Source organism: Eschrichtius robustus, chromosome 20 (genome assembly GCF_028021215.1).
Source record: "Eschrichtius robustus isolate mEscRob2 chromosome 20, mEscRob2.pri, whole genome shotgun sequence".
Taxonomy (NCBI): Eukaryota; Metazoa; Chordata; class Mammalia; order Artiodactyla; family Eschrichtiidae; genus Eschrichtius; species Eschrichtius robustus.
Window position 1 is genome coordinate 63,949,177 of NC_090843.1, and position 144,179 is coordinate 64,093,355.

Sequence of the window (144,179 nt, forward strand, 5' to 3'; positions counted from 1 at the left end):
GCACACGCTCGATGCCTGCGCTGGGAGTGCTCTAGGCCCAGAGACATTTGGAGAACGTTGAGAAGAAACGTCCGTCATTTACACTGTTTCCTTCGAACAGATTATTTGGGTGTTGGAGTCTTCTGAAACCGAGAATTTCCTTTACAGAAACCAGGGTGGAGGCCGGGAACTGGGAAGAGGAGCTGGTGACGAGAAGAGTCCGAGGAAGGTGTGGGTTCTGCTCAACAGAAGAACACGAGCAGTTTCACCCTGTACCTTCCAAACAGCCGCCAACCCCCCAAGAGCACAGGGTCACCTGTCTAGTGGTAGCCACGGCCAAAGCCAGTCCTTCCCTCTCGGCCAGTGGGAGGGGGCAAAAGTGTACGATAACAATCACTTCCAAAGCCATCCTTCGAAGCTCGCTCCAAAATCAAGCACACGCCCACAGAAAACAGACCACAAAGCTCATCAAATGTTAGAGCTGAGAAGTGCTTCCAAAATTATCCAGTCTGGCGACCTCATTCTGCAGATGGGGACGGACTCAGAGACAATGTGCCCTTATCTTGTCACCAAGTTCGGGACCGGGAATAAAGCTGGGGGTAAAACTGGTTCTCCGGTTTCCAGAGCAGGCTGCTTTTATCCACGGCTAACACTTTTTGAAAACAAACAAAACAAATGTTGGGTTTTTTTATATATGTTTTTCAGTACTGACCTCCTCCAGGATGACAGCAGGACACAGCAAGGAAGTAAAACATGACAGTGTGTCCCGGAAGCTTTGCTCCCCGAGCCCGTTCCAGCTCCCCCTCCAAAGCGATCAGGGTCCGGTTGTGGCTCTGCCAGGGGGCGCGTCTGAGTGTCGCTTCGGCCACGACTGTCGGACATCAGGCAGACCTCTTCTCGGCTCTGTGCCTCAGTTTCCCTACAGTAAAACTAGCTTAGAAACATGATGACTCGAAGCCCCAAGGAAATTCCTGAGCAGCTCTGTGTCTCTGCGCCTCCAAACCCGTGAGCCCTCTTCCAGAGAGGACGGATGGACCTTCCTCTGGGGACGTGTCGGGTGGTAATTAGCACAGAGAGACTCAGGCCTCCCCAGGGTCACAGAGCTTCCCTGCTGCAGTGGCCCTAACTCTCCCCCGGAAGCCTCTGCCGGTCAGAGCCCCCGTCTTGTTCCGGGACTATGGCCCCGGCTGCAGGAAAGGAGATTTATGTGGTTTCTCTGCCTCTGTTTTGATTTTTTTTTAATTGTCCTGCATATCAACCCAGCAGGCTACAATTTGTTTTATCTAATTTGGATTGGATGGAATCCAATGGGAGACCTGACCATACAGGCCATACAACGTATGACAATTATTATGCTGGATTCTTGATTACTTGACCTCTTTGAACTTGCAAAATTGTTTTTCATTCTATGATTTATTCAATCATTCAATAAGAATTTGTTGAAAATTCATCGTGTGTGAAAATACCTTGTAAACTCTTAAGGATATATGCAATTATTAAATTTTAAGACTTGTGGGAGATACGACAGATGTAGAAGACACAATTTCTGCCCTTAAGGAGCTTATAACTTGTTTAGCCTATAATGTGTATTTCCCCTAAACTTCTTAGACCAAGACTTCAGTGTCTCCTAATAACAGAGAGAAGGTGCCAGATGCAGCTGGAGCCTTTCCATCGGGGTTTTCCCAGTGTCCCTCCCTAGTCATCACTGTCCCATCCCAATGACTCACGTCAACTTGGGATTCACTATGATCACTAGATCCTTTTCTTTTGTCCTCTATTCCACTTGGAGTTCATTCTGACCACTTAGAGATTATTTAATTCCATAGACACAAAGCCTACCTCCCCAATCTCAAGCTGACTTTGGCGACCTATTAACAATAGTTTCTATTTCATTCAATGTGCCATTGGGGAAAGAGGGGGACATCACATTTGTGGGACCGGCTGCAGTAGGCCTCCAATCCGAAGCCTCGTGACCTGCTACTAATGACATTTCCTCGGGGAGCCCCTGGGGAAGGGGGCCAGAGAAGAGCCTCACAAAAAGCCAGCCTGGCCTGACCTGGAGCTCTGCTCACAGCTCTGAACACTCTTCCACACGCTTCCGCCAAAACACAGCCTTCAGGAGCAGGGAGAGAACGATCAGTTTGTCCCCAGCGAGGCGGCCAGCTGCAGCGGTTGAAAACAACGTGGTTTAGGTGGGAAGGGTGAAACAACCAGATTCAGGGGGGTGCCACCTGCCTGAGAGCAGGTGTAACCAACCCCTCAGCGGGCAGGGCTACAGGCAGAGCTCCCGCCCACCTTAGCCACAAAGGCATTTCGGGCCGCAAGAAGGGGAGGGAGAACTGGACCTCACTCCCTACCTGGAGAGGGAGCCTGGCTGGCCCTCTGCCACCATGTCCGTCCCCCTCTGACCCCTGTCCCCACCCAGAAAGGTGCCTGGAACTCACTGGCCAATGGATCACACAGCCTGTTAGGCACTAACCACTTCTCACCATCAAGGCCCAGAAAAAAAATAAAAGGGGAAATCCAATGGGGGGAGGGGTGACTGAGTGACATAGAAAGTTTCTGGAATTGGACCCCTTCAGCCGTACCCATCAGTCACCCTCAGAAGGAAGGGTACACTGGCCAGAGGAGGAAGGTGGACGGCCTCCGCCCTTCCCTCTTGGTCCCCGCCTAGGAGGGACCGCCATGCCAGTATGAGGGGGGCCGGCAGGCCCTGCGCTCTGCGGACCCTGTCATGTCACCCTTTGTTTGGAACCCTCTGGCTCACGGCTTCCTTCCTCCAGGCCGTGCGCCCCGTCCACCCGGAGCGGACGTGCCAGGGGTGGGGCTGGCGGCCGAGCGAGGGGCGGAGGCGCACCCTGCCCTCCACGAAGCCGGGCTGCTCTGCATCTGCTCGGCCCTCTTCCCCTCCCCGGTGTTTCAGGCTGTTTCTCTCTCTCCCCACATCTCTCCCAAGGAGGCGAGAGTCAGATCTGAGGGCGTCGCTAATGCGTTCCAGGCGCCTGAAGGAAGCCTGGCGCGGCCTGCCCCGCACCCCACCCCTGGCCCAAGCAGGCAGGTGGCGCCACCCGATGGCCGCGGCCCGAAGCTCAGCGGGAAGGAGGAGGCTTTAGGGTGGGGCTGGAGGTTTCCGGTGACCAGCTCAATTCAGAAGTTCTGGGTGGAAGAATTCCACTTATCCCATCAAAGGCCTTTGAGGCAAAAGTTCCGTAAATGAGAACGCTTCAGTCCTTAGAAATGAACGGTGAAGGGCACTGAAGATTTATGGGGCGTTCGGACAGCCCTCTTTGTCTCACTTTGCTACCTCCTTACTTCTATCAACCTTTTTTTTTTTTTTTGTAATTCCAGTCTGGAGCCCAGCTGGGTTGTTTCTAATGTCCAGTCCTTTGAAGAGTGGAGATTTGTGCTTCCAACCTCATGTTAAACAAAACAAACCAAGAGAAGACGCTGTGCAAATTAAATTACCTAGTCAGTGTGTGGCCTGGTGAAATCTAGAGGAGGAGGGGAATTTGCAGTAAACGAAGCAAGTGGAAATAAATGATGTCCTGTCTTGTTAAAAAGCCTCTGGAAGGAATGGAGAGACACCACAGGCCACTGATGTCCCCTCGGACCCCAGACACGTGGGCCAGGGGGGCTGTGTCCTGCTCAGGCGCTGCAGTTGTCCACGTGTCCCGCTCCAACCTGGCCAGTCTCCAGCGTCCAGACTTCCAGCTGCTCTTTATGTTACCGAGTCCAAGCTTGCTCTGCTCGCTGCACGACAGGCCAATGAGTGGGAGACGAGGTGTTGAGGCAAGGAAGACGACTTGATTCGGAAAGCCGGCAGACCGAGAAGACGGCAGACTAGTGTCTCCGATAAACCATCTTATCGGGGTCTGGATGCCAGTTTCTTTTATAGAATCAGAGAGGGCAGTGAGGAAGTAAAGTAAAAGGGCCATCAGTCTTGCAAAACATCGCCTGGAATGACCGGCCTCGGTGAGGGGGTGTGTTAGTTTCTTTTCTCTTGCAGCCATTCACAGGTGGGCAGGGTTCCCCGAGGCAGGCCATTATGTATGATTATAGTAACAAAATCAACGAAAAGCAAGGGTTAAAGTCAAAGAAGCAGATCCAACGTGGAGTCCAATTTAGCTCTTCCCTGTTACATTTCCACGGGGCTCACAAGCCCCCAGACCCCGCTGTCGCCAGTCCCCATGTCCTACCAACCTCCCAGAATCCTTCTCGCTGGAATCCATCTTGGCTGAGTGATGCGTGCGCCACCAGGAAGGACCCTGAGTCAGAATGATTGGCCAGAGACAACCCAGAAACTAACCCCATCACCATAAAACCCGAGACTGTGAGCCACGTGGCAGAGCAGTTCTCCTGGGTTCCCTTACCCTGCTGCTCTCCGCCTGGGCGCCCCTTCCCCATAAAGTCTCTTGCTTCATCAGCAGGTGTGTCTCCTCGGATAATCCATTTCCGAGTGTTAGACAAGAGCCCACTCTCGGGCCCTGGAAGAGGTCCCCCTTCCTGCAGCACCTCCCCGTGCCCCTCCCCATGGCTTCCCTATTGTTTCTCTCTGTGCACCCAAAGCTATAGGTTATAAGACACACCGCGCTTTCAGAGTTGTTGGAATGTGTTTTAAGTGCTACTTAGAATTAATGGAACACAGGGCCTGGTTTATAGCTGCCCTACCCCGTGTCTAGGACAGTGTTTTGCATGCAGTACATGTTCAGTAAATATTTCTGTGCTTTGTCGGAGGTTCTGGCATCAAATCCCAGGGGAGGGAGTGGTGGAGCAGTGCACGGGCTGGAGGAAGGTAAAGGCAGAAACGGACGAAGCAAGACAAGATGAAATCCGGGGAGCCCTCCTCATGGGTCGGATATGTCCGCTCCCCGTGGTTCAGGGAAAGAGTTCGGGGCTGAGGGCCCAATCACCCCACAGTTCCAGCTCTCTGATGGCCTGCCTGGCTGTCACCAGAAAGCCACTTCATCCCTCTGTCATGCCCCACATTGAACAATGACAAGTTAGTAACAGCTAACCTTTACCAAGTCCTAACCACACACCTGAGATTTTACACGTACTAACGTATTTTCCTTAGAAATGGAGAACCAGAGTCACTGGCCCTTTTCATTTTAAGAAGGATGATGGGAGGGGCAGCCACCCACAGGTCATGTGACCTTGGACAAGCCACCACCCACGCTCCACAGCTAAGGAGACGGGATCACAAGAGTTAATTCCAGGTACCCTTGTCTCTACTATAAAGACAAAATACAAGACTGAACATCAAAGAGCTTTGAGAACCGCAGAGCCAGACAACCGTGAGAGGTTACTATGGGCAAACAATGACATTACAGATTGGGAAGTGCTCATGGCCATCAAGGACAAGGGTCCTATTTCGCTCCAATGCATCACCATAAGAGAGACAGTCCCCGATCTCAAGGCATAAATCTGCCCCAACGAAGCCTTCAGAGACTGTCCAATCGTTAAGTCATGACTAGTATCAGAAAACAGAATATAGGGCAAAAAAAGCATCAAGAGGATCTTATTGCAATTTCTAAAGACGTTATAATAGATGTGGACATTTATGTATTAAATAAAAGTGTGTTGTGTGTATACTTTTTCAAAGGTGAATTAATGGACACTTCTGGGATTTTGTAACCAACTCAATTTATTAATATTAAATTTTATACTTATATTTTATATGTTTTTCCTTTCCATCTTTCCAAGATTGAATCTTCTAATAAATAGATCAATAATAAATCATAGCAGAAAAAAAAAAAAAGCATTCTAGATGTTTCTACAGATGCCAGGAACCCAAAGGAATTGATTTTAGGTCCTGAAGAATTAGAACCATTAAGAAATATAAAGTACCAATAGAGATAATGGTAGTCCTACAAAGACGGAGGATAGAGGGGTTTTTAATTAGTCCCATTTTCCTTTTTCTCTTTGTTCTAATCAGAAAATCATTTCAGTCTCTATCTTCCTCCAGATCAGTATGGCCTTGAGTTTACAGGATGGGCTTCCCTTGCCTCCACCTGACGGCTCAGGAGCCACCGTAACACTGCTCATTTCCCCTCTTCAGTAGTATTTGTGACTCTGAAAATAACTTACAACAGCTAACATGTAAAAGTTCGGCAATCTGATACCTTTAAATAAGCTCAACATCAGACTTAATTTATAGAAGGGCAAGGAAGACTCAAGGAGCTGGAAAGTCCGGCTTCATTAGCAGTCGTGTAGAGGAGTGATTCTCAGGGAGCATCAGGACCCCTGGACCACTTGTTAAACACAGATCCCTGGCCCCATCCTCAGAGGCCTGGGGTGGGATTCCAGAGCCTGCATGTCTCATGACCTCCCAGGTTACGGTGGTGCTGCTGGTCTTGGGATCCCACTTTGAGAGCTACTGATACAAACAATGGTTACTGGAAGAGCCAGCAAAGACAAACCATGGAAGCCTTCTCTTCCGTTTTCCTTGGGATGTGGGGTTGCTACGGGCAAAGGGGCTGGGATTAGGAAAAGACCAGGGAAGACATATTGGGCAGGGGGACGGGTCTCGTGTATAAAACCTTTGCCACAGTGTCTCTGAGTTGGGCTGTATATGCGCCCTGGCATTCTCCATCGGTGGGCTAGACATCATGAGATCTAAGGTTTTTCTTTTGGGACCAGATCCTGTCTGCCTCCCTGGGATTCCAAAGGGGCTTTCCCTGAGGTGACTCAAAGAGGCCAAGGCTCCAGGGGGAATTCTCCAGCACCAGTAACCATGACAGAACCCACACAACCCCTGCAATGCTCAGGGGCTCATAAAGAAGGGGATTACATTGTCCCATCTGGTGGTACCCAGCCCCTGAGTGGGAAGTGATCTGTGTTGCTACAATCTGAAACTACTGGGAGCATTCTCTCTCTGCTGTGCATATTGATTATTAGATAAACATTACAGATAGGAAGATAGATAGGTAGATAGATAGAAGAGAGAAGGGGGGAGAAAGAGAGATAGAGAAATTTTAAATAGCCCATAGATCATTGAGATATTTTTATTAATGCAACATAGTTCAGATTTGGAAATACTGGGTCACACTCCCTGTTTACCACCTCCTAAAGCATCCATGTGCGTCAAGCAAACCAATGCTACCACCATGACCAGACCTAACTGCACCAAAGGAAGGTGCCCGGATTAGGAGCTCCACTGAATCGAGAGGGAGCCGGCCCCCCACTCCCCCGCTCGGGTAGCTGAAGGACGGGAAGCAAACGGGCACCATGAGGCCTCCGCAAGTGCCTGGCCCTCCCTGGGCTCTCATTTCTTCCTCAGCAACGTGAGGATGCTGACTTCCACCAGCTCAGGGGCCCTTGCGGCTCTGACCGACATGAACACAGTAACCTTCTGTTCTTTCACACGCCACCACAGGTCCCCTCTTCTCTGTGCTATGCCCGGAACTTGCTCTATCATCAGATTTGAGTTGGGGGGTGTTGGATGCTCAGAAAGGCTGAGAACAGCCCATAGGAAACCAGGGCCGACTTCAGACTGCACGGTCAGACTCAAATGGCAAGGACCTTAGACAATGTTACATTGTGGGGTTTAAAAACACTCATTTTTAAGAGCCTGGGCTTACTGAGTCAGCGATCTGGAACATTCTCAAGACACTAAAAATATCCTGAGAGTGGACTGAATTTTAAACTGTGCTTTAAGAAACTTGCTGTGTGAAAACAATTGGGCATTTCTTCTTTAAAACAGTTATGCATTTTCTTTATTTAGATTTTTCACTACTGGAAATAAAAAGAAATATAGAGGGTGTTCGAGCCTCAGAGGGGAACTGAACGTCAGGGCCCAAAAGGCCATCCAGTCCTAAGATTCTATCCAAACAGCCAAGATTCTACCCAGAGGACCAAGATTTATAACCTTAAATCTCTCAATTTACATTTTCAAAGCAAAAAAGGTAAAATGCTTTACTTTCCCTTCTGACTGATAGTTTGAGGATTCCCGTTCCCAGCATCAACCTGCAGGACAAAGGGTTCTTTTCAGCCAGGAGTTGGCATCTGCCGAATGCTTCGTTCTTGGAACTGCCTGCCTGCTCCTAGCAAGACGTGAGCAAGATATCCGTAAACGGTCCGAAACAGCTAAAATGGACACCTGGGTCTCACCGCCCGCCAGGCAACCTTTTCCTAATTCACACTAAAATACATCTGGGGACACAGGGAAGGCAAAGGTTCATGATACTGAAAACTGAACCTGGTAAACCACTGTCTGGATCCCAGCACAAAACAGAAGGAGCTGAAAGGAGAAAGTGCCTTCTGTGATGTTCTCGGATGGGCTCTGAATCCAGGGGCCGACAGTGAGGGAGGCACAGAGACCCAGCGGCCGTCACTCGACAGAAACCGCAGCATCAAGAAGCTGCCAAGAAGACGTTCCTTCCCATTCGGAGGGCTCGCCCAGGGCCTTCCCTTGGGCCTGTGGATTCAGGCTCCAAAGATGAACGTGGACCATCGATCTGGCAGCAAACACACCCTTTAAAACGAAAAGAATCTCCTCTCAGGTTGGAGCGGGCTCTCCATCCATCTGGTCTCAGCTCGGGCTGCCAGAACAAAACACCACAGACTAGGGGGCTCAATCAACAGAAACGTATTTTCTCACAGTGCTTAGAGCCTGCAAGTCCAAGGTGATGGCGCCGGTATGGTCAGTTTCCAGTGAGGGCCCTCTTCCTGGCTTGCAGGTGGTCACCTACTTGCTGTGTCCTCACAGAGAGCGAGCGAGCGAACTCTGGTGCCTCTTCTTTATAAGGGCACAAATCCCATCATGGGGCCCCTACCCTCATAACGTCACGTAAAACCTAATCATCTCCCCAAAGCCCCGTCTCCAAATACTTTCCCACTGGGGGTTAGGGCTTTCACACATGAATCTCAGGAGAGACACAGTTCAGTCCACAGCATGTCCACTTACTGACCACCTGTTATGTGTCAGACGTGCTGGTTGCAAGGGATGCAGACGTCAAAACACAGACCCTGGCCTTAGGGAGCTCCCAGTTGGGAGCTTTGCCCACAGCCCCAGGGACCCCTTCACTGTGGGGGGGCATCCTCTCCCTGGCTTCGGGGGGCTTTTTCCTTCCAACAGCCCACAGATGCAAGTCTTTTTTGGACAGCTGCCCTTGGGCTACTGGAGCGGCTCTTCCACAACCAGCCAGAAATGGCGGGGAGCCTCCAACCCCCGCTGGGTGTGGCCCACGGCCAGTGATTGATGGGTAGGAGCCAAGAGAGCCCGGCTCCCTTGCTCTTTGCTGCCAGAGACGCACTCAAAACTTACAAGGGCCTAGCTTACACTCCGGGGTTCCCCTTCGGAAACAGGCTGAAGTTACCTCTCCGGGACTTAGCCTAAAACCACACTCTCTCCACCCTGCCCTCCCACTCCTGTGCGGGAACCAGGAACACAAGGCTTGCAGGAGAATCGTTGTCTCAGCGTCCCTCCTGGTGGGGGGCGGGAGGGCGCCTGACCCAGGACCAGCACCTGGGTGAACGGGGCACAGCGCCCGGCTCCGTGGAGGACTTGCCACCCAGAGGAGCAGCATTTCTCCACTCGGGAGGCCTCCCTGGGGGCCTGGGCCTGAGCAGCGAGACACCGGCTACTACACTGGATGTGACTTTTCTGACGAAATGTTACCAGAGTCACTTGGGTTCAGAGGAGAGAAAGCATGGAATATTTTTTCTAATCATTTTTGCTTGTGGAGAACCAGAATCCAGAAAGGCCAGGTAATAGAAGACAAGGCTCTGAACGGCACACCAAGGGGTTGAGACTGTAATTATCCTAAATCCCATCTTTCATCAGTATCTCCCCTGCTCTGGGGTCTCTCGTCTCCAGGGCAGACTGCAGGTTCCAGACACAGTGAGGCTGGGGGCCGCCACAGCAGGGCGCCAGGGCGGAGGCAACAGCAGGAACAGAGAAGAAAGCCTGGGGTGCTTGTGGAGGGACCCCCAGGGGTCTGGAAGCTGGTGTGAGAGGTGAGATGGAAAACAGTTAAGTGTCCGAGTTGGCTCAGGCCGCCGTAACAAAGCACCACAGACCGGGCAGCTCAGACAAGACACTGGCTTCCTCACAGTCTGGAGGACTCCGAGATCAAGGTGCCGGCAGGGCTGGTTTCTCCCGAGGCCTCGCTCCTGGGCGCTTCGATGCCGCCTCCTGCCTGTGTCCTCACCTGGTCGTCCCTCTGCGTGTGTCTGCGTCCTAATCTCCTCTTCTTGTAAGGACACCAGTCTGGGCATAAAGCTTGGACTAGACGAGGCTGCGTGCCTGCGCACCTCGGGCCGCCTGGCGAGGTGGGCGCGCCGCATCTCACCCGAGGGGTGCAGGTTCAGAAGCGCAGCAGGGTCCGACCACCAAGTGCTGACCAAGCCCCGGTGAGCCGGTTCACACCCAGAAAACTCAGAACAGGCCGCTCCGTAAACTAGACTGCCTATCTAATCATCCACCTGCAGAGATTTCTGGAAGGTTACTGAGTGCCAGTCATTTCCGTGGGACCCTCCTTTCCTGCCCCATCCCATCACCCCACACTGATTACAAGCTTTCCGTGGCCCCCAAACTGTGTCCTACTCGATTTCACGTCCCCGTTCACTCATTCCCAAATGTATCTTATTAACATTTGTCCGCCCAGCACCTAACACAGCATCTCGCACAGAGCTGGTGGCCAACAGATACGTGTTGGTGGCCACGCTGGAGACACGGGGAGTGGCAGCTAAGGGCACAGGCTCCGGGTCAGAACCCTGTTTCTACCAAGTACCAGCTGTGTGACCCTGGGTAGAACCAACTGCTCTGAGCCTCAGTTTCCTCATCTTATCAAGTTAGGGTGATACTTACAGAACCTCACAGCGTTATTATGAGCATTGACTGAATTAATCTATGCGTTCATTATATCTCATAGAGCAGCGAACGGCACACAGTGAACAGTATGTTCATGCTGGTCATTTTTTTTTTTTTAACATCCACTGTGTGCTTGACACATTACCTAGTTTTTCTCATTAAATCTCCAAACAACTATCAGGTGATGCTGTCGCCCCCTCCTTGAAGAGGTGGAAGCCAGGCTGCTCATCTGGTAAGTAGCAGAGGGAGAGAACATGAGCGCAGAGCTGAGTCTCACACCTGTCCTCTTTCTACTGCAGCGCAAATTAGGCTGAAATGATCCGCAGCCAAGAGGAACATCTGCAGGTGCTCACAGTCAGAAGCGGGGGGCCAATATCGCATCAGGCTCCACCCCAAAAATAAGGGGTTCAGAGATGTGATCAAGTCCCAACTCCTACCCTACGTGGTTGCAACCCTGGACGCTATATCAATATCCCATCCAAGTTCCAAAGCCTTTTCATTCCATCAGCCCCAAGGCATTCCTAGCATTCAGTGTCCCCAAAATGTCCCCCTGGCTCTCAGCCAGACCACCAGCATGCCGGCTGTGCCCACGTACTGGAAAGCAGATGACAGCTGGTGAAAAACATAGACTGTGACCAGGACAGGATACTACTGTGCTTTTTGAATCCTAAGCTTTCCTTCAGCCCCAGGATGGCAGATAGTTAAACACTGTCAGCACTAATTCTAATTAATTAGAAGTAACAGTCTAGAACCATGGCTGAGGCTGAGCTCAGTGGAAAAGAACTCCATGCTTGACTAGTGATGTCTGCCGGGGGCACAGCAGGAAGGGCAGCACACAAGATGCACGTTTGCCAGCCCCTCCTCAGGCCAAGCCCCTATGCTCAGGTATTGAGAAAGCACCTGGTAACCATGGGGTTTATTCCTGGGAGGGGAGGGGAGGGGGACATGAAAACATATATGTGACATGGTCCCTGCCTTCAAGAAGAAACACACGGAGGTGAGAAATCAAATAAAAATATAAATACAAATGATGCGTAGGGAAAACTGCTCTGTTTTTTTATGGGGTGGGGTTTTCAGGGACTTTCAGTTTTCTCAACAGGCTTTAAAAACAGTCAGTTGTCACCTGCCTCTTACAGAAGCCAGGCTATCAAAACCAAACTATGGGGCTTCCCTGGTGGCGCAGTGGTTGAGAATCTGCCTGCTAATGCAGGGGACGCGGGTTCGAGCCCTGGTCTGGGAAGATCCCACATGCCGCGGAGCGACTAGGCCCGTGAGCCACAACTACTGAGCCTGCGCGTCTGGAGCCTGTGCTCCGCAACAAGAGAGGCCGCGATAGTGAGAGGCGCACGCACCGCGATGAAGAGTGGCCCCCGCTTGCCACAACTAGAGAGGGCCCTCGCACAGAAACGAAGACCCAACACAGCCAAAAATAAATTTTAAAAAAACCCAAACTATAATCAACCTCGAGCCTGGGCCCTGCACAGCATGTAGCCCAGCCCCTGCCCCCTGCAAAACGACCTTCCTTCGGCAACAACCTGGCACGCTGCCCAGTCCCTTCATCAGCCCAGCCGGGCAAGGCAGCCGCTCCAACCCAATCAACCACGAGTACTAGAAAGTGTTTCCTTGGGCTTGGCCCAAACCTCTTTTCCTAATTTCCATCCAACCGTCCTGATTCTGTCTTCCAGGGCCATACACAGCATGAAGAACACCACTCATCTGAGGTCAGCGTCTCTCCTGCTCCCAGTTAAGCAGTCCCAGGACTTGCCCTGTTTTCCAGGTGACCTGGTTTTCTCAGATCACCTAACTTACCCTGGGCTGGCTTCTTTGGATCTTCTTTGATCTCACAACTCAAGCCGGCTGCCTGCCTCTCTCTGGGCTCCTCCTCCCTGATCCTGGTGTCAAATTGCCTCCAGGCAGAAAGCCCAGGTGATTACAAGGCTCACTTCATTGTTATCCCTTTTCTCAGGCACCACAATTGTGCACCGCCTGTTGTCCGATGCCTGGGAGAAAAAAGTTATTTTATGTATCTTGTTCAGCTTTCCAATTGTTTACAATGGGAGGTTAAGTCCAGTCCTTGTTATCACATCACGGAAGTCCCCACAACATATATTTGTAATTTTGAGAGTTATTTCTGAGCGTTTTTAGAGATCCATCCAATTGAGAGTCCCATCAGAAGGTCCGGTCCGGGAGCTCTCCAAAGGGTCTTTTATGTCTGAATCTATACTATGTATTACCAGGTGCTGGCATATATGTTATCACTGAATTCTCACAATTCTGTGAGGTGGGTATTATTACCCCCATTTTTCAGATGAGGAAACCAGGCTTGAAGGGATTAGCAAGGTTAAACGTGATGGAGCTCCACACCCACAAGGAAAGAACCTGGACACTGACGGGGGTGGGACCAAGTTAGATACAGCCAGAGCTCCTCCCTCTAAGCCCCAGCCTCCCAAACACATACCTAAAATTAAAGTGTAAATGGGAAAATGTGTGCTTTCTGGTGCCCGCGACTCTACCTGACCAAGAGATCTTTCTAAAACTCTGGCCTGATCATGTTTCACTCCCATGTTTCAAAACTGGGCAAAAGGGACAACTCTCTTAAAAATATCTAAAGAACGGACAGACTCAAGAAAAGCAGCCTGAACAGACTAATGACAATAAAAGTAATCAAATTAGGAATTTAACACACACACACACACACACACATATACTATCACCCTACCTAGAGTCTGAGAGGCAGTTTCTATTAAACATTCGAGGAACGGATAATTCACATTTTGCACAAACTGTTCCAGAGGAAAGAAATACTCCCAAGCTGATTTTATGAGGGTAATGTGACCTTGATGCCTTCCCACAAAGAAAACACAAGGCTCAGGCTGTTCTTCCAATGTACCACCAACTATTAAGGAAACAATAATTCCAGTGTTAAAGAAGTGGATGATATAGGGACAAGGGAATGCCTGCCAGCTCAGTTTACAAGGCAATCATACCCTTGATATCAAAACTCAACAGGACAATTTGAAAAAGAAAAATTTCAGATCAGTCTCACTCATGAACATGGAAGAAAAATATTCTTTTAAAATATAAAATCAACAACAACATGGTTGGACTTGGAGGATATCATGCTAAGTGAAATAAGTCAGAGTTAGGCAAATACTGTATGATATCACTTACATGTGGAATCTAAAAAATAAAACAAACTAGTGAACATAACAAAAAAGACACAGACTCACAGATATGGAAGACAAACTAGTGGTTACCTGTGGGGAGATGGAAGTGGGGAGGGCCAAGATAGGGGTAGGCGATTAAGAGGTACAAACTACTATGTATAAAATAAATAATCTACAAGGATATACTGCACAGCACAGGGAATCTAGCCAACATTTTGTAAAAACTATAAATGGAGTGTAACCTTTTTTATTGAAGTATAGTTGATGTACAATATTATATAAGTTACATGTGTACAATATAGTGATTCACAACTTTTCAAGGTTAAACTCCATTTATATAAACCTATACAATATTGTACATCAACTATACCTCAGTAAAATATTAAATTAAAAATAAAATAAGGACTTCCTTGGTGGCACAGTGGTTAAGAATCCTCCTGCCAATGCAGGGGACACAGGTTTGAGCCTTGGTCCAGGAAGATCCCACATGCTGCAGAGCCACTAAGCCCATGCACCACAACGACTGAGCCTGCACTCTAGAGCCCACAAGCCACAACTGCTGAGCCTGTGTTCCACAACTACTGAAGCTCACGTGCCTAGAGCCCGTGCTCCGCAACAAGAGAAGCCACCGCCAACGAGAAGCCCGCGCACCACAACGAAGAGTAGTCCCCACTCACCGCAACTAGAGAAAGCCCACGTGCAGCAATTAAGACCCAGTGCAGCCAAAAATAATTAAATAAATTCATTTTAAAAATAAATTTTAAAAATAAATAAAATAAGTAAAATATAAAATCAAACCCAATTAAATATATTTAAAAATGGTAAAGTAAGTACGCAAATAGAGAACTGGAACTGAAAAGAAATTCCAGAAGCAGACCCACATGCATGCAGAAATTTAATTTATGGCAGAGTTGGTACTGGAGATCAATGTGGTAAGGGTGGATATTTCAATAATTGGTTATCCATACTGAAAATAAAAATAAATTAAATCTAGTGTTAGTCAGCCATGTTGCTGCAATGATGCTGTATAACAAACATGCCCCAAGATCTCAGTGGCTTACAACAAACAACATTTCTTTCTCATGCACATACAGGTCTGTATGCCAGCTGTGACATCTAACAGTTCAGAGTCAGGTCTGCTCCAGCTGTCTCTCATTCTCTGAGCCAGGCTGGAGGAGAAGAGGGGACCGGGGACACGCACTTCTCATGTTGCAGGTAAGGAACCCAAGAGGGTAAGCCAAACCACATAGCACACTTAAAGTCTCTTGTTGGCTGGGGCACATATTATATCTGCTCACATTCCATTCACCAAAGCGAGTCACATGGTTAAGTTCAAAGACAGTCAGAAAGTGGAGTATATTCTGCCCACAGTGAGCCATGGCAAGGGCATAGAGGAAAGGAAGAATTGTTTAAAAATAATACAGTTTACTACGGATCTCTATCTCATACCATACAAAAAAAAGTTCACCTTAGAGGCTTAAACACATAAAGGTAAAAGACAAAGTTATGAAACTTTTAGGAGAATATCTTTATATCCTTAGGGTAAGAAAAAGATTCCCAAATATAATGCATAAAAAAGAAACCATTAAAAATTGATAATTTCAACATTAAAAGTAAAAACTTCTGTTGATCAGAATTTCAAAATGAGATGAAACATTTGCAACATATATCAATGGTAAAGGATTAGTATCCAGAATATATAAAGCACCCTTCCAAATAAATAAGAAAAATAGACCTGTGCATATGGCAAACTTGATATTTGACATAAGCAGCATTACAATCAGAGAGAAAAATCTGAACTGTTTTGTACAAGGTGCTGAGACAACTGACTGTCCATCTGGGGAAAGATAAAAAGAGATCCCTGCCTCACACTGTATACCAAAATACATTCTGGATTATTTAAAAAGCTAAATATGAAAAGCTACACTGTCATTTTAAAAGAAAATATAGAGTACCACTAAGCACTGCTTAAGGAACAAGTGTTTTAAATGAATACTGAAAAACCAAGTCATAAAAGGAAAGGTTGACAAATTGACTACATATTTTTTTAAAGCTGTTACGCCAAGAAACATCCTAAACCAAGTTAAAATTGAAGTTACAGAACACATGTCATGGACAAGGGATAAATAGCCAGAATATTTAAAAGATGTCTTGCTAAACAAAGCCTTGCACATCTGGAGAACAATGAGGTATCTCCCGTGGCTGTAGCACAGAGTGGTGTGTGCGCGCGCGCGCATGCCCACGCATCTGCATGCTACGCTCCACGCTCCTGCACAAGGAATTCTTTTGACTTAGAATGCCCTTTCCCTGTTGTCTTCTAGGAGTTGATAAAGACTTCAGGGAAATTAGTATTTCCTTCCTTGATGCTTCTCTGGCTCGTTTCACATCCTCTATGAGACAAGCTTTAAAATATTACAATTCATTATGATTAGTATTGTAGTGGCAGCTTGGGCTATCATAAAAAAATACCATAGATGAGGTGGCTTAAACAACAGAAATTCATTTCTCACAGCTCTGGAGGCTGGAAGTCCAAGATCAAAGTGCCAGCGTATTCAGCTTCTGATGACAGCTCTCTTCTGGGCTTGCAGACGGCCACTTTCTCTGTGTCCTCACATGGCCTTTCCTTGCCATGTGCACATGGAGAGATCTCTCTCTTCCTGTTCTTATAAGGCCACCAATCTTATTAGATTAGGACCCACCCTTCTGACCTCATTTTACCTTAATTACCTCCAAAAAGCTCTACCTCCCAATAGTCACAGTGGTTAGGGCTTCGACATAGAACTGGGGTAGCCGGGGAGGGGACACAACTCAGTCCTGGCGGGTATTCTGCCTCCACCACCCCTGTTTTTTAAAAAGGTTTCTGAAATCTGTACAAGTCGTGAGCAGCATCTGCCACAGCCCACCTCTGTCCTAGGGCTTAGGGTATCAAGATGAGTTTGGTTGTCGTCAGGTTACTTCTGTAGATACAGCTAAGGAAGGGATGCGTCCATGCTTCTAGGAGGGCAGCATGACGAGATCCCAGAGAAGAGAGAGGAGAAGGTGAGCAAGTGTTCCAAGATGTGTTTAAATGCTCTTCAAGTAAGAGGTGATGCCATTCTCTCTGAAGTGGTGGGAGGTATGAAACCAGATGCCCAAGAAGGCTCCCCGAAGGACTGCAGTTTTAGCCTAATTTTTGGAGGATGCTTCCACCATCTGGGTGGCATCCACTATCCTGTCTCCATATTTTATAAGAGGCTGCCAGGCCTCAGAAGGATGCATGCAGGGCTGGTCCTTCAGTGACCATAGGCACTCACAGATCCACAGTTATCCACTCTTACCTAACCCCACAGGTTGTGCTGCTTAAAAAACTTTGTGCCTTCATCCCAACAGACAAAGACAAATAGCATCAGGGGCTGGAAACAGGTGCTAGCAGAAACCTAAAAACAGAGAGAGCATACAGCCAGCATTCTACAAGGACCCCCACCCAGCTCTCAGTGGTGGCAGCAGCCCTGCTCACGGCCCCAGCTGGCAATGACCATTAGTTACTTAATCTTCATTTCTTGCTGCTCAATCCAGGGGGCCCTAAAGGAAGTACCATGTGACTCAAGACACTGAAAATCTGTACCTCTCCAGGTCTACAGTTGAAAGTTCACTTCCGCCCAGGCTGTTGGAGCGTCGGTACACACTCAAATAAGGCTTGTTGGGTGCCACTGGGTGCCTGGCATTGGTCGACGAGAAAGAGAGCCTCGTGCTGTCGCAGTATTTGCAGACCACTTGGAGAAGAGTGATGGTTAGTTTTAGGTGTCAAGTTGGCCAGGCTACAGCACCCAGGTCTTTAATCAGACGCTAATCCAGGTGTTGCTGTGACAGTATTTTGTAGATGTGGTCAACATCCACAATCTGCTGACTTTAAGTAAAAGAGATTACCCTTGATAATGTGGATCGGCCTCATCCAATTAGTTAAAAGGCCTTAAGAGCAAAACTGAGAGTTTCCAGAGGAAGAAGAAAGTTGGCTCAAGACCAAAACATCAGCTCCTAATCGAGAGTCCCAGCCTGCTGTTCTACCATACCGACCAGGACGGGCCAGCTCCCACAGTTGCATAAGCCAGTTCCTTGAAATAAATGTGTGTGTGTGTGTGTGTGTGTGTGTGTGTGTGTGTGTGTGTGTGTGTGTGTGTGTGTGTGTGTGTGTGTGTGTGTCAGTGTACATGCACTAGGTAGGTAGATATAGATATGGAGAGAGAATTTATTTCAAGGAATAAATCCGTAAGATGTAAATACAGATATAGATCTATAGATATAATTCACATTTATATCTCCTACTAGTCTGTTCCTCTGACTGGTGCAAGGAGACTCACACATACACAAGGCATTACTAGCCAGCGTCCTACGCGCTATGATTGGGGGAGCATCACATGCGGTACGTAACAGTGTAAGCCTACGTCGGACTCTCCAGATCTGAATCTTAGAGCCGTCATGCGCTAGATGCACCATGACCTTGGGGCAATTCTTAGGTTCTGCAAGCCTCAGTTCCCTCACCTGTAAAATGGAGATAGCATCTTCCTCCTGAGGTTACTGCAAGGGGTCAAAGAGGTCACCTGTCGCACCTGAGAACACGCCGCTAGGAAGCGTGAAGCCAGGACTTCAACTCGGGACTGTCTGCCTCCAGTGCTCGTCCCCCTAACCCTCTGCCGTCACCTTCTCCTTGGGGATGACACTTCAGCTGTTTTTTCTTTAACAGACACTCTGCCCAAGACAGCCCGCATATGTTGTTACAGCTTCAACTCTGCTCTGCAGAGATGCCTCTTAAATTCATAGCTTCTGCCCAATCCTAAGGTAGAATTCCATGCTTCTATTGCATTCTGGTACTTGGATGTGAACACTGGCTTCAAACCCAGCATATCTTAAATTCAAACTCATCATCTTCCCCTGCCACTGACCAGTCCTGGCTTCATCTCTCTCTAGTTGTATGACCCTGGGAAAGCTACTGACCCTCCAAGCCTCAGAGTCCCCATCTGTTCAGTGGGGGGCGGGGGGTGGTGATATGAGGAAAGCAGACACATATCCTGTATGCAGTACCTATCTCGGGGTCTGGTACATTGTAAGCACTAAATATATGATTGTAATTAGTCATTCAGCATCTATTCATTCATCAGCACTGGTTTTAATTTATTCTACAATAGGAAGCATGGATTTAGTCCTAACCCACAATTTGCAAACTAATTTTCCAGGAAAACTATCATTTCCCACTAAATCGAGTAAATAAGATGCTACAGTATGGCTGTTTCCTTTTCATTTTATGTTGGTGTATTGCCATCTAGTGGACAATGCACAAGTTACAAGCAAAAGAGGAAAAGGGCGCGCAGAGAAAGGCGATAATCCTAAAATAAATGTTTACCGTGAAGACTGGTCCATAGCATTGTTGGATTTCAACAACTATCTGAAAAACATAAATAACAAGATGTGTTCTGAATAGAAAATAAATTGTAAATGAACACTACAGTAAGTTACCAGCTTATAATCTTACAATCTCTAACTTGCTCTAAGCAAAATAAAAAATAAAAGAATAAGCATTCTTTCCTGCAACTGACCGCTTTTCTCGATTTGAATTCTCCATGTCACATACTGGATGGGAATCTAAATCATAAGGAAGCCACTCAACCAGGGATTAGACCTCCTGACTGCTCTACCTTTAACTAGCTAAGCAACTCTGTTTTCCTTTCTGAGTATGTTACCATTACGGAGTGCTTACCATATGCTTGGGACTATGCTGAATATTTTATATGGATTATCTCACTTAATCATTAAATTATTAATAGTGAACCACTAGTTATAATGATTATTTTTTTCTCTCTTCAATCCTCTGACCTTTTGCTTCATGCATTTTGGACCTCTGTTGTCAAGTGCATATATGTTTATAATTGTTATGTCTTCCTGATGGATTGACCCTTTTATCAGTATGTAATGTCCTTGTCGCTTGTAACAATTCTGTCTTAAAGTCTATTTTGAATGTGTCATCTGACCTCATGGTTTCTGATGAGAAGCAAGCTTTTAATCTTATTGAGCATCCTTTATACGTGATGGATTGTTTTCTCTTGCTGCTTTCAATACTCTTGTCACCGGCTTTTGACAATTCAACTATGACGTGTTTAGATGTGGATCTCTTTTGAATTTATCCTTAGAATTTGCTGCACTTCTTGGAAGTGCAGATTAATGCAGGTTTTTTTTTTTTTTCCAAGTCTTTCATGAAATTTGAGAAGTCTCCAGCCATTAATTCTTCAAATATTCTTTCTGCCTTTCTCTTGTCTCCTGGGACTCCCGTAACACATATGTTGATGTTTGATGGTCCCACAGGTCCCTTAGGCTATGTTCACTCTTCATTCTCCTTTCTTTCTCCTCCTCAAACTGCATTATTTCAATTGGCCTATTTTCAATTGTTCTCTTTCATCTGACTGTTGAACTTCTCTAGTGAATTTTTCATGTCAGTTACCATACTTTTCAGTTCCAAAGGTTTCTATTTGCTTCCTTTCTATAAATTTTTAATCTCTTTACTGATATTTGCATTTTGTTCATAGCTCATTTTCTTACTTTCTTTTAGTTCTTTGCCCAAAGTCTCTCTTAGCTCTTTGAACATATATGACAGCTGATTTAAAGTCTGGGCTTCCTCAGGGAAGGTTTCTGTTGAATTTTTTTTCCTGTGTACGAGCCACTGTCTTGTTTCTTTGCATGTCTTATTTTTTGTTGTTGTTGAAAACTGGACGATTTCAGTAATATAAGGTGGCGACTCTGGAAACCAGATTTGTGGCCCCTTCCCTTTAATGCTTATTGTGGTGGTGGCTGCAGGTTTTTTAGTGACTTTCCAGAACTAATTCTGTAAATCCGTACTCTGTGTCACATGTAGCCACTGAAATCTCTACTCAGTTAGCTTTGTCTTCAGCTAATAATCAGGCAGATATTTCCTTAAGCACCTGAAATAAGTCTTCTGCCTTTTGCTGAGGGGCTCATGCGTATTGGGGCACACCTTCAACACTACAGAAGTTTACAACTCTACCTAAGCCTTTATTTCCTGTCTGTGCAGAGCCTCAAGACCATCTAGAGACGAGAGATTAGGGCCTTTTCGGGTCTGTCCTGGGCATGCAAATCCTGTAAATGCATGTGACACATAGTCCGGGTGCTTGCAAATATCCATATAATGCCCGTATATGTGGCCACTACAAAGCAGACTAATGCAGCTGCAGTGGTTTTAACTTGCAATTCAAATGCCATGAGCAACATTGACATGAAAACTGGTGAGACACTCTTGGTAAGGTACTGAAAGAGTACAACCTTCCTTCACTTGATAGTTGCGTTTTTGGGTAAGTCAAGTGCTGCAAATCTGCAACAAAAAAGGACTTACAGTCTAAGCTCAGATAATTATTAATCAGTGTCAATGCTCACCAGCTAGAGACCACGCAGAAAAGAACTGTGGTTGAACCAAAGTGGGTTTATTAGCACTTTTTGCACAAGGAAGACCACACACCATGGGGTGTCTCAGTACAAGGGCGCTAGGACGGGCTTATCAGAGAATTTGGGCCTGTGTTAGGGGATTTCAAGCAGGGTTCCATGAACCATAGTTTTACTCCAGATTGGGTGCTTTCAGAAAGCAAAGCAATTCTGAGTAGGTATCTTAATAATCTTCATCTAGGTGGTAGGAAGAACAGAGTGGTCTGAGACCATACTCAGCACAGCAGCAGCAGTCTCCGCATAAGCCAGGAGAGGGGGTGTTTGCTCATGTTTTGTGGTTTGCACGATATTCTTGTTTCTATGCTCCAACATGATTACAAAGCGTCCTCATTTTTGTCTTGCTGCCTCATGGTCACGGAGCAGCCTTGCCAGATGTTGGTGTCGTAGAGAATTACTCACGTTCAAAGAGAACACCAGAGCCTAGCTGTAAGGGCCAGGTCAGCCTCCAGCTGACAGCTGTCAGGGGTTGCTTGTCCTTTCTCTTTATAGCAAGACTGTCGTGTACATGATTTTCATGGGACACATGGAAGCTATAGAGATGTAGGACAATTTGGGGTTGTGCAGGACTGTCCTATGCGCTACAAGCTCCAGGCATCCCTGGCCTCCGCCCACTAAAATAACCAATCAGCGTGCTAACCAATGATTAACACATTTACAAAAACACCCTCCCCTGGGGGTGGCACCACCCCAAGAGAACTCTTGAGGGTGTAGGCTCTAAATATCCTAAATCCAACCCCCAAATCACATTAAAGTAAGAATATATAACGTAAGAGTACAGCAGCCTACGCCCTCACAGAACTATTTCACCAAATAGTGCTTTAATGGCTTTGCATAGAAAGTTGGCTTTAAAAAGGCCGTCCAGATCCAAGGCTATTTATTTACTGTAGAAACGGCGCCAACAGCATCAGCCATAGCAGCAGCTGGTGCCCTCTACATAAAGCCCCCGTGAGAAGTATGCGGCGGGCGCTGCCAGTTTCCTACCCAACGTCCCTTTCTCCTTTCTCCCCTAACAAAACCTCATTTTTACTCAAGGCAGCCACGTGCCCCCTTCATACCTGCTTTTCCAGACTTCCGTACACCTGGGTGACACCACTTTGGCCAGTGAGATGTAAGTAAGCAGAAGCAAAAGTCTACAGTGGTTTCTGAGAAAGCTCTTGCTTTTCTGCTAAAAGAAAACAGATAGGACGGGGACCTCCGCTCTCCTTCCTTGCTTATAAACAGATGAGTCATCTTCAGCTGTGACAGTCATCTTGTGACCCTGAGGCCATGAGCATGGGGACAAAAACCAGCTTTCTGAGGAACCGTTTAGTAACTGCATCAACACCAGCAAGTGCCCACTTTCAGACCTCCTCTGTAGAAAAACACACAAACCCTTTTTTTGTTTAAGCCACTATTATTTGTGGAATTTCCTGTTACTTGCAGTTGAACAAATTACTAATAGAGAAAACAGTTAAACATCAGGTAACTTAAGGAATAAGAAATGGAGGTTTATGTTAAGCCTTGACTGTTACAACCAAGTGGGGGAAAAAAAAAAGTGCTCAAACTATATGAGGGGCAGGGGTTTGAGTTAAATCTTCAGTTTTCTTAGCAGGAAGCCAACAGCTATTATAGAAAGTTGAAAGTCAAGAAACACTGTACGAACAATAAGCATTTTATTTAGTATGGAAGTAAATACCCCAAAATACAAAACCTGCAGCAGTTGAAGATGTTTGCTTCTGGGGAGCAGAACTGAGAGTCGGATAAGACTTGCATTTCTTTGTAGCCCTTCGGTTTTCTGACCATGACTGCTTTAATTATTATTTTTTAATTAATCGTAGTGGGGAAAAGTTATATATAAGACTGCATTTTTTCTTGGCACTAAATTTAACTTCTTCAGGAAGTGATAGGATTGCTCTTTTCCTTGTAGAATAACAATATTAAGGTTTTAAGGAATGCTTCCTGCTTCTCACAAGAATTTGATATTATTTTGACTTTATTTTTAATTGAAAAATGTATGTGACATATGATTTGAGAACGTGTTCCTTAAGACCAGGCAGACTTTGGTTTCACCTTCCCAGCAGTGGTTTGCAGCAAACAGTGGCTCGGGGGCTCCTTGGAAAATGGTAGTTAGGGGCTGAGCGGGTGATTCCAGAACCTCCAAACCTGTTTCCTATAGAGCAGCTCTGCTTTGCTCATTACAGATATTCATTCAGCTTTGACACAAGACTTAGAAGAAAGAGCTCTACTAGTTTGAACATCACTGCACTGCCACAAAAGTTAGCACAGCTGAACCTGACCTGCAAACATACTTAGTTTGACTTCACATATGTTTTCTTTTTTTCCTTTTAAAGTTTAATTTACAAACATTAAACGATCAGATTTCATATAAACATCCAGATTTTCCATTCCTCTTAAAAAACTGAAAACCCTAGCAACACAGGAACCACACTCCTGAGTGGCAACAAGTGGCTGGAAATGAGAAGCTCCTGTCCCTTTAGATGGAGGTGGACGCTCCTAGTTGAATTTTCACCCGGTCAACTTCACCTGTCTGTTCTGATTAGAATTGGTGACGCTGCACTAAGGGACCAGATTCCAATTTCTTTCCTTGCAAAAGGAAATAGCATGGAACAGTGGAGAAATTACTGACTTAGGACTTAAAAGTTTTCTGAGTATTACTTGTCAGTTGTGCACCTATATTCGTCAGAAGAGGCTATTACGTTGTTATGTTATGGAAACAAATTAACCAGGAAATCAAGTGACTTCACACACCAAAAGTTTATTGCTCACTTACGCCATTCGTCCAACAGGAGCAGGTGGGGGATTCTGCTCTACAAGCCACCCAGGGACCCAGCTGGCCGAGGCACCATCTCGAGCACCACTGGCTGCCACAGAAGGGAAGAAAGATTAGAGACTCTCACATCGGTTGCACCTTCCTCACCCAAAAGCGATGCAGGTCACCTTCACTCACATCACACGGGCCATAACTGATCTCATAGCTTCAGTTCATCAGGGAGCTGGTGGGAAGTACCGGAGAACAAAGGGAATACTGGGGAGCACCACTGTCTCTACTACACGCAATCGTCAGTAAATTATTTTACTTTTCTCCGTCTTAGCTGTTCATCTGTAACATGAGGTTATTCGTGATCTCCCTCTAGAGGTTACGGGGGAAATCAAATGAGGTAATAGACATAAAAGGACTCTGAATGAGCTCTAAAGAGTTTTACAAATTTAAAGGGCCACAGTACTGACACCATGGTGGACTTACTGTGCCATCACCTCCACACAACCACACACACCCCTGCCTATGTTTCAGAGCTGTGGGCCAAACAACAGGCACACTGGGGGCTACAGAATGCAATGTTACTTTCATTTTAATTGCACCATTCAGTCAGTTCACCTGTGCTCAAGGCTGACCAGGGAAGATAAAAAAGAAAGCAACACCTGCTACCCTCGGTCTCTTCAAGTAGTTTTCCAGTCTTGAAACGTTTAAAGTATGTGTGGCAGATTTTACTTTCCAAAGATGGCTGCTATGTCCCCTCCCCGTGAACTCAGGGGGAGCTTAGTGGCTGCTTCAACCAGAGTATGGCAGAAGTGACACTATGTGAACCCCGAGCCTAGTCATAAAAACGTCACACACTTCTCTGGCTCCCTGGGGAAGCCTGTCTTAGACCCCAGCTGCCAGGCTGTGAAGAAGCCCAGATAAGCCTCCACAGAGAGACGACCCAGAGGCCACAACCGTAGGTGTTCCAACCAGCAACCTGGCTGAGGTTCAGCTGACAGCCACCATCTACCTCCAGACCCGTGAAGATGCCCCCAGACGTTTCCTGCCTCCTGGCCAATGTGCAAAACCCAGCCTTCAAATCTCTCAGCCGAGCCCCAGACTGTGCAGCAGAGGAAAGCTGTCCCCACTGAGCTCCACCCAAATTCCTGACCCACAGCTGGTGTAAGCGTAATAAAATGACTGTTTTACGCTGCTAAGTTTTGGGGTGAATTTTTACACAGCAACAGCATCTGGAACAGCTGGACTCGTTAGCATCTATAATATTAGCTTAATTACCTCACAGAGAAAAGAGCAAATATGTATTTGCTGAACTATTACATCTCAAATACTGTACTAATGGAAACAATTACGGGGGTTGCTGAAAATATACTGCATTGATAAGAATTCACTTAGGCTGTAGCAACAGAAAAACCAAAGCAATAACACTTAAACACGACAGAAGTTTGTTTCTCGCTTAAAAATTCAGACAGGCAGTTCAGGGCTGCTGGCCCCATCAGAGGGAACTCAATCTCTACCTTATTTCTCTGCTGTTCTCAAAATGAGGCTTCCACCTCATCGTCCATGACAGCTGTTCAAGCGCCATCTATTCTGTCTACATTTCAGCTAAGAGGGGTGAAAAGGGGAGGGGACGCGCATGCCGGCCTTCTAAGAATACTTCCTGGAAGCGTAGCCAAGGTGCAGCAAGAAAATCTGGGAAAACCTGTCTTTGTTGCCATGTCCTGGCTAATAAGTGGGAAATGAATAGAAGGGAAAAATGAATATTGGGGGATAAACAGTAGGTCCTGCCACGTGCATATTCCAAAATTCAATTCATATTTGGTTTAGGATTGCAGCCTCAAATAACAACAGTTACCTCAAGAGCAACCCCCCCATTAGACTCTCAGCTCTACAGACTGACACCAGATCTTTCAGGTTAAATAAAAACATTTACGCAGCATCCACTTTCCTCACCAGACAAGTATAAATAAAATGGGAAACAAGCACTTACCAAATTAATGACTTAGTAAATTAATGATTCGTACGAAAGGAAAGGACATTTAGAGACAAATATTTCCTCTAAAATCAGTAATATGTCCTGATGGGTCTTCCTGTAATCAGTGTCTCCTTGGGCAAGTCAGTCAATAACCTGAAGTCCTGTTTCGTCACCTATAAACCGGCATCACACATAACAGGCTTGTCGTGAGGATCAAATGAGATTACGAGTGTCAAAGTGCTTTGTAAGCAGTAGAGTTTTATACAAATATAAAGTTATGCACCTTCAAAGCTATCACGCCAATAAGATACATTCAATTAAACAAAACATCTTCAAAAAATTTTTAACAATGTATAAATACAATCACAAAATAATCTATCTGCCCATTAAAACAAAATTTACAGTACCTACAACAGAATTTACAGATGCCTATAATAGTTTGCGGATCGTTACATATATTGTTTTAAGAAATACCATTAATACATGATTTACAATATCCCCATTATAGCAAGAAAAAAAATAGATTCGTAAAATAAAACGTCTTCTAGGCATTTACAATGCCAAGTATCGAAATGATTATTCTCACTATGACATAAGAATAATACTCTTTTAGTGGTAAAAGATAGATTTCATTAGGCCAAGGACCACTGAAGAGCTTCTGGAAGGTTCCAAAGTAAAATCTGGCTATCTTTCCCCAAAAATAAATAGAACAGCAGCAATGCCTACGTATCCCATGAACATAAACTACGAAAATTCCTTTTATGTTAACTGGGCCTTAAGTACGTGACTCATTACAAATAAAAATAAACAAAATTTTAGAAACCAGTTAACACCAATAGCCCAAATTTGGTTTTTACCTGCCTGTAAACGCCTAGGATAAGAAGTTTCATCATGAAGTATGTATTAAGTGTAAAATTAACAAATATTTCTAACTCTATATATAAGCCAAAGTGCTCACTCTTACCATGGAAGCAAAACCTAAAATAATCTACAGAAATAGTATGTAAACACAGAGAGTTCTGAGATAGACTAGGAACGTCCTTCTTGTTCTGTGGGTCAAAATGCAAAGGTCTCCATTCCATATGGGCATGAACACAAACACTTCCGTTAATTTAAGACCCATGGATCTTACACAACTATGTGCATACACATATGTACACCATGAACCAAATGTTAACCATGTTTCTAGCTACACCACACCTTCAAGCCCCATATGCTAGAAAGTAAAAACTTAATATGAAAACTACTTTTCCTTTTTTTTTAAAGTAAACTTTAAAATGGAAAAACAAACCCAACACTCCTCTTTGCAATAGGTACTGAGTTCTAAAGGTTCAGAGTCAAGACCCCCTTCAGTTGTTCCCAATGGAAAGAACACGCAGGCTCCCTCACTCTCTTCAGGAGGTCTGATCGTCTCCAGTGGTCTGCAAAAGAGAAACAACTCTTTAACACTAAAAGCTATTTTACTTGCAAAAGAGAAACAACTCCTTAACACTAAAAGCTATTTTACTTAACATACCAGATTTAAAGCACTAGGAAAACATTTCGTAATTGCCAGCACAGCCAGCTACTACATTACCTGGCATCCCATGGCCCAACTATGTTAAAAATTACTGTCATGCTAGAGAAGTAAAGCAATGGGTCCACCCAGATGTCCAGCAAGTCACTCTCATTTGAGCAGAGCATCACCAAGTGCTGTGTAAGTCTACTGACCCTGTCCATGTATGTCAAGCTCAAGGTTCAATTTCACCTGAATGCTGGTAATCGTAAGGGGAAAAAAAACCTATTAAGCACACACTTGACAATTACCATGAGGTGGACTTTACCCAGCAAGGTATACTGGGACTCTGCAAAACCCCTCAGGAGGAGAGTCATGTCCCTACAAGAATCCTCATTTTCCCTACTTCTTAACTTTTATATAAGAGAAACTGTACAGGAAACGGCACTGGATTTCAAGAGAGCTGGGTTAAGCCCTAGCTTTGCACCACTTTGTTTCTGTATGTTCCTGAGAAGTCACTTAGCCTCTCAGGGCTTTAGTCACAAATGTAATCCTTGAACCAGCAACATCAGTACCACCTGGGAACCTGCAAACACGCGACCTATGAGACCCGGCCCCAGGGCAACTAAATAAGAAACTTTGGGGGTAGGACCCCACAATCTGTGCTCTAGCCCTCCAGGAGATTCTGATGCATGTCCCAGGTTGAGAACCCGTAACCGTCCTGTATAACGTTACCTGCCCAACCTACTGCATGAACACAAACACGAGACATCACTCATACAAAGACCTAATCAATTTCCCAAAGGTTTTACCAATTACTATTTACCTATGAAAACCACTTACCCCATGGGAAACTCCGATTTAAATCTTCATATCGGGGAACTATAGTAAAACCTATACATCCTTCAAAAACAAACCGAGTACTTTAAAACAATCTTTAAAACTATATGGGCTTATTATGTTTCTAACTTGTTCTTACTATAAACCCTAAAACCATACAATATATTGATACATTCTTCAAAATTGTTCATTTAGAGCCACCGGAAGTAATGGAAAGCAACTGAACTTCAGCTAATTAAAAAAAAAAAGTTACCAATGAACATTTATCCCTCTGGTTTTAAAATAATTTCAGGATATCGACAATACATTTCTGGAATGCCCTAAAAGCCTCCAAAGCGAAATTAAAATAACTTTATCATCATCATGTCATACTTAAATAAATATGTCCCTTTAAAAAACTTTTTTTTAAGTACTTCATAGAAATTAAACACTACAAGAGTTAGAAATCATCATTGCATTAGTCACTGACCGCATCCAAATTGCCCTGACATCCAGAGAACACTTACTTGTCTTAAAAACTGCTTTCCAAGGTACGATGTAGCCATGCTGGTTAAATTCTTCCTGCTGCCCACTTTGCACCTGATGTAGCCATACAGGTTGGCCCCTTGCAGCACCACACCCATGATAACCACCGCCTGGGAGAGGGGAATAACCAACAGTTACGGGCCTGACACTGACTGACCGTCTCTCTGCCATAAACAAAACGCGGAGACTGTCTCGGGAAAGAGCAGGAAGAGGAAGCTCTGTGAAGGGGGGTTGTGGCCGTGAGACTCCCGTGCGCCCTCCCTCCCAGAGCAGACCCGTCCAGTACGCGCTCTGCACCACCCAACAAGCACCCATCAACACACATGCTCTGTGCCAGCCCCGGGGGTGCAGTGGGGGGACCATTCTCTAGTATTTTCCATGGTTCTGTGAGTAAAGATATAAAAAAAGTAAATGAGACTCAGAAGGGGCTCAAATGTTAACTATTTCCTTAAGAATTCCAAAAGAATGGTCAAGAGATAGATCAAGTTCAACACACTGAAAGCACACAGAGCTGAGTCTCTGCTCTATGCTAATGTGTGGGCAACAAGTGGCTTCTAAGAAAGCAAACCGGTGCCTCAAGGTAGCAACCAACAGGGGTTTGCCTTCTGTGACAAGGAGGTGGGGGGAGTGGGCAGAGGGGGACACAGCGCTAGGAAGAAATGCACTTCAGCAGAGTTGTTTCTTCCTTGCGGCCACAATCCTATAGGTGACCCACTAAGACCGCTAAGGATTGAGAATAAGAAACGCAAGCCTACTATTTAAATATCATTGAAGAAAAGTTAATTAGAACAACATGAGGGGATCCCACGGTTAAATATTCTACAAAGCTTTTCCGTAAAGGGCCAGATGATAAATATTTTAGGCTCTGCAGGCCATATGGTCTCTGTTGCAAATACTCAACTCTGCCATTCTAGCCCCAGAGCAGCCACAGGCAATATGTAAACAGGCAAGGCTGTGTTCCAACACAAATTTACAAAAACAGGCTAAGGCCAGATTTGGCCTGCAGGCCACAGTTTGCCAAGCCCTGTTCTAGAATAAGCAAATGGTCTGAGAGGCAGGAGGGCCAACGGTCATCAAGCCCATCACCGCAGAGAACAGTGGGTGCGGAAGCTTGAGGGACGGGATGCCCCCTTCCTGCCCTGTGGTCTTAAAACAGGAGCCCAAACCGCCTTTCACCCCCCTCTCCCGGCTCTGCTTTAGGGAAGGGGAAACACTGCCACAGAAAGACTGGGCTGCCTCCCCAGAGAGAGGTGAAGGCTCCAGGGGCTCACAAACGATCTGAAGCAGAAGGGCAGAGCCACGACAGAGCAACAAGAACTCCACTGCGTAAGGGAAGGAACCCGAGCAAGCCAGCCGAGGCAGCCGGCGGCAGGGCTGCGGTCCCCTCCTCACACCTGCGCCTTCAGGCGACCAAACCGCAGCTCACAGCAGAGCCCAGATGTCTCAGGCAACAAGGAAGGCAGGCAAGGAGAACTCACCCACACGAAACCAGCATAAAGAGAAGGTCTGGACAGAGCTGCCACTGTGAACAGGAGCAAAATGGGGAGGGGAACAGGGAAAGGCAGCTACGCAGAACCACAGCAGAAAACCAAAAGAAGAAAGGAACACAGTATGCAAAAGGCAGGCGAAGAATTGATTCTAAAAAGAAATAGAGTCCACCAAAATAAAAGCATTCCTGAAGCATACGTCACCCTACAGAAGAACCTAAAGATAAGAATTCAAAGAGAATGAAGGTAAGACAAGACACCAGAAGGAGTTGAAAACGGAGCCGGCAGAGCTCAGGAAACGCTGAGAAGCCCTTGCTAAAGCAGCCCACTCCGGTCTCCCTGGCACTCTCCACTCTGTTACCTTGTATCACCTTTCTAACAACCCTTATTTGCTGTCTGTCTACACTCTGCTCCACTAGAACCTGGTGCTATCGGAGCAGTTATCTTGTTTATCAGGCCCTTAATCATATCCCCAGCGCCCAGGACAGCTCTGGCATATGGCAGACTCTTTTAAAAAGATGTGCTGAGTGAATAACCAGAAAGGAAAAAGATGAGAGATGAAAGCATTTAAGATGGTAGATGAGAACAGATAAAAATGATCCAACACAGAGGTAACTGGTACCTCAGAATTAGAGACACCAAAAAAACAGAACATAAATAAATGTAAAGACAAAAGAAGATAATTTTCCTGATTCAAAGCAAAACCTGTGCCTGCATATTAGAGGGGCACACAGTTTCCAGAAAAAGCAATACAGAAAGATAAACACAAAGACAATCTGGTTATGTATGCTATTTTAAAACTTCAAGAATGATTAACAAAAATTATTTGTCCAGGGAGAAAAACAATTCACTCCCTTACATAGAGGTTAAGTAAGCCAGGCCTCAGATTTCTCTACAATATTCAATATTAGAAAATGAGAAAGTAATGTCTTCTAAATGGTGAGAGAAAAAAGTTGTGACCCAAGAATATTAACTTAGCCAATTCTTTATTCAAGAATAAAGAAACTTTTTTCAAGAATGAAGAAATAAAGAATTTATTCAAGCATAAAGAGTTTATTCATAAAGAAAAGAAAAAACAAAAGTTTATTCAAGAATAAAGTCAACAGGCTCATATTCTTAAACATGACAGAGCCAAAGGAAAACAACACCCACAAGTTTTTTGAAAAAAATCACCCAACAATGAAATTCAGCCAACCAAGAGGTAAGGAGAAGCTGCAATAAAAGGACTGAATCAATTTATTTAAAAGTAGATCAAAGACTGAACAACCAGTAACAAATACCGTTTCAAAAGGTAATTGTTATAAACCTTGACAACAAAAATAATACTGGAACAAACAAAGCTCAGGCATAGAAAGGGAAGAAACAAAGGAGGGAACGTAAGAGTGTTTATTTCATTCCCTTTCTAAACAGTCTCTAAGTCAAAAAACAGGAGTAAGTATATTACTTAAAATAACTAAAGTAAGACTACAACCAACAAAAATCCAGAAGTGGAAGCAGGGAGGAAAGGTGGGAGAAGGCATGAATGTTAACTTTACATCTTTCACAGCAGGAAATCAATACATTAAATACATTTCTTAATTCATGAAAGAGGGTTATGTGGTACAGATAACTACTAGAAAAACTAAAAACAGAAAATAAACCTTCCAAATCTCAAAAGGGAAAGTATTTATGTACGTGTATGCACAAAGGAAAAGAGAACCTATACAGCGAACTAGACAAGGAAATATTAAAAACGGGGAAAAAACACAATTAAGGCCAAAATACATCTGATACCAATAAGTATTAAGTGAGATAAAATCAATTATTAAAAGAATAAGACACAGTTTGGGCTAAGTGACAGATTATATTTTCCAAAGATGGTAGCAACTGTATCTCCACGTGCTCTTCTAGAACCTTCTTACTCCATCAAGCTGTAGAGCTTAATTTCCATTCTCCTGAATGTGGACGGGTGCCAAAAGTGATACTGTGACTTCTGAGGCTAGGTGGTTGTCAGGGGCTGAACTTTGTTCCCCCAAAATGTATATGTTTATATATATATATAATCCCAGGACCCCAGAATGTGACTGTATTTGGAAACAGGGTCTTTAAAGAATTAAGGAAAAATAAGGTCACTAGGGTGGGCCCTAATCCAATATGATAGGTGCCCTTATAAGTAGAGGAGATTAGGACACAGACATGTACAGAGGGAAGACCACGTGAAGACACCGGGAGAAGACAGTCAACAAGCCAAAGAGACAGACCTCCAGAATTGGGAGAAAATAAATTTCTGTTGTTTAAGCCACCCAGTCTGTGATACTTTGTTACGGCAGCCCTAGCAAACTAATACAGTTGTACAAGGTAATACAGCTTGTGAGCTAAAACACTCTCAACTGGAGCTGTGACCCTCCGAGTAAGCAGTCTAACGGCCATGAGGCCACCCGCCTGTAATGAAGCCCCAACCAGCAATGTGGAAAGACCGCGTGAGAGGCCATGGGACCCCACAGAGAGGAGAAGCCTCACCAGCCCCCAGCCACTGTCTGACCACAAGTACAAAAGATCCCAAGCCAGAACTTTCCAGACAAGCCCTTTCCAAACTTCTGAACCAGTGAAACTGCGAGAGATCATAAAATGACTGTTGCAATAGATAACCAGAACAGGTTACCAACCAGTATTTTCAGAAAAGACCACTCTGTTAGTTCCAAACCAAGCCAAGCATGTTTGGAGTTTACTGACCATCCCCGACCGACAAGATTATGTGATAAATGTGGTAATCACTGAACAAGATGGGCAAAATCAAATTCTGCTAAGCACTTGGAGGACTGGTGAGATGGAGTCTTTCACAGGACTCTGCTCTCTGCACTTAGAGAAAAGCAGAGGTGAGAAACCAAACCTGGGAAATACATGATGAAGCTGCCTATTCAGGACGGGCCCCTAATGTTAACACAGGTGGTCCACCAGCCACCTTAGTGGGTCACTGACAGCTCCACACTGATACTCACCAACCACTTCACTCTGAAGGAGAAGAGGGCACTAAAGGCAAATATTACCCACAGCACCGGACAGGCAATGAGTCCTAACCAGAAGATTCTTGACTCAGCCTCTGAAACAGTTTTACTGTCTTGAGAAGAGGCCTACAAAAGAACATGAATTTAATAACCAATGTTCTGTGATACTTATCAGCAAAAAGTTTAACATTTTTAATGAAAAACCCCTTACCCTCAAATTCAAATAAATTAATACAGACAACCCAAGTCCCAGGTTAGAACTCCTACCCCCCGCCCCACAATCCCCCTCAAACAAAACAGTAGATCTACCACTACTGCAATTTTTGGAACTGGTCTTAACGTACTTTGTTTTAAATCGAGAATGTTTCATTTTCAGGGCAGGGTGGACAGTTTGTCATCACCCAAGACAGTAAGGGTGGCCTCTGACAGGTTTCTAGTCAATCCTTCTTGCACTTTCACTGATTATTCATAAGCAAGCTTTGAAAGATGCCTTCTTAGGTGAGGATTCAGGAAATCAAGGCTATGGTCATCCTGGAGACTAAAAGGTCAAGTCAGGGTCCACAGGAAGAAATGGAGTCAAGGGACTCCGGACAATGACCAGAATGTCTCAGCAACACCCAGGAATTTAAAAGGGCGCTGAGTGGTTTCCAAGGTAGATTTTATAAGATAAAGGACTCTGGGCTCACTGGGCACAAAGCTGCTTTCTGAGGAGTCCCAGTCAGGGCCCTTGCAAGCAGAAGGCAAGCAATTTAACTGGCGCTGTCTCCAGGAACTTTGTCCTCTGGCTCCCAAACTGATTTCCACTGCAGATAAGCAGGCTAACCCGAAACACAGCAAGGTCCCCTAGGGCTTCTGAGGACGCACCCTGAAGAACAGACTGCTCCCTGCTTGACTCAGGTTTTCTATCCAGCTGCAACCCTCCTCTTCCCTTCTCCTGCGCACGAACGGAGGAGGACCCCGGGGGCAAGGACAGACGGAACCGGTGGAGGGAGCTACACTAGGCAAGGCACACCGGGCGGAGGGTCCCAAACAGACCCTTCAGCAGCAGCCCCTGGGAGGCAGCTAAGCACGCGACATAAACCCTGAGCCCAAGCCCTCTCAGGGTTCTTTCCTGGACACGCCCCGTTTCTAGTCGGAACTAAAGAGAAACACACGGCAAGTTTTAAGGCCATCTGGTTCTGTGCTGCTATACCATGCCAAGCGATCTGGGGCGGTCCCTTATGTGTACATGCAGCTGAAGTGTTTAGGTAATTGACCCTTAAATACTCAAATGTATCTACACATAATTTTTTGAATGACGCTCAAAAAAAAAAAAACAAAACAAAACAAAAGCAGTTTACCTTCCTGGACTCAAACACCCAATGGCTTTTTCCATCTTCATCAATATGATTCCACCAGCGCAGGCCAACCATTAGTCTACCTGTGACATTCTGGTAAAGATTAATATATGCACACACATTTTAAAAACATTATTTACAGGTCTACCATAACATCGTATCTTAGTGTAACAGTTCACAAACAAGAAATCATCAGCTTTCCCGCCATAATATCCAGTTAAAGACCACTACATACCAGGCCTGGACAAAAGAGTAAATAAAATGGCAATGGCAGGCCCCACAGGGGCAGAGGTGACAGGGTCAGCACATCCATAAACATTACCCTTCTTTTCCCTCGCGAACTCTTGTCCTTTCTCCAGTTCCCTAATGTGTTTCTAAACCCCTTGCTCTTTAGCTACTGGGACCTACTTTTTCCTATATATCCTGACCACAGCTACATATACTTTATAACTATGTATCTCTAAAAAAGGTTATGGACTGAATACTGTGTCCCCCCAGATTCATGGGTTGAAACTCTGCCCCCACCCCATCACCAAGTGACGGTATCAAGAGGGGGCCTCTGGGAGGTGATTAGGATTAGATGAGGCCATGGGGGCGGAGCCTTTGTGAATGGGATTAGTGTCCTCATAAGAGTCAAGAGACAGCTTTCACCCTCTCTCTGCTCTCAGTCATGTGAGGATACAACGAGACATTAGCAGTCTGGAACCGGAGGAGGGCCCTCACCAGAGGCTGACCATGCTGGCACCCTGATCTTGGATTTCCAGCCTCCAGGACTCGGAAAAATAAATTCCTATTGTTTGTAAGCCACCCAGTCTCTGGTATTCTGTACAGCAGCCCAAACGAAGACTATGGTTATAGGCACTGACCTTCATTCAGTACTTGAAATGCACCAAGCTCTTTCCCTCTTAGCTAATGTAACAAATTGCTGTGATAGCTTCCCTAACATAATGAAAGGAATACAGAAGGAGAAGAAGAGGAGGAGCCTTAGAGACCAAACTTCGTTTTGTAGAAATGCTACCAATCAAAGGTTAAGTAAAAGAGAAGAGCTGGCAAAGAAGACCGAGAACAGCCAGAGGTCTATTTTAGTGGCACTTTCAAATAACAGCTCTTAGAATAGTCTCAAATTCCTCCATTTTCCCATTTTCCAATTTTCCAATTCTTTACTTGTTGTTTTTGTCATTATTAGTTTATTGTCCGAATTTCTCTCAAGCTTATTATTTTTGTTTTTGAAACTTCTAGACCTCTAATAAAAGCCTTTTGTCTATTGTTTTTCCTCTGAATTCAGCTTTAGACACATTTCAAAAGTTTAAATGTAGATGATCATTATCATTAAGGTGTAAGTAATCTATATTTACAGTTTTTATTTCCTTTTTAAGCCAAGATATTTAGCAGAATGGCTCTTTTTAAAAATCCCAATTTTGACAACCTTTTTTTTTTAATTAGTCTCCAGTTCTGTTGTACTGGACTAGAAAATGTAGCTGCTTTGGGCAATTTCTTTGGATTTTCTTCATAGTGATATTTAGTCAACTTCTGTAAATGTTCCACAGGAACTGAACAAGAAGGTATTATGCCCCTACATACAGAGTTCCAAATACTGCTATGAAAGCAACCTTGTTATTTCATTCAGATCCTTCAAACCTTATGTATTTTTTGTCGCTTTGATCTGTAAAGGCAGTGGTTTGTTAAGACTTCTGTCACGACAGTGTTCCTCCATCTTCTCTAGTGTTTCTAGTAGTTTTTCACTATCGTTTGATGTGATGTCATCCTGTGAATGATCCTCACTGTGACTCATCAACTGACCTTTCTTGTTCCACTGAATGCTGTCTTACTCTCATTTCTGTTTTATCTGATAATAATACAATGTCAAGTTTCTTTTTGTTTGAATTGGTCTTATGTTATCTTTGCCTTCTTTTGCTTTTTCTAATGTTACAATTATAGTTAGATCTTTTGGGTTGGACTTTGATTTTTGACCAAATCTAAGAATTTTTATCTTTAAAAAGAGGGTTTAATCAAATTAAATCTAGAGCTGCAACTAATTTGCTACTGCTCCCATCCCCTTGCACTCTGCCCTGTGATATTTCAGGTGCCTGGACGCTTGCTTTGTTCTTCTCTTGATGTATGTTTTAGTTGCTCCTGTCTTCTCCAATGTTGTGGAAGACACACAATGTTTTAAATTTTACTAACAGTTACCATAAAGATTTGAAAACAACTATTTATTCTTTTTTTACTATATTTCTCAAAATAAAGAATAAGACAAAAGCCCCATATGGGTTATAACATTTAAGTTCTTTTCAATTTTTAAATAACTTTATCTTATTTATCTCTTATTTTTTTTAATAATTATTTCCTTTTGACAACTGCCTTGAGATTTACAACTACGACACACTGCTGTTCTAACTACATTCAGAACCCTGCACACCCCCTTCCCCAAGTCCATTTAATAATTTCCCCATTCTTGACTTCTTAATTTCATATCTCAATTGTCTGCATATCTGTAAGTAATTCTGCCACAGATGAAAGGGTATTTTTTAAGCCCCTGTTTTAAAAAAAAAATGTTATCAGAAAATATACTTTCTGGCCACATTGTTTTTTTTTTTTAATTTGGTCGTGCTGCGGCTTGCATCCCGGGATCTCAGTTCCCTGACCAGGGACTGAACCCAGGCTACGGAGTGAAAGCCCGGAATCCTAACCACCAGGCCACCAGGGAACTCCCTCTGGCCATACTTTTTAAAACTCTAAACCCACAAGGATCTAATTATATAATTTTTGGAAATTACCAGGAAGAACTGACTGAAGGTGGTGTTCTATTTGACTAAGCAGAAATTACATGAACAACAAAAAGAAACGTTCCTCAAAATAAAACTGTGACCTGGATACAGTAAACACTTTAGAGCATAAAGCAACAGAAGAAATTCAAAGAAATACAAGGCAAAGAAGACTGTACAAAAGAAAAGCCTACAGGAAACAGACCTTTGTAATCTTTATTCTCAGCATTTTGTGGCCTACGGAAACTGGCCACCACCAAGCCAACCACTTCTGATATCTGTAACAATCAAAAGATCTAAAAATGGCTGGGTTGGTGGGCATGAGCAGACCTGTAATATCTTACTGGTTTTTGAATCAATATACATATCTCAAATTCCAAAAGTAGCTTTTGCCTTTTTTTTTTTTTTGCCTTCAATTTTTCCCACCATTTTATTATGAAAATTTCCAAATACACAGAAAAGTCAAGTTTTACAGTGAATACCCATATACCTATCACCTAGTGTCTACATTTAATATTTTATCATAGTTACTTTACCACATGCCCCTCTATCTATATACCTATCTCTCCATCCATCCATCCCTCTACCTACCACTGCCTCTGAGTTTGAACCATTTCTTACACTCTTTTCTATCCCCTACAACAGGATCCCTCAGCCTCAGCACTACCCACATTTTGGGCCGGATGAGTCCTTGACGTGGGGGGCTGCCCTGTGTGTGCACCTTAAGATATTTAGCAGCAACCCTGTCCTCTACCCGTGTGACACCAATAGCACACTTCCCCCACCCCCAGTTGTGACAACCAAAGATATCTTCAGATACTGACAAACGAACGTCCCCCTGGGGGGCAAAACTGGCCCTGGCTGAGAGACATTGCCCTCAAGCTCACATAGGAGCCTTTGCAATGGTCGGTACTTGAGTATTTGCGGACAAACTACCCTGGGGTCTTATCTAGAAATCATACACGGCAGAGCCGGAGGTGACCCTGAAGCGAAACCAGTGGTGAGCATTACAAGTAACATGTGTAGTCGGTAGCTGCTGGTCACATTTTTATTTGTTTGTTTAACTTTAAAGCTGATGTAGGTTAACATAAAGCACAGACAAGTCAGTAAACCTACACGTGATCTGCCACAACTGGCACTTTGACACAGGTGAGCCCTAAGGTAACAAAAAGATAAATTAACACCAATCGGAAATGCTAAGTGTCATTTTTTTTTTTTTTTTTTTTTTTTTTTACTGTTTACACGTCATTCAATCTCATCATATAAATACGATTTTAAAATAAAAACAATCAAACCTACCTTGACTGCCCAAAAGTCACATGACAACAACAAGATAATTGTCACCATACAGGCAATAAAGCTGCTGCTGAACAATTCACAGAGAAGATAGACTATAATTGCACTGACTCGAAAGAATAAATGGAAAAATGATGCCACTGGGTGTCTGAAAACCAAAACATAATAAAAGAAATGCAATTACATTTACAACAGGTACTGCAGATGTAGATGAAAATGTTTCAGCCATAGCAGAACCATGCAGAGTCTTGTCAAAATAAAAGATGACTTGAGGAAGAAGCAAACCGCCTACCTCTCTTTTTTCATAAGCCCCATTATTTGACTAGGCCCTGCTGTCACAGAAAATACACTATGTAAACGTGACTTTAACACCTCATTGATTATAAACTTTCACAAAATACATAACAAGAAATTTTACCAAGCTTAGAGGAATTAGGAAACTACAGTCTTAGGACTGACTGCTATTTTCACATGTCTCAAAATCATGCCCTAAGAATTTCTAGGCCCTCAGAAATCACTTCAGGCATTAAGACAAAGTAACCATCAGGCATAGTTGCTGTTTTATCAACAGCTTCGTTGTGATATAATCCACACGCCACACAATTCCCCTATTTAAAGGGTATAATTCAGTGATTTTTGGTATACTCACAGAATTGTGCAATTATCACACAATCAATTTTAGAACCTCTTCATGACCCCAAACATAAAGCCTAAACCCATGGGCAGTCACCCCCCATTTACCCCAATCCCACCCTTCTCCAGTCCTAGGCAACCACTAATGTACTTCTTGTCCCTATAGATTTGCCTATTCTGGACATTTCACATAAACAAAATCATATAATAAGTGGTCTTTTGTGACGAGCATCTCTCACTTAGAGATGCTTTCAAGGTTCAGGTAGAATTTGATTTCATCAAGTGAATTTCTTTAGCGATAACTAAGTTTGGAATAGAAATATATTTGGCTTGATATTCTCACACTAGCTGATACAAAAGATACAATCCTGAAATTTGCATAATCAAAATGTAATATATCTACAGAAACTATCTAAAGAAATGGTGCATTCTTGGTACAAAAGTCAGAATTAAAAACACCAGTGTTCAAAAAATTGGATTTGCAGATTTGAAAACTCAGTATTGAGTAAAATGCCATATGTCAATTATTTCCAGGGAAAACGTGAGATGTCACCTCACCTCAGGCTAAAGAGCAAAGCAGCAATTCACAATATTCACCAGCACATCACAACCACTCTGCCCCGAACCCCGTCGCTGGCACCAGGCGATGGACAGAACAGCACCAGACACTAACCCGAGTCTTGTAACTTATCGTCGTACCTGATTTTGGATTTTTTTGGCCTACTAGTTGTCTCCTCTTCTGCATCAAACAGTGAAACATCTTCAATGTCATCATTACTGTCCTGATAGGAAAAGCAAACATCCATGAAGCAGAATGAAACTCCGTATTGCATGCCTACTACATGCAAGGCAGCACGCTAGTCAATACGGAAGACGACGGTAGGACGCGGTCACGGCCACCTGGAACTCACAGCCTAGGGAAGGGGGGGGGGAATTCCCTCCCCCGACCCTGATCACCTGGCCAAACCCCACGTTGCAACCCAAGCACCTGCCGTCTCCATCCCACCCAAGAAGCTGCCAAGCGCAAACTCAAGGCAGCCACCGTCAGGCTGCTCTCCCAGGTCAGAGAAGGCGGAGGCTGCCGAGATAAACTGTCTCTGGCTCCTCCACAAAATCATCTGACTGCAGCCCTGTTTTCCCGACCCCTTCTCACAACTCTGTCCCTTTTCCTCCAAGGTTAAACCAGCTACTTGTAGGCAGAATCCCTTCTCTTCCTGCCTCCTTGGGGGCATGTTCCATCACTCTTCCCTTTACAGTCTCCTGTATCTGCAGGTCCTCCTGGTGGATGTTTCCCATCAGCATGCAAGCTCCTTCAGGTGCCCTTTACAGCGTGAAGAGATGTTTTAAAGTCCTGATGCTGAACCTCCCTCTGTCCTCTACTTCCCTTCCCTCCTCAACCTCAGGTCTCTACGTGGTTCGCACCTCAGCTCACTGCCACTCACCTGCAGCCTCAGCCAGGCTTCACACCTTCACCCCTTCACAGTGCCAGCCCCTCCACACTCACCTGCCATCTCTGGTCTCACCCCCGCTCTACTCCAGCCCCTCATTACCCAGAGTATCTCCCTAAGTGGAGAGCATTCCATGTCACCCCCCTGCCCAAACTGTCCAGCGGCACCCCTCCCTGTACAGGATAAGACTTCAATCCCTGAGGCACAGCAAACCAGAGCTCATGGCAGCTCATGACCTGACCCCGTGCTCACCTCCTGACAACGCTCCCTCCCACTGAGCACTACAGCACCGCTGTTATGACCTGCTCTCGGGAAAACACTTCGGGCCCTCCCACCTTTCTGCCCTTCATGCTCTCTCTACCCAGAAGCTCTTCCCTTCCCCACCCCCTACGAAGCGGACCAGCAGGCAAACACCAAATCACCTTTCAACTTTCAGCTCAAACACTGCAACAGCTGAGAAACTTGCCCTGAAATCCCCAGGCACCCCACTTCCCACGTTCCCACAGCACTTGGGCAAATCTCCACTTGAACAATTATCTCGGGATATTCGTACTGCACGTCTACTCCTCCTACCTCCTCCTAGACTCCAAGCTACTGGAGGGCAAGTTCCGTCCCTGCACTGTAATAAATCCTAGTGTCTAGCACAGCACCAGGCCAGGCGCTACAGTATCTGTTGAAGGCATGAGTGAATAAACAAAGGAGCAACCACCTACGACACGTGGCAGACTGTCATCACTGCCAGAAGTAACGTGAGTGCAAACAGGAGCAGAGGGAAGGACCAGGCCGTGGGGAGGCTTCCAGAAGGAGAGCTTACCCGCTGGGCCTCCAGCTCCCTCTGGCCCCTTGACTAGGTATCTGTTCACAGGCACAGAAGTGGGAACACACAGAGTACGTATGGGGAAAGCCCTCGTATTAAATGAAGGTGGAAGAGTGGAGTGACAGCTGAAGCTAGAAAATGTTAAATGGATTCACATCTATGAGACCAGTGGTCTCCACCTTGGCGACAGGCTAGAATTCTCTGGGGGTACTTTAGGCAAGAGGGGATGGAAACCAGTGCACAAGTAAAGGGCTCGACTTAAGAGTGCAGCACCGGGATTTCCCTGGTGGTCCAGTGGTTACGACTTCGCCTTCCAGGGCAGGGGGTGTGGGTTCGATCCCTGGTCAGGGAGCTAAGATCCCACATGCCTCGTGGCCAAAAAACCAAAACATTAAAAAAAAAAAAAAAAAAAAGTAAGCAATACTGTTTTTGCACAAATTCAATAAAGGCTTTAAAAATGGTCCACATCAAAAAAAAAAAAAAAAATGCAGCACAGACAGTGCAGTTACATAAAACAAAGGCAGAGTAAACAGGAGATTACGAGGAAGCTGGAGATGGCAGGCGGTGTGGACACCGATGGCTTCCATCTTCTCAGTGAAACGAGCAGCAAGGCTAGGGGCTGAGAGCAGATCAGGAAGAAACGCTGCAGGTCTGAGGGAGAAGCCCTGGAGAGCAGCCTAGGTGGGAGGGAGAGGGGGCTACGGAGGGGGCAGGGTGACGACTGCCCGGCGGCCCTAAGGGCTGGCTTGAGGTGCCTGGCCACAAGCTTAAGTGGGAACAGTCAGCGACGTAGTGTGTTTTTCTCCAGCCTCCTTCAGCCGGGGCGCAGGTGTAGACCGTTTTTCTCCAGCCTCCTTCAGCCTGGGCGCAGGTGCAGACCATTTTTCTCCAGCCTCCTTCAGCCGGGGCGCAGGTGCAGACCATCACCCGATTTTCCCCACTCAGGTCTCCTCCCCGGAGCGGTGCTTTCCGACCCTAAATCCCGAGGCTGTCCTATTCGCAGACACCTGCTATCACATCACCCCGGCTCTGTGATCGCCGTGTGAAAACTACCTTCAGTCTTCTAACTTATCTTGCCTCCACACCCCCGGCACCCTCCAATTCACCCTCCGATTCAGGGCAGGAAATCGTCTGTGCGGTTCGCAGCCCTTCCCCGGGGCCTAGGACAGTGCCTGGGCCACAGGAACCCCTCAAGACGAAAAAACGCCTACAAAATCTAACTAAAAGTTTAGCTTTTTTAAAAATAGGAAGAAACTAAGAAATGATTCTTACTAACCTCTGGTCCTACACGTGAGGGCTGTAATTAGCTCGGAGGGGCAGAGATGCGGACACGGGAGTGGACCAGCCACCTCCAACGCTGCTGTGACAGCACAAACTTGAACGCGAGGCCGGGGGGGAGGGTCCCCTAATCCCACGTTCGGGCGGCGGCCCCCCTCCCCTCGCCCGGCCACACACGACGTCTCCGCGGCCGCCCGCCCGGGCGCGACCCCGCGCCTCTCACACCCGCGCCGGCCCTCAGCGCAGCCCGGACCCCAGCCCCGCCCCCGGCCGCCCCGCCCGCCGCCCACCCGCTCCTCCTCGGGCTCGGGCAGCGGCCCCGGACGCTCAACACGCGCCCCTCAGACCCTGCAGGCCCGGCCCAGCTGCCGCGGCCCTCTTCTCCGCGCCCACAGCCCCTTACCTGCTGCAACATGGCGGTCCCACGCCAGCCCCACTTCCAGGAGCCACGTCAGCGCCGCAGCCGCGGGCCGGGGACCGGAACAGACGAGGCGGGGTCACTACGGGCCTGGAGGAGCCGGAGTAACAGCGGCAGCCCGACCCAACTTCCGCTTCCGGGCCCTCAGGGGAGGAGCAAGTGGGGGCGGGGCGAGCGTAGGGGCGGGGCGATTCGGAGTGGGCGGATCGGGGCGGGGCTAGAGAGTGGGCGGGGCGAGAAGCCAGGACTCGGGCTGGGGCACGGGCCGGTCAAAGCAGGAGAGGAAAATAAACGATGCTACTTTAGGGACTTCATGGTTTGTCGCCTGGAGATGTTGCTGCTACCTACAGAGTGTCATTCCGCTAGTGTGGATGTCCTGAGGGCAGGGGTGGGGGTCAGGGGCATGATTATTCCGTAGTTTTCATTTCGTTTGAGTGTTTTACGATGACGTATAATTCCGTACAGGATTACTTTTGTACCTTAGATAGTGGAGGCAGTTGAAGAAATAAATGTCCTCCTGCGAAGGGGTAAATGTTGTTAAGAAGAACGAGGCAGGAGGACACTAAACATGGCGGGTCTTATTAAGGGAGGAAGATAGACCTGGGAAACAGTAAGGAGAGAGGCTGAGAGCGTGGGCCCCGGAGTCTGAGCCCCCTGGGTTTGAGCCCGTCTACTCCACTTAACCAACTATCTAGCTAACCTCTATGTGTCCTTCCCTTCCTCGGTAAGGTGATGATAATGGTATCTCTACAGGGTCCACACCTACTCAATAGATGTTTTCTTATCACGGTTTTAAGTTTAGCCGTGAATATTGTGATCTTGCCCCTTGAAGGAGCTGAAATTCAGGGACTTTATGTCATCTTTGAAACTGTGATTATAACAATATCCTATCTGCCCAGCCTGCTGTCAAACTGCTGTTGGAAGGCTCATGGAATAATGTGTAGAAGCATGTTTCCTTAATTGAAGGGATTCTTTCCATTCAAATCACAATTTTTACATGGCTATTTGCCAGTGCTACTTTAAACCTGATTTCCTAATAATGGAGAAAAAACTCTCCAGGGAGAGAAAGCTTGAAAAATGATGGTATTCCTGCACCTGGAGGTGAAAGCGGAGGCTGGGAACAGGTGGCCTGTGCATCTAGCCTACCCATGCCAGGGTTTTGGTGGCCCACTCAGTGTGTGGGTTGTGGAGTTTTGTGGGGTTGCTGTTTTGTTGTTTTGTTCTGCATTCTGCTTGAATGGTTTCCATCCTACACCATGCTGAGCTACTGAGTAGGAGCTACCCCCTTCATATGGGGCTTGAGCTCTTTGATGGGCCACAGCCCCTATGCTGGGCTGCCCACATCTAAATCACCTGCCTGGCCCCTGACACCAACCTCAGCAGGCTTAAGTAGCAACCTCGACACACATGATATTAATGTAGAAAGGATGAATGTGCCTAATTCTCTTCCATAGGAGTTAGCCCTGAGAAGGAAAAATGCAATTTGAGGGCTTCTCCTTTTAGATTCTTAATTGAACTCATTGAGCTTCATCAGGCTTCCATACGAAAATACCAGGGAACTCCAGTGCATTATTCTGATATAATCCCATCAGTTCATTTGCTAGAAGAAACGATAGCCCTAAATTGGTAGCCATGAGTGGTATTAAACTTCCAACATCTCCCATCAATGAAACAGGGCTTCCGTGCCTCTCACTGAATGGTTTTCAGTGGGACTACAGATGCCAATCACCCCCAGCCTCTCTCTGTTTTCTTACTTTGATAAGTATCAGTTCTTTGGCTTATAGGAAAATAATTAAAGAGTCCCCATGTTAATCCGTGCCTCTCACTGAATGGTTTTCAGTGGGACTACAGATGCCAATCACCCCCAGCCTCTCTCTGTTTTCTTACTTTGATAAGTATCAGTTCTTTGGCTTATAGGAAAATAATTAAAGAGTCCCCATGTTAATTGCCAGGGAACAGATGAAAACAAACAAAAAGAGGCCAAACACCAACATCCACTTGGTTTTTTGTTTATTTAAGACACTGTAATTGCCCAAGGATGGTTCAGATAAATACGTTTTGTCCAAGTTCAGGGGCTGCTGTTTTTCCTTGCTTCGTGAAATTATCTATGGGCAGGCCTCTGATCTTCCTGATCCATGCAGCTCTGCTGGCTTTTTCTGGATCAACCACTCCAGCCGGCTTTATGGCCTGAAACTCCTTCCTCTTGGCCTCCTCGTACTCTTTCTCCTCCTTCACAGTCAGCAGCATGAACTCCGTGTTCACTCTGAAGGGGTCGAGGGCCGTGTAGAAGCGGGGCCGATCTTTCTTGGCAGCCTGGGCCGTCGTGCCCATCGGCGGAGCCAGCATGTGGTTTGGTTTGATGACCTGTGTGCTGGTTAAGGGGCTGAAGCTGCACACTGCCCCATCAGCTGAACTGGTTGCCAGGTCTTCACCCTTTAAGCTGCCAGAGAACCTGGGGCAGATGAGCACCGGCTGGGGGATGGTAGACTGGACTCTGGGGCTGTGCACGGAGTTCTTCAGGTTAGGCTGAAGCTTCTGGATTTCAAGGGGAATACTGGTTTGTTTCACGTCTATGGGAGGGTTGCTCAATCTCAACCGATCTACTGCATGTTGGACCGATTGTCCCTTCAAACTCAGGACCTTCCTTGGGTATGAAATGGAAGGTCCCCAGGCATCGATGACCTGGGTTTGGGGCCTCCAGGGATAGGCAAACTCCCCAGAATTATGGGCTTTCTGCAGGGCATTCACAGTCAGGAGGAGCTGGTCAGGTGACATAGGGATGCACCAGGACTTCTTCTTTGAGCAACTGATCAAGTCTCCCAAAGTTCCCAGTTGTCCTTGTTTTGGTATTTCCTCCACATCATCTGCTTTTTAAAAAAAAGAAAAGAAAAACAAACCAGTGTTCCATGAAAACCATTAAGTACTTATGCATGAAAGTTAAATCCATTCCAACTCCTATTCAGACTAAGGTCTTTGTTACCCAATGGACATGCTGCCATCATGTGAGCAAAAATCCTCTATGAGACGAGAAATTACAACATATTTAACACAAGTTTTTAACAAATATGCTAGTACTTGTGTACAAGTGTGTATTAACCTCTAGATATGCATATTTTGGCAGGAACATATGTAATGCCTATGCTCCACACATTCGTGAAACTTCCCTGTGGGAATGACCTTCACACCCCATTTATAGGCCTTACAAATTTTCAGTAACATACCTATACTTCTAAATAAAACCTGCATTGCAAAGCTTGATCTCCACTTTATTAATCAAATTTGACTCCAAATGATCTTTGGATGTTTCTCAAAATCAAAACTGCCTTCAAAAAACATGTCACCCCTGCAAAATTGAAACTATCAAATGGCCAAAAGGCAGTTCCTGAACAGGAGTTCCCAAAATGTTTTGAACATTTTCTAGGTCCAAAAGCCACTGACAAGGACAAGAGATTCATTCTGGCATGCTACTTTAGGGTCAAGGCCTCCAAGATGCCTAAGACCCTTGAGTTAGCAACGATGTCTTCATAGGTGAGCAAATTTACTATGTCTCTCATTTGGGCTTTTGAATCCCTGCAATACCTCACAGACACACTGAAAACATTATCCTCCTTTTACAAAAGGAACAACTGAACCATGAAAAGGAGAAGGCATTTGTCTAGTCTGACCTAGCAAGTAAAATCTGCACCTCAAACTACACCAATAAAACTAGCAAAGAAAATGCAACAGGGTATTGATTTTACAATTTTATAACAGTGTATAATTTTCCTTGACCAAATAGGTCTTATCTAAATGAAATTAAGATGTCAAAGTCTTCCCCGCACTTCGTCCAATTCCAGAATACACCACTCTGTGTGTGTGTGTGTGTGTGTGTGTGTGTGTGTGTGTCTGTGGGTGTGTGTCTGTGTGTGTGTGTGAGACAGACAAAACACAGTTTTTCTCCTTCTATTAAAAGGAATTGTGATGGGCTCATTGTTCATTAACTTGTCTTTTTTTCATATAATAATATATTATGGATCTCTTTCCAAGTCAAAAATGGGGCTCCTCATCCATTTTTAGCTGTTGTATAATATGCCTTTGTCATAGTATGGCTTTGTCATCACCTACTTAGTTACTGCCCACTGAGGGACATTTAGTTTGTGAGTGATCAACCTTAAAGAAATGCAAATATCATCTTTACTTATCATATGAGCAAAATGATGGTGAACGCCCAGTGTTGGCTTGGGAGCAGTGAGGGCTCTCATGCATTGCTGGTGGGAGTGAAAATTGACACAGCAGTTTTTAAAGACAACTATGGCAATCTCCTTCTAGCTTTTAAAATGCAATCATCCTTGTGGCTCAGCGATGCCACGCCTAGGACTTTACCCCGCAGGTATACCTATACAGGTACACAGACACAGGTACATGCAAGGATGCCCATTGTTATTACAGACCTCACAAAACTCAATTGTTTTACCCCCACCTTGAAGCTAGTCTCTGCAGGGAGTTTGATTCAAAGAAACACTATTATATTAGCCAAAAATATTTGAAAGGAATTTAAATCTTTACCAGAGTCTCTCAAAAACAACAAAGGGACACCCAATTCATGGTAACTCTTCTCCAAAGCCCCTCCCCGCCTATCTCCCTGACCCCCTTATCTCACATGTAGAGCACCCCCCAATCCAGCTCCTCCCCCGTGAAACCCCCTAAAATGCCTCTGCAATCAGCCCCACTGCCTCTTCTCCCTTCCGCTGTGTCCATTACTCAGATTGATGACACAACAGTCCAAGAAGTGACGAGGCTGACTGTGATCCCAAAACCAGAAGCTCAGCTCTGAGAAAGGCGCTCGCTCTGCGTGGCCTCAAGCCAGTAAGGGGATGATTAGGGAAAACCCACCACTCTTAGGAGAAGCTGGGCATTTTATCCATCCAGAATCCAAGCAAACTGATTGATCAACCTGCTGAAAAATTAGACTGAACAAAGAGAGAGAGAGAGGGCTTCCCTGGTGGCGCAGTGGTTGAGAATCTGCCTGCCAATGCAGGGGACACAGGTTCGAGCCCTGGTCTGGGAGGATCCCACATGCCGCGGAGCAACTAGGCCCGTGAGCCACAACTGCTGAGCCTGCGCGTCTGGAGCCTATGCTCTGCAGCAAGAGAGGCCGCGATAGTGTGAGGCCCGCGCACCGCGATGAAGAGTGGCCCCCGCTCGCCGCAACTGGAGAAAGCCCTCGCACAGAAACGAAGACCCGACACAGCCAAAAATAAATAAATTAATTAATTAATTAAAAAAAAAAAAAAAAAGAGAGAGGGAGAGAGATTGAATCTTGCCACATGAATTCAGAATAAAGGATCACCGTTCTTATCTCCGGCGAGGGGTTTTGCTTCCAAATTCTCTTGCTCGGTGCCCGTGCCATTTGCTTCCCTAGAACTCGGTCTCTTCCTGCCATCTCTTCGGGTTGACTTTGGCTTTCCTTGACTTAGAGGTGCCTCCGTTAACACTCCTAAATTAAGATTGAGGAGGAAACTGTAGTAATTATATGATTCAATTAGGTATGAATACTGGGGGCACAGCTGATAATTCAACTGATTTTCACCCAAATTATCACTTTACTGTTTGTTGCTTCCTGTTGTCCCACGAAACTAGGCAATCACCTGGAGCCGAAGGTCCATCTAGATCACCTCCTGACGCCCCCCCTCCTACCCCCGTTTCCTACTGATTATCAAGCTTTAAGCATTATCTGAAATTCTCGGTCCTCTTTCCTAACTGACCGTTTGTGGTGTCAGCTGACCGCTTGGAGGTGATCTATTGATCTAGTATTTTCCAGGTACACATGTTATCAGTCAGAGGTCTACAGAGAATACGCTCCGCAGAGGACATTTTTCTGCAGTACAATATATCTTGTCTGTGTCCTAAGGAAATAATCATGTACTATATGCTTGGATCAGGGGCAAGGGGGAGGATGTTGGTTGTCTGTTTTTTGTTTTAATGGCAAGTATGAAGGGCTAGTGTCATCTACTGCAGAAAGATTCTAATAAGTTTGAAAACTTAGGCCTTGAAAATCAGGAGATTCCCTTGAGCTGGCTAACAAATTGTCACATCAAAGAGAATGCCATAAAGGTTGGGATTTATATCATCAAGAAACCATTGACCAAAATATTCCACAGAGAAACTGGTCCTGGAAGCCCCTCACCTGCTCCACGGGGTACCACTGGGGCTGCCTGGGATTCAGTTCTTACCTGTAGGTAACCTGGATGCCCTTAGGAGAACTTGGGACCTGTGAGATTTGCTGAACAGGGACTCCTGGGCTGTCTGTTTGCTAGATGTGGATTCCTGAGGGCTGTAAATCTGAGTGCTCGACTTGGAGAGAACTTCTGCGAGGCCGTTTTCTTCGCTGTCCTCCTCTTTGTCCTTCTTCTTTTGCTTGGCCCGTTCCAGGGAGTACTGCCACTTGATATTCTCAAACTGGAACATAAGGACGTTACTCTCCGTGTTGATCACCATCCTGGAACCAAAGCAACAGGGTTGCCCACAAGAGGAGCGCGGAGGCCGCCACTGCCCGCTTCCAAATATGCATTTGGACTACTGTCCCATCCGATCCTGAGGCCAAGGGATCAGTGCCCGGGAAACGACCGCACAGACAGGGTGGTGTAGGTTGTTGCAGGGTCTACGGCGGAGAGAGGTGGCAGGCCGTGCAGCAGGGGTCGTTAGCTCTGTAGCCGTTTTCTTTAGAAATTAGATGTGAGCAAGGCACACGTGTCCTGATTACTTCGCTTCTCGGATTACAATATTTTTAAATGAATTTCTGTTCCTGGAGTGAGTGCCAAGAACCTGGGGTGCCCGAGTCAGAAGGCTTAGCTACTCTGCACACAGATGTCTTCAAGTTCACTCCTTTTTTCTTAAGCACAGCATCCAAATGCCATGGCTCTACTGCCGTGATGGGATGAGGAAAACTCTAATGGGGGAGGCCTTCAAGCCCTCGCTGACCCTTCAGCCCCACCCCCTTCACGCCATCGCTCCGGGTGTCTGTGCACGCTCTACCTTCAGACAGAACATTTGTACTTTGTAAAGCAGGAGGATTTCTGTCTTCCCTAATCCCCACTCTCATGCCACTAGAGAAAAAAAGAGTTCTAAACCCGGGGTCCCCAACATCGCCTCCTACCCACTCACTGTTCCTGGGGTTCGCAGCGTTTCCAGGGCATTGCTTTCCCTCCCCCACCTCTGCTCCTAGGTCTCCCGTAACCATAAACAAGAAATGGAAATGCTATGTGTGGGCTCCTTTCTGCGCCAAAAGGCTGCAATTTTAAGACTGTCACTGTCAGCGTAAACTCTCCATAAAAGTGACTTGTTACGGTTGGAAGCACTGGAATGGAACTTGGGGAATCATTCCAATTAGAAATCTCTTTCAGACATATTTTTGCTCAAGCTGACATCTCTCTTCGGATGTCATGATTAAGAAAAGGTCAAAGGTGACCTTTTTTTATAGCCTTCTGACTTCGTAACTGAAAACCATTAATTTATTGAGCCTTAGTATACTAGCACCCCCCTACTTTAAGCAAGGAGGACTAATCATTAGGAGGAAGGCAATGCGGTTCGAAGCGATTAAGTGATGTCTTGAGTGAGGCTGTGGTAGAATTTAAAAGTTACATCTAGGTGGGTATTTTCACATGATATCACCCTGAACCCAGCGTCTAACAACACAGTATTATATACAATTAGTGTCATCACAGTTCTGCTTTCTGTAAACTCATCTGCTCAGTTCTGCCCCACTGGACACTGGGCCGCCTGCCAATGCCACTCCCACCCTCCTGCAAGTCTCTCTGCATCAGAAGCAAGACACAGAGAGCTGGGGAGCTCTCACGCTGGACGTGGGATCAGGGGCTGCAGGCTGACAGAACCTCGGTCCCCACGGCAGAGCTGTATCGAGCCCATTGCGTGATTGGATCAGACGCCCAGAACGAATGAAGAGTAATGTGGTCCCTGATTGCTAAGTTCTGTGTGAAGTACCGTGAGTCCCCCATGAGCCTATTACTGCAGCCAAGACTGGAGGGGAGCACGGCCCACTCTCTGCTGCTGCCGGCAAATCCAGGGCCGGTGTCCCAGAGGAGGAAAAAACATCATCCAAACAGAAATGCTCAGGGCTCTGACCTCCACACCTACCACCCACCTGTTGCCCTGAATAAAGAAGGACAGCACAGGATAACCTCTGCCATTGGCTTTCATCACCTTCAGACAGTTCCCATTTAGGAAATTGTAAATGCGGATCTTGCCATCTGCACAGGCACTGATGACCCGGAGGAAGAGAAGGGCCACGTGGAGAACCTCCCTGGAAGGGAACAGAGCAATGGGCAGTACCCACCTTCTGGCAAACTGTGTGGGTGTGTCTGGAGTCGGGGCATTTCGGGTACTGTTGGGAAGCAGGGGTCGTGACTGTCCTTGAAATGATGTTTGCCATCATTTTATGATTCTGGATATAAACCATTAACCCTCAAGACACAGATGGAATCTCTCCCCCTATTCTTTGTTATTTTTCCTGCAATTTGGTCACAGTGCCACAAGGTGGCAAAACAAAAAAGCTTAAATCACAGATTCTTTTTTTTTTTTTGGTCTGATACATAGATGACCATGCTTCTCTCTTACAATTTGATTCCTAGCTAATACTTCTCATGCTGAGAAGTATTTAACGTTTTCAATCTTTCTAAAAGTAGCATTGTTATATAAAGAAAGAAAAAAAAAGCAAGGGAAAATGATCATCTTTATAAGAAGCAAAAACCTGGTATTTGAGCAGTTTCTTTTGGTTCTTAAATTAGTGGCTTTAATTCTTTCGGTGAAACATCCTTAAGGAAAACTGTGCCCAGGGGTGAGATTTTTGAGCTCCCTTTTGTGACAACCAGCAGGAAAAGAGAGGGGATCAGGAGAAGACTTAGGTAGATGCCTCCAACAGAATTCTCCCTACAACAACTGGCTCCAACTTGGGCTCCAGGTAAGTTGGAGTATTCAATTCTGAGAAGTGTAATTACCCCATTGCTGTTAATGCTACTGAAAAATGGACCTTGATGCCACCAATTTGTTAGATCTTATATGTAAAGCAGGTCCATCGATCCCTGCCGTCTCTATCCATCCAAGTCCATCCATGGCCTCGCTCATGTGCTACCTTCTCCATAAAACCATCCCTTACCTTCATTCTCCTCTCATTCCACTCACATACACAAACTTCGGGTATATTGTCAGAACCTCTTGGGCACAGTCCACATCTTATCCAGCTTTGCACACCCAGCACAGTGCCTAACCCCGTAGCAGGCCCTCAATAAATATTTGTTAGAAAAGTGAATGTTGACTCACGTTTCAGTGTATGATTGTTGCTACAGTACGTTAAAAGAATGACATCCACCCCACATCATTTGGCCTTGGTCAGATCCCAGAGCCATATTAAGACTTTTCAAGGCCCCAACAACTAGCGAAACAGAAATAGCAAAGACCTTGAAAGACAGGAGATATTCAAAAAACAGCAAAGATGCCAATGTGGTTTGAATCCCACCTCACATGATGAATGGATGGATAGATAGATAGATAGACAGATAGATAGATAGATCAATCTAAGGTATAAAATAAGTATAAGAAAGTCCAACAAAGTCCCAGTTTTTTCTTAAGATGGAAATACAATAACTATATTGGTGCACCTCGGTCCACCTGTGGGGGAATCCAGCACTAGGAGAGATGCCTCGTGAGAGAAGGGTTGCCTCTTTGTGTATCTCTTTGGATCTTGCTGAGCTAAGTCTACACTTCTCATGGGTTCCTGTGACATTTGGTGGTTCAACCTATACCATTATAGCCTGGTGATTAAGAGCACAGGCTTTGGGATCAGAAAACCTGGGATCAAAACCTGATCCTACCTCTTACTGACTGTATAACCTTGAGAAAATAACTTAACCTCTCAGTTTTCAGGTTTCTATTCCATGAAAAGGGGGAACTGCCTCAGAGGATTGCTGTCAGGATTAAATCAATCAAGGTATTTAAAAAACTTAGCCCATACCTGACACCGTAGCGGTTTTCATGGTCCTGGCATAACCCAGTCTCCTTTCAGGTTTATCTCTGTTCTAGAAATAAGTCATTTGTCTCCTTCTTTGTTCCTCTTTTATCAAAAGAGACTGAAGAGGGTGATGTCAGTGAAAATGGTGGAGGAAGGAACTCCAAAATTCCGTCCTTCCATAAAAGCAACGAAGAAACTGGCAAAAACTGTCAGAATCAACTATTTGGAACTCTGGAAAATAACCAGAGGCTTGCAGCAACCCAGGGAGCACTTAGACAAGAAAATGATCTTAGTCTTAGTAGGAACAGTGGACTTTGTGGCATGTTAACTTACCCTAGTCCAATCCCAACTCCCCAGCCCAGTGGCAGCCATGAAAATATCAATAACAGCCCACATTCCTGGTACTGGTGGAAACGGAACAGACCTCATTCACAATGAATTATCTGACCTGTCTGGTGGCTTCCTGGGAGACTGACTCAAAAAACTTGTCATTATTTCATCTTACCAGGAACTAACCCAGTGCTAAAACTACTACCTGGGGAGGGCGGGGGTGGGGGGAATGTTTTGTTAAAAACATAGGCAAATATTTTAGTCATAGTTGCCTAAGGCAATAGATATCTGTTGGGGCAAACAATACACTAACCAAGAAGCTTTGGAGGAAAAACTGGGGAATGAAATGTCTGTAAGGGCTGTGAAAAGCTCAGATGCATTTCTGGGACTCTGTCTGGCCACATACACGCCCAGGGCTGTGCACATGCTTGGGGGAGACTTGAAAAAACCCTAAGCTCTCACTCTTGAATGACCTTGATGGTCTGCACAAGCAGGAAATGAGGGCTAAGGCAGAGTTGTAAACTATCTGGCTGAGTGTTGAAGGCTTCCCTCAACAGGCACACAGAGCCCCTTGGCAAAGAATGGGAGGTATTTTGTTTCCAGGTGTTCCAATAAATCTCTTTCCAGTCATGAGCACACCACCAAGGTAATAAAACAGAGACTTCAGTGGCCAAACAAGACAAAGAATACAGACTCACTAAACAAACAAACAATAAAAACTACAACAAACAACTAGAAGGAAAAAAAGAAAGAAAGAAACCCTGGGCATGGGGGAGAATTTGATTTCCCGAGTTGTCATATTAAAATATTCAGAATGTACAGCTTTCAGCAAAAAAAATGTAAAGTGTAAAAAGACATTAGAGGGTATGGCCCATAAACAGGGAAAAAAGTAATCAATAAAAACTGTGCACAGGAAGCCCAATGGTTGCACTTTCTAGACAAAGACTTTAAATCATCTATTTTAAATGTGTTCAAAGAGCTAAGGAAAACCATGCCCACAAAACTAAAGGAAAGTATAAGAATGGTGTCTCACCAAATAAAGAATATCAATAAAGAATTAGAAATTATAAAAGAATCCAAACAGAAATTCTGGAGTTGAAAAACTATAATAACTGAAATGAAAATTCACTAGAGGGGCTCAACAGCAGATTCAAGCAGGCAGAAGAAGGAAAGCATTTGAAAAGAGGTCAGTTGAGACTATATAGTCTAAAGAACAGAAAGAAAGGTTAGAAAAATGAACAGAACCTCCGAAGTCTGTGTGACATCATCAAACATCAACATATGCATAACAGGATTCCCAGAAAAAGAGGAGAGAAAGGAGCAGAAAGAATATTTGAATAATGGCCAAAAACTTTCCAAACATGATGAAAAACATTAATCTACACATTCCAGAACCTCAACTCTAACTAGGATAGACTCAAAAAGATCCACACCTAGATATATTATAATCAAACTATAAGCAGAAAGAGAAGGGCAGCTCATAACATAAAAAGGATCCTCAATAAGATTAATAACTGACTTCTCATCAGAAACCATAGAAGCTAGAAGGCAATAGAATGACCTACTCAAAGTGCTGAAAGGGTAAAAAAATAACTGTAAACGCAGTATTCTATATCCATCAAAACCATTCTCAAAAGTGGAGAAATTAAGAAATTCCGAAATAAACAAAAACTGAAAGTTCATCACTAGCAGACCTACCTAACAAGAAATGGTACATGGAGTCCTTCAGGTTGAACTGAAAGGACACTAGACAGTAATTCAAATCCACATGAAGAAATAAAGAGCATCAGGAAAGGTAACTATCAATACAACTATCTAAGAAAATACAAAACAGAGCATAAATGTATTTTTTAATTTATAACTCTTTTTTTTCCATCTCATTTAAAAGACAACTGCATAAAACAATAATTATAAGTCTATGATAATGGACACACAGGATATAAAGATTTGTTACAAAAAGAGTATAAAAGAGGGGGGAGAAGGAGTTGTATAGGAGCAGTTTTTGTATACTATTGAAATTAAATTGATATTAATGTGAACTAGATAAATGAAGACATTAATTGTAATCCCCTGGGCAACCACTAAGAAAATAACTCAAAAATATAGAGGAAAAAAAAAATGACAAGGGAATTAAAATGGCACACTAGAAAATATCCAAATATCCATTTAATATCCAAAAAGACCATAACAGAAGACTTGAGAAACAAAAAAATACAAAAAGACTATATAGAAAACAAATAGTAAAATGGTAGAGTTAAGTCCATTCTACACTTAATGTAAATGGATTAACTCTTCAATCAAAAGGCAGACATTGGAAAAAGGATTAAAAACGTGATCCAACTATACGCTGTCTACAAGAGACTCAATTGTAGATTTACAGACACAAATAAAGGTGAAAGAATGGAAAAAGATACTCCATACCAAAGAAGCTCCAGAGTAGCTACACTAATATCACACAAAATAGACTTTTAGACAAAATTGTTAATGGAGACCAAAAAAGAACATTATATAATGATAAAAGGGTGAATTTACCAAGCAGATATAACAATTATAAATGCATATTCACCTAAGAGCCCCAAAATATGCTATGCAAAACTCACAGAATTAAAGGGAGAAATACAAAACTCAATAATCATAGATGGAGACTTCAATGCAACACTTTAAAAAATGGATAGAACAGAAAATCAGCAAGAAAACACAAGCCATAAACAACATTATAAACTATATGTAGACCTAACACACATATACTGAGCATTCCACCAACAACAGCATACACATTCATCCCAGTGCACATGAAGAATTCTCCAGGGCAGACCATACATTAGGCCATAAAATGTGTCAGTAAATTTTGAAAGATGGAAATTATATAAAGGATGTTCTCCAACTGCAATGAAATTAAATTAGAAATGAACAACAGAAGGAAATTTGGGGAATTCATAAATATGTATGGAAATTAAACAACATGCTCTTAAATAACCACTGGGGGAAAGAAGAGTTTAGAAAGGAAATTAGAAAATACTTTGAGATAAATTAAAATAAAAACACGACATATCAAAACTTATGGGATGCAGCCTATAGCAGTGTTCAGAGGGAAATTTATAGCAGTAAATACTCACATTTCTCCAATCAATAACCTAAACTTTCACCTTAAGAAACTAAAAAAAAGGGTCAAACTAAACCCAAAGCAAGCAGAAGGAAGGAAAAAATATAGAGCAGAAATCAATGAAAAGAGAATTGAAAAATAGAGAAAATTAATAAAACCAAAAGTTTGTTCTTTGAAAAGATCAACAAACCTTTAGCTAGCAATTGTCAAATCTTTGCTTAGACTGGCCAAGAAAATAAGAAATAAAACTAAAATGACTAAAATCAGAAATGAAACAGAGGACATTACTACTGACTGATGGAAATATTCTGTAATTAGATAGTGGTAATGGTTGCACAACATTATGGATATACTAAAAACCACTGAATTGTATGCTACAAAATGGTAAGTTTTATATAATGTGAATTATATCTTAATTTTTAAATTGCAAAAAAATATATATTAGTACAATACTAGCTATGGAAAAGACATTAAAGAATAAAGGTTTTTTTAAAAAAAGACACTACAGGGTACAGAAGCTTTTCTAAGGATGGTCATTTTTGTCAGCCCTACTTTGCATCCTCTAATTTCATTCCTCATATCCATTCTCTCCTACACTGTGTGCAGAATCTTAATTTTGGATAAAGAAAATGTTGGACCAAGAGAACAGAAAGGAGCCCTCTTTCTCTGGTCCTTCTTCCATGAAGGACAGACAGCAAATACATGTTTTTTCATCCATGTCATATTCTAAAGATGAGTATCAGTGTAATCATTAGAACCCTCCAGGAAGGCAATCTGTCAAATTAGTCTTCATTATCAATCAGTTGGAAATATTTATTAAGCACTTACATATACACAGCACTACTACAGATGAGTGGGAGAAAGGGCCCTAAAAATGAGAACATTGACAATGTCCTCCAGGTGTGCTGTAACTGTCTATGGATTTGCTGTAACTGTGCAAGGCATCAAGAGCCAATGTGAATGGTATGTTGGGCTGTCATTCGATGGAAGTGGGAATGGTCTAAGAAGGTCTCCTAGCTGAGGAAGAGTGGGAGGCTCATAGATTGATGAAATGTTGAACATACTGCTGAGTCTGCTGGGAACAATTATTTTCCAATAACTAAACTAAATCTTACTGAATCATGCTTGGAAGGTTTTAAAAACGCATAGTTACAATTTTCAGGCGACATCACAAAGTTTGAGTCCCTCCTTGAGGTCAAGTTTTGACAATCCAGATGATATGCTGAGAAGCTTACTGATAAATCACCCAAGGGTTGGATAAGTCACTGAACACTGGCCTTTCCTGACACCCACCTGTCAACAATGCAGTCATACACCCCAGAGAGAGAACATACACATAAACGCCCATATCCCCCTCCACCGCCCACAAAGCCAGTCTGCCTGTTCAAGAGGTTCCTGTGAGGGTACAAGGAAATATAGGGCCATATTTCACTAAATAACTATCCCGTGATAGATCCTCCTGGAAGGCCCACTTACTCTTTCAATCGACTGGGACAGCACTTAGTTTCCTGGCATTTCTTAAAATGCACTCAGGGGAAGAAGCATTATTCATGCAGTACAGGAGTGGCATACAGCAGCCTGTGAAACCCATGACTGTGGCAGAACCATTAACTGACCATAATACCCTTTCAAATAAGCTTAGATGTGGCCTCAGAGTACTTCTTAATTGGCTCCAAGCAGCCACCACCACTAAACTGGGATTGGAAGTGTACCATGAAATCCATTTGCTGTCCTGGAATAGAATCGAGCCCGCAGGCTTTAAGGGAGCTCCTTCTTTAAGCCCTTGGTTATTTTTAAACCTTTGGCACTTGGATAATATTAAGCTTTTGTAAACACGCAATTCCAAGATTTTAAGCTTACTGGAGCTGGCATTATTTGGGGGACAGTTCTGCCAATGTTCCTAAGTTTGGTAGGTAACAGATACAAGTTTATCCCATGTGCCCTAAGTGTAAAGTTTCAATAACCTCTCAAAATCCACACTTAGTATTATTTCTTAAGAGAAATAGGGAGGACAGGAGAGGGGGTAGTCGTAGTGGGCGACAGGCAGAAGAAGAGGCAGTGGAGACGGGCGAGGAGCAGAGGCGACAGAAGGTCAGCAGAGGGGACCGATCTGCCGAAGAGCGAAGTCTGGGCTCTGGCAGGAAACGGAGGGGGGTTAGGACCTGGGTCGCGGCTTCCTTGGCACCTACTTTGGATGCTTGAAGGCCATGAGGCACCGCTCGTACTTTCCCACCATGCTCCAGGCCATCACCAGGCCGTCAGCGCTTCCCGACAGGAGATGCCACTGGTCGAAGCACAGACAATTCACAGCTCCCTCATGGCCGTTGAGCGTCTGCAAGAAAAGATGCCTCTGTTTTCAGCCCGTCTTCAACTCAGACTGCGACTCCTTGAAGGCCAGAGCTGGAGGCTTCTCGAGATGAATCCCAAAGCCACACTCCACCAATCCGTGGCTACCACCACTTAGCACTTATCTGAGCTGACCGCGCCTTTGCTCTAATGAGGCCAGCGGACTCCATGCCCCCCGCTCTCCGGAGCTCTCTCCCGAGTTAAGGAGGAAGGTGAGCAGGGAGAGGCCTTGCTCCCAGCGGGTCTGTGGCGGGGCAGGCCCCTCTTCCTAGAGTGCCAGAGAGGGCCACGATTTACCTTCCTCTGCTGCCAGAAGGGCAAGGCTCAGGTGTTCCGGCCCCAGCTCCTTGCCAGGACCCAGAGGCAGCTGGGCTTCCCTGTGCCTGCAACTGCTGGGCAGACCACGGTGACGACATCACTGGTGGCAAGAGCTTGCCAGCCAGGCCAGGGCTTCTCACTGTGATCCCGTGTCCCGGCACAAAGGACATCTCCCCACCGCCCACTAGGGCCAGGGGGCTTCCAATCCAGCGAGAACGCTTTTTGTGTGCGAACAATCACTTTCTAGACAGCCAATGTTCTCTTCTCATGAGAGGAAGGAGGAAGACAGTTGTGGCTTTGTTCATTCCTATACCCCACACCAGAATCAGGTTGGAATGTTCCGGAAGAGGAGAAGGCACTTTACTGGTGCTGCTGTTAAAAGACCCCGAGCCCATGTACCACGCGGAGTCAGAATGCAGCCTCCGCCGCCACCACCCACCCATGACAACGCGGCTCCCGTGGGCCTTGACCTTCTACTGGCTCAGAATGGCCCCTTCTTGGGGGGCCTTCCCCGCCCCCTTTTCAGGACCACCCTCTTTAGGTGACTGTCACTCAACTGCTCTAGGGCAGTCTGGGGAGCTACCTGGAGGGGGACTGCCAGTGTCCTCCAGCCCCTCACCTCCAGTGCCCCGCCCCCGGTCCCCACCCCTCACCTTCACCAGCTGGGCCGTGATGATGTGCCACACTTTGACCAGCCCTTTCTCACAGCTGCTCACGATGTACGTGTCATTGATCCTGGTGGCCAGGATGGGGTCTTTGTGTTTAAAGGTCTTCAGGCACTTTCCTGTCTCTATATCCCACTCTGAAAGGGAGGGGGAGAGAGGGGTAGGTGCACGGAGAGGGTGGCAGTGGGGCTCCACACCCCATCGCAGAAGCTAAGACCAGCCGAGCCCATCGTGTCAGACCCCGGAAGGCTTCACCTGGCCCGGCAGCTCCAGAGGCTTACCCACAGCCCATGTACCTGCAACCCAGCGCTCCCCGAACACAGCCCTTAGGAGAGCCGGCAGCGCATGGACCTCGGCTCTGACCCTGGAACTTAGCCTCGGGGTCCAAGAGTCGGACAGCTCATGTCTAATAAGCCTCCTCATCTCTAATAAGCCTGAAAAATGCTTCCTGTGGAGTGGATTTCAGGAAAATCATGGCAGACGTTCATGTCCTCATTCCTCCCGGATGCTGTGCTCCTGACCCACACCTTCTATCCCCCAAAGGAAAGAAAGCTGGTCTCTCCTCATTTACATTTTAAAATATTTCTGAATCTGACTTTCGGATTTTGCTTTTGCGAGACTGTCACAGCTCAGGGCAGGTCTACTGCTGCTGCTACACAGACAGCGTCGGAGCCACTGCACCCCACACTGTAAGTGTTGGGTGGGTATGTGTCCCTGGGTGGGTGGGAGAGCTGAGCTTAAAGGAAGAAGCTGAAAGCAGGTACCACGAATTCAGGGGTGAGGGCATTAAAGCCCCCGAAGAACCTTCCTCCTCGGGTAACAGAACACGTGACCTAGGACCGGCGAGTAACCATAGCTGGCATCCACGCTGCACTAGCTGTGAGCCGGGCGCCACTCAAAGCACCTGACAGGCATTAACTCATCTTCACAAGGCAGAGCTGTTACTGTTCCTCACTGTACAGATGGGGAAACTGAGGCCCAGAGAGGTTCTGTAACCTGCTCAAGATCACACAGGTGGTAAGCAGATTGAGCTGCGATTCGAACCCAGGGAGTCTGGGTCCACAGGCCACGCTCCTAACCATTAACCAGAACTATGTGAGTACAATTTTCTACACTTGTTTTTAAATATATAGTGGCCCTTTTATCAAACTAGAAGTGGGAAAATTGAAAGATGAATTAAGAGAGTTATTGGTAAGGTGTCCTGACTTAAAGAATTTTTAAAGTGGGGGGCGGGGGTACCCTTCAGGTCTCTAATTGTCTCCTTTTTGTTCTATTTTGGTAACCCAGGAAGGTGGGAAGAGCCCAAGCAGGCTGGCTGGTAGCTGGGGCCAGGATTAGGGTGGAATGAGAGATCTTCGGATACTTTTTTCATTGTGTATTTTGCACGTTAATTTTGACTTTTAAAATATTGCATTACAATAAGCATCTTGATTACTGAGGTTTTTTTTCTGTCCCCTTAAATTTTGCACCAGAGGTGAGGGCCTAACTCCCCTTGCCCTATAGCCCTGCTGATAGCCCACAGGACTCTCTCAGCTGAGTGGGAGGTCACGTCCACCCTGCCATCTTCAGAGCCTCATCCTTCATCCTTTCTGCTTCACCCCTCAAAGCAATCACGGCAATGAGACGCTCGGTCAGTTGGGGAGGGCAAAGAGGTAGGGAGTAAGGCTTCCCAGGCAGCTCCGAGCATCCGTGTGTGTCCCACCAGCCCACTGTCCCTTTCCCGTCATTTTCCTCCGCCCACTCCTAACATGCTGTGGGGTTCCTGAGGCCCTGGCTTCTCTTCTCTTTCACTCTTTCCTCCTGCTCTGCAAAGGAAATCTCACCCACACCCGGGGCTTCCACCTCTCACTGTACTGGGTAACCACCAAGCTGACCCATCTGGGGCTGCATCCACCTCCTGCTGCCCTCCCCCGGATGTCTGCGGTAATCCCACGCTCAGTGTGTTAGCGTCCTATTGCTGCTGTAACAGATTACCACCAGCTTCGTGTCTGAAAACAACACATGGATTATCTTACAGATGCTCGGCACGACTTCGCAAGGCTAAAATCAAGGTGTCAGCAGGGCTGTGTTCGTTTATGGAGGCAGCTCTCGGGGGTGGGCGGGAAGGAATCCATTTCCTTGCCTTTTCCACCTTCTAGGGTCACCCACATTCCTTGGCTCACGACCCCCTTCCTCCACCTTCAAAGCCAGCCACACTGTATCTCTCTGACCACTCTTCATAGTCATGACTCCCTTTGATCACAGGTAGGAAAATGTCTGTTATAACGGATCCACGTGATTACCCATGGGCCCACACCAACAACCCGGGAGCATCTCCCCATTTTAAGGTCCTTAACTTCAGTACATCTGCAAAGTCCCTTTTGCCAGGCGAGGCACAAGATGCCCAGCCGCCGGTGTCCGGGATTAGGACGTGACCATCTTTGGTTGGCCGTTCTTCTGCCTGCCACACTCAACGTGTCCAAAATGGAAGACTTCATCCCCTCTTCCTTTCCTCCCCCACTCGACTCTTCCTCTGAAGCCCCGTTTCCATTAGCGGTACTTCCAGATACCCAGAGGCCTGCGTTCTAAAGTCTGGCCTCACCCTTTGCCCTCCTCTCTCACTTTTCATCTCCAGCTAGTGTTGCAGTCCCGCCAGTTCTCCTTCTAGAAGTCTCCCTTCTCTTTGTACCATCTCGTGTAAACTCGCATCCATCTGACGTCTTCACACTTGCCTGTTCTCGGATATTCTGAAGACATCACAGGTTCTCTAGACTGAGTAGGTACCTTAACTTGCCCCCTGTCCCCCGGAGTCACCACCTCTCCAAATCCTTCTTCCACGATATCACCAGAGCAATCTTTCTCAGATACACATTTCATCATATCAATCCTCAGCTTAAAACGCATCTACCGCCCCCCACGTCTTACAGAATAAAGTTCAATTTCCAACCACGACGCAGAAGGCCCTTGACAATCTGGCCCCAGACAAACGTACCCGCCTGATCTCCAACACCACACGCTGCAGCCCAGCTGTACAGAGCAAAGGAAAATTCCCCAAATTCTTCATTTTTTTTCAATATTCTGTGATTTGCCTGAGGTGTTCCTTCTGCTTGGAACGCTCTACACTCTCCCTCTGCGTGTGGAACTACTCCTCCTCAAGATCACACTCAAAGAGCGCCCTGCCTGCAGTGCTTTCCCTTTTACTCTTATTTCTACGGTCCCTTAGTCCTCCACAAGCTCATTGGAGCACACGTTTTAGAGCCAGACAGCCCTGGGTTCAAATCCCCACCCAACTACTTAGCAGCTTTGATTTGGGGCAAGTTGTTTTTCTCTCTGAGTTGTGGATTCCTTATCTGCATCCATCCCATAGGATTCGTTTCTTTCTCTCTCCCTCTTTTTTTTCTCTTCTTTTTAAAATTGAAGTGTAGTTAATTTACAATCACCCTATAGGATTCTTGTGAGAGTTAAATAAGATAATGTATGCAAAGCACTTATCGCAGTGCCTGTCTCAAGGTTAGTACTCAATGAATGGCAACTGTTACCATTCACATATTTACTATAATCCCCCATTATATATTTCTACATGTATCTCCATTAGAAGACCATGAGACTCTTGGGGAAATAAAAAGCCACATCGGAAGGGCCATATCATAAGCGCTTTTTTCCTTACCGCCTAGTACAGCACCTGGCATTCAATCAATAGTTGTTGAGTGAATGGGTCAACGGATACATGGACGGTTGAAAGGATAAATGACCGCCCATAGAAATGAGCAAAGCAAGTTCTTTGGCAACCCATGGATTTGGGGAAACTTCTTAGAGAGTTGGAGGTGTTTCTTTCTCACCTTTTACCTGGCAATCTTTTGCTCCAGATGCGAGCTTGTTCTTACACACGTCCATGCAAGTGATAGTCCCCTGGTGGCCACTGAAGATGCGTATGCAAGCCCCACTGTTCAGATCCCAGTATCTGCAGGAATCAGGCCAAAAAAAAAAAAGTAATAAGTTTCTGAGATTTTCTGAGGGCCCAAGGGATCAGACGGTATAGAGTTGGAAGGCAGAAGAGTGTTATGAGTCCAAGGCCTGGATCTGAACCCCAGTTGCAGCACCTATTAGCTGTAACTTTGGGAAGGTTACTTAATTTCTGAGTAAGCTTCATTTCCCCATTGATAAAATGGAGATGATAATAATAGTAGTTACCTCACAGGGTTTTTGTGAAGAATTAAATACACTAATGTAGTGACTGTCAACCGGGGGTGATTTCTACCCCCAGGGGTGATTCCCACCCCCTGTGACAATGTCTGCAGGCATTTTTGGTTGTCACAAGTTGGTAGGGAGGTGCTATTGGCATCTAGCATGCAAGGTCCAAGGATGCTGCTAAACATCCTACAATTCACAGGATGACCCCCCACAGGGAGGATTTTCCAGCCCCAAATGTCCATGGTTCTGAGGTTGAGAAACTCTGCAGTAATGCATGTAACACTAGAACAATGAGCAGTGTGTAGAAAATAATTGATAACTGTTAGCTGGTATTAGGTGGAAGGGTCCCTAGCATGGTCACCAGGCTCAGAATCCATGGCACTGATTCAGTGGTAGAGCTGACCTTCAAACAAGAACAACACAACAATTGACCCGAGCCACTAGAATATTTTATGTGCATTTCTAAAGCATATCTAAGCGACAACGTGGGAACGTGTATGAGTCACACTGTTTTTTTGTTTGTTTGTTTTTATCTGTTTTTTGTTTTGTTTTTTTTTTTATCTGTTTTTTGGCCATGCAGCTTGTGGGATCTTAGTTGCCTGACCAGGGACTGAACCCGCGCCCTTGACAGTGAAAGCACAGAGTCCTAATCCCTGGACGGCCAGGTAATTCCCAGAGTCACACTGTTTTTTAATACTCAAACCCGCCTGAGGTCTCTCAACTATCATTAATACTGACTTCCACTTCAGCCAAATGCCTTTGTGACAGGACAAAGTATCAATATAATGTCAAGATGGTGGGCTCTGGAGCCAGGCTGCCTGAGGTCCAATCCCAGGTCCATCACTTACTAGCTGTGTGATCTCGAATAAGTTACTGAATCACTCTGTACCTCAGTTTCGTCATCTGTAAATTGGGGATAATAATGGTACTTACCTCATAGTTATTAGGAGACTTGGCACATAATAAATGATTAGTAAATGGTTTTTTTTGTTCTGTTTTTCTTTAGATTTGTGAGGCTTTTCCTTCTAATATTCCTAAAGGTCCTATGGCTTTACCTGCTCGTCAGAGCCTGCTCCGCACCCATAGTGCGTTCAACAATGTCCCACTGGTCTGAAAAAAAAAGCATGTTTTTTTAAAATTTATTTTTGGCTGTGTTGGGTCTTTGTTGCTGCACGCAGGCTTTCTCTAGTTGCGGCGAGCGGGGGCTACCCTTCATTGTGGTGCACGGGCTTCTCATTGCAGTGGCTTCTCTTGTTGCAGAGCACGGGCTCTAGGCGTGTGGGCTTCAGTAGTTGTGGCACGTGGGCTCAGTAGTTGTGGCTTGCGGGCTCTAGAACGCAGGCTCAGTAGTTGTGGCGCACAGGCTTAGTTGCTTCACGGCATTTGCGATCTTCCTGGACCAGGGCTCGAACCTATGTCCCCTGCATTGGCAGGCGGATTCTTAACCACTGTGCTACCAGGGAAGTCCCAAAAAGCATGTTTTGAACTTCTGTTTCTAGCAACATGGCCAACCACATGTCCAGGTTGTTTTCGTAATTTATGCAGAAAAGGTATTGATATTTGAGAAACACTTTTAGAAAAATAGGAATGGAAGGGACTTCCTTGCCTTAGCAAACTTATAAAAGAAAGTCATAACGGCAAGCATTAGGCTTAATGGAGAAAAAACAGATGTACTCCCTTCAAAAAGGGGAAAAAGATAAAGATGCCTTTCACAGCTACTGCTTAACTATGAGGCCAAGGCAAAGTTAGAATGAAAGAAAAAGAAAAAAGCATAAGTATCAGAAAAGAAGATAATATATTGCCATTATTTCCAGTTGATAAGATCATCTACATGGAAAAACCAAACCAACATACATAATTTGAAGTTAGCAAGAGAGGTTAGCAAGGTTGCTGGATACAAGATCCACCTATAAAAATCAATACCATTTCTCAATACCAGCAATAACCAACTTTAAAATATAAATGAAAATAACATACCACTCAAAATAGCAATAAAATTATAAAGTTTACAAGTATTAAATAAGACTACACAAGACTTTTATAAAGAAAAAGTTTTAAGTTCTAAGAAAGAACAAAGAAATGAATGTGTTGCCCAAATTGTTTATAAATTCAATGCAACTCCAATTGAAAGTCTAGTTAGATTTTTCAAGTCGGTAAACTTACCCTAAAAACTCAAAAAATATATACCATAGCTAAGTTATATAAAAAAAGGAAAGTGAAGTGTAAAACTTGCCCCACCATCACATATTAAAACTTTCCAACTGTATAGCTAAATGCAAAACAAATCAAAAAATTTTAAAACAGGGTAGTCCCAGGACTTCCCTGGCGGTCCAAAGGTTAAGACTTCACCTTCCAGTGCAAGGGGTACGTGTTTGATCTCTGGTCAGGAAGCTAAGTTCCCACATGTCTCGTGGCCAAAAAACTAAAACATAAAAAACAGAAGCAATATTGTAACAGATTCAATAAAGACTTTAAAAATGGTCCACATCAAAAACAACAACAACTTAAAAAAAAATCTTTAAAACAAAACAAAACAGGGTAGTCCCAATCAGAATCCTAGCAAGTTATTTTGTGGATATTGACAAACTCATTCTAAAGTTTATAGGAAGAGGCATGAGACGCAGAATTGCCAAAACAATATTGAAGGAGGGGAATAATGTTGGAGAACTGACACTACCCGACTTCAAGACTCACTACAAAGCTATAGTACTTAAGACAGTGTGGTATTGGTGAAAGAATAGACAACTAGATCAATGGAACAGAACAGAGAACCCAGAAACAGACCCATGTAAGTAGAGTCAACTGATTGCAAAGGTAATACAATGGAGCAAAGAGAATCTATCCAACAAATGGTGCTGGAACAACTGGACGTCCACATGCCAAAAAAAAAAAAAAAAAGAATTTAGCCACAGACCTTACATCCTTCACAAAATTTAACTCAAAATGGATCATGGGGGCTTCCCTGGTGGCGCAGTGGTTGAGAATCTGCCTGCCAATGCAGGAGACATGGGTTCGAGCCCTGGTCTGGGAGGATCCCACATGCCGCGGAGCAACTGAGCCCGTGGGCCACGGCTGCTGAGCCTGCACGTCTGGAGCTTGTGCTCCACAACAAGAGAGGCCACGACAGTGAGGGGCCCGCGCACCATGATGAGGAGTGGCCCCCGCTTGCCACAACTGGAGGAAGCCCTCGCACAGAGGCGAAGACCCGAAGACAGCCAAAAATAAATAAATTAATAAAAAAAAATTTAAAAAAAAAATGGATCATGGACTTAAACATAAAACACAAAACTATAATATTCCTAGACAATAACATAGGAGAAAACTATGACCTTGGGTTTGGCAATGACTTTTAGATACAACACCAAAGGCATGACCCATGAAAAAAAGAATTGATAGACTGGACTCCATTAAAATTTAAAATAGCTACTCTGCAAAAGATAATGTCAAGAAAATTAGAAGACAAGGCACAGACTGGAAGAAAATATTTGCAAAAGACACATGTGATAAAGGACTGTTATCCAAAATACACAAAGAACTCTTAGAACTCAACGAAAAGAAAACAAACAACCAAAACAAAAACTGGGCAGAAGAGCTAAACAGACATTTCTCCAAAGAAGACATACAAATGGCCAACAGGCACATGAAAAGATGCTCAACATCGAATCGCTAGTTATTAGAGAAATGCAAATCAAAACCACAATCAGGTATCACCTCACACCAGTCAGAATGGCCATCATCAAAAAGTCTACAAGTAATAAATGCTGGAGAAGGTGTGGAGAACAGGGAACCTGCCTACACTGCACTTTTCCACAGTGCAGCCACTGTGGAAAACAGTATGGAAGTTCCTTTAAAAAAGCTAAAATAGAGCTACCATATGATCTAACAATCCCGCTCCTGGGCATATATCTGGAAAAAATGAAAACTCTAATTCGAAAAGATACATGCACCCCAATGTTCATAGCAACACTATTAACAATTGCCAAGTCATGGAAACAACCTAAGTGCCCATCAACAGACAACTGGCTTAAGACGATGTGGTATATATATATATACGATGGACTATTACTCAGCCGTGAGAAAGAACAAAATATTGCCATTTGCAGCAACATGGATGGACCTAGAGAATACACTTAGTGAAGTAAGTCAGATGGAGAAAGACAAATATTATATGATATCACTTACATGTGGAATCTAAAAAATAATAAAAATGAATCTATATACAAAACAGAAACAGACTCACAGACATAGAAAACAAACTTATGGTTACCAAAGGGAAAAGGGAGGGTGGGAGGGATAAATTATGAGTATGAGGCTAACAGATTCAAAGTACTATACATAAAATACATATACAACAAGGATTTACTGTATAGCACAGGGAACTATATTCAATATCCTGTAATAACCTATAATGGAAAATAATCTGAAATATATATATGTATGTATTTCAGCTTTACTGTACACCTGAAACTAACACAATATTGTAAATCAAATATACTTCAATTTTTTAAAATGGGCCAAAGATCTTAACAGACATCTCACCAAAGAAGACATCTCAAAAAGATACTCCACATCTCAGGTCATCAGGGAAATGCAAATAAAATAACAAGACACCACTACACACCTATCTGAATGGCCAAAATCCAGCACACTGACAACATCAAATGCTGGTGAGGATGTGAAGGAACAGGAACTCTCATTGATTGTTGGTGGGAATGCAAAATGGTGCGGCCACGTTGGAAGACGGTGATTTCTTACAAAATTAAACATATTTTACCGTGTGATCCAGCAATTGTTCTCCTTGATATTTACCCTAAGAATCTGAAAACTTATGTCCACACAAAAAACTTGTAAATGGATATTTATAGCAGCTTTCCTCATAACAGCCAGAACTTAGAAGCAACCAAGATGTCCTTCAGTAGATGAATGAATAAATAAACTGTGGTCCATCTGGAAAGTGGAATATTATTCAGCATAAGGAAGAAATGAGCTATCAAGCCATGAAAGGACCCAGAGGAGCCTTAAATGCGTATGACTAAGTGAAAGAAACCAATCTGAAAAAGCTACGTATTGTGTAATTCCAACTATATGACATTTTGGAAAAGGGAAAATTATGGAGCCAGTAAAAAGATCTATGGTTGTCAGCGGTTAGGGGGAAGCATGAATAGGCAGAGCATAGAGGATTTTTAGGGCAATGAAAATACTCTGTATGATACTATAATGATGAATACATGTCACTATATATTTGTCCAATTTCATAGAATGTACACCACCAAGCATGAACCCTAAGGTATACTATGGACTTTAGGTGATTATGATGTGTCAATGCAGGTTCATCAAATGTAACAAATGTACCACTCTGATGGGGTATCTTGAGAATGGGGCAAAGGGTATATGGGAAACCTTTGTACCTTCCTCTCAATTTTGCTGTGAATCTAAAACTGCTCTATAAAAACTATCTTTTTTAAAAAGGCGGTTTTGATGCAAGAACAGAAAAACAAGCCAACAATACTGTGTTGTATGTTTGAAAGTTGCTGAGAGAGTAGATCTTGAAAGTTCTCATCACAAGAAAAAAAACTGTCACTATGTGTAGTGATGGATGTACCTAAATTCACTGTGGTAATCATTTTGCAATATATGCATATATCAAATCATTATATCATACACCTAAAACTAACACTTTCTGTCAATTATACCTCAATAAAAAATAAAAAAACTCATGCACATGGGTACCAGGAGACACATCCAGGAATGTCTATGGCAGTTTTCTTTGAAAGAATAAAGAACTATAAACAATGCAAATATCTGCCAACAGAAGAGTACATAAATGAGCTATGATGTATTCATCTAATAAAATACTGTATCTCAGTGAAAATAAATTAATTACTGCTACTACATCATACAAACGAATCTCAAAATCACAGTTCAGTGCAAGAATCAAGTACAGATGAACTTTTAAGATACAATTCCATTTATGTTAAGTTCAAGAATGGACAAAAGTAATTAATATATCTGCATATATATATAAACAGGCAGCAAAACTATAAAGAAATACAAGGGAATAATTAGTATAAAATTTAGGATAACATTACCTCTGGTTGGGAGGAAGAAAGAAGGAATAAGAGAAAGGCACACAGGGGATTTAGGGAATGGTAACACCCTATTTCCTGGCCTGAGTAATGAGCACATGGGTGTTATTATACTGTTTAAAAATATACATACATATATATATATATATATATATATATATATATATATATATATATATATATATATATATATTAACACTATTTTGTTTCCATACCCACAAAAAATTACTTTCCCCTGAAGAAATCTATAAAAAGAAATATAAATTATGCCTTCATCTAAGAATGCTAAAGAAAATACTTCTTGAGTCACAGTCTTCAGCTAGAAAATAGATCTGATAATTGCTATAAATCTATCTCATCCAAAGTTTAAACAATATACAAATTTTTGGTTTTTATCTTGCCAAAAAAAAAGTGGGTTATTCTAAAAATCAGTGTCATTTAGGATAACTTTTGCATAAATACAAAAAGGTAAAAGCATGCATGCTCTTTCCACAAGCTGCATTTAGGCCTGGGCAGGTTGGGGACCACAGCTTTCTTGGACCACTTACCTGATACTCAGGTCATAACTCCCACTCAGGAGAAAGTTTTCCTCCTCACACAAGAAGAGGGTACGGACACTCCCAGTGTGGCCTCGGAACTTGATGGGTATCTGCTTTACTTGTATGATGTCCAGAAGCTGGATCTTCCGATTGGACGACATAGCTAACAAATCTCCCCCAGGATAGTGGATGACTCTGTTTCGGTCCCACCTGAGTTGCCAGGAAAAGGATAATCCATGGAAAGAGGAGTTAGTGTCCTTCCTAGAACTCAGCACAGTGCCTTTCACCTGCAGCAATGCTATAATGGAAAATCCAGGGCCTTCCAACAAGGGATATAGCAGAAGGCAAGGCCTAATGTTAACGGTCCCTGATGGATCCCCACTTCACACCATAACAAAAATCCATTTCAAACAGATTTAAAACCTAAACACAAAAGGCAAAACTATTTTAATAGTTTCTGCTAATGTATGATAAATCATCAAGACACAGAACAGAGTAAGCAGCATTTCCCACCTTATTTGACCATGGCAACCTTTTTTCATGGAAAACCTCAGAGGAACACACTTGGGAAGCCCTATACCCACTGCATGGCCCACTGTTGGGTTTCTTTTTTTTTTTTTTCCCTTAACCAATATCCAGTGAGCATATATTAGGGGCGAAGTCTTGTGATAATAGGTGCTAATGGGAAATACAAAGATAGATGAATAAGATATGAATGGACTTTGCCCTCAATGAGCTTACAGTCCAACAAAACAGGGTGAGTTGAATTAATTTTCCAATCATAAGATTATTAGCAAATAGATAAAATATGAGCAGGATGACCAAATAATTTATTGTCCAAACTGAGATTTTTTCATTGTGAAAGGGGACACTGTTGTTAATTATTTGAGGACCACAGAGTAAAGTGGAATTGTTTCAGTAAACAGGGATGTAAAGTCACTCTAAATATGAGGAGCACTTCCTGACATTTTTGTCCTCATTCCATTTGTCCTATCTAGAGTTCAACCAGTCATCTTCTCTTCTAAAGAGCACGTATCACCACACTATCCATAAAATCTCAGCTCTGCCTTTTCCCATCTGCTCTGTCTTCCCCCTACTGGCTGGTCAAGAAGCAATTTGTTAGTAAGGTTCACAGCCAAAAATAGAACAATGATGGCCTGCACAAAACTTTATGAATAAAGAGTGAAGTCCTAGGTCTAAAGTATGCTAGAAAGTTGCCTATTAAAGGGTCTTCTTATGGCATATTCAAATGATGCCACACTAGGTAGTTATCATAAATACCATTTTCATATTTAACATGGGAAGACATTCACAGTACCTTGCCAGAGTGGGTTACAGAACTATGTAGAGCATAGCCCCATTTCTATTTAAAATATGTATTCATAGAGGCAAAGAAAAAATTCTAGGATAGACATCAATATTAATGGTAGTTATCTCTATGTGACAAGATTGTAGGAGAGCTTCCTTTCCTCTATACATTTCCTGGCATTTAGTGGATTTTTTTTCCAATAAGGATATATTACTTCTAAAATAAGAATTAAACAGTAAAGATATTTTTTAAAAAGATTTCATGCCTGTGAATTGTGCAAAAGCTTGTTGGTCAGTGTACCGAGAATGTATAAGGGGAGAGTGACCTCCAGCCAATGCCAAGAATGGTGCAAAAATCAAGCACCTATTCTCCAAATGGGATCTCATGTGGGTTTGAGGCTGGGGCTTGAGGTGAGGAAAGATTGCCTTTCCAAGTGAGCAAAGGTCATGGGAGTCCTCAGATGCCCGTGTGGGTAGTTCAGGGGTCCCTGGAGACCTGGATTCTGACCACAGTACCTACATGTCAGAGAGAATGCGGATGTTGTAAGTGCCACAGAAGACATTCCTCTCCTCCATCTGCACCTGCTGAGTTTCCTCGTTCTGGTATGCGGTCCACAGGTCGTAGTCATTCTAACAAGGGAACACTTACAGTCAAAGGACGGCAGCAACCTGACCCCAGACACGCATCCCTGAGACTCTCCCCTGGCGAGGGCACAGGGGCCCAAGAGCTCCTCCCCTTCAGGCTGTGGCCGCTGCTACGTGGTGATGGGGAGGGACCCGTGAGCAAAAGGAACCCCTGAGTGAGAAAATACTGAGTTAAAGGTCCTGATCCTTCTTCCACCTCTGATTCTGAGAACGTCCAATGTTGCTGATAGCACAACTTTTCCAAAAATGAGCTCACGACCAGGATGCACGCAAAATAAAGTCACTGGTGCCCATTTCACAGAAGCCGGGGTTTCAAGTTCCTGTTGTGTGTGCACGAGACAGTACAGAGCGTACTCGTGGGAACTCAAGTCACATGTGAAATTCCTGTTGCACGCTCTACTCATTTGTGTGTCAAAGTTTTCATACATCTGCAACCTTCATTTCTCCTTACGGCTGCCTCACAACGTACATCACTTGCCCCACAAAGTATTCTCACCATTTTACAGATGATGCATCTGAGCCTCAGAGAGGGGAAATCAATTTTATCAAGTCTCAACAGGGGTGTTCCCCGTCCCTTTCCAACATTCCTTCCCTTCCTTCCTTCCTCCCTCCCTTCCTTCCCCCCTCCTTCCCTCCCTCCCTTCCTTCCTTCTCTCCTTCCTTCCTTCCCTCCTTCCCTCCTTCCTTCCCTCCTTCCCTTCCTTCCCTCCTTCCTTCCATCCTTCCTTCCTCCCTCTCTCCCTTCCTTCCCTTCCTTCCTTCCCTCCTTCCTTCCTTCCTTCCTCCCTTCCCTCCTTCCTTCCTCCCTCCCCACTCCCTCCCTTCATCACACACTTTCTGAGTAGCTATGGCCCTCCAGGGATGCTAAATTCTGGTACAGATGACTCAACTGGAATTCCAGTTCCAGTCTTCTTCCCAGCCTCATTCTTCAACCTCAAAAAGCAGGAAATAGCAATCACACTAGCATAAAACCAATAAGACAAGGTGAGTTTGTGATGAAAGCAAAGAGGACCACAGCACCACGTTTGTGTCTGGGGACCTGTCTTCCTTCCCAACCTCAGCCTTCTCTTCCACGCCCGTCCACTCTTCCTCAGCCCATTCTCCTTCTCGATCTTTCACCAGGTCCTGACGTCCACATAGAAGTCTCCCCCCAGAAGAATCCATCAGCCTGCTTCCCCTCGCGTGTTCAGGCAGCTCTGATATCCTGCCTTGAATTAAACGAGGCTGCCCCGGCTTCTCACAGCCCAGGCTGGAATTCCTTGGCTCTCGCTCACCCACTGAGCTTTGAGAGCCTGGAGGCTACTCGGTGGAGCCGATGGGGTGAAAAAGATCTGGGTTCGAATCCCAGCTCTGCCGTGACCAGCTAGGAGACCTTGGGTAAGTGTTCTAACAGCACAGCCTCATTTCCACACCCACACACTGGGAGCAACGCTGTTCACCCGACCCATCGTGAGGATGAGGCAGATCACGGAAATCAAGCACAGGCAGTACCCGCCGCAGCCGCCAGCCCCGGAAGCCCTCGCCACTCGCCTCCGCCTCTTCCCAGCAGCCCCCTCACTGCTCAGTGCCACTGCTTCCCTACCGCTCTCCATACCTTTACCTGTTTCTCTTTCTCTTCTTAAATGAATTATACATTTCTAAGCATCAAACACTGTCTGGGTAGTCCTTGTTTGTCTGGCAATTACTGGCTACATCACCTAAGGAAGAAGGGTGTTGGTCTTGTTACACTTAACAGAGCGACGGGCTTGGAAAGAGCGGGTCAGCCTTGAACTTATGTCTCTTTCGCTCCAGTGGAGGCCTGACACTCTGTTTCTTCATCTATAAAATGAGTGGAGGGGCCAACTCAAAGCTTTCAAAACTTGCAGGTCCACAAATGTGCTTTCTTTGGCCCATGTAGTTTTTTTTTTTTTTAAATGCTTTTAATTGGTTGCCAGCATTAAAGAAAAGCAGGAGCTGTCCCGTGATAATTCAGATTTCTCACTTCCCTTGAAAGCTCAGGCGGCCTGGGAAGCCGGGGTGCACAGTCTCCCGTGGCAATACTCAGCTGGACCTGAGTAGTGACTGGACCCCCCAGAGTCAGCACGGCCCCATCATCCTGCTGCCCTCCCCGCCCCCCTCCCTCCTTGTGTGACCAGAACGGCCTCTACAGACTAAGAACTGGACCCTTCTCTTTCTCAACTTCTAATTGAAACTGCACAGTCTTCCTATGGAAAGCTACAGTCTGACCACCCTTGTTAAGTATCCTTTTGGGGCCCATTGACTAGATTTCAAAATTGAAGGCCCTTGAGCAGAGAGGAGGGGGCAGAAGTCCACTGGTTTGGGGAATGACCACCACGCCTGAACGCGCAGAACCCAGAGCTCAGAGTCTTCCATCTGAGACACGATACTTTTTTTGTTACTGCCCGAGATTTTGTAGAGAGGTCTGAGGCTAAGTAACTCCTTCCGTCCTAGAACCAGAATGAACCTGGAAGTGAGAGGTCAGAAAGCTCAATTCATTCTGGACCCTGGACATTTGGGGACGGCCCTAGCCCTGCCCTCATGTCCTCAATCCCGAGCGACAGACCCCCCTGCAGCCTCTCAATACAGGGACAGAGGTGGTGAGGAAAACCCCAGCTCCTGGCTCTGAGCTCCCCGCTAGATGACAGATGCCATGGACACAGGACCTGACGTGGGAGCTGCAGTCACGAAGAACCCTGAGAAGACAACCAAATCAGCCCCCTCATTTAACAGAAGAGGTAGTTAAGGCTTAAGGAGAAAAAGTCACTCGCTTAAGGACACACAGCACCCAAATGTGGTCTCCCTTAGGGAATGCTGCCTCCCATACCCTACATCCATATGCTCTATCCTACACCCTCCCATACCTTACATCCATATGCTCTATCCTACACCCTCCCATACCCTACATCCATATGCTCTAACCTACACCCTCCCACACCCTACATCCATATGCTCTATCCTACATCCTCCCATACCCTACATCCATATGCTCTATCCTACACCCTCCCATACCCTACATCCATATGCTCTATCCTACACCCTCCCATACCCTACATCCATATGCTCTATCCTACACCCTCCCATACCCTACATCCATATGCTCTATCCTACACCCTCCCATACCCTACATCCATATGCTCTATCCTACACCCTCCCATACCCTACATCCATATGCTCTATCCTACACCCTCCCATACCCTACATCCATATGCTCTATCCTACACCCTCCCATACCCTACATCCATATGCTCTATCCTACACCCTCCCATACCCTACATCCATATGCTCTATCCTACACCCTCCCATACCCTACATCCATATGCTCTATCCTACACCCTCCCATACCCTACATCCATATGCTCTATCCTACACCCTCCCATACCCTACATCCATATGCTCTATCCTACACCCTCCCATACCCTACATGCATATGCTCTATCCTACACCCTCCCATACCCTACATCCATATGCTCTAACCTACACCCTCCCATACCCGACATCCATATGCTCCATGCTACATCCTCCCATATCTGACATCCATATGCTCTATCCTACATCCTCCCATATCTGACATCCATATGTGAGGGCTGAGTCTGGCCTTCAGCCTTCAATGGCCAGTAGGAAAGGACACCCACAGTCGCTTGCCCCAGGTGCCATCGGAACCCACCTTCGTTCTCAGTTTCCATTTCTGATTTTTCACGCGTAGGTGCTTCCCGTCATCTGCCATCTTAGGAACTGGGATAGTAACCTTGTTGGCGTAATTAGGGTCTATTCCCCTGGTGTAGGACCCCTGGGGGAAAGTAACAGAAAATGGCTACTCTTAGTTCTTCCACTCCAAGAGGAGGGGAAAAACTAGTGCTTGGCAAGATCTGAAAGATGGGTAAGTTCTGGGCAAGGAAGGCCTGGGCCTGGCCAGCTAGGCCAGTGGTGTGTGTAAACTGGCTGAAGGAGGGTAACGCCCACCAAACATCCGGAGGGGGACCAGCGAGGACGGTGGGTGGTTCCCAGCTTCCAGCATGTCCCCTGGCTCAAGGCCTCCTCTCCCTCTGCTGGGAAAAATCCAAGCTACCAGGAACCCATGATTTAGGGTCAGGCTTCTGGCAAGAAACAGAAGTATAAATGCCAGAGATGGTTACTATCCAGGGGAAACTGCATTTTAACCTAAAAATACACTTTGTGGCTCTGTAAACACCTGTGTACCTGAGGCTTTCTTATATTGCACAAGCTGCAATACGGCTCCCTGGGGAAAGTTCCCTGCTCTGTGAGGCTCCGGAAAGGCTCTGCCTCTGTCTTCCCAAGAGGTTTCTATACGTGTCATCCCTGCTAGATGCACCAACAAGGGGAGAGTAAATGGGGATGTCGGGAGTCCGCACAAAAAGGCAGTTGAGGAAGCAGCAGGAGGCCAGCTCAGGGTCTACCGCAGACGGAAAGGCTGGTGCAGACATGAGGCTGGTCTACAGCTGTCCCCTCCCAAAGGAAGTACCTGCAGGAAGGTGATCTGGTGCTGGATGAAAGAGTGCATGCACATGTCAGTCTTGACCTGCTGCGCCAGCACTGCCCAGTGCTGGCTCACGAACACACACCTGTTCAGGCTGTTCTTATCCAGCATACCTGGAAAACAAGAGGTGGACCTGGGGACCTCCCAACTGCGCTGCGATGGTGGCGGGCGGGGAGGGCGGGGTCTTGAGAAATCCCCCAACAGGCCCCGCATACTGAGGATAGACTTGGAGAGGTGGGCGGGCAGGTGACGGATGAAGTCGCGGTATCTGCTGACCCCAGAAGACAGCTCTCTGACGGCCTCCAGATCCACCAGCACATCGGCGGCGGGGGCCGAGCCTGCTTTGGACACGCTTGCTTTTTCAGAAGACAGCCTATTCATCTCGGAAATATACTGGAGTGAACTCTTCCACTGTCCTTCTAGAGGGAAGCCGGAGAAGGGGGCACGGTTGGGGCGTCTTTGGGGTGGTTTCGGGCCGAGAGCAAGTCCTTGACAAAAGCTGTCCCCCAAAACAGAGCTCATCAGGGTCTACCCTGAGGCCACCGGGGTTTGGTCATTTCTTCTGCCAAAATGAAAATAGAGCTTCCCCAACCAAACGCACAAGCAGTTTTCAGCGTGCCCAGCTCAAGTCGATGTCTGTGGCCTCAAAACTGCCCTGCTGGTGAAATGGCATGGTGTCTGGAGTTTCCTTTAAATGAGCCCAACAAGAAAAAGTCTCAATTTCAAAAGAGGGGGATGGAGGAAATAAGATGGGTAAGATGGTGATAATTACTGAGGCTGGATGACGGTTATGTGGGCGATGATTACACTGTTCTACCTACTTTTGAAACTTGAAAATTTCTGTATAAAAAAAAGCGTTTCTGAATCTATGTTTTGTGTTTCCCGTAATTATTCTGTGTGTATGTCTTGCTTCAAAAACCAAGTGAGGACGGCCTTAAGGTCAGGGCCCAATTCCCCACGGCTTTTGTTTCCACCTCAAGACTGAATCCAATGCTGCAAAAATAGCTCCTGGTGGGTTGGATTCTGGAGGTGCCCCTCCCCATCCCCCCACACCAGAGGTCAGGGGCTAGACCAAGAGATTCTGGCCTGGGACAGAAGGGGACTTAAGGTCACACTGACTGATTTTATTTTATCTTTTGGCCATGCCCCACGGCATGTGGGATCTTAGCTCCCCGACCAGGGATCGAACCCGCACCCCCTGCAGGGGAAGCGCAGAGTCTTAACCACTGGACCACCAGGGAAGTCCCACACTGACTGATTTTAATCCTTGTTTCTCCCCTTACCAGATGTGGGATTAAATGAGGGAATAAATATCACAGAGCCCAACCCACTTTGTAGGTGACAAGTGAATGTTAGTTGCCCAACTCTGTCCTCCCCAGATACCATTGCCCTACCAGCCCCTCCAGCTCCACGGGACTCCCTCCCCATCGGCTTTCTTCCTACCAGCGGACTTACCAGTAGTGGCTGCTCCCCACCACACATTTTCGTGCAAGCTTGCTTTTCCTGTAGTTTTGGACAACGGGAAGGATGTGTGCCCGGGTCTGGCTGCCCAGCAGACTTGTGAGGTCTCGCACGGGGGCGTGTGGCCTTTCTCAGGGAAGAAAAACACATCCTTGGAGTCTGGGTCGTTCCCTGAAAAACAAAAGGCCAAGATGAGCGGCTCTTTAAGCAGGTGTGTGGAGAGGAAGTGGTAGAGAGAGATGGTTTTATTTCTACTGGCTTCTTTTTAATCGACACAAAACGGACCAGGCCAGTTATGTCTGTTTTTATTTGGGGCCTCTGAGTTAACTACGTAAAAATCACAGAAAGCCTCTGTTGGCCTTTGCCAGCCCACCTGCACTGCAAACTTCATCAGAGCTCTATATACACGAGGACAGAGAGAGAATGAGAGGGAGAGAGGGAGGGAAAGAGAAAGAGAGAGAGGGAGGAGCTGGAAGAGGGACTGCTTTTCCGAAGCTTTCGCGTCATTTTCTTCAATGATATGAATAAACGCCCTTGAGTCAAATTAGAAAATTTAATTTTTTTTCTTTCTTTTTGGCCATACCGCGCAGCACGCAGAACTTCCCCCAGCAGGGATCGAACCCATGCCCCCTGCAGTAGAAGCACAGAGTCTTAACCACTGGACGACCAGGGAAGTCCTAGAAAATTTAGTTTTTAAGAGAGAAGCTCCGCTAGGAAAAGGGGAAGGTTGCCACAACCTGTAAATGGACTTAACACAACTTTTAATACAAGGAGCTGATTCCTGCGGTGGGTAAGGACCTGTGTGTACAGATGAGGCTACTCGAGCCTGCCGCCCCTGTCCGGGGGCCAGCATTGCCCATGGGAGATGACCAGGACGGGGGGCCTGGTTTTCAACCCCCCAACTGGGTGACCACGGCCAAATCACTCAGATTCCCTGAACTTCGACTTCCTCGCCTATAAAATGAAGGAGTTGGACTGATCAATCTCTAATCTAACTTATGGGATCCTCTGATTTTCTCCACCGCTTCTTCATTCCAGATGATTATTCTTTTACTTCCTGGACACACCAAAGAAATCAAGGGCATATAAGGGGATCTAACTGCCCCCAAGGTCACGTAGCTTTAAACTTTCCTGGGAATCTATGAGCCTGCAAACAGGACCACAAACCAGGTCTCGTGGACAGCAGGAATTCCCTGCCTTCAAGAGCTCAACCTCTGAATCCCTCCATCTGACGCCCTCTCCCAGCCTTGTCCCAGTCTGCTAATCCTCTGCTTCTCGTACTGGACCCCCTGCAACCCCCAGTCCCTTGCCTCCTTTCTGGTTGCTTTTGCTGCCCCAGTCCAGCTGGCCAAACATTTCCAAGACCTTGTCACCGACACCCCAGACCACCGGCTCTCAAAGTGAGGTCACCAGACCAGCATCAGCATCCGCTGGGAACTTGTTAGAAATGCAGACTCGTGGCCCACATCACACCTGCTGGGTCAGGACCTTTCGGGGAGGACCCCGGCCACCAGGGTTTTAATAAGCCCTCCCAGTGATTGTGAAACAAGCAACGATTGAGAACGCCTACCCCAGCCTTACTTGGCCCTTCCACTACCTCCAGCCTTGCATAAACTCCAAGTCGAGGTTGGATTTTATGTGCAAGCAAGGAATACAGTGGGATGAATGAAGGAAAGCCTTAGGTTTTGACCTCTTGGCCTAGTTTCCGTGCAGTGCAAACTGAAGGGCAAAACAACTCAGTAGCACCCCCCTTACCTCCCTCTCAAACCCGCTTCAATCCCTAACCCGCTAAAGCAGGAACCGCCCCAGCATTAAGTAGCAGACGCGCAGACCCGCCATTTCTGGGCCTAAAGGATGCAGAAATCCCTTTGAAACGCCTGATAGTTGAAAGTTCCTTCTGCATTTGTCCTTTTATAATTTTCTAGCAGGAAGTCACATTGAGCAGCTTCTCCTTCGGTCAACAGGATCGGGTGTCAGCACAAAGCGCTCTGTTCTGCCATCTGGAAGATCCCCGTCTACCTAAGCTTGTCCACACCTCCCGTTCCTTGACGGGCTCCTGAAGCCCGGCCTCCTGGTCTCCGGGGACCCTTAGGTCTCTACCTGTGGCCTCGCTCACCTGAGGCACCGTTCTGCCCTCTCAGAAGCAGGGCTCTGACGACATCAGCGGCAGTGAGCAGTAGCTCGGGGTCGCACATCTGCAGCAGCAGGAGCATGTAGTTCGCCTTCGTCCGGGAGCTGCTGTTTCCAAACCAGCGCAAAATCCCCCTCATCTTCTGCTCCACCGTCTCGTCCAGCGTTTGCTTCAAGGAGGACTTGACGATTTTCCCCTCCTTCTTGCTGAGGTTGACCCGGGACCTGTGGTAGACAAAATCCTTCCCCTGCGTGGTCTGAAGGATATTTTGAAAATAGTGTAACAAATACAAGCTATCCAGCTGCTGCAGCATGCTGACCAGAAACCTCCTCTGGGACATCCTGCCCACCCTTCGGAACCACTCTTTGGTGGAGAAGATCTTCCAGGCCAGGACACACGTCTCACACTTCCGGCACACGGGGACAGAATTGTTCCCCTTCTCACATCGAAAATAAGGGGCATTCTTGAGCCTCGATTCCATGTTTTCCATGGTCCCGAGATGACCAGCTCATTTTATCCTTGCCGGCTGTCAACTGCCCCAGATCCCAGAGGAACAGGAGAGGCTGATAAATATCCCAGTTGAGCCTTGTCAAATGTGAACATCTCCCAAAGAATAAGGAAACTGCTGCAATGGGCAGACAGCTGCTCTCCCCAGAAACTGCCGTTGAGTCTGGCTTTCTGTACTGACCTCCTAGGAAACGTGCCTTTACCGTAAATCTCCTAAGCCTGGCGCTGCTCAGGGGGAGGCAGTTGCTGTATATTCTGAAAGAGCTGGTCATGTCGATTCTAGAACAACAGGAAGAGAGGTAGTCAAATTTAAATAATGTACGGACCCCTTTCAAAGGGGGAAAAAAAATATCGTGTAACCTGGTGTTGAGCTTCCATTGTTGTTGTTCGTGAGTGACTTTTAAATATTTGTGAATATGAAATTAGATGGAAACGTCTGTGAATGGCTGTTTGGTTAGAATGATCCTGAATACGTTTATAGTCATCTTAACTCACCATCAAAGTGAAAACACAAATGTTTAATATATATTTGTTACTTAACTGCTTCAGAAGGTTAACCAGAAACCTCTGCAGGGAAAACTCCCTAGTGGAAAAAAATGTCTGTGGGCCTGAGAATATATCTGGGGACTTCCAGCCTCAATCACACACCAACCCAGGTACCTGGGAGGAAGCACAGCTGAGCGGAGTGTGGGGTCTGGGGTCAGACTCCTGGGTTTGGACCCCAGCCCAGCGGCTCACTAGCTCTGTGAACACGGGCACATTACTTAACCCTTTATGCTTCAGTCTCCTCATCTGTAAAATGGAAACAACAGTAGTTCCTACTTCAGAAGCAGTGTGAGGCTGAAATGGGGTATTATATGCAAAGCACTTAGAAGGCTGCCTGGTACATATTCAGCCCTCAATAAATGCTAACTATCGTCCTATTGTCATCAGTATTACTGTCATTGGGATCATTATTCTGGGCAGCCAGATAATCAATGTCCACTATGATCTTTATACATGCGTATGTACAGACATTGAGATGTATGGGAAGAAACAATATGTGTGGAGCTTTTAAAAGAAAAATGACATGACAATGACTTACCTGTTTCATGAGATCATTACCATTTAGCACTGGCTTGTGATCCACTCAGAAATGGTGACTTGGGCCATTACAGCCAAACGTGTGAGCACACACGGCCCTCGGGGCCCCCAAAAGACGGTCAGTGATGACCCGGAAGGAGACCAGGGGCTCACTGAGATTTCCAAAACTTTTTAGTAACAAAAGCCTGTTTGCAAATTATATCTTCTGTAAAAACGCGACATGCAACATAGACATAGTGATAGTCTATTAGTACAAATTTATAAGTTCAAAAGTTGACTTGTTAGCAGGGCAGCTGTTGAGAGCAATGGGGCTATTCTGAAGACGAAACCTTTACACCTGAGGCCAAAGATGACAGACATTGTCTTACACCAGCTTCAGACTCCACAAAATTTAAATTAGCAGCAGCTCCAGAGAACCCAGAGTCCACAGAAAACAGCTTGAAAATCACTCCTAAATGCTGACATACTCAGAATGAAGTGTCTACAAATAATTTTCAAAAGGTCTGAGAAAAATACGCGCACACACACACACTACACACATATTCAGTGTGTGTATGTGTATACACAGAGAGAAAGAGAGCACAAATGCAACAAACTGCTAATAATTGGTGAATGTGGGTGAAGTGCATGTGAGTGTTCATCATTCTATTCTTTCAGCTTCTCACAGGTTTGAAGTTTTTCAAAATAACTAATAAAGCTATACTGCTAAGTTAGGAAAAATGACTGTAATAGACTACTACCTAACCATAGCCCCTCAGCTCACCACCGCAGCCAAAATGCCCTTGCAAACGCAGGGCAACCCAGAAAAGAGATCTGAGGACACACTGAGACAACTCTGCTTCAGGTGGGACCAGGTTCACACAGTGATTCTGGTACCAAGGAGCTGGATGATCTTGAGCTCCCTGCCTGGCTTCTCTGAGCCTCAGTTTCTCCATCTTACTGATGATGAGGAAGGAGGAGATGAAGGCAGATGATGAAAATTATGCTACCTTCTATTATGAGATCAAATGTGTGAGGCCAGTTGCCTCTGCTCTTGGTGTTATTACTACCCCGGATTAAACCAAAAGGTTGGCGATACCGTGAGCATGTCTAGCGCCCACATCTGGCGACCGGGCACCGATAAAGGCAGCGTAAGTCATTGCTGGGTTGGTTGGCCGTGAAGGTCTTGTAAAGAGTTGGGGTGGGGACAGGAATCAGGCCGGGAAGGAGATCAGTGCTAACAGCTCAAGCTCCTCTATCTGACGGATGCCTGGAGAAAAGGCCAGAGTGGATTAGCATCTCACCCACCAGGAAGGCCAGACAGAGGAGGGAGGCCCAAAGCGCCTGAGTATATAAGGGGGCACATTACCCCCAGAAATGCTGCAAGTTGAAAGTACAATAGCTTGTTCCTGAAGGTCCAAATAAATTAGGATTTTAATCTGTGAAGCTGACAGACTTCAAGGGAGCAGTTTTACAATCCAACTCAGCCTTGGTTCCACGCTTGAGGGCCCAACCTTGGGAGTCAGAGATTGGCTGGAATCCTGCTGCTTTCTTACTAGGGCTGCGGCCTTGGGCAAGCCCCTCGGCCCCTCTGGGCCCCCATCTCTCCTCCTCTGTAGAAGATGTGTGATCACCAGTGCCCTGCAGGGTGTCGTAGGGTGAGGCTTACATTCGTTAGTGTAAGTAAGCCTGGTGGTTACTTCTGCTGCCGCCCCATCCCACATACACAGGTGTGAGCACACACACACGTGCACACACAGCATGTCAGCTGGCTCAGGCAGGGAAACTGGAGCCATTTGAGATCGGGTGTCAGAGTTTAGAATGTGACCTTGGCGGATGGCGGGATGCGACAGCCTGATGGGTAAGCCAATGGTGGGGAAGTGGCGCCGGTGGTACCCAAAGAGGTAGGCGGGCAAACAGGTCTCGTTGGAGTAAGACCCAGGAGGGGAAAACACTTCTCAGAGGAAAGCTTTGGGGCTGAGACGTACATCTGGAGATTTCCCAAATATCCAGGTTACGAGCAGCCTGAAGGCTCCGTGCAGTCCCCTAGCTTCCTTCTGCCCTTTGCATTCTGTTTTGTTCATGATTCTGATTAAAGCCTATACCACCCCAAATCTTCACCTCCTTTGCCGGCCCCCTGCATGGTGTAGCGAGCCCCAGAAGGCACGGCTGCTGTACCCCCATCAGTTCCGCTGTCCTGCCCAACGACGTGCACCTGAGGTTCTGCTGGTTCCCACCCAGCACCTGACCTGGGTCAGATGGCGGGAAGTCAGGGAAGGGCTCAGGCTGCAGAGCAGGAGGGTCTCGGCTACGGAGCAGCAAACATACCTCCACCCCGCGACTCATTTGCCGCCCTCGGCTGCCCGCCTCTGTAGATGGAGATCATGAGTCTACCTCGCTCACAGGCGGGTGATGTGTTTGCAAAGGCACTTGATCACATGGGAAAAGCTGTACTAGGATCGTTCTCAAGAGGAAAGGTGGGAAAACCATCGTGTTTGAGCCACCGCCTGCCCATCAGGTGGTGTCACACTTGTTGGCAAAGTTAACTGAGACGAGTCCTCGTTCCTGAGAAATCGTGGAGTTTCCAGTTGCCATTTGCCCTTTGGTTTAAAGAGAAGCAGGTGGGGAACGAGGGCATTGGCTAGAAATGTCTCCCTCTCCGGGAGGGAGAGAAAAACGAGATCACAGAAAAGTTCTGACCCTGCTGACATGGCCGGGTCCTCAAGGAGATCGGGTGACTTCCTGCTTGTTCGGAAACTCGCGGGCACTTGCTATTGGTATGAAGGGCGGAACAGATTCAAGAGAGTAGGTGGGGCAGACAGAGGTTCTCAAACCCAAGCCTGCATCAGAACCCCCAGAAGCCTTGTTAAAACACTGCCCCAGAGCTTCTGATTCAGCAGGTCTGGCTGACGCCTGAGACTTTGCTTTTCTAATAGGTTCCCAGGTGGCGCTGATGCCGCTGGTCAGGAAGCCACACTCTGAGAACCACTGACGTTCATGTCTCAGAACCTGTGAGCGTAACCTCGTTTTAGAAATAAACACAAACACTTTTTTCAGAACGTCCTACTGAGCATCCTTGACCAAGTTTTGCCTTTCTGAGCCACCAACCTTTTCATTTTCATTCCATAAAATACTACCTATCTCACAGGGCTGCAAAGATTAAATGAGGTAAGAAATGGGGAACGGTCCTCAAAATGCCAAAGCCCCCCCTACTCATCATTAACTTTAAAAACCTACGCTTTTTAATTTTTTTTAATTTTTATTTTTTGCCGGCGTCGCAAGGCATGCGAGATCCTAGCTCCCTGACCAGGGATCAAACCAGAGCCCCCACCCCGCCCCCCCGCAGTGGAAGCGTGGAGTCTTAACCACTGGACCGCCGGGGAAGTCCCCAAACCTAAGCTTTTTAGAGGAAACCCGAGGGCCTCAGCAAAACTTCAGTGAAGGAACGTGGTAGCCAGCGGTGGGTGTGAAGAGGAAAGAGGATCCAGAACCTCTGGAACGTCTGACCAGCTGCACCTGCTATTATATGTTCCTGTCTATGCTTAGGGAGTTGCCAAAGACAGTGGAGGCTTCTGTGGGACATACAGAAGAGTGGCACACACTGACACAGCTTGGGGAAAATGACAGAGGGCGTAAAATTGGCCTTTGTTATCTTTTTTAATTTTTTATTTTGTTTGCTTTAGGCGATTTTCAGTTTTTGGACCCAGGGAAAGAAAAAAGATAAGCCCATCGCTTAAGGCAATGCTAATGCTCAATTTTGCTTTGATCTTCTATATCGAGAAGAAAGGTCTTAAAACCAAAACTGAGTGGACAAAAAGAGGAACTGAAGTTCAAAACAGGTAAGGAGACACCCAAAGGGTTCCTTTTATGAATCTGAGCGTGGCCTAAACTAATTACATCTCACGACAATGACACAATTTACCAACGTGACTGAAATCCAGGCAGTAAATTTTGAGAAATTAGGGAGAATGGTGGAGGATGAAAACAGGCAACATTGTCTTGATTTTTTAAAAGAAAAAAAAGGTAGATTCTGGAAACAGCAGGTGAGGTGTGAACTTACACCAGAATTCTAAAATGGTTTGTCAAATATTATGTGAGCATTTGGGGAAGAAAGTAGGAAGCATCAACAACCCAGCCAAGCTGATCTCACTTTCCCCCTAGAGAGCATCGTTAGAGAGGAAATGCTGACATAGTATATCCTGATCTCTGCCGCTGAAAAGTCCTTCATGGCGTCCAGTGGATAAAGGGGCATAAGGTGGGCTACATTAGCAAACAGTTCTACTGATGCATAACTTATTGAATAACTAAACCCAAAAGATATTGGCTGAGGACTGCAAAATTCTAATCAATATAGGTATCAACCTAATCAATATGTGTATCAACAAGAGTAAGATTTAAGAAGAAAAGGTTACCAATTCTGTAGGTGACACCAGGCTAGGAAGGAGAGCTATTACACTGGGCATAGAGTCATGAATAAAACTATCTCCGCAAGCAGCAATGATGTGATGAAATTTAAAATTCAAATTTAAAAATTTCTAAGGATACACAGTATAGCCCAGGGAACTCTACTCAATACTCTGTAATGGCCTATATGGGAAAAGAATCTAAAAAGGAGTGGATATATGTGTATGTATAACTGATTCACTTTGCCGTACAACGGAAACTAATACAACATTGTAAATCAACTATACTCCAATAAAAATTTTTTTTAATATTTTAAAGGTCAATAAAATTCAAAGCTTTTAAATTCAATTAAAAAAGGTTCAAATCCTATACTATATAAATCCTAGAATTCAAATGTAGGGCAGGGTCTCTGGAAACGAGTCAAGTGACGCTGCAGTAAAGTACTCTTGACACAGGACCGTCAGACCGGCCGAAGAGGAAGGTACTTGCCTTGACACAGGTCACGGAAAAGACCCAGAAGTTGTATTTCCAGGGAATCCCGAAAGGGGCCTCAGGTTATGTCCTCAGAAACCCACTTAAATACAGTTTGTCATTTGCCTAAAGGTTTGATGAATGTACATCATTAATCTTAGGGAGCGCGTCTGTAGAGAGAAGGGGGATGTGATCAGAGGAGTAGAAGGTCTGGAAACCACAAAGGAAAGTGGGAGATAGAGTGAGAAGCCAAGAATAATTACCGGGGGGGAACGGCGTGAGAGCTGCCCTTGAATGAGGAATCAGACGCGTCCACACCGTCCGGGCGGCTCCAGGGGAGAGGAAGGAGCCCCGTCGCCTGAGGTCACAGAGACTAGGACTCGGACCCCACTAAGACATTCCTGCAGTCCTCACTGTACCCAAACCAGGTGAGCATCCATGTGAGGTAGTGAGCTCTCCGTCACAGCACAGCTGCAAGGCCCAGTCAGACGTGCGGGTGCAAAGCGACGGAGGCCGTAAGACGCTCTACTCCTACGAACGCAGTTCATGATGTGGTTTATTCCCGTGCACACAACACCCACCGTCGAAGGAGGAAGGCAGCATGGGGTAGCGGTTAGAAGTACAACATCGGCCCTCCCAGATCTGAATCCCAGCTCGGCCACTCACTCACCACGTGACCACGATGAACCTGAGCAAGTTCACTGACCCCCACCTGAACCACAGCTTCCCCATCTGCAAAATGGGGACGGTGTAAGCAGCTACCCCATGGGGCTGCCATGAGAGCCACGAGGGCTGACGCACGGGAGGAGCTCAGGACAGTGCCGGGGACGCCGGGGAAGCGAGATAAAGTTAGCAATTTATTCTGATTCCTCTGCAGTCTTTCTGATGGTTCTGAGGATTCCTGGTGACCACCTCTGGGCACAGTGCGCTGTTCACCCGTGCAGACAGGACATCACGAGAAGATGGTGAGGGGGACTTCGGGCCTGAGGATTATTGCAAACGTGGGGAACAGCGCTGCATGGAGCCCAAGGCGGCGGCCAGACACCCTTCCCCTCATCCTCTGACCCACGTGATTTCTAAAGCCAGCAACCGCTGGCAGGGATTCTGCCCCCCAGTCAGCCTTAACACGCAAGCTGCCGCCCCATCTGTGTGTTAGCACAGGTCTGGGCTCTGGACCCCGGCATCTAGGGAGCGGGCTCCACCGGGGTCGGTGCCGGCTTCTCGGGTTCCTCTCCCAGATCCGCAATCCGGATGGCGTTGTCCTTCTTGGAAAGCCAGAAGGCTGGGTAGACGGGCTCCGAAAACTTACAGTCGAACCGGTGCACCAGCGTCATGGCGTCCGGCTCAACGCCGTAGAAGGAGAGGACGCCTCCGGGGAAGTCCACGTAGACCCCCAGCCTCTGACAAGGGCGGGCCCTGAGTGGGGTCTCCGTGTCACTGTGCCAGGCCGTGAACCCTTTGCCATCCCACTGGAGGCTCCAGGAGAAGTTGTTTCCGGAAATGCAACCGTTGCGTTCCTCGCCCTTGCGGTCGATGCCCTGGCACGTCAGGCCCACGTAGATGCCCGCCCCGGAGAGCTCCACCTCGAAGTAGTACCTGTGCAGGTAGAGGCTCTGCTGGGCCAGCACCTGCCGCCAGTGTGTGAACCTGCTGGGGAGGTCCGGGTACGGGTGCGCCCAGGGCGTGGTGTTGGTGACCTTGCGGTTGTCCTCCTGCAGCCGGAGGTACCTGTGTGCCGTGTCGGGGTCGAAGGCAATGTCACAGGCATCTGAGGGGACACAGAAAGTCAGGGGCTGCCAGCTGATTCAGACCCAACACTTCAAACCTAGCGAGCCTCCAAAGGACGAAAAGACATCCGTCTCCCAGACCCCTGTTCCTTCCCAGAAAAGAGGTGGGTGAAAACCAGAAAACAGAACGCAAGTGTGATATTGTGATTTACAATAAATATATATTTGGTCTCTGGTTCCCGGTTGCCGGAACAAAGCTCCCTGTAATCTCCTGAGTCGTAAGTGCACTAGGACCATCTGTTGTTCTGATATTTGGTCTTTGGCCCCTGTTCCTGACACAGAGCTCCTGAAACCCTTGTAATTTCCCAGGTTATACATGTTATCTTTTGTTCTGACAAGGCAACTCTGGGTGGGCTCCTGGCGGGGGCTGGCTGGTCACCAGAAAGACCAAGTCATGACTAGAAGCTTGGAACTTGCAGCCCTAACTCCTATTCTCATGAGAAGTGAGAGGGGCTGGAAATGGAGTTAGTGGGCCACCATGCCTATGAGATGAAGCCTCCATAAAATCCCAGTAGTGCAGGGTTCTGAGTGCTTCCAGGCTGGCAAACATCCACACCAGAAGGCGATGCACCCCATCTCCATGGGGACAGAAGCTCCTGCGATCGGGACCCTCCCCGGCCTTGCCCCGTGCCTCTCTCTCTCCATCTGGCTGCTCATCTGTGTCCTTTATCGCATCCTTTAATAAACTGGTGAACGTTAAGTGTCTCCCTGACTTCTGTGAGCTGCTGTAGCAAATGCTCGAGTCCAGCGGGGGCGGTCCTGGGAACCTCTGATTTGTAGCCAAGTCGGACAGAAGTTGTCCGTCACCTGGGGACCCAATACTCGCGACTGGCATCTGAAGTGGGGGCCATCCTGTGGGATCTGACGCCATCTCCAGGCAGTGCCAGAACCAAGTTAAGTTGTGGGACGCCAGGCCAGTGTCACGGAGAACTGCTTGCGGGGGGCACCTCGCCCACGCAGGTCGTAAGTGGTCCCAGACCCCTTTTGACAAGTCACTCCACCTCCTTCCTTCCTGAAGCTCAAATTGCTTGGAATTTACTGTATTATTTGCTGAACTGAATCAAGAAATAAAACCTACGGATGGGCTCATGCTTTCATTCATTCGACAAATACGTCCTGAAATCCACGCCCTTTTCTACCCAGCGTCGGCAAGGGTTTGGGGCAGACAGGCGCTCATACACCCACATTTGATTCACTCATTTGTTAAAATATCTGGCCAATATTTATTTAGCAGAGGAACTCTCAAGCAGTCCCCGCCCCACACATTCTCCTCCTGGTCCCAGAGAACAACACCTCCACGCACCCAGGTGCCCAAGTCCCACTCCACTTCTTTTCCCTCATCCTCCCATGTCTTGCCCCACCACACACACAGGCAGCCCTGAGTCCTGTGGATCCCACCCTCCGTGCCCTACTTCACCCCCATCTAAGCCGCCCCCAAATCTCCCCCAGAGGGTGCAGTAGTCCCACGCCGGTCGTGGTGCTCTCTCCCGCCTCCCCCGCCCAGACCTTCTCCCCGACAGGAGCTCGCTTCGGGGAGCCAGCTAAGGTGAAGCACGTCGCCCCAGCTTACAGCCTCTGACGGTGCCCCTGCCCTTAGGATAAAGCAGTGACCCGCCTCCCTGGCCGCCCGGCCCGGCGTGACTGGCGCGTGCCTGCGTCAGCAGCCTCGTCTCCTGCCCTCTCCCCCTTGACCTCCACACTCCAGCAGCCTGACCTCAGACCCACCCAGCGCTGAACCCGCTCGGGCGGCTTCGGCACAGACCGTTCCCTCCGCGGTGGGGTCCTCGCCCTGACCTGAGTCAGGGAGATCCTGACTGATCCGTTGGGATTGTGGCTGTGAGTCTGTCCTCAAAGAGGTCTCCACGCCTGCCTGTCAACGTCTCTCGGAGCACCCTGGCTTTATAACTTCCTGGTACTCATCACAATGTGTAATTATTTATCAGTGTGTTTGTTTCATGAATGTTCTCCTTTCATTCTATCAGCTCCACATTTTATGTGGGACTCTATCCTGGGCTTCTAGCTCTGAGAAGATGCTCGGTATACACGTGCCAAATGAATGAGTGCGTTAGTACTCTTCTCATCCGGGGGACCCAGGGCTCCTTACAGCGTAGGTGATTCTATGCCTTGGGACAAGCAAACCAGAATGGGTCTGGAACATTCTGTGAGTGCCAGAAAGCAGCAATACTCTTTAGAATGTCAAGGGCAGAAGGTCAATGCTTAAAGGACAAAGAGGCCAGCTTACAAGTGGCTCCCACTGGTCAGTCAAGCTGGCAATTTGACAGAACTTGGACAGGTGAAATGATCTGAGTCCATAAAAGGCTAAAACTTCACAGCAATACTCTAGGAGCAAAAGTTAATGTCATGCATGAAAAAAGACGACTGTCATGCAACAGAAAACAGATTATAATAGGATGTGGTTCACTTTTATTTTAACGTTAAGCACAAAAGGTGTTTGGCTTCTTGTATTAACTATATCTGTTAGTAAAACATACATGTGGGGCTTCCCTGGTGGCGCAGTGGTTACGAATCCACCTGCCAATGCAGGGGACACGGGTTCGAGCCCTGGTCCGGAAAGATCCCACATGCCACAGAGCAACTAAGCCCGTGCACCACAACAACTGAGCCTGAGCTCTAGAGCCCGTGAGCCACAACTACTGAAGCCCATGTGCCACAACTACTGAGCCCACATGCCACAACTACTGAAGCCGTGCACCTAGAGCCCGTGCTCTGCAACAAGAGAAGCCACCGCAATGAGAAGCCTGTACACCACAACAAAGATTAACCCCTGCTAGCCGCAACTAGAGAAAGCCCGCGCGCAGCAACGAAGACCCGACGCAGCCAAAAATAGATAATTAATAAATAAATAAATTTATTAAAAAAAAAAAAACATAGATGTGCTGGTGTCAGGAAGCAGGAAAGAATAAATCAAGGAAACTGTGTGGAAACCGAGAGGTCCTGGGGAAAATGAGGAGCTGTGGAAAGAACAGGAGACAGTCATCGAACCCGAGGCTCCACGTCACGACCAGAGCAAAAGGGGTTCAGGAGTTGGTCAGCCAGTGCTCACCCCCAGAAAGCAAGCAGAAGCAGGGTTCAACGGCACGTTCCAAAGAGATGAAGCAGCTGCATGTCCTAAAAGTGAGCCTTGACTACCCAGATGCAGCCCTTCCTCTCCTGGGAGATGAAACCTCCCTGCCTTGTTAACCATAAGGAAGTAAATATTGATTGGAAATAACATGTTTTCAAAACTGCTGACAGACCAGGACACTCCCACATCATGACGGGACAATGGGTTTTGCAGTTCTGGCCAAGTCAGACTTAACAGGGAGCCATTTGGGAACTAGCCGGGATCTCTGAAAGGGCCAAGGTCAAGCAGGACACAGAAGGACAAAGGGACTGGACCCAGATTGGAGACAAAGAAACAACTGTGACCTTGGACCGGACTTCCAGCCAGAAAAAGGACACTGGGAGGAATACCTCGTGAAACCTGAATAAATTCCATAGATTACTTAATAGCCTTGCAGCAATTTCATTTTCCAGGTTGGATCAGTGGACCGTTGTAACGTAAAGTGTTAACGCTTAGAAAAACTGGATGAAAGGTATACAAGAATTCTTGGTCCTCTTTCTGCAATGTTTTCCTAAGTTTGAAACTGCTTCAAAATGAAAAGTTCAAATTTTTTTTAAATTAAACTTTTTAAAATGTACCATTTGGGCATAGACCCTGATGTTGCAAGAACCTGAAACCTACGTGAGAGACGGCATCCTTGCTTCCAAAGCCTCACACGCACGTCCACACCCAGGGAGAGGGAAGTTGCTCACAACTTACACTGGAGGAACTGCTGCCTGGTGCTGGGCTCGGGTTCCGAGGTCCAGTGTTTGTGTTCAGTGAAGGCACACACCTGAGTTCCGATGTCGTACTCCTCTAGAAAATCAGAGAATTGTGCATGCACACCTGTCCAGGTGGGCAGGAGAACCTAAGAAGCAGGAACCCCCAGCCCCTCTTCCCTGGGCTTCCTCGGGGAAGAAGGGCCCGGACACCAGTCACGTGTCAGAGACCCCTGCTCAACGGACCACACGAAAGTAAAACACACTGAGGAAAGACCCCAGCCTGACTTGGATTTCACCTGAAAGTACAGGCGTCAGCAACCTCAGAAGCTAGTCTCGGAGATGCCGGCCGAGGGCGTGACGTGACTGACTCACATTCTCGGGTCTCAGTCATCAAGCTAAGTGTCCATCAGTAGCACGGCTAGCCAGGGGATGGCTCTGAAAATGAGAAGCTCCCCGGTTCTGCTCTCCCTCCCAACTCCCACCTCCCCCGTCAGCCCCTCCGAGACACTACAAGCCACAGCCTCTCACCTTCCTTGGAGAACTCCTGGAGCTTCTCCTTGTAGTTCTGCAGCAACTGGATCAGGTGCGCGGTGGAGTCCGTGATGACCTTGCGGATGCCCGAGAGCTTGTCCTTGAGTCCAATGTAGACACTGGGGAAAGCATCGTCCTTCATGTCCTTGAACTTGCAGTACTCCTGCAGGAAAGGACACACGGCAGAACTTGCCCTGGCTTCTGTGCTTCTTAAACAGGGCTGCCCTCCTCAATACGGCACCTTCCGCATCTGTAAAATAGGCTGATGGTGACGTGCACTTCACAAAGAAAGTGTGTGTAATGGGTCCAGCTCAGCGTCTGATGATGTAGAAAGCATTCGTGTTTTTTAACTGGGAAAGTGGACTTTTAAAAATCAAGAGATACTAGGCACCCACGAGCAGATGCAATACATAGCCCAGACAGGGAATCGAAGGACAAATGTGTTACACCAACAGCGCAGATGGCGGTAACGTTCCTGCAACCTTCATTCTATCAGTACTTTTTTTTTTTTTTTTTTAACTAATTTAAACACAAGCCACGACAGGGATGGAGGAACGGGTGTAGCACTTGGAAGATTCACAGACAAGTCCTCAGGCGGGAATGCTTGCTGCTGCATTTTCCTGGTCAGTTCAATCCAATACACAGTGTTCTCTAATTCTTGTTCTGTGCTTTAAGAGTTTGAAAAGTGTTTTCACATAGATAATCACATTAAGCCTCTTATGCTTCAAAACTCTGCAGTGATCAGGAAAGATCGCTTTCAGGTGTAACACATTATCAAAATTCAAATGCAATGGAAGCACTGAATTACAGACTGGGTACAGCAGAAAACTTAGTGATGAAAACAGTTGTACCAGAATGGTTAGATTAATGGAAGAGAAGAAAGAGGCCAAGCCAGAGAGTAGATAGGGAGAAAAATAAACATTTTAACACCATATGTAGAGTTAGTGCCATATATGATAAAAGTAACATTTTAGATCACTGGGGGGACTTCCCTGGCGGTCCAGTGGTTAAGACTCTATGCTTCCAAGGCAGAGGGCGAGGGTTGGATCCCTGGTCGGGGCACTAAGATCCCTCATACCGCACGGCACAGCGAAAAAATAAAAAATAAAATAAAATAAAATGGTCTGTTTCTAAAAAAAAGAATCACTGGGGAACAATACATGTCATTTCGATTGGATAAATATTTGTGGAAAAAGAAGTTATGTTTAACTAAAATAAGTTGTCCTATACTAAAATATATTTTATACATATTAAAGTTTTTATGTTAAAGTTACCAAAGGAGAAAAAAAAAAGAGATTTTATTTCTTTTTTTTAATTATTTATATGCTCTTTAGGAAACTCATGACATGGGAAGCCAAATTTTTCTTCATAGTTTCTTTGTTTTGATATTGAAAAGTAAAGGAACTGAAAGACATTCTTTGGTATGTCTGTCTGTCTGTCTCTGTCTGCTTCTCTTTCTCTCACTCATTACAAGGCTAATGATGATTATCTTGGGTGATGGGAATATGGATGATAGTGTTCCTTTATATTTTTCCATATTTTCCAAGTTTTTTTTTTCAAAATAAACATCTATGTTTGCCGTTAACTAGAAGGGAATCTCTTCCCAAAATGCAATAAAAGAATTATTTGTGTGTAGGAATATTAGCACTGAAGGAGCCCTGGAAATCACTGACTCCGACCTGCTTGTTTATAAATGAGGAATCTGAGACGCAAAAAGGTTAAGTGACTTGCTAAAAACTACACAGCGCTCTAGTGACAGATCCAGGAGGATGGAATGTCTGATGGCAGGTGGCTTAACATACAATGAATGGCACATTGTAATGAAAGGTCTCATCTTCTCTGCTGGGCTGTCTGTCCTCAGTCACCCCAGCACGTGCAGCCCTCTCCGAAAGGCAGCAGGACCCCGGTCTCACCCCGGCCCAGCAAGCATCCCTCCACACTGTCGGAGTGGTTTATAAAGCACACTGAGGCCTGAGCTCATCACCCCTCACCTGAAGTCCTCCCTGGGTTGCCGTGACTTCACGATGAAGAACAAACTTCTACAGCCAGATGCCCACCTGGCCCCGCCAGCCTTGCCTCCCATCGCTCTGTGCCCAGCATCCCACACCCCATCCTTGTGAAAGCACCTTAGTTCCCCAAATCAGCTGTGCCGTCTCAAACCTCTCTGCCTTTGCACATGCCGCTGCCTCTGCTGGCACATGATGCATCTTCCACGACCCGGTTCCAGCCTCTCCGCTCTGGAAAGCCCTCCCTCCCGTACTCGTGTACTCAGCCGCTCTCTGTCCTCACAGCTCCCTGCACACCTGATTATCAGCGGGCAGTTCCCCTCCCCCGTGCGCCGCAGGCCGAGCAGAGTGAAGGTCTCCCTGTCATCAGCGGCAGGGCGGCCCATACCTCCAGGAAAAGCACGGGGCTGCCGATGGCAGCGATTCTGTCCAGCTCCTGCCTGGTCTTCTCCATCTCTGCGCTCCTGTACTCCAGGTGGGTCTTGATGCCGTTGGCCTGACCCAGGGCAGCTTGCTCCTTCTCCTCCAAGAAAAGCATCACGTCAGCCTGGGCCTTCCTCATGGCAGCAAGGAGATCCCCAAACTGCTCCTTCGCCACCGCCTTTACCTCCGACACCGACACCTGGCGGTGGGGGGGTGGGGGGGGGTTGGGGGGGGGTGAAGAACCTGTTAGTGAGGCGTCCAACCTTCTCAAAGCTCAACACGCAAAAATGCAAACCCGAGAAACCCACAAATCAGGGAGCGATTTCCTATCGTAAGAGGAAGCCTTTATTCTCATTTGAATCCTGGGTTCCCGGAAGCAAGAAGGACTCTCCAGGGTGTAAGTACTTATTTGCCAATCATTCCCTTAGTCTCTCATCCATCAGATGGGGGAGTGAATTATCTGATTTCTGAGTCCAGCTCTGACAGTTGGGCTGCTCTTCAAGTTTGTGACATCAATCTTCCAACCAGGACAATGTGCGTATTCAGTATACTTGATAGTCATGTTTCTTGTGGTAAAATAATAATTTGGCTTCTTTGTACAAATCAGTAGCATGAATCTGCTTCCTTAGCATTTCCTTTACGTCCAGTTAAACTGCCCACCGGGTCCATCTGAGCCAAAAGCACACCTAACCCTATGGTGTCTGTGCCAGGCACAAAATGTTTAGGGTGTGTGCAGGTGTCCACAGCACCTAAACATCGCAGGACCAGCCTACCTATGCAGAATGGAATGCCACGTTCAAAAATACGTAAAACAAATTCCATGTGATGAATAGCAAGGATCTGCATGATGGCACTTGTGCATGTGGGATTCTATCCTTCCACATCCTTTACAAATGCCTTCAGTCAACGTCATATTTACAACTTCAATCCACGTTTTCAACCGTTTCCACTTCTCTTTGGTAGTTCTTAGGTCCTGGTGCTGATGGCTCCCTCTGACAATGCCCAACTCCAGATCGTTGCCCCAACACAAATTACCTGGTTCAATTTCATGTAAAGTTCTTGGAAACACTTTCCTTTGCTCACCCTCCCTTCGCACCGCTCCACAGCCCGGAGCCCATGCCCCGCCTGCCTCAATCTCCCCCATTGTCCCTCCATGACCATCCCATCTGAGAGCCCTCTGAGCAGCCCCTCCAGGTACTGTTTTCTGTTCTCCTGGGGTCCTGCCACCTGCCTGGTCACTTTTTAGTTACATAACATAGTAATACAATAACGGCCACATTTAGGAAGTGCTTATCATGGGCCGGGCACTGTTCTGAGCACTGTATACATATTCTCTCATGGCAACCCCAGAAGGTAAATACAGATGGCCCTCCATACCTGCGGATTCCACATTCACGAATTCAACCAACCACAGAACGAAAACATTTGGGAAAAAAATTCCAGAAAGTTCCAAAAAGCAAAACTAGACTCTGCCAAGCTGGCCACTATTTACATAGCATTTACATTGTTATCTGGTATTGTAAGTAATCTAGAGAAGATTTAAAGTATACGGGAGGATGTGCGTAGGTTTACAGGCAAATACGGGGCCATTTTATACAAGGGACTTGAGCATCTGTGGATTTTGGTATCTGTTGGTGGGGGGGGGATTGGGGGTTGTCCTAAAACCAATCCCCTGAGGACACAAAGGGACGACTGTACTACTACAGTCCCCATTTCTTAGATAAAGAAACTAAAGCACCACCATTGCAACAGACTGAGTCATTCTTAGGTCAAGGAAGCAACACTCCCAGGCTCTCCTGTCCCATCAACCTGGGGGCCCTGGACAGTTCTTGTTGTCTCTGTGTCCTCATGTACCTCCTACACGGTGGCCACTGTGGTAGCTACCTCACCTGGTTACCATGCAGTTAAGAGAAGAACTGAGTAGGGATCAGAGTGTCTGGAAAATAAAGAGCTGGAAAAAGGCAAGATGCTCCACGCGGTTCTCCAGATTACACTGAGCAGGGAAATCAACAATCTCTGAAGGTTTCCAAGACTTTCAAGGGATAATTATTGTTCTTCTTTTCGTAAGATTATATGGGTGAGAAATAGGTATTCATGCTTCCACAGCTAGTTAGTTATAAACACCAAGGAGGAAGAAATTAAGTTGAAATGGTTACATGTATTAGATATGGATGGATGGATGGATGGATGGATGGATGGACGGATGGATGGATGGATGGGTGGATGGACGGGTGAGTGGATGGGTAGGTGATGGATGGATGGATAGACAGATGGATGGATGGATGGATGGATAGGTGGGTGGATGGATGGATGGATGGATGGATGGATGGATGGATGGATGGGTGGATGGGTGGGTGGGTGGATGGACGGGTGGGTGGATGGACAGGTGAGTGGATGGGTAGGTGATGGATGGATGGATAGATGGATGGATGGATGGATGGATAGGTGGGTGGATGGATGGGTGGGTGGATGGGTGGGTGGGTGGATGGATGGATGGATAGGTGGGTGGATGGATGGACGGATGGACGGATGGACGGATGGATGGATGGATGGATGGATGGATGGATAGACGGATGCGTGGATGGATGGATGGATGGATAGGTGGGTGGATGGATGGATGGGTGGATGGGTGGATGGATGGATGGGTGGATGGGTGGATGGGTGGATGGATGCATAGGTGGGTGGATGGATGGACGGATGGATGGATGGATGGATGGATAGATGGATAGGTGGGTGGGTGGATGGATGGATGGATGGATGGATGGGTGGATGGGTGGATGGGTGGATGGGTGGATGGATGGACGGACGGATGGACAGATGGACGGATGGATGGATGGATGGATAGACAGATGGGTGGATGGATGGATGGATGGATGGATAGACAGATGGGTGGATGGATGGATGGGTGGGTGGATGGATGGACGGATGGATGGATGGATGGACGGATGGATGCATAGTGGATACGTAGGTGGATGGATGGATGAATTGATAGAATCATTCTTGATATGCAAAGATGCTGCTGCTGACTGACTGCCATAGGGTAGTTGTTTTGCATTCTCCTCTGAGTTGTGGTTATTGGCTTGCCACTAATGAGAAACCTTTGCGGAACTGTTTGGGTCTACTTAGAGTTTATTATAGAAAGTGTTCATAAACCAGAGAGACTAAAACTAAGTAGCCTGGCACGCCACTGGCCTTATCAAATACCATCCACTAATCCAGCAACTCTCACCTCTCTTTTCTGGCTGCCAGGATTTAGGACTGGTGAAAATCGCATGCAGAACACCCTCCCATGATGGAAGAATCCAAGATTATGCATAATTTCTGGAGCTCTAGCTAACCACCCCCCTTGACTCCCACATATACCCTTTTCTCCCGGTCAAAAAAGCATATGCACATATACAAATAAGGACACTGTCATTACAGGACTAGCTTGCTTCTACTCTATAACATTAAAAAGTAAATCCCTTGCCAGTTCTGAATCTTGAACTAATTTCATAGCAAATCCCCGTAACAAGGTGAAGTCACCCTGCGGTGTGGCCGACCTTATCTGTACCCACAGTTCTCACCCAATGATAAAACCCATGGGGCCCGTGGACATGGGGGCCGGGCCTGCACCCTGCATCCCACAACCCCGGGTGGGCCTGGCTGAGCACGCAGCAGCTGCCAGGTGTGCCAAAGCCCGGCAGGTGACCCCGGCCAGCCTTACCAGAACGGATTTATGGTTGGCTTGGAGCCTGGCGATGGCGTCTTCATTCAACTTGAGTTTCCGCTCCATGTCTAACTGGGTGCTCCGAAGCTCAGCCTAAGAAGAGGAAAGGTCAGCGTCAAGGAGGCAGGAGCCCAGGGCACTCGGAAGGTCCCCAGGAGCAAAGGCACCGTCTGCCCTTCTTCCATGGAAAGGGGAGTCAGTCTCAGAAGCTGCTCTCAGAAGCCAGGCTGGAGCACCCACCCTCAGTGGAGGCACAGAGGGTCAGCTGCGTGCCGGCACTTCCCAGGGTGAACTGGCTAAAATGCAGGGAGAGCTTACGCTGCGCTGGGCATCGCTTCAAGCATTTCTCTGCGTCACCTCCTATCATCCTGACCATGCCCATAGCAGGTAAACACATTATCTCCATTGTACAGGTGAGAAAATGGAGCCACCTATCCAAGGTCACACAGTTGTCAGTGGAGTTGAGTCCAGCCCATCCGGCCCCAGAACAGCCTTACAAGGAGCACAGGGCGCTTGAAGTCGGGGGTGGGCGTCCCAGGGTTCCTACTTAGCAGATGAGACTTCGGGAAAATCTACTTAACGCCTCCACACTTGCATTTCTTCACCTGTGAGGTGGGAGCAGCTAAAGTGCCCAATTCACAGGGTTCCCGCAAGGATGGGAGGCGTGTCAGCAGGAACTCTGTACAGTAGCGGGCACGTTGCAGGTGCTCCATCCGTGTCGGTGGCGTCATTATCCTCATCATCGTTACTAGCGCTACCTCGGCTGCTTTCCATCACGGACTCTTACTCTCTGCCGGGTGCAGGCAGAGCGAACCCTCCCCGCCAAGGCAAGTGGCCGCCTGAGAACCCCGGGTTTGCCCAGGTCGACGCCCCTGCCCAGCCCCACTCTCGCCTCCTGAAACTCCCCAAGCACTGTCTGCTGAGAACGTGTCGAGGCATGAAACCAGAGCCTTTGCGAGCTTCAGAGGCCCTGTCACTTTCTGCGTCCACAAGGGCACGAGACAGCAGCAACAGAAAGAAGAGCTTTTACTGATTTTCACAGCAGCGTGTCTGCACGCCAGCTGTGTCGTCATTCACCCTAACAGAACTCGGGGTGCGGGGGCACCGTGACGCGTCTCCCCTTCCTCCCACTGAAGCCCGCGGGAATCCCAGGCCCCAGTGGTGGCAGCCCAGGCAGGCAGGGGACTCATCTCCCTCTGCAGAAGCCCGGGAACGTTTGCTCAGGCCCTGCGGCCCCGACTCAGAGCCGAGGGAGCCCAGGTGACCTCCCGCCCCTGAGACCTGAGACCTGATGCCCAGGAGTGGGGGAAGCAGGGAAGATGCGGGGTCTGGCCTATTTGGGGGCAATGTGGAACCTTGGTCTGTCTAGAAGGCTTACTACCCAGTGACCTGCTCCAGGACGGGAGGGGACACGAGCTGCTTGTTGAAAGGTGGTGGGAGACACAACAGAACACACAGTAGCAACGAGTGCAGAGTGTGTTAAAGCGGTCGGCCCCAGCACCATCCGGGGTCACAGGAGACCCCCAGAGTGTCCAGGGAGGTGGTTTCTCCCCACTGTCTGCGGACTGCCATAAAAGGAGAAAGGGACTCCCAAGTGCCTAGTGGGGACCTCTGAGTGAGTCACCCCACAAGCAGGCACTCCTGCTTACCACAAGAGGCGGGGCCACTTGGGAGACCAGCATCTCCAGTTTTTCCTGTTCCCAGGAAATGACGGGGTGCCCAGACCCTGGCTCCGGGGTGTCCCAGACCCTGGCTCCGGGGTGTCCCAAGGCGTCAGCCATACGCACATCACATCGCAGGCCCAGGCAGGCCCCACACAAAAGCAGGACAGCAGTGCCAATGAGAGTAGACGGCCCCATGTCCAAGGGCACAGAGAGTCCTCCCCGCTTCAGCGGGGTGAGGACAGATGCTGTGCAAAAGGCACCATATCTGGGGTACAAGACCTGCCTCTCTCAGGCTCTACGACCCTCATCAGATGGTTTAGCGTCTCCTCTGGTGCCTCAAGAATATGTTAACAAAATCGTTCTTGCTTCTGTCTCCAGGGCAAAGGGGGTACCCAGCTCAGTGGCCAGGGTCGGGTTAGAGATGCAAACTGGAACAGCAGGGGGAGGGAGAAGAGAGGAGGAAATTCCAGATGGTGTCAGTCGCTTGGTGTTTCCCTCTGGAGAGTCTGTGTCTGGGAACACTAGGGTCCCAGCTGGGCCCTGACTTCACTCCTTGGCCAGCTGATGAGAGCTCGCTACATGCCAGTCCAGTTATATAAGACACTGTCCCTGCTCTTGAAAGACATACAGCCTGCTGGAATGTTCAGGATAAAACAAGTTGCATAATACTGAGTCCAAGGCACTCCTCGGAACTTCTAGGAGAAATTCTCCTGAACAGCCTCAAACCATCCCCCTTTTGGCAGCAGATGGGCCGTGAACAATGCTGGTTAACGGCGCCCCCAAGAAGCGGGAACACTTGTGGCTCTCAGACCTTGGCTCCTGCTCCACCTGGAGACTGTGTCCGAGATCCCCACCGTATCCTGAGCTTTCTGGAACCAATGCTGAGATTGGACGCAGTGACCTTCCACTAATGGACTTGAAGGTCTAAGACGGGGCCCAGCCGAGCCTTCCTTCCCCCAAGATACCTGCCCTGACCTCACTGCTGGGGGTCTTCCTCCTTGGAACACGCAGCAGGGCCTTTGTGCTGCCCCAGCCCTTTGGCATCCAGGGAGACGTGGACCTGCCCTGGCTTCCTGACTACAGCCCACGCTCCCTGAGATAGTGTAGCACACTTAGCCCACAGAAAGTACTTGATAATGTTTGATAAACTTGAAAAGGAACAGAAAAGAACAAACAGGAAAGCAGTCACAGAAAGAGTGCAAACTTCACAACTCACACACATGCATGCCACAGCTTCATTTCCCAGCAGCGAGCCTGAGTTCAGAGAAGGTGAGTGGAGTTAAGATTAGCTGCTCTTAAAAGCTAAGGGAAGGGCTTCCCTGGTGGTCCAGTGGTTAAGACTCTGCACTTCCACTGCAGGGGGCACAGTGGTCGGGGAAGTTCTGCATGCTGCAGGGTGCGGCCAAAAAGAAAAAAAAAGCTAAGGGAGAGGGATGGCCTGGGAATTTGGGGTTGGTAGATGCAAACTATTACATGTAGAATGGATAAACAACAAGGTCCTACTGTAGAGCACAGGGAACTATATCCAATCTCCTGGGGCAAGCCATAATGGAAAAGAATATTTAAAAAAGAATGTATAGGGCTTCCCTGGTGGCGCAGTGGTTGAGGGTCTGCCTGGCAATGCAGGGGACACGGGTTCGAGCCCTGGTCTGGGAAGATCCCACATGCCGCGGAGCAACTAGGCCCGTGAGCCACAACTACTGAGCCTGCGCGTCTGGAGCCTGTGCTCCGCAACAAGAGAGGCCGCGATAGTGAGAGGCCCGCGCACCACGATGAAGAGTGGCCCCCGCTCGCCGCAACTAGAGAAAGCCCTCGCACAGAAACGAAGACCCAACACAGCCGAAAATAAATTAATTAATTAATTAATTTTTTAAAAAATGTATATATGTGTAAAACTGAGTCACTTTGCTGTACAGCAGAAATTAACACAACATTGTAAATCAACTACACTTCAATTTAAAAAAAAAACAAAACAACTAAGAGGCCTTGGGACGCTGGCCTGGGCAAGGGGAAGAGCGGAGTCCCCATTGGGAAGAGCTGGGCCCTGGAAGCCCAGCGGCACAGAACAAATCATCAGAGAACACCCAGAATTCCCAAATCCAGAGTTTTTGCCCACTGGCGTAGCTAGAGACCGTGGGAGCCTCAGAAGGGGCTCTGTCGGTGAACTGAGAAATCAGCCGCTCTGTGGACCCGATGCAGCTCCCGGCCGCTCTGTGTCCCTGCTGCTGACCCCGCTGTTCACGGTTTCCCTTGCACAACATGCCTGAGTGACTGGCGCTTAACTCGATCCAAAGTGACCTTCAGCAAGCGGCTCCAGCGGGCTGGGGCTGGCTGGAGGAGAGATGGAGCTTCTGGAGCCTTACTTATGTCTAATAAGACTTTCAAAATAATCCTGGTGGTGGCTGCAGCCTCATCCAGGTACTGTGTCTTCGGAGCTGGTCTCCTGGGCTCCTTGCAAGAAACCTTTTGGCTCCTGAGCCGTGGCAGGGCCACCCAAAAAGCGCTTACAGAGCACACACGCACTCTCAGCGTTGAAAGCAAGGATGCAGGGTGGAAAGGCAGGAACTCTGCTAGGCACACCAGGAAGCAGAGGCTGGGAACTGGGCCCGCACCAAGGATCTGGGGTACGGGGCTGCTGCATCACACCTGGAACCGGCCTGCTTTCAGCACCAAGAACTGCCCCAGTTGTCTGTATTTTACCTGACACCGCTCCCTCCTGGGATACCTGAATTTGGGGTTCCACACACGAGAAACACAACCCTCCCTGCTCAGAATGACAATTACCCTATGTCTCTGTAACGCACCAGCTTACGCTACGTTAAAATTCACATTGTATCTATGCTGCTACAGGCATAGAATTTCTGAAAGGAAACAGAAGAAAGAGTAGATCGTGGTGTCTGCCTCTGAGGAGGGAGATGGGCAGATCCAGGCTGGGAGGGAGGCCTTGTCTGGGAAAATCTATCTCAGTATTTGGTGGAGATTGTTTCTGAACGGGGACATGCATCACTTTTCCAGTTAAACATAACAGAATTCAGATATTATACCCTGAACAAGGGGAAAGCAGTACACTCTGCTTTAATCTCTCTACGACATGTGTGGCAGGCTTTTGGTGCCAAAAAAATAAAGTAAGGTTATAATATTGTGACCTTGGGGTCCTTCCCTGTGTTCCTCCAGTGGGGTGGCTTTCCAGAAGCTTCCATTCCCACTCCATGGCTTAGTCGTCTGTATGAGTCTGGACAAATTTGGTGAAGACGAAAAGAGTCACCACCTCAGTGAGTTATTCCAGGACTGGATGGGAAAATCCACGGAAAGCACATAGCACACCCCAAGGCTCCATGAAGACCATGGAGTCAATTACGTGGAACTTTATCCTCTGGCCTGTCTGCTGACCCAGAGCCTCCTCTGTGAACGTGGCTGTGAACGTGGGGAGTGGGTGGCAGTGACCTGCTCTCCTGCCCGGACATTTCCTGGCACTGGAGATGCTGGGAACTGTTGGCAGGTAGATTGCAGAGCTGATAACAATGACTCACTGGCATCTGGAATACAGAGCTTTCTGGAACAATTCCCACTAACGCTGGATAAAATCCATGCTTAAGGGAGGGTGTGGAGGAGCGGGTCCCCCTCCAGGAAGCTCCTTGTCCGCTGCCCAGGGACCCCGGGGCCAAGACGCTGCCACGGGCCTGGCGGCCGTGCTCAGTGCAGACAGGGAGCTTGCCCAGAGTCTGTACACAAGAAATGTGGGACAAAAGAACTGCACTTCCCCACTGAGAACAAACGTGCTCGTGGAAAGTCCGAGTATGAGAAACGAAGCATATGAATCCATTCCCAGGAACTTCTCCAGGCTCTCAGCTTTCTCAGGGCAAAGAAAAGTCAGCTGTTCTAGAAACGGTTGCCCTACCTGATGGGAATAAAATTACAGGCTACGAGCACAGTATTTCTCAGTCTCTCCTGACACCTCTATCTGATGAGGAGATTTATTTTCCCTAAGGTAAGCAGTCCTTGACATTGTACCTGGAGGGAAGTTTCCAGTTCTCTCTTATCTCGGCACTATTCAAGCTCTTGGATTTCATACCCGGTATCTCCAGAGGGGCCCTTGCTACTGATCTCTTGTTTGGGGTAAAGGGAAAAAGAGAACTTCGGGCAAAGTTTTGGCTCTTTTCTCTTGAACTTCTGCCAAGCTTTACATTGCATTCGTTGCCACTCAGATCCAGCCAGAGGGAAACATCTTCTGCATCCAACACCCACCCACGGATCAGTCACCAAAAGCTGAGTGAGAAGTAGCAGGAAAGTAGCCAGAGGAGCGACAGACGCAGACAGAGAGAGTACAGGGACAGCAGGACCGAGATGGCGACAGAGTAACCGACTCCAGTTTCCAAAGCCAAGTGCAAGAGACAGGGATGCTGGCTGCACAGCCAGGGGCCAAAGCTAAGAGCACAGGAGTGAAGCCGGCAGCCCCAGGAGCCGAGGCAGAGCCCAGGCCTCTCCCTGACCCACGGCCTCCCCACCTCCCTCTCCGCACGGACCCCGGCACTTGCCTCCTTGTCCCTGTGGGCGGCATCGAGGGAGACAGAGGCATGGCCCCTGTGCTCGGCCCGGCCGCACTCCTGGCAGATGCACTGCCCATCGGGGCAGCAGAAGGCAACCAGCGGGCTGCGGTGGGCCAGGCACACGAGCAGGTCCCGGTCCTTCACGGGCTCTGCCAGCTGGTGGCCCTGCAGCCTGCTGTTCTCCTGGTGCGGCCGCAGGTGCTCTGGGCAGTAGTTCACCATGCAGGTCAGGCAGGACTTCATGGCCCTCACCCTGTTGGCCCCGAGGCAGAAGTCGCACAGGACCTCCTCCTCCTCCTCCACCTCCGCCCCAGGACGCCCCTGCCAGGCAGAGCCACGGCTCTGTCCCCAGCTCTCCCCCGGGGAGCTCCCTAGGGAGGCTGTGCCCTCTCCTTCTGCTGGGCTGGCCAACCCAGAGTCTGGGCTGAGAGTGGCCGGAGGGTGAGCGGGGACCCCGGGCAGAGGCCCTGGAGCCGTCAGATCAAACTCAGCCATGTGGAAGTTCTGCGCAGGAGCTGGGCTTCCTCTGCTCCTGGGCCCAGGATCCTGCCGCCCCAGTCAGATGGGAGAACCACGCCCAGCTGACGGCAGCTGCGGCAGGATTTTAACTGTTTCCTCCCCCCAGAGGAAGCTCGGTCGGTCGTCATTACTCTGCTCGGCTTAGAGGACGGCCAGCTGCAGTGGCCACAAGGCAGCCCGAGTCCCCAGGCTCAGAGAGGCCCAGGCTGTCTCCCCACAGGCTCCGACCCGTCCTCCAGCCCAGACCCGAAACTGCTATTCTTCTGTGAATCATTCGCCCCCCCCATAATCTCAGCCAAGCTGGGGGATCGGTCTGGAAAGGACTGGAGATTCCTGAGCTCCGCGGTCAAAGCCCTCGCACAGAAACGAAGACCCAACACAGCTAAAAATAAATAAATAAATAAATTTATTAAAAAAAAAAAAAAAAAAAAAGATCAGGAGACCCACCTGAGACCCGGCACACACCCTCATCTTGTCAGAGACCTCACCTCTGAACCACTGCTATAAAACCCCTCAGCAGATCCTCCCGGGCTGGGACACATAGTTCTTTGAGGCAGGCACTGGCTGTGGCCCCCTTTGCCTGGCAAAGCGATAAAGCTATTCTTTTCTTTCTACTTCACCCAAAACTCCGAGATTCGATTTGGCACCAGTACAGAGAAGCTGAGCTTTCGGCATCAGTTAGGACTTCAACATCCGATGCGGGGTTTTGGCGGGGGGCGGGCGGTTCACAGTTCAGCCCATAACAGACGCCAGGGGAGAAGGTGGGAAGCATCTCGCTCCTCAGACGAAAGGTGCTCCTGGGCAGCGCCACTGGGTGGGGATGCCAGGTGGGCACCAAGGAACCCAGGACCGTTCCAGGGTACCTGGCCCCCAACGTTTGTACCCTAGAGCAGCAGTCCCCAACCTTTTTGGCACCAGGGACTGGTTTCACGGAAGACAATTTTTCCACGGACCGGGGTCGGGGGGAATGTTGCGGGATGAGTCAAGCGCATTACATCTACTGTGCACTTTATTTCTATTATCATTACATTGTAATATATAATGAAACAATTATACAACTCACCACAATGCTGACAGGAGGCGAAGCTCAGGCAGTAATGCAAGCGATGGGGAGCGGCTGTAAATACAGATGAAGCTTTGCTCGCTTGCCCGCCTCTCACCTCCTGCTGTGCAGCCTGGCTCCTAACAGGCCACAGACCACCACTGGTCTGTGGCCCGGGGGTTGGGGACCCCTGTCCTGGAGAGGTTCTACAGCTCCCCCACAGGATTTCTTCATATACACTCAAGTGGATTTGGAAAACTAATGGAACAGAGGGAGAATGGGGTGGGGGCCAGTCCAGCTCGCCCCTGAGATTAGGGATGGGGTGGGTCCAAGTCATCGCACTCCCCCCATGGCTCTCCACCCCGTGTGATTTGGCAGGATCTGGATTAAAGCACATAAACCAAGGGGCAGTTCTCGTCACTGACCGAGAATTCCCGCTTGGTGTTGGAGGGCATGGAAAACAGTAAAAATCTATGTCAGATGCAGCTCTGTTGATTGTCAACATGTACAGAGCATGCATGTCATGATGGCCTAGATGCGGCTCTTTTCAGCAGTACGAAGGTTCCTGAGTATCCCTGACCTGGCTGCCCTCTTCCACTGCTGAAGACACGCCAGAAGAGGTTCCCAGAGGTTCCCCTGCGTTTCATTTCATGGTTTTAAATCTCTGGCCAGGAGGGAAAGGAGCTGGCTTCTCGCAGCCCAGAACGTTCCTGGAGTTTTCTCCAACATTTAACGAATAGGGTTGCTTTCTTTTCTGTCCCTCTCTCTGAATGACCTGGTTCTGGAAGCTGAACTGGTCCACCCACATGCCACAGAGCCTCTGATATTTCTGGGGAGGGGGAGGTGGCGTGGCTGCCCAGCCTGACCCGTTCCACAACCTCAGGCGCCAATCAGGGGGCACTGAGCCAGGCTCTCCCTTATCTCCCCCGCCCCTTTTCTCCTGCTGACCCCGGAGGGCAGCCCGCAGCTTCGCTCAGCCCGTCCCGGTGCCCCATCGGAGCTCCAAGCGACCAGACATTCCGCAGCAGCTTGGAAAACAGGAAACCTGACTTTTCAGTCCCAGCCTGAACTGGGAAAATCATTTGTCCTCTCTCAACCCCAGCTTCCTCATCTATGAAGTGAGGAGGTTGGCCGAAGCCAGGGCTGGTAAACAGATTCCCAGTGTGGCTCTCGGGGAAACTGTGCTGTGTCTGAGATCCTCCTGAGCTTGTGGGAAAAGGGCGCCCTGGCCAAGCTGTGACATCTGCCCGGACTTGGGCCTGAGAGCACTGACCCCGTGGCGGCCTCTGGCCCTCCCAGGACCACAGAATCCACCTCAACTTCTAAACCCCCTCCCCCGCCAGGCCTGACACAGCACCTTCCGGCCGGCCTCCCCAGGAGCTGCAGGGCACCTCATCACACCCAGGCCTCCTGGGTCAACGCTCCCGCACCGGAAGGCGGGGTTAACGCCCACGTATGTCCTAGACCCTAATTCCCTCTTGACCCAGCGCTCAGTCACCACCCCGCCCCCGTTGCGCCCTGAGCACCCCAATATCCTCAGCCTCTTCTCAGACAGTCCCCTGCCTCCCTGCCTTAACCGGAGCTCGGCTTTCGCCAAAGACGCTGCTTCTCCTGCCGCCTCTCGGCTGGTGCTATCCTTCTCCCCCCAACCGCCCCCCACCAACGTATCTCAGAGCCGAGGCGGGGGGTCCTCCTGACCCCCCGTCACAACGTCCAGACCACCTCCCGGCCCTCTCATCACACCTGCTCCCCGGACGTCAGATGGCCCTGCAATTCCACCCTGTCCTGTCCTCCAGGCCAGCCTCCCACCACTCAACCTCACATGAAACGAGTGTCTCTCTTCGGCACAAAACAAATTTTGTAATTTCCTTCTTTCCTGAATCAAACCTGCCACCAGGGATGTTAGGGCCAAGCTGTGGCTTGGTATTCCTTCCCAGAATTGAGGGAGGTTTCCCTGCTCAGAATTTCGAAACTCAAACTCTACCAAGCCATGTGGTAGGAAATCGGTCGGCAGGTAGGTCATCATTAATCTTTCATCCAGTTGACTCTGTGATGAATAATCCCACAAACTGACAAACTCCCTCGGAGTCACATGAACGATGGCTGCCAACAGATCCCCTCCCAGTTTATGGGTTTAAGGCCATCACCCTGAGGGATCTGCAAGAATTCAAGAAGAGCATTCTCAACCCAAAGACTCCATCTGGCAGCTTCAGACTAAGGAAGCCCCGCAGCCTCTCTCCTAAGGAAACAGCTTCAAAAATCTCTCTGGATATTTTTCGTCTGTGTCTGCCAAGCCGTGACTCACAAACCTAGCTAATATTTGTCCGTCAGAAATTAAGAAAAAGCAGGCAATCAGACTGAGAAAAATAAGAATAACATAATAAACCAGTCATAGATCTGAATTTGATTGATTTCAAGGGATGATACCTGATTGAGACTGTGTCCTTCCCCCTTTTCTGGAACTGAAGGTCTTATCTTTTATGAAAACTATGGCAATAACAGTGAGGTGGAGTTATCTGGAAGAGTTACATTTAAATCAGTCCTCCAAACGCACTGTGCAGTTTTTCCGGTAAAATCCCCAAATCGGAGAACCGCAGAGCTGGAAGCTGCATCATCACTCTTCCAGAAACCAGCCCAGACTTTTCCTGATTCACCTGGGGGTGTGGGCCCAGTAGACTTTCTGGCCTGGGGTTGCCATCAGCAAACTGGTCCCCAGCCCTGCTTTGCTCCTAAAATGAGAAGACAGCCTCTTAGATCGTTTTTGGTAATTAACTACTGCAAAACAAGAGAACAAACTGCAGGAGAGGAGAACAGACTCAAAGGATCTTTGCTCCTAGTCTCAGAGCACAACAGGCGTGACCACCCGAGCCCCTTCTGAGTCCCTCCCTCAAACCTCCTGTCTCTTTGTCGGGTAGTGACTGGCCCACTGAGGAAGGCAGGGTTGTCCCAGGGTGTTCCACATGCCTGCTCTTCACAAAGACGGGGGCACACACATTGGTTCAGAAAACAAGATTGTGAGCCTGCATAGGGTCTGCCTTGCCCGTGAGCACCTAACACAGTGCCTGCAGGACTCCTGATGATGGGTGGAGAAAACTGGCCTACAGACCACCTGCAACTAAGGAAGAACACGGGGGCATTTCCTGCCAAGGCCACAGGAGGTCTGGCCCCGGGCTGTTCCCAGCTCACTCTTGTTTGCCGACGAGGTGTGGCCATGGTGCACCCTTGAGCAGCAACCCTCCAGTCACCCAGGCTCTCAGGGCCAGAATTAGCAGCTGGACCTCCCAGGAACCCCCGCAGGAGCATTCAATGCCCTAGAAACGAAGAGCCCAGGACCCAGACCACACTCTTCAATCATTCCTCATAAATTCCAGACCCAAAGACGTGACGTTTTATGTGGCACACGGTTAGCACATGCCTCGCACTCTGAGAACTGTGTATGAGAAAACCCAAAGCAACTACACAAAGTAAACTCTAGTCACCTTTACGGCTTAGGCTTAAAATGGCAAAACAACCTATTGCGACCAAATGAGCGAATCTTTTAAAACACGCAAAAAATGCTCTCTCTCGCCCTGGGGACGGAAGATGGGTTCCAAGTCTAGCTCACCCTAGAGGTCCTAGGACAGCTGTTGCTTTGGTACCACTGTTGTTTGGCCAGTTTTCTGGACCTGGGACAGCTACGCACCCCCAACCAGTCAGAATGGGCACATCGGATGGAAAGATGCAGAAAATGACCCAAAAGCCCCTATATTTCCCTGTGCTGTACAATATATCCTTGTTGCTTATCTATTTTATACATACTAGTTTGTACGTCTTAATCCCCTACCCGTCTTGCCTATTCCCCCTCCCCTCTCCCCACTGGTAACCACTAGTTTGTTCTCTGTATCTGTGAGTCTGTTTCTGTTTTGTTATATTCATTCCTTTGTTTCATTTTTTAGATTCCACATATAAGTAATAACATAGAATATTTGTCTTTGTCTGACTTATTTCACTTAGCATAATACTCTCTAGGTCCATCCATGTTGCTGCAAATGACAAAATTTCATTCTTTTTTATGGCTGAGTAGTATTCCATTGTATATATGTACCACATTTTCCTTATCCATTCATCTGTTGACAGGCACTTGGGTTGCTTCCATTATCTTGGCTACTGTAAATAATGCTGCTATGAACATTGGGTGCATATATCTTTTCAAATTAGTGTTTTCACTTTCTTTGGATATATACCTAGGAGTGGAATTGCTGGATCATACGGTAGTTCTATTTTTAGTTTTCTGAGAACACTCCATACTGTTTTCCACAATGACTGTACCACTTTACATTCCCACCAACAGTGTACAAGGGTTCTGTTTTCTTCACACCCTCTCCAACATTTGTTATTTGTTATTTTTGATGATGGCCATTCTGACAGGTGTGAGGTGGTATCTCATTGTGGTTTTGATTTACATTTCCCTGATGATTAGTGGCAATGAGCATCTTTTCATGTGCCTGTTGGCCATCTGCATGTCCTCTTTGGAAAAATGTCTATTCAGGTCTTCTGTCCATTTTTTAATTGGGTTGTTTGGGTTTTTTTGCTGTTGAGTTGTATGAGCTGTTTATATATTTTGGTTATTAAACCCTTATCGGTCATATCATTTGCAAATATTTTCTCCCATTCTGTAGGTTGTCTTTGCATGTTGTCAATGGTTTCCTTTGCTATACAGAAGCTTTAAAGCTTAATTAGGTACCATTTATTTTTGTTTTTATTTCTTTTGCCTTAGGAGATATATCCAAAAAAATATTGCTACAATTTATGTCAAAGACTGTTCTGCCTAGCAACAAGGGACATGATGGACCCAGAGCAAGCAGCAACCACCATGGCATCAAGGGGCAAGTATTTTAATCATCAATATTTTCTGTCAGAATACTTGCAATCAAAAGAGGAAAATGACAGAGGAAATTTTCACATACTGAGGTATGGGGAAGTCATTCTGGCTTATACATGATTTAACTTAAACTTTACGCTAACCAGAACAGTCTGCTTTGTGGCCTGTCAAACATACACTGCACATCTGTTTTAGCCATGGAAGAAAAGAATGTAATTAAAAAATCAAAATGCAGTAACTGTGGTTCGGGCATCTCTGCATGTGGAGTTAGATGAAGCCCAGAGGAGTGTGCTGGTGATAGCACTAACACCAGTATAAATGCTGAGGGCCCTCATGTACCAACTGGGTGAGTCGCACAACAGCCCCGAGACAGCGGCCATTACTATTCCTATTTAGCAGATGAGGAAACTAAGTTTTCTGGGGTTAGATAACCTGCCCAAAGACCCTTGGTTCTGAACCAGCTGGATTTGAACCCAAGAGGCTGATGCAGAACCCGTGACACCGGAGGGGAGCAAAAGTAGACCCCAAAATGTGTCTCTTAGGCATGAGGACTAATTTAGGCTGATTATTTTTAAGAAACAGAAGACTCAAGAAGTCTTTCTGTTTACCTCCCCTGAGCAGCCTAAAAGAATGTAGAGCAAGGACCCATTCCAGTAAGTGAGCTATCCCCATAGATATATATAGTATGAACTGAGTGGCAGACAGGGAGGAACCCAGCAAAGTCTGTTTGTTAAAATTCTTCTCCGAGTCCCATTGTCTCTGCTGGCCCAGCAAACACTTGTTTTCCAAACATTCGCTTTTCCATCTTCATGTGAATTGTATGCCTCCCCTTTGACATCCCAAACCACTACCCCCAACATCCTCTTCTGTCTTTAGCTGAAGATGGTATTTAAGGTGAGAGTTTCAGCCATTTTGGTGAGTTACTCATTTTTCCTGGGTCTTTCCCATGTACACATGTTATTAAACTTTCATTTAATTTCCTCCTGTTGATTTGTTTCATGTCACTTTAATTCTTAGACCAGCCAGAAGAACCTAGAAGGGTAGAGGGAAATGTCTTCCTCCCCAACAATGCTAACGAGGACATGTCTACAGTTGCTATTACAATGTGCATTACCACACTGCATTGTGTTAACTCTCCTCCACCAATCTTGGAATGGGCTCCTCTTAGTTATTTACTTTTTTTTTAATAATAAAAAAGGACTACTGACCTAGATCCCTGAACAAAGAGAGGAAAAACCATAGACCTTCCCCTTCTCCCACCCCAGGGATTGTCTGTGGCTGGGTCTGAGGACAAAAGGTCTGTAGACATAATATACTCTTTTCCTCACCAAAGCCCCCTCCCTGCAGGAAGATGCTGGGTCTCAGGAGCTATAGAAGCTGCATCCTTACTTGCACTTGGCCACAGCCCACACACATTCGCTCAAATGGTTTCAATTTCCACCTCACTGTTGCAAACCAGAAGTTGAAGAACGCTCTGTATTTTTGTACCCCTGACTGGGTGGAGGAAGCATAACATCTGTATCTGGATTTCCAGGGATGAGGGGGTCGCCCTGATCCAAAGCCTGGTGCACAGACTCAGGAACTAAATAAAACACCAAGAGTAGGAGCTATTACCTCCATGGGAATGAAATAATTGCTGTCTTGCCAAGAATATTTTAGTAGGAAAGAAACAAGCTTATTAAACAGGAGATGTGTCTGTATATGTTGGGGGAATCCAAATATAGTCAGAAAGAGAACCTGGATTAGAAGCGTTAGGTGGTCAGAGCCCTGATGCTAGCACCTGCCAGCTGTGTGACCTTGGTAAGTAGCTTAACCTCTCTGAATCTCCATTTCCTCATCCAACAAATGGGGATGCAATATCTGCTCCAACTAACTTATAGTGTGGTTTGTGAAAAGATGGAAGTGAAGCCATCATATAATGCAAGTGAATCTGTATACTAATGATATTATGGTCACAAACACACCAGGACTTAATGAGCAGAAGCCTCCTTCAAATGAATTCTCTTAAGCTGTGAGACAAGGAACAGGCTAAGGATGACCCTCCTCTCTCCAAAAGTTATGAAAACCTAATTTCCCCAGGTCACAGAAGCCTGTGAATATGAAGAGGGTCACTTTTATAGTCACCATTCATGTTTCCTTGCTCCTTCCCCTGCAGACTAAGGCCAGGGTCCCAGACCTGTACAACCCCTCCTCCCAGTGTTTCTGGGGGTCCCCGGGGGCACCACCATCCACTGGGTACCCTCTTCTCCCACCATTGCTGCCTCTGATGCTCTAGAGTCCAAAGGGGCCCAGGGTTGCCCAGGGTTTGTAACATGTTTTCTTGTTTGTTTGTTTGTTTTGGCTGCACCAGGTCTTAGTTGCGGCACGCGGGATTTTTAGTTGTGGCATGCGGACTTCTTAGTTGCGGCACGCATGCGGTATCTAGTTCCCCAACCAGGGATCGAACCCGGGCCCCCTGCATTGGGAGTGCTCACCAGACCACCAGGGATGGAACACAGGCTCCCTGCATTGGGAGCGCCTGCTGGACCACCAGGGATGGAACCCGGGCCCCCTGCGTTGGGAGCACCCACTGGAGCACCAGGGATGGAACCCGGGCCCCCTGCATTGGGAGCGCCCACTGGACCACCAGGGAGGTCCCGTAACATGTTTTGTCAGAGGCGTCCCAAACCCAGGGTCCCTCCCATCTTCCTGAAACTGCTCATTCTCTCTTTGCTCAGAGCCCCTTTTCTCCCTGAAACTCCATGATCCCACAGAGGCTAGCTGTGGACATATTCTGCCCTCCTCAGGACCACCCTCCGCTCTGACCCTGAAGCTGTGCACAGCCAAACCCACCACAGTCGACCCCTTCCCTCGGGACAGGCGTTCTGCTGGGCCGCTCCTCGGCCTCTCGTGCGGAGACCCCTGGGGGGCTGCCCCACGAGTTCACTGGAGAGGCCCAGACTTTCTGAATCCCACATTCTAGCTTCACTCTAAATCACCAGAACATGGCTTTTTCTTTTTTTTCTTCCGCAGCTTGGAAAACAGGACTCCCCAGCACGCAGGGGGCTCCAGGGATAGACTCTGTTCATCTACGCCGGGCCTGGTCATTCCGGCCCACTGGCCTACGCTGACTGCTCCAGGGATGCGGATGTCCATGCAAATTTAGGCCGAAGATATCTGAGAAGTCTGCTGGGGTTTTCCTGGCTCCTAAGAGATACTTGGGAAACCGGCCTCTTTCCCTCTGGAGATGGACCAAGAAGCGTTGTTCCTGGCAACTATCCTAGGTATGAAGGGACCAGCTTAGGATGGTGCCCTCACCGCGCACAGCAAAGCAGAGACTAAGAGGACCTCGTCCTTGGCACCATTGAGCTGCAGAATCAAACTGATCCACTTTCTAAGCATTTCGTTATGATTTTTAAATGTTTGGAGTGGTCGGCAAATAGCCTGAAACTATTTGCCTGACGGAGGAATACTTTCAAAAGCACGTGCCCTGAAACCGGCTTGAATTCTTTTGCCACAAGAACTTTAAGTCAAGTGTACCTCCAGGTGCTACTGGCCTTTTTTCAGGAAGGAATGGACATTGCCAGGAGACCTCAACCACAAAGCTCATCACAACACCCTTGGAGCTATGTGAGATGGTCTCCTCAGCACGCAGGAGCCCTTTCACTTTACAGGCATAATTTCTACTGGTGACAGTCACCGGACGCTGTTCCCCACCCCTTGTCCCAGCCTGGCATTTGACGTTTCCTGCTTTCCTCGCCCATCCTTAACTCTTGGTACTCCTTTTGGGGTATAATGGCGGGCTCAGGCTGCCTGCATGTGATGTGGCCATCCAAGGCGGCTCCAGCTTTGGAAACGTGGCCCACTCCACATTTGCCTCCTGCACCCTCGTCTTGGCCGGGAAACTGGCAATTCCTGCAGCTCTGCAGTGCGTGCTCTGGAATTAGGTCATCTGGGTTCAAACCTTCAGGGGTGACCTTGGACACGTCCTTACCTCCTCCAAGTTTACCCAGATGGAAATGAAAACAGCACTCAGCCTCCAGGATGCTGAGAGCATTAGATTATACGGTGCATGTCTCGTACAGCCTCCCTTTTCAACAGGCCAGCGTCCTCAGGAGTCATTCCTACGTGGGGATTTAGCAGAGGGTGAATGGTGGTTGAGCATGCTCCCATCAGCCCTTGAGCTGCTCAGAGGCCACTTCTCCCTCCTCCAGACCTAGTCCTGCCCTCTCAGCCCCACACTCTCTCCTCTGGCTTCTTCTCTGACAGACTCTTAAAGAAACTCTGAGTCCTAGATTTGAGCTAAGGGATCATTTCTGCCTCAAGATCCCACCCACTTCCCTCCAAACATCACCCCTCAAGTGTCAGCTCAGGTTCTGCCCCCTTCATAAGTAAATATTGATTTTTCCATTTCCTCACTGCCCCTAGAGCTTATCATCTATTCCAAAAATACAGTATTTGGCAGATTATGTAACGCATACAGTAGGTGCCTAATAAATACTTGTTAAAGTGAATCCTCCTGAGACCTGGCTGTGAGAGGCCAGGCCCAGAGTCAGCTGTGAGCTCAGGTACGGCTGCCCCAAAACCAGGTCTCTATTTGTACTGATTCCGGCCCAGTTTTCATAAGCGTCCCAGATTCCGTACCATGACCTTGCTGGGGTTTCCTTGACCTTCCTGGTTCAGACTCACCTATGTCTCATCCACTATTTACAGACATTGCACACATCCTGCTTTGAATCCTTCGGTTTCTGGTCCTCCAATTTCATCTTTCACACAATCGGGCCCTCAGACCACTTCCACCTGACCCCCAATCACAGAACATTTCCAAGACAAGGCTGTGTTCTTCCTGAGCTCGAGAGCAGGACTGTCTCTGAAATCCCAGCCACTGCCACCACCAGCACCAGCACCACAGCTGACTGCTCATGTGCTGAGTGGCAGATACACGTTATAACATCTCTGTGAGAGCGGGTTTACACATGAGATTGGGTGGCCACACATCTCACATACGCTGGAGCTGGGATTTAAATGCACATTGGTCACTCCAAAGCCAGGAGAAGCCCCAGGTGGACTGCACGGAGGCTGGTCCTCGGGAGGGGCAGAGTTGCTCTGAGGTACCTTTCATCTCCGCGGGCAGGGAGATGGTCCCTCACAGCAGATTTGGGGAAGCTTCTTCTGACTTGGCTGGTAGTGGAGAAGCGGGCTGCCCATGCTCGGGCTCTGTCTGTTCTTCAGCTGAATCTTCTCAGGAGGCCCTCCTCCCCAAGAGAGGAGAAAACGGGCACATTCTCTCCTGAAACGTCTTTACCTCATTTTAATTCTTTCCCAAACACCGAAGTGCCCTCCAGTGAAAAGGGTCTCCATGTGTCTGCCCCAGAGTCAGGCCTGGCCTGAGAGATGACCCAGAAGGAAGGGTTCATTCATCCATCTGTATCCAGGCTGCGCCCATCCCACGCTTGTTGTGAGATACTGTGCAGGTCACAAAACACATACAGGCTATGACACAGGCCCTGCCCACAAAGAGCACAGTTGGCCAGTCCTACATTCACAAAATCTCCGGAATTCCACCTTGACTTGGCTGAGAGCTCTGCTTTTTGTGCTGTGGCAGTCACCTTGCAGTCGTGAGGACCAAGGCAAGGGCCAAGTCAGTAGTTGAGGAAGATGGAACAGGAAGATGGGAAGAGCTTCGGTGACACTGCTGAGCTGTTCAAAACTGCTTGTTTCCCTGGTGGCGCAGTGGTTGAGAATCTGCCTGCTAATGCAGGGGACACGGGTTCGAGCCCTGGTCTGGGAAGATCCCACATGCCGCAGAGCAACTAGGCCCGTGAGCCACAACTACTGAGCCTGCGCGTCTGGAGCCTGTGCTCCGCAACAAGAGAGGCCGCGATAGTGAGCGGTCCCCGCTTGCCACAACTAGAGAAAGCCCTCGCACAGAAACGAAGACCCAACACAGCCAAAAATAAATAAATAAATAAATCCCATGGTTTTTTTAAAAAAAAAAAAAACTGCCTGTTTTCAGGCTTCAAGTCATATCAGATGATAAATGTCCTTGAGGTCCAGCTGGAAGCAGTGTAAGTGGTACACTCTCTCCACGTGGCAGGAAAGGTACCCAGAAGCAGGTCCGATCTACACCCTTACAGCCTGGGATCCAAAAGGGAAGAGACCTTCTTCCCACCAGTCTCCACACAGCAAATGTCATAGAAGGGCAAGTCAATGCCGTTTACCCTGCCTGCCCACCCCAGGTCGGTCACCACCAGTAATACCTGGGGTCAGCCTGGTGGATCACAGAATGGTGGGCAGCCCAGAAATCAGTACTGGACGTTGAGTCTGCCCATGGCCACAAAGGAGGGGCACAGTGTTTGACTAAAACCACACCTCATGGGTCCCTTATGGTGAACACAAGCCAACCAGGGCAATACAGCAGCTAAAATAGGATTTAAGAGCCAAGTTGAACCCCCGGTTCTGAATCATCTTTGAAAAGCACAAACGGGCTCACGTGGTGGCAGCTGTAATTCAGAGGGTGGTACAGGTGGGTTTCACACTTTGCTGGGATGACACGTCAGTTGTAAGGGTGAAGAGGCAGCACAGTGACCCCATCTCCTGACTTGTAGCAGAGGGGAGGGCAGCTGAGGCCCAGAAAGGAGCGCCTGTCCGCAGTTGGGCGCAGGCTTGGATGAAGCTGAAAGTTAAATCAGCATCAGGATGGTCAAAACTGGCTGGAGAATTCATAACGCGCAGCAGATGGGGATAGTAAATATGAGAGCTGTAGGACAGCAAACGTGGTAAAAATCCTGGATGAATGTACAACGTGAGTAAAGACAAAGGTGGGAAAAACTCAGCCTGAAGAAATCCAGACAGAGGTAGAGGAGGACCTGCTCTGACTTCCGACCACACACCCCTAATCTGTTCAGATCCTGGCTTTCTCCCCAGCATGACCTATCAGCCCCTGCATCTCAAAGCTGGACAGACTACATCCTAAGAAAATGGGCATCAGGGAAGCTTCCTGAGGCAGGCAGGTGACGGTCTCAGGATCAAAGTAACATGTGCCTTAGATCTGCTGCCCCGACCACGAACCCGAACACGGTGCTTCCACTGACCCCTTAAAGCATGTGTTCCCCTCCCGCTCTGGACTGGTGCGTGTGGCTTCTGGATCGGTGTCAGGTTTGAAACTTGATCCTGCCTGGGACCTATCCTGACAACCATATGAACCTATTGGTTTTGTTTCCCTCAACTGAGCATAGGGGTTTCTGAAGTTTCATCTTTGAAGTATGCTGCGGCTTCACCTTGGGGGCCTGGGGAAGAGTGTGCTCATTCCGTCCCCGTAAACCCGAAGCCCATGTGGACCCACGGGCCTGGGAGCATCGGGTCAGGCCGAGGCATACAACACACGCCCTCCAGGGTTGCAGGAGAGCGGTGGAAATTACAAGTCTGTGCCGTGGAAGCTTTCGTTCCTGCACCACCGCTCATTCCAAAAAGCAGATGCAAACGTTCAATAAAAAGTATACAAAAAGGTCATAGGCAGTTGGGTAGGATTGAAGGTCATCCACCCAACAAGCCTTGTTTGCTTTTGGCAAGTTGTTCTGTTTGCTTTTCTTTCTAAGTCATTCAAACCAGTTACTCGTTATTTAAAGGCATGAGGAAGGATCACAATATATTAAGTTTCTTAAAGGTTATAAAATGGATGGTGCACTTTGAGACTAATTATGTCAAAAAGAACAGCTTCAGTGTATGTGTGTCTATGTGTAGACAGCGGGAAAAGAGCTCCATGAAATTATCGCAGGTAGTTACTTTTTTCCCATATTTTCCAATTTTTAAGCCAACAACTCATAATGTACAAAATCATAAAACTGCAACTTTAAAAAATGAACCTGTTTGTTGGCACATCTCCTGTGGCGGCTCAGTGATCGTCTTCCAAGCAGAGACGCCCAGGATTTAGGAGTCAGAAGACGGGTTTGCACTCAGCTCAGCTGTTCGTTAGCCACTTCCAGATGTCATTTGCCTTCCGAGCCTCTAGTTCCTTCACCTGTCAAATTAGAGTAGTACTCACTTTGTCTAACTCTCAGGGTTATTGCAAGATTCTAAATTTTAGATCAAGATGATGTAGTGGGAAGTTCGATAATGACTAGACAGCCTTCCAGGGACCCCCTTTCTCCCGGTCGCCCTCATCTCCCGGCCACCACTCTCCCAGCTGCTCTTCTTGCTCCTCTCTTTCTCCCCGGCTGGTAAAGACGAGAAGCTCCTTGAAGCTCAAGCCACGATCACTTCCCCTTCCCAACCTATTCTCTGCCCTCGATGAGTTCACCCGTTCCTTAGACTTCAGCTACCGTTGGTACAAACTGACGTCTCCAGCTCAGACTTTCAGATCCGTATCTCCAACTACGTTCTAAATATAAAGACTTGACGTTCTCAGTCACCTCAAACCCAGCACAGCCCGAATGAAACTGACAACCTTTCCGGATCCCCCCCAGACAAAGCTGGCCCTCTTCCTGGTTCTCTTCCCTGAGGTTGCTGCCAGCACTCAACCAGATACCCAGGGAGCGCCCCTCCCTCCTCCCTTTCCCTCGTCCCCCACATCCATTCCATCACCATTTTACATCCCAAGTACCTCCAGAACCTTTACTCTTTATGTTCCATGACTGTAGTCGGAGCCACCACTGTCTCTCACCTGCATTACGGTGACAGCCTACAAACTGGAACCCCTGCATCCATTCACCACTCCCTGCAATCCGTTCTCCATAGTGCATCCAGGAAAAGCTTTTTTATTTTTTTATTTACTTATTATTTTGCGGGATCTTAGTTCCCCATCCAGGGATTGAACCCAGGGCCACCGCAGTGAAAGGACCCAGTCCTAACCACTGGACCACCAGGGAATTCCCGAGGGAAAGAGCTTTAAAATCCACCTTACCGAGGTGTAATGTACATGCAATCGGAGTGTTATGTTTCTTTACACGACACCCTCCTCTGTGCACCTCGCCCCACAGTTTCTAGCTGCTTCAGCAGCTCTGGACCCTGATTTCTCCAGACCCTCAGCTTAGCGGGACCTCTGTGCTCTGCTGGACTCCAGCTCTCTGTGCCATGGTTGGGAAATTGTTCCCAGACAGAAAGTTGGGTGGCCACTGGGCTCACCTCTTGAGTTTTTCCTTCTGTCAGGGATCAACAGTCTTGTGCTGCCTGTCATTCACTGCCTGAAAATAGTTCTCTCTTACATCTTGTCAAGTTTTATAGAGGTTTGTGGTGGGAGGGCTAGTCTGGTACCAGTTACTCCATTGTGGGTGGAAACAGAAGTCCAGAGAAAGCTGAATAAAATATAGATCTGATAATATTATTCCTCTGGTCAGAATCCGTCTGTGGATCCATGGCTCTAAGGATAAAGATCCAATTTTAAACGGCCTGCAGGGCCCTGTATGATCTGAGTCTGCTCTCACTCCAACCCCATCCCCTTCTCCTCCCGCCCACGTGCCTTCTTCAGCCTCTGGCGACTTTGAGTCTCTTGCCATGTCTCCTCCTCCCACTCGGCTTTTGTACATCACAGTACTCATCCTAGCACTCTTCCCATCCCTCCTCACCAGCTATAAAGCTACCATGAACAAAACACTGTGAAGCTGGCACAAGATTAGATAGAACAGAGTCCAAAAATAGACACAGGGATGCATGCAGTTCATTACAAGGGGAAAGGAAGGAATTATTTAATAAAGGCTGTTAGTTCGATTGGCTAGCTATTTGAGAAAATATTAAGTTTTATCCCTAACTCACCCCTTATTCAAAATCAAAACTCAGATAAAGTATTAATAAGCAAAACATATAAAAAACTACTTCAAATTGATTTTTTTAAAAAAACAAATATAAAAATGGGAAAGGGAAATACACTGATAAACATATGAAAATATAAACATATAAAAATATATCCAAACTCATACAATAAAACGTAAATTAAAGATAGTAAAATATCAATAGTATCCAATGTCGGTGAGAGTAGGGGAAACAGGTCCTCTCCTGCACTGTTAGAACATGAATTAGTGCTGCCGTGTCATCAAGTTTCCAACGAACATACACTCTGACTTATCACATTTCCGGGAATCTATCCTACAGAAATAGCAGCATGACCACAAAATTGCTTGCATCAGCCAAAAAAAAAAAAAAAGATTTGGAAAGAACTCAAGTGCCCATTAATAAGAATATATATAAATAAATTATAGTGCATTCATACACCAGAACACTGTGCATCCATTTAAAACGTGAGGTAGCTCTAAAGTACTTGTAAATTCGTCCACAGTATGATGTTGAGAACTAAAAGTGAGCTGCTAAACAAAAGAAACAGTACGATACTAGTGACGTGTGTGTCCACACACACACACACAACATATGCATATATATACACACACATATCTGAGAAAGGAATCGGGATAGATCCTCAGATTCAAACTCAATTCTTTAAGGGTAAGACTTAAAGGGGGAACAGAAGAACCCTTATGTTGTACTTTATATACTTCTATATTATTTGAACCTGTTGCAAAGAATGTTTCACTTTTGTAATTTAAAAACAACTTGTGTGTATGTTAAGAGTGACGGACTGTTATTACAATCAACTGTGGGGCTGGTGAGCGCCTGTGATTCAACATCTCAGCAGCAGGCATGACTGCCGCCTGGTGGTCACATGCCGCCATGGCGGATTGCCTATCAAGGTTTCTCAGCCTCCCCACTGTTGCCACGTGGGGCGGGATCGTTCTTTACTGCAGGGAGGCTGCCCTGTGCCTTGTAGGATGTCTAAAGCATAAGCATCCCTTGCCTCTGCCTCTAGATGCCAGTGACACCCCCTCCCCAAGTGGAGACAACCAAAAAGGTTTCCAGACACTGGCAGTTGTTCCCCCTCAGGGGCAAAAACACCCGTGGTTGAGAACCGTGGATCTAAGACCCTTGTGAGTGCAAAATAAACAGATAAAATGTGTTCGTTCATTCGCTCACAAACAGCTCACACAAGGCAAAGTCTTTGCGAGATAAGTTCCTAACGTCAGCTGCAAGGAGTAACCCGCGGCGGCTCTTCACAGCTTCGCGAGGTTCTGAGCTAATTCAGTTAACAAGAAAATCCCCTCTTATCCAGTGACCCCCCCCCCCCACCAACTGCCTCAGGCAGAAATAACGAGGATGGCGATTCCCGGCACACGTGCCCCACACTCTACTCACACCCCTGGCAGCAGCTCACAGCGATCCACGCTGTGGCCTCATCACAGTGCTCCAGTCAGCAACTGTCACAACCATCACCCACACAGGAAGCCTCTTTATCCCTTGGACTTGAGTCTTCCCTCCCCCACCCAGAGCTGAAGCAGGGGTGAAGTGGCACCGACGAGGGGGATCCTGTTTGAGAAGGCTCTCTGTCCCCCCAAACCTGAGACCCCACTCACCCACAGAGAGAAACCAGGCTCCAGATGGCACCAGCAGGGGGGATCCTGCCACAACAATCGGCTGGCCCAGGAAGTACTCTGTCTCAACCGGACCTGGGAATCTCCACTCCCCCCAAAAACACACATACACACACACACCTAGAGACAGCAGGTGATTGGGTGGTACTGGCAGGGGGATGCCACCACAGAAAGCACCCGACCCAGGAAGCACTCTTTTTCCTCAAGGGCTGAAGACCCCTTTCCCCACCTTGGACCAGCCTGAGGAAGCCCTTTCCACCCACTCAGGCAGCATCAGCAGGGACCAGCGGGAGCCCTAGCAGTACCAGATAAACCAAGCAGACCAAATTAGTACCACAAAGGCTCTGAAAATTAAATTGCCATTGAAACCACAGCCCACCAAAGTACACCAAGACCTATAAATAGGTTGACGATGTTCTAAAATAGAAGATTTACATAGGACCTTGAGTCTCCTAGCATAACAGACAAAATATCCAGGATGAATACAAAATCATCCATTATACCAAGAGCCAGGAAAATCACAACCTGGAGGAGAAAAGGCAACAAACTAACGCCAATACTGAGACAAACTGGACATTGGAATCATCTGACAAGGATTTAAAGCAGCCATCGTGGACTTCCCTGGTGGCGCAGTGGTTAAGCATCCGTCTGGTAACGCAGGGGACACAGGTTTGAGCCCTGGTCCGGGAAGATCTCACATGCCATGGAGCAACTAAACCCGTGCGCCAAAACTACTGAGCCTGCGCTCTAGAGCCCGCAAGCCACAACTACTGAAGCCCGTGCAGCACAACTACTGAAGCCCAAGCACCTAGAGCCCATGCTCCGCAAAAAGAGAAGCCACTGCAATGAGAAGCCCGCACACCGCAACGAATAGTAGCCCCCGCTCGCCTCAACTAGAGAAAGCCTGTGTGCAGCAACGAAGACCCAATGCAGCCAAAAATAGAATAAATAAATAAAGCAGCCATTGTTCGAAAAAAATGTTCAACAAGAATTTACAAATTCTCTCAAAACAAACTATAAAATAGAAAATCTTAGCAAAGAAAAAGAAGTCATAAAAAAAAGAACCAAAGGAACATTATAAAACTAAAAAATACAAATACTGAAATTAAAAACTCACTGGATGGGCTCAACAGCAAAGTGGAAATGACAGATTTTGGAATCAGTGAACTTGAGGACAGATCAATTGAATGTACCCAATCTGAACAACAGAGAGAAACAGACTGAAAAGCAATGAACAGAGCCTCAGAGACCTGCTGCGACAATGACAAAAGATCCAGCAATCTTAACATCAGAGTCCCAAAAGCACAGGAAAGAGAAGGTGGAGCTGATAAGAGTATTCAAGAGAACAATGGCAGATAAGTTTCCAAATTTGGTGAAAGACACAAGCTTAACAGATTCAAGAAATAAACTCAACGAAATCCCTGCTGAGACACATCATAATTAAAATTCTGCAAATTAAAGACAAAGAAAAAAATATTGAAAGCAGCAGAGAGAAATGCCACATTACCTACAGGAGAGCACCAATCTGAATGACAGCAGGCTTCTCATTTGAAACCATGAAGGCCAGAGAGAAATGGCACATTTTCAAGTGCTGTCAACTTGAAGGACAAGAACTGTCAACCACGATTGAATACCCAGCTAAACTATCCTTCAGGAATGAAGAGGAAATCCAGACATTCTCAGATGACTGGAAACTAAAAGAATTTGTCACTTAGCAGACTTACCCTTAAAGAATGGCTAAGAGAAGTCCTTCTATCAAAAAATGAATGCTAAAGGAAGGAATCAGGGAGCATGAGGAAAGAAGAAAAATGGAAAGAGCAGAAATATGGGCAAATACAATTGACTACACTTATCCTCATGAGTTTTACAAACATATAATGTTCCTCTTTTGTCCAATATGACATTTTATCTTGAATCTACTTTTATTAATAATAACATTGTGGTCTGGGTATTCTTTTAATTCATGTTTGCCTGGTATATCTTTTGCCATCACTTTGTTTTTAATCTTTCTGTGTTGCTTGGTTTCTGATGTAAAGAACATATTGCTGCATCTTGGGGTTTGTCTTTTGTGGGGTTTTTTTTCCATTTGTTTGTTTCTTTTTAATTTAAACTGAAGTTCTCTGCCTTTTGATCAGTAGGTTTGACCCATTTGCATATATTGTGATAAATGATATAACAGGTCTTATTCTGTGTTTTCCCTTTACCACACTTTGTTTTTTGCTTTCCTCTTGTCCAGTTTTCTATTGAACAATCAGTTGTTTTCTTCTGGTTTGAGTGTTATACGTTCTACTTTTATTCTCATGGTACTTGTACCTAAGTTGTAAAACCCACACCTATGTTTCCTCTCTCCCTATCCATTTATTAAGCTTGTGAATATGTACATCCCCTCTCTAATTAAGACAAGTAACTTAGTTACTCTCACTTTCTCATTTCTACTTCCCACCCTCCTCCCCACTGGTGTCATTAAAATTTTAGTATCGCACTGTTATGCACATGTAGTTGGTGTCACCCTGTCTCACTATGTCTGCTCCTTGATTATTAAGACGATAACAAACTCTTTACTAAATTATTATTATCCTTACTTTCTTTGTATCTTGAAGCATCTCCCTCATTTTTTCTCTTCTTGCTGAAATACTTCCTCCAAGAATATTTCCAAGGTCTTACATGCATAAGAGTATCTTTATTTTACCTCATTTACATGATTCTTAAGTAAAATATCAAATTCTAGATTCAAAGTTTTATCTTTCACAATTTGAAGATATCATTACATTTTCTTGTTTCTTGTTGTTTCAGTGCTACTGAAAAGTCAGATTTATTTAGTCAATTGTTACTCATTGAGGGGCCACAAAATGCCAGGCACTGTTTTTGACACTTTGGTTTTAACCCAAGAACTAGACTCAGGCAACTGGAGGCTCCTCACGTCCTCCCTGTCCTTGGAATGTACATTCTGCCCACTGTTCCCACAGTAGGAGTTGTTTTCAGGGATGCAGCCTTGAGAGAGCAGTGTGTTGTTGAGAACATCTGGACTGAATACGAGATTGAACCCAGTTAAGGCCTCTGTGTAAACTTTTAAGACTCTGGTGGTTGGGTGCAGAGATCAACTCGTCTTGTGGCCGGCCCAAGACAAGGCTCGTATCTGAGTTCCCTTATTAATCCTGCCACCTACCAACCTGGATTGTGGTCTGCATCTTTCTTTGGTCTCTCCTTGCCCCCCATATACAGGGGCCAGTTTCGAATTTCACCCAGAAACTCCTGAAGTTGTGAACCAACATTTATGTTGTTAGATTTTATTATAACGTGTAATGTCTTTTCATATTTTTCCTGTTTGTCTTTCAACAAGCACTTTCCATCCAAGTTCTTTAACCTTTATTTCTCCATAATTTGTGGTTGTTATTTCTTAAAACATGTTCTCTCTGTTTATTCTTTCTTCCCTTCTAGGACTCTCATTATATGAATATCTAGTCAGTTTCTATATTGCTTAATATTCCTTTCACATTTTTCAAGTTTCTATCCCTTCCTGATATCTTATGGCACAGGAGAGTTCCTTGATCCGAGAGCCCAGCTTTCAAATTCACTCTTCAGTTTTACACATTCTGCTATTCAATAAAAAATTGAATACTATGACAAGTTCTTGCTTAATATTTCTTATGTCCTCCTTTAACTCTTTTAGGATAGCTTTTTAAAAATACATTCTAAATGGCCCACTAATTCTGCCTTATCTGTTATAGATCGTTCAAATTATTGTTTTTCTTTTATAGCAATAGAATGCTTCAGATCTTATTTTTTCACTGTGAGTCCACATTCCCCAATCCCAGGATATAAGCTGGTAATGTAGGGACAAAGGGAACCAAAACCCTGGGGTACTTCCTATACCTCCTTCAACTCACCAGGAAGGGAACAAGCTGTGGCTGAACTATATGTATGTATGTGTATGTGGGGAGGGAAAAGGGGGCTTAGGGAAATTTGAGTTATTTTCAAAGCAGAGAATCTATGATGTTAAAATTGGGGCAAGATCACTCCCCATCTACCTCCCTCTTCCTACCAGGTGATCTTATCCCACAAGGAACCTCATCATCCCACCTCTTTTTTGCAGTAATCACCTGGCTCACTGTGTGTGTGTTCGTGCACGTATATGTGTGTGTGGGTGTTTGTGTGTATCAGGGTGGGAGAAAGGTGAATAAAAACCTTTGAGGTGGAGCTGCTTGTATCTTGTATTACAATCCATGCCTCTCCCAGACCAGCTCTAAGGTTACCCTGTGTGATGGTGAAAGAGTGGGCAGAGATTTTCCCGGGGCAATGTGGGAGTGAACAGAAAAGAGCACACAAAACAACAGAAAGCACCTCCCTGCAGTCCCCTTGGGGCATCTGGAGCTATCCATTGCTGCTACCATTCCCTCCCCACGTAGACACACACACACATACACACACACACACACACACACACACACACACACACCCCGTAGGGCCAACTGTAGCCATCTGTCTCCCAGAAGGTCTCCAATCAGTTTTTCAATAGTTTCTCAGTCAAACAACCTCCCTCCTTCCAGAGGCATCCAGGTTGGGTTTTGGACAAGGAGCTAGCCACTTACATTAGGATGCTGTGTTAGCTACCTTTTTCTGTATAACAATATTACTACAGGCTTAGTGGCTCAAAACAGCACACACTTACTATCTCACGGTATCTGTGGCTGAAGGTCCGGGCACAGCTTAGCTGGGTCCTCTGCAGCCAGCTGTCAAGGTTTCAGCCAGGACTGGGTTCTCATATGAAGACTCTACTAGGGATGATCCACTTCCAAGTACCTGGGGGTTGTTGGCAGGGGTTAGGTCCCTACTGGTTGACAGTTCCCTGTCATGTGGATTTCCCCAACATTACACTTGCTTCACCAATGCCAGCAAAGAGGATTACCCTAGCAAAACAAGCATTAGAATCATGTCACCTTTGTTATGTTTTATGGGTTAAAAGTGAGTCACAAGTCCTATCCACACTCAGTGGGGGGTGGATTACACACAGGTGTGAATACCAGGAGGCTCAGATAATGAGAACCACATTGGAAAATGGGAACTGGATAAGGGGGTGCCTTCTTGTAGGAACTAAAAATCATCTTTCCCGAAGTTTTTGAAAGCCACTGAAGGGTTAAGTAACATCTTATTCTTGCTTCAGAAAGATCACGAGCCAGAACGTGTGGCAAATAGATTGGTGGGAAAGCAGACTTGACTTGGGGAAATCAGCTAAGAGACTGGTACTGTAATCCTAGTGAAATGTCGGTGGCTAGAACTAGGGTAATACTGGTGGGAAAAGAGAAAGATGGACAAACTGGAGAATACAATAAATAGGACTTCGTGATGAACAGACAGCGACAGTTTGAGGATATTCTGCTTCTGGCTTTTGCAAATGGGTTTGTGAGCAGTAATATTATTCACTGAGAAGAAGAGGGGCGGGCTTCCGTGGTGGCGCAGTGGTTGAGAATCTGCCTGCCAATGCAGGGCACATGGGTTCGATCCCTGGTCTGGGATGATCCCACATGCCCGCGGAGCAACTAGGCCCGTGAGCCACAACTACTGAGCCTGCGCGTCTGGAGCCTGTGCTCCGCAACAAGAGAGGCCGCGATAGTGAGAGGCCCGCGCACCGTGATGAAGAGTGGCCCCCGCTTGCCGCAACTAGAGAAAGCCCTAGCACAGAAACGAACACCCAACACAGCCAAAAATAAAAATAAATAAATAAATCTTAAAAACAAACAAAAAAAAACCTCCTTTAAAGAAGAGGGGCATTTAGACATTTTGAGTTTGGGTGTGTCCAGTAACAGAATTAGAGACGAAACGTGCTCCCTTGAGAGAACATCTCCTTTGATAAATCTAATTTTTATGCTTGCAAATAACCTGTTGCTCAAATTTGGTGAAACTGGTTAAATCTTTTCAACTCCCCTATCTCACACGTGTGAATTTTCAGTATAACAAGTAGCCTACGGACGCACGCACATCGGTTTGCAAAGTACACCTTTCACATTGTTTGACGGCAAAGGATGAGTCTTGGGAGAACAAGAATATGGGGAAAGCCATATACTCTAAGATACCTTACACTGGAGTGATTTGCGTGTGCAGCTTCAGCAGGTCCACGTGCAGACACAGCGCCGGACTGGCAACAACGCAGCTCTGCGGTTCACGCTCTCGCGTGTCCGCGGGATCCCGCACGAGCTAAGCGACCGCTACTCTCGCGAGAGGGAGGGAGACCGCGGCTCCTTGGATTCCCCAAACCGCGCTACGCGAGCTCCCACCTGCTGAGGAGCGGAGTCCGGCCACTCCCGCGGGCTTCTGGGAATCGTAGTTCCGGGGCCGGACGAGGCCCGCCAGCCTTGCCCTGTGCTGTTGCGCATGCGCGGCCCCGCTGGCCAGAGAAGTTCGTAGCCTTTGTGAGGCCCGGCGTGGGAGGTGAGTTGTTGCTCAGGTGCGGCTCTCCTTGCTCGGCCTCGGCGGTGCCCCCGGGGCATTAGTCTGCGCCGAGCCGGGTGGAGTGCGCGCTGGAGAAAGGGGCGTCGAGGGCAGGCACGAGCCCCATCCCCGAAGCCCCGGGGCGCGGGGTGGGAGGGGGGTTGGTCTGCGCGGCGGCCCCTTGGCTGCGGCCCCAGCGCCTCTCCTCCGGCCGCGCGGCCGCCGCGCAGCTCCGAGCGGCAGCGCCAGGCGCGAGCGCCCAGCCTCAGGGATGCTGTCCCGGCTTTCCAGGTGCCAGCCTCGAGGGCCAAGCCGGCTCGGGACGGAGCGAAGCCTTTCGGAGGAGCCCCCCGAGGGGAGGCGGGAAGGAGAACCACGAGGCCTCGGGGCTTCCCGCTCCTCCGCGCGGCGAGGGCTGCGCTGGGGGGAGAGCTGAACCTTCGCGGCCGGGAGGAGGTGGTGACCATGGAGACAGATATGGCCGAAATGCCTGGGAAGAGCGGTGAGGGGGGCCGGTGTTGAACTTGTGCTGGGGGCCGGGCCGAATTCTTCCTCCTGAACGGGAGTCACTGCTGTCCGGCTCCTTTGTCTGGGGATGGAAGGGCTCTTTGGGTGAGAGTGGAGGGCGTGCTGTGGGATCCCAGCTGGGTGCACAGCGGACCCTCCAAAGACACCGCCAAAATGTGAGCGAAATGTCATCTTCTGAGGCTTGAGCATAGCCTCGTACTTTGTCTCACACCTTCTTCCTCCCGGGTGATTATACCATCCTAGCCTCATCAGTGGGTCTGACAGTTTAGCCTTTTGGTTGGCAAAAGTATTTTCCACTCCTGTCCCTCCACTTCGGACAAAAACCCTTTGGTTTCAGTAGAGCAGATACTTTTGCTTAATAGAGGAGGCACCAGGCAGGGGAGTCAGTGACTGGCTTCCAGTTCTCCTAGAAGTTTGGTCTGTGACCTCTTATATCAGAATCCACACCCTGCCCCTACCTGTGCTTGTTGGATTTCTAGATTGTACCCCAGTCTCAGCTAGTGATAATTATTTAGAGATGGGATCCAGCAAGCTACATTTAGACTAAGCTTGCAGGGTGATTTTTCAGAACGTTGAGCCTCTTTTTCCTGTATTAATTTAATGTAGATTAAGCTCAGAGAAAAACTTATTTTAATTTCCGGATCAGAGAGTGCCGTCTTCCAGGATGTCGTTGTTTCAGGCTGCCTTCAGTCGCAGTGTTTGTAGGGAACACCAGGAGTACGGTGGTGGGAATTTTTTTTTTAATATTTATTTATTTATTTGGTTGCGCCGGGTCTTAGTTGCGGCAGGTGGCCTCCTTAGTTGCGGCTCCAGGGCTCCTTAGTTGTGGCATGCGAACTCTTAGTTGCAGCATGCATGTGGGGTCTAGTTCCCTGACCAGGGATCAAACTGGGGCCCCCTGCATTGGGAGCACGGAGTCTTATCCACTGGGCCACCAGGGAAGTCCCGAGAATTTTAAGCTCATAAATCTGGGTCACAAGGTAGATCTAGGCCCTATCATGACTGCTTTCTTGCCCTTAGCTCCGTCTTCCCAGGATTCTCCCTTTTCCCAAGAAAAGAGGACAGAAGAGGGAGAAGTGGCAGCTTTGCGCCTCACAGCCAGATCGCAGGTGAGTGAGTCTCTGCTGGTTATTGAAATTCCACCTTATTTCTCGGAGTGCAGACGCACTCCCTTCTTTTTGATGTGGAGTTTCTGTGTCTATTAGAGCTGAGTTCTAATTCTAAGAGACAACTCGAGTGACTAAAGGGCTCAGTGGAAAATGTTTTCTGCTTCTTCGTTGTATCTTGTCCGTCTAATATTTATTATCACTCAGCAGACGTGGAAGGAGCATTGCCCTTCTTTAGCCCATTAGCTAATTTCTATGCTTGTTATTTGGGAAACGATTTTAAAAGAATGTGGTGCATACCTCTTAAAATGTATGTTTCACTAGGGGAAACAACATACACATGACTGTTAAGTACGAATTTAAGAAAACACCTGAAGTGCTGGAGTGAATTATGAACATAGTGAGTACTCAAATAGTTCAAAGGAATGCTGGAAAAGGAAGCCTATAGAAGGTTTAATTTAAAGAGTTAGAGTCCAGCCCAACAAGGTGATGAATGCGGATGTATTTTAGAGGTGAACTGTTACCAAGTTACAACTCAGTTTCCAAACTCTCACTTCCCCAAGGGCAAATATTAAGAATTGCTGAATTTAAGTGGTAGTTGTATATGGGTGATTAGTGTGTTAATCTTTCAACTTTTTGTATGTCTGAACATTTTTCTTAAACGAAGTTGAGTGGGAGAAGAGAGTTCTCCATGGTGTGTGTCATACCACAATGCAAAGATTCCTCCACTAGCCTCTCTTTTTGCTACTTTAATCCGAAGTGTGAAAGTGGACATTGCACATTGCTGCTGTTTGTCAACGTGATTTCTCAGGATCCTTGTATACTTGCTTGCCTCCATTGGTTTCTCGAATACCTTATGTGAATATTGAAGACTTCATTAGTCAAGAAGCTTTAAGTTGCACCTGATGAAAACTCGATTCAAACTGGCTTAAGCAAAAAGAGGTATTTATTGACTATTATAAGTGAAAAATCCAGGTCTGGCTAAAATTGAGTTCAGGCAGTGACATTAGAATCTATTTTCTCCATTTCAGTGACCTTTTCTTTTCTTTCTGTGTGTTTTGCACTCAAGCAGGCTTTTCTTCTCGTGCAGGGTAGCCCCTAACGAATTTAGGCCTACATCTTCCCATGTTGAAGATCAGAGAAAAGGGGCATCTTCCCTTCTGGTCGTTGCAGAAGAAGGACTGAGCTTAACTCTATAATGGGTATTAGGCCCATTGTTGGACCATTACTGGCAAATCTGAGTGTGATGATCAGACTAGAAAATATACCTGTACATACACATACAAACACACATCCCACCCATGGGTCAGAGATGGAGCTGTACTACCTGAACTGCATGGCCCAGAAGTGGCCACAGGCATAGCAGCCAGAGGAAAGTCAGAGTACAGGTACCAGAAAAAGGGTGAATGCTTTATACATTTCAACACGTTAATATTAGATTCAAGACTGCTTTTATAGCTTCAGAATGGATTAAACCTTTTATGGAAATTTTTAAAACTGTCCTTTTTGCATTGCATTGGATTTTGTTTGATGCTAATACTGCAATTGTCTTTCTTATTAGTATTTGCCTGGGCTGTTTATCTTTTACTTATTAGACTTTTTTAATAATTAGAATTTTAATTTTTGCTCATGGTAACCAGGTGAACGGTACAGATGTATATAAATATTAAAGTATATTACCTGTCCTTACCTCCCCAAGTTCAGTCCACCACCTCTCCCTACTGAGGGTAACGGTTTTGTGTATATTTTTCCATGTTTTTGTTGACCTTGAAGTACTGTATTCAGATATGTGGTATACTATATTTCCTTCCATCCCCCCCTCCATCCCCAACTTTGGGGGTTTTGTCTGGATCCCTTTTCTGTAAAGAGGATGTGGCTATTTTAAGAAACCTTTTTATAAGAGAAATTAATTTATGCATATTATGATGATTACTTGTATGTTTCACATTTTTCTTGCTATGTGATTTTCATAATTGTGTTTACTGTGCTTTGTTTCTTCTTTTGTATTTTTTTCTGCCTTTTGTGCTGTAGTTTGCATTTTTGTTATTCTGATTTTTTTTTTCTTTTATGGTTTGGAAGTTAATTTCCACTGTCAGTTTAGCTATAGATATGCAGATTGTAGGATCAAAGTCATTTTTTCTCACAGTATCTTGTCTATTTAGTAGCTGCTTAATGATTTTTACGTTTTATTTTCCAAGGATGATTCTTACATTTTTTAAGTCTCAGATTATTTCCATTTTGGGGAACTTTATTTTGAAATAATTTGAGACTTAACAGAAATTTAGCAAGTGGTAGAAAGATTTCTCATATGCTCTCCTTTCAGATTTTCCAAAATTTAGTATTTCACCTTGCTTTTATTATTCTTTTTCCAAAATCAGGAAGTTAACATTGGTATAGTACTATAACCTACTGCTCTTATTCAGATTTCCCAGCTGTCTTATTTTTCTTGTTTTTCTTCCCCTTAATTTCTACTTTTATCCTGTAATTCCTTCTGTTTTCCCTAATTTGTTGTTGGGTTCTGTCTCTAATTTGATTTGTATGCTTTGTTCATTTAATTACATTAATTTTCTTTTAACGAAATTGAAGTGTTTCCTCTGAGTACAATTTTAGCCTTATGGCATTGATTTTTGCATTTTATTTCATTATTTTGAAATTTTGATATGTTTTTTCAGTTATCAGTTATTGCTCTTTCATCTCTGTTTTGGAATTTATTAACATTTACTTTGTTACTTTTGCAAGTGCTTCATGAATATTTAAATAGAAGGTGTTTTCTATCCAGTTATAGCATTTGGTATATATTTATTTCAATAACCTGGAATATTATTCCCATTCTCTATATCTTTACTTAAAGAGACATGTTCAGTACTGGTATGTGTCTATCTCCATATAGTTTTTATATTTTATGTCTTGTATAAATAATCCTATGGTGTTTACCCATAAACATTTATATGTGATATCTGTACCCTTAATTAATTTGTTGCTGTCATTTTCCAATTTAATGCATCTTGCCTTGAATTGATTCCGTGCTTCACTGGATTTGGTGCCAGTCTGTTCATTCCATGGCGAGGACTCACAGGAGAATTATACAGACACATGCCTTTTTTTCTCTGCCTATATTTTGTTTACTTTGCCAAACTACATTGTTGATTCATTGGTTCATGTTTTAACTCTTTGTTCCCCAGAAAAATTAGTCTGTCAGTGGAGAAACCATGGTCTTGTTTCGTTTGGTTCTCATGTTGAATCTTGGACAGTGTGCCTGGCACGTAATTGATACCCAGTGACTTTCCATGGAATGTCCAGGACACATGAGAATGCTTGTCATTTTTCACAGTGATTTTCCCCCGTTGAATACATCTACGCATCTACTCCAGGGCCAACAGAAACTGGGGGGTGAAAGGGAGGCTGTGGAGTTACAGATGGTGAACAAAAGTATGTTTTGTGTCTTAGGCATCAGTGACATTCAAGGATGTGGCCATGGACTTTACCCCAGAGGAGTGGGGGAGGCTGGATCCTGCACAGAGGGACGTGATGCTGGAGAACTACAGGAACCTGGTCTCGCTCTGTAAGGATGGGCTCCCACCGTGACTCTGGTCCCTGCTTACAGGGACATCATTACCTTATTGACAATGAAGTAGCATAACAAAGCCAGTAATCGTAAAGTATTGATCCCTTTGGGCCCAGAGAAAATCTGTTTCTGCTCTGGGTTCTTGGTGAAATGTCTAGGCTTGTTTTGTATCAGGAGTCTTTGGATTCAAGTGACAGAAACCGAATTCACACTAGCTTAAAAGGGAATCAGATATATTGTCAGGAATTTCTTTTATTATTTTTTAATTACGTGGTATAGCTTGCCCTGATCTCTTGTGAGTCACAGATGACCATTGGCCACTCTAGGGTTACATTATTCTTCCAGTTAGAGAGCTAAGGAAAAAAAGAAGGCTTCTATCCTGGGAGTTTCAGCAAATAGGGTCACATGTCCATCAGTGAAGCAGTAACTCGAGCCAGGGAGATAGAGTATGCTCTGACCAGTTTGGATACTGTGCCCACCTCTGGGGGGGGAGGTATGTGCATGTGTACACATGTACACACATGCATGTACACATATGTGTTCGTATCAGTGGTGGAAGGAACTATGTTAGCTCCTCCCAAACCTCGTATAATAAATTCCCTAAGAAAGCAGGTTCTAGTAACTGAAGAAGGAAGAAAGGAAAAACATCAGAAGACAGCTAGTCACAGAGTCACAGGCTTGTGGTGCTGCCACTGGGGTCCCACTTCACCCAACTCCTTCTCTGAGCTGAGGACTGGTCTGCAGTATCTCCCTAGAACTCCCACAGTAAACAAGAGAAATTCTCTTCTATTTTTTTACAGGCTAAATATTTGTCTTTTCAAATGCATGTAACTCCTTATGAGGCCCAGGCTCTTGCTGCACCTGTTTTAAGGTTCATTTAGAGGCCCTCTGCTCCCTTATTCCAGAACTTCCTATGATGTCCTGTCTTTTGTGGATCCAGGGGTTGGGACCGTGCTCTGGGATAGAGCTTTGTGCCCATCACAAAGAGTTAAGTCCCTTTTTTTTCTTTCTTTCTTTTTTTTTTCTTTTTTAATGAGCAGGGCTTCCAGTTTCCAAACCTGAGAACCACAATTTGGAGAATGGAAAAGAACCATTGATGCTTGAGAGAAAAGCCCCCAAAAGCAGCTGTTCAGGTGAGTCAGATAGACGGGAATCTTCGGAAAGAATAACCCCACAAGACAGTAAAGAAGTGGCGCTCTTCAGTGCTTAAGAAAGAATATAGAAGTGCCAACATGCTTTTATTTATTTTAAATTATATTGCATTTTGAATACATACAAAGTCAAGGAAATAAAATAACACTGAGATCAAACATATGCTCACATTTGCTTCATTTGCCTTTTTTCTTTTCCTTTTTTTGTAATGTAAAATAGATTAAAATATCATAACTGTACAGTTTTATGAATTTTCCCAAATTGAACACATTCATGTAGCTAGCATCCACATCAAGAAACAACCTTACTAATAAAAAAAATAAAGAAAAAAAACACAAACAAAAAAATAATTACTATACTTTCCAGATAATTTTGGCTATTCTGATACTACACCAAAGTTGTGCAAGTGGTAGTTTCTTAAAGGTTAGGTGCAAGGTGCATCTGAAACCGTATCCATGAATTTTTCCTACTCTTAAAATCTATTGATCTTTTGGAAAATATTGGTTCACTGAGTTATGCATATCTTCCAAATATTGACACAATACATTATGCGATATTTTAAAAACCACAATTTTCAGTATCACCACTGACCTTACCAGGAAAGCCTTTAAGTATTAGAAAGCTATCAAGCTCTCAGTGGTAGATAAAAGTTTTCCAAAATTCTAATTTCTGCCCAAAAGCTCATATTTTATCAAATACTGTCAGTTGTTTTCCTTGAAGTGACAGGCTCATTTTTTTTTTTCAGTTTTGAGGAAATATCTGCCAAATACCCAACATGGATAACATAGTTTGTCAGTCATTCTTTCAAGTAAAAGTGATGGTCCATGAAAAAAAAAATGGCCAGTTCATCTCTCAAACAGTCTCATGAGTGGTTTTCCTCAAGTCAAGCATCATACTTCGATATGAGCAGACTTGCATTATGAATATTTCCTATTTCATCATCCAGAATATTAAGAAGGCATGTAGTCAAGGTTTAATAAATTAATTTATTAAGTTAGTAATAATTCCTGTTGTTTCCTCAGAAATTTTTAAGTGAAACTGGCTTTTTTTTTTTTTTTTTTTAACTGAGAGTACATGGTGGGGAAAAATACAACTACTAGTACATTTGGTGCCTTGTCCTGATTTGTGCATAAGTTGTGGGCAGTTTTACCACCATCACTTTTGCAACATCAGTGCAAATGTCAAGACAATGAAAAAGGCGAATAAGATCTAAGCATTATTCTGAAAATAGTTTTGAACCTACAGACTCCCAGGGATCCTCAGACCACCCTTTGAGGTCACAGCCTCTACCTACCTACACTATCCTTATATCAATTTATATTTTACTGATTTAACAAACACTTAGGTAGCACCGATGCTGTGTCAGAGTTTTAAGTGTTTTATAAATATTTTCATTAAATGCTCCTTAAGGTAGGTGTTGTTTGTATTCCTCATGAGGTAGGTACCGTTATTGCCCCATATTACAGATAAGGAAACTGAAGTAGAAGCGTAAAACAACATGCCCCAGGTCACACAGCTAGTAAGTGGCAGAGCTGGGATTAAATTCATGCATTCTGATTTCAGAGTCCATTGCTCTCAACCACTGTGCTCTTCCTGAATGTCCCCTCTCACCTTGGGGCTTCTGTACATGTCATTCCCTCTACCTGGAACACTCACACCCGTGCTTCTCTACCTGTTACCTGGAACACTCACCCCCGTGCTGCTGTACCTGTTACCTGGAACACTCACCTGAGCCCCAAACCCACTTCAATTTCAGCTCAGCCATTTACCTCCTCAGGGAGGCCTCCCCTCATCCCCCTGGGTTCCCCTTATCATCTTTCACAGCATCATTCGCCTTTTATTTCTTAGTACTTACTACAGGTGCATTTTTATATGTATTTGTAGATGTTAGACTAAATTTTCTCTCCCTTCATATACATAGGGACTGCGTGTTTTTCCCCAGAGCCTAGCATATGGTAGACATCCAATAGGTAATTGTTGAATAAATGGATAGAAGAGTACATAGATGAAGGAACAGAATTCACTTGGCTGTGTGGAATGAGGAGCAGATCTAACTTAACTGTCTTCTGAATGTTTAATCACTCACAGGACCATTTGTTGTAAAAACAAATTATCTTTAGTTCACTGACTGAAATACCACCTTTGTATTGTCCTTAATTCCTATATTTACTTGACTTTACTTCTGAAATTGCTGTTTTGTTTCATTGGTCTATTTACATATTCTTTTGAACCAAACTCTTTATTTTAGCTTTATAGAGTAGTTTCATATTGAATATAAAAATTCTAATAGATTTATAGTAGATATATTCAGAGAGGTTGGCTTCCATCCTTGCCCTCTCTATTCTGGTGTTCTCTCTGTAGGCAGTCATTTTTATTAGTATTTCATTTATCTGTCCTTAGTTTCAGAAAATATAACCAAATATGTCTATATATTTGTATCTCCCCTTTTTTCCCCTACACAAAAAGTAGCAGACCATACACACTCCTTCACAGCTTGCTGGGTTTTTTAAGTTTAATGTATCCTGAAGATCACTTCATAGCAATAGAAGATCATTCTCATTATTTTAATAATATAATGTTTAATATTTTAATAATTTTATTATTTTAAGTTGCACATACTTCATTGTATGTGTACACCATAGTTTAATCAGTTCTTTATAGTATTAAAATATTACTGTATTTTAACATTTGAGATGTTACCAGTCTTTTGCTACCTCAATTAGTGTTGTAATGATTAGCCTTGTTCGGATATAATTTAATGTATCTGCCATTATATCTTTGGGAGATCATTGATTTTTCAACAGGGACATATTATAAAAGAATTCTTAGGGAAGATTTTAAACTGGAAATGGAATGCATATTAGGATGTGAGTAGGGTTGGGTAACTGGAAACTTAGAAGTCATCACTGTGCCCTGCACTAAGGTGGTAACTGCCTGGAAGTTTATGACAGTGCTTGATATTCTATAGAGGTTGTTCCTCCCCTATCCTGATCTGGGATGCTCATTTCCTGCTCATGTGGTGAAATGGTGCTTCATCTGCATCCCTCCTTCTCCTGTCTTTTGGTCATCTTTCCCCCATTCTGATTCCTGGGTAGGGTCTGCTGATTTTCTCTGCATCTACTGTGCATTTGTTTCCCTCCATTTGCTTCTCTTTGCAAGTCATCTTCTAAGAGTCAAATCCACTTGTTCTTTGAAGCCAATGCTCTTCGCCTTCATTAACTCTTACCCGTTACAGACCTGCCTTTTTGTTGAATTTAGAAAACAAAGGAAATTTGCATTTCCAATTTGTTTCAGACTCAGAGACTAGACCCGGGAGCAAAGATTCAACTTCAGTGCAAGATTTTTCCAAAGAAGAATCATGCCAGGTTGCAGTCATAGACAGGCTGACAAGGAATGGTGTCTATGACTCCAACTTGGAAACAACTCTCGCATGTGAAAACCGGTTAGAGAATCAGCAAGGAAATCAGGAGAGACGCTTGAGAGAAATGTTCACCCACATGAATTCACTCCCGGAAGAGAGAGCTCATGAGCATGATGTTTACTGGAAAAACTTGAGCCAGAAGTCAGTACTTCTCTCTCAAGACAGAGTTCCCAAAGGATCCTGTGCCTTCCATACCCTTGAAAAAAGATTGAAACAGAAATCAACCTTAATGAAAAAGCAGAGGACCTACAAAGAGAAGAAACCTCATAAATGTAATGACTGTGGTGAGCTCTTCACTTACCATTCAGTGCTGATTCGACACCAGAGAGTCCATACTGGGGAAAAACCCTACAGCTGCACCGAGTGTGGGAAGTCTTTCAGCCACAGGGCGAATTTAACTAAACATCAGAGAACTCACACTAGAATTCTCTTCGAGTGCAGCGAATGCAAGAAGGCCTTCACAGAAAGCGCATCCCTTGCAATACATCAGAGGATTCACATTGGAGAGAGACCGTATGAGTGCAGTGAGTGTGGGAAAGGCTTTAATCGAAGCACACACCTTGTGCAGCACCAGCTGATCCACACAGGGGTGAAGCCTTATGAATGCAACGAGTGTGATAAAGCCTTCATTCATTCTTCAGCACTCATTAAACATCAAAGAACTCACACTGGAGAGAAACCCTATAAATGTCAGGAATGTGGGAAAGCCTTTAGCCACTGCTCATCCCTTACCAAACATCAGAGGGTTCATACCGGAGAAAAACCCTACGAATGTAGTGAATGTGGAAAAACCTTCAGTCAGAGCACACATCTTGTTCAGCATCAGAGAATTCACACCGGAGAGAAACCCTACGAGTGTAACGAATGTGGGAAAACCTTCAGCCGGAGCTCAAATTTCGCTAAACATCAAAGAATTCATATTGGGAAGAAACCATACAAATGTAACGAATGCGGAAAAGCCTTCATTCATTCATCAGCCCTTATTCAACACCAGAGAACTCATACTGGGGAGAAACCCTATAGGTGTAACGAATGTGGAAAAAGCTTTAAGTGCAGTTCATCCCTCATCAGACATCAAAGGATTCACACGGAAGAGCAGCCCTGAAAAATGACTGAATGTGAAGAAATGTGAGTTGGTTTTATCGCTGTGTTAAATACCTGAGCAGTTTGTGTGGAAGACCCATAAACTGCTGCCTGAGGACCAGTTCTGTGTGTATCTAACTCTACTTGCATAATACATAGCTTTGAGGCATAAACAGAATGTTCCTTATATCCATTGATTTGATCATTCTGAATGCTTCCAGCCAGGAATCTCAAAGGTTGATCCCTAACCCACCCCCTTGCCCCCCAATACCCTTTTGTGGAAATTCAGAAAATCCTTAGGAGTGGGTAGTAATGCAATCAATGTGAAATCCAGTTCCCCCCTCTGTCACATCAAAGCCTGTTATAGCATCTCACTTTGTAAGGACATTCTTATCTGGTAGGTGAGGCAGAGGGTTCATATTCTTATCATCGGGAAGACACAGAGCTGTTGCTCTTTGAATCCAAAGTGGAGACCCAGATATACAGAGAATGTCATTTCTTTTACATTAACTATAAAAACTTAAAGGTTAAGAGCTGAAATGTGCTTTGGATTCCCTCCCAACCCCAAAGGCTACTGTCTCATTTGATGAATATAAGAGGTCTAAATTATGCTCACATGGATTATGCTGAGATTTAGATAATTATTATCTCCCCGCTGGGTACATCTTCACTTTACACTTCCTTGGAAGTTACCCTGAGGTAGAGAAAGAGTCAGAATCTTAACTGTAGTTTTTGATCAAGTCCCTCTTTTCTTATCCTTGGCACTGAATGAATCCTTGGTTTTCTGTAATCACAGTATTAGGGAGATTTCATTTCTTTACCTTATTCTGCTCTCTGTAAAGTATGTTTTGTCACTTGGAGAGAAAGCCCCTGGGATGTGCAGAGTGAAAAGTTGATGGGTTCCATGTGTGGTTACATGTAGGGTCTCGGACAAGAAGAAGAACTGAAGCAGCTTTGAGGCACAAACACCTTCGTGTCACATACGGAAGAGAGTCACAGGACAGTGACTTCAGGAGGACAAGCGGCTTCTCCCCCTACCCCGCACCCCGGGAAGAAGTTGCCGTTTCTCAGGCCTCACGTTTACCCACATTTTTTTGTTGTCCTGTATGTTGGTTGGTCTTTGCTGTATCCCAGGGCCCCAAGGAAGGTAGAAAAGGCTTGAAGCCACAGTGATTGATTGACATAAGTTACATGGGTGACCAAAGAACCGTGTGGTGGGATTGGAAACACAAAAGCAAAAGTTCAAATAAATATTTAGCAAAACACTATACAAATGTCAGTTTTTATTGTTGCTCTGTTATATGGTGTGAGAAGAAAATTATAGAAAAGATAGGGAAAGATTAGTTACAGGTTTCTTCTTTCTCCTCTCCTAAATCCTATCCTTGGACATTCAGCAATCAGCCTGCACTCTTCCCCCTCCACATTATCCCTGTTACTTCTTATAATTCTTATAGCTTCCTCTGTAGACCTTAGTTCTATTACTGAGGAAAAGAAGAGGAATAGAGTTTAAAGAAGTGATAAAAGAGATCAAGGTCATGTCTAATCCAGCAACGATGGAAATCAAAACAATAGGAAGTGGGACGGGAAGGACTGGGAAGAAAGAGGCTTTGAAAAGAATTTTTAAAAAACAAGAATATATTGAAAGAGGCCAAGGTCTGAAAGGTGGGGGTCGGAGAATGGCTGACACAGAACAAAATAAAATAGAGCTCAGCCCTCTCATCACCTCGATATTCAGATTAACGGTCTGAGGTGGAAGTTGATAAGCTATGGCCTGGACCCACTACCTAGTTCTGTAAATAATGTTTAATTGGAACTGGGCCTCACTCATCATTTACATGTGTTTGGCTGTTTTTGTGCTAAAACAGCAGAGTTGAGTAGTTGCAGCAGAGATTACATGTCCCGGAAAATATTTGCTGTTTCTCAACAGGCCAAATGCTTGAGTGAGAAGAAATTCATCTGGGGGCCAATATTTGGCTAACCCAAGATCAATGGGTTTGGATTCTGCCACCTCCACTTGGCAATTATGTGACTTTGGAAAGCTACTTACTCTTTCTGAGCCCCAGTTTGCTTATCTGTAAAATGGGGACAGATCAACCCTCTCTCAAGGCTGTTGTGAGGATAAGACAATGAATGTAAAGAACCTGGCACATAGTCAGTTGTATTGAGAGACCTCCCGCACTTCTCTCTCTCGCTCTCTCTGTCATTAGTTTCTAGGAGCCCTCACATACGGTGAAATCCACAGATGCTCAAGTCCTTTATATAAAATGGTGTAGTACAGTCGGCCCTCCGTATCTGTGGCTTTTGCATCTTCAGATTCAACCAACCATGGATGGAAATTTGGATCCACCGTTGGTTGAATCTGCTGATGCAAAACCCTTGAATACGGAGGGCCAACGGTATTTATTGAAGAAATCCCCGTAAGTGGACCTGAGCAGTTCAAAGCCATGCTGTTGGAGGATCCACTGTTACATATATTTTAATGAAGTGGTGAGTCTGCTTTAGGCTACGTGTAACAAAATATCATTGACTAAGTGGCTTGTTTATGAACAACCTTCTTACAGTTCCAGAGACTGGGAAGTCCAGGATCAAGGCCCTGGCAGATTCAGTGTCTGGTGAGGCCCCCTCCCCAGTTCTCAGATGGCTATCTTTTCACTGTGTCCTACCATGGTGGAAGGGCAGCGGACCCCTCTGGGGCCTCTTTCATGAGGGCGCTAGTCCCGTTCAAGGGGGCTCTACCCTCATGACCTCATCACTTCCCAAAGGTCCTGCCTCCAAATACCACCACTTCGGGGATTGGGGTTCCACAGGAATTTGGGGGGGGACACAAAACATTCTGTCTATAGCAAGTGACTAAGCATCAATCAGAAATGACGTAAGAATGAGTGAGTCTTCCACACCTTTACTTACTGATCTAAAGCCGACCATCCTGCTCCCTGGCATATCATAGAGAAGGGCTTCACTTCCTTCTGCTCTTGCTTCCATCTGGTGCGCTCCCTGCACAGCCTCCTGGAGACCTCGTGGAATCTGCCTTTTTTCCTTCTAATTATCAC

General features: G+C 46.3%; 3 protein-coding genes across 8 annotated transcripts in view; 1 reads left to right on the forward strand and 2 right to left on the reverse strand.

Annotated features, from left to right (window-relative positions):
* Nucleotides 1-15,654: 15,654 nt before the first annotated feature.
* Nucleotides 15,655-43,598, reverse strand: TVP23C (trans-golgi network vesicle protein 23 homolog C). Of its 4 annotated transcripts, none has more exons than XR_011071771.1 (10): nucleotides 43,483-43,598; nucleotides 40,236-40,318; nucleotides 38,907-39,051; nucleotides 34,846-34,935; nucleotides 33,500-33,631; nucleotides 29,016-29,144; nucleotides 27,466-27,595; nucleotides 26,190-26,347; nucleotides 24,212-24,302; nucleotides 15,655-19,378 (listed from the first exon to the last, which is right to left on the reverse strand). XR_011071771.1 is itself a non-coding variant. In XM_068529707.1 (7 exons), exons 1-7 carry the CDS (start codon nucleotides 43,492-43,494, stop codon nucleotides 27,569-27,571), a joined length of 618 nt encoding a protein of 205 aa, XP_068385808.1. In that variant the 5' UTR covers nucleotides 43,495-43,598; the 3' UTR covers nucleotides 26,533-27,568. The 4 variants fall into 4 exon arrangements, 1 of the variants encoding a protein (XP_068385808.1); XR_011071770.1 differs by having other exon boundaries at nucleotides 15,655-17,845; nucleotides 19,337-19,378; nucleotides 24,212-26,347; XR_011071769.1 differs by having other exon boundaries at nucleotides 24,212-26,347.
* Nucleotides 43,599-45,504: 1,906 nt separating this feature from the next.
* Nucleotides 45,505-106,575, reverse strand: LOC137755589 (F-box/WD repeat-containing protein 10-like). Its single transcript, XM_068531789.1, has 21 exons — nucleotides 106,022-106,575; nucleotides 99,820-99,915; nucleotides 96,079-96,312; nucleotides 93,682-93,847; nucleotides 93,152-93,247; nucleotides 88,735-89,309; nucleotides 88,212-88,273; nucleotides 84,788-84,915; nucleotides 81,083-81,604; nucleotides 78,961-79,137; nucleotides 77,721-77,924; nucleotides 77,491-77,618; nucleotides 76,675-76,797; nucleotides 72,886-72,995; nucleotides 71,067-71,267; nucleotides 64,081-64,202; nucleotides 60,251-60,399; nucleotides 59,123-59,265; nucleotides 49,710-49,975; nucleotides 48,827-48,973; nucleotides 45,505-46,364 (listed from the first exon to the last, which is right to left on the reverse strand). The coding sequence occupies exons 1-21, from the start codon at nucleotides 106,526-106,528 to the stop codon at nucleotides 45,541-45,543; spliced, it is 4,980 nt and encodes a 1,659-aa protein (XP_068387890.1). The 5' UTR covers nucleotides 106,529-106,575; the 3' UTR covers nucleotides 45,505-45,540.
* Nucleotides 106,576-130,191: 23,616 nt separating this feature from the next.
* Nucleotides 130,192-144,179, forward strand: part of ZNF286A (zinc finger protein 286A) — a 14,207-nt gene continuing 219 nt past the window's right edge. Inside the window, exons 1-6 of one of the 3 annotated variants that reach the window (XM_068530045.1) lie at nucleotides 130,226-130,274; nucleotides 130,566-130,776; nucleotides 131,823-131,911; nucleotides 135,356-135,470; nucleotides 136,514-136,606; nucleotides 139,920-144,179. The exon at nucleotides 139,920-144,179 is cut by the window's right edge and continues 219 nt beyond it. In XM_068530045.1, the coding sequence (XP_068386146.1) occupies nucleotides 130,740-130,776; nucleotides 131,823-131,911; nucleotides 135,356-135,470; nucleotides 136,514-136,606; nucleotides 139,920-141,151 (1,566 nt within the window). In that variant the 5' untranslated portion in view covers nucleotides 130,226-130,274; nucleotides 130,566-130,739 and the 3' untranslated portion in view covers nucleotides 141,152-144,179. Of the gene's footprint in view, nucleotides 130,275-130,565; nucleotides 130,777-131,822; nucleotides 131,912-135,355; nucleotides 135,471-136,513; nucleotides 136,607-139,919 lie in introns of those variants that run through there. The other 2 variants (XM_068530044.1, XM_068530046.1) reach the window with 2 other exon arrangements.

What these genes read in the sequence shown, in the direction of transcription:
- LOC137755589 (XM_068531789.1), bottom strand. Translation starts at nt 106,528, where the DNA reads ATGGCTGAGTTTGATCTGACGGCTCCAGGGCCTCTGCCCGGGGTCCCC. An exon ending in GTGGGGAGCAGCCACTACTG is followed by an intron (nt 77,925 to 78,960) that starts GTAAGTCCGCTG and finishes GCTTCCCTCTAG; the next exon opens with AAGGACAGTGGAAGAGTTCA. An exon ending in AGTTATGACCTGAGTATCAG is followed by an intron (nt 64,203 to 71,066) that starts GTAAGTGGTCCA and finishes TGATTCCTGCAG; the next exon opens with ATACTGGGATCTGAACAGTG.
- TVP23C (XM_068529707.1), bottom strand. An exon ending in CCAAAAAAATCCAAAATCAG is followed by an intron (nt 39,052 to 40,235) that starts GTACGACGATAA and finishes TTTGGTTTTCAG; the next exon opens with ACACCCAGTGGCATCATTTT. An exon ending in GAAAGCAGTTTTTAAGACAA is followed by an intron (nt 27,596 to 29,015) that starts GTAAGTGTTCTC and finishes TCTCTTTTGCAG; the next exon opens with ACCACTGGAGACGATCAGAC.